Source organism: Lissotriton helveticus, chromosome 9 (genome assembly GCF_964261635.1).
Source record: "Lissotriton helveticus chromosome 9, aLisHel1.1, whole genome shotgun sequence".
Classification (NCBI taxonomy): Eukaryota; Metazoa; Chordata; class Amphibia; order Caudata; family Salamandridae; genus Lissotriton; species Lissotriton helveticus.
This window is the reverse complement of record NC_136070.1, coordinates 831,175,109-831,319,287: the sequence shown is the minus strand read 5'-3', so window position 1 is coordinate 831,319,287 and position 144,179 is coordinate 831,175,109.

The following is a 144,179-nucleotide window of genomic DNA, read 5'->3' as shown; positions in this document are numbered from 1 at the left end:
ATGCTCAGACGTGAGTCCCTTGCTCACTTTGCCACTGGATTCAAGCAAGCCGGGCTGAAGACGGCTTGAATGCCAGAAACCGGTCCTCGGAAGCTTGTTTCCGGTACAGGGAAGACATGGCTTGGCAGTTCGGGCTGGACTGTTTCCATGAGGCACAGGGTCAGAATGATTTGCATATAGCCATGTCAGAACTGGGGTGGCAGAGTGGGCTAAAGAACGGTGATGGATTAAACCCAGATCTTTTGACTGGGTGTGAGTGTTTGATTGATTCAGATGCTCCGTCCATCACCACCCCCTTTTGTAACGCTTTTGGCCGCTATAAGTGTGGCAGGGTATGCTCAGACGTAAGTCCCTTGCTCACTTTGCCACTGGATTCAAGCAAGCCGGGCTGAAGACGGCTTGAATGCCAGAAACCGGTCCTCGGAAGCTTGTTTCCGGTCCAGGGAAGACATGGCTTGCAGTTCGGGCTGGACTGTTCCCATGAGGCACAATGTCAGACTGATTTGCATATAGCCTTGTCAGAACTGGGGTGGCAGAGTGGGCTAAAGAACGGTGATGGATTAAACCCAGATCTTTTGACTGGGTGTGAGTGTTTGATTGATTCAGATCCTCCGTCCATCACCACCCCCTTTTGTAATGCTTTTGGCCGCCATAAGTGTGGCAGGGTATGCTCAGACGTGAGTCCCTTGCTCACTTTGCCAATGGATTCAAGCAAGCCGGGCTGAAGACGGCTTGAATGCCTGAAACCGGTCCTCGGAAGCTTGTTTCCGGTCCAGGGAAGACATGGCTTGGCAGTTCGAGCTGGACTGTTCCCATGAGGCACAGGGTCAGACTGATTTGCATATAGCCATGTCAGAACTGGGGTGGCAGAGTGGGCTAAAGAACGGTGATGGATTAAACCCAGATCTTTTGACTGGGTGTGAGTGTTTGATTGATTCAGATGCTCCGTCCATCACCACCCCCTTTTGTAACGCTTTTGGCCGCCATAAGTGTGGCAGGGTATGCTCAGACGTGAGTCCCTTGCTCACTTTGTCACTGGATTCAAGCAAGCCGGGCTGAAGACGGCTTGAATGCCAGAAACCGGTCCTCGGAAGCTTGTTTCCGGTCCAGGGAAGACATGGCTTGGCAGTTCGGGCTGGACTGTTCCCATGAGGCACAGGGTCAGACTGATTTGCATATAGCCATGTCAGAACTGGGGTGGCAGAGTGGGCTAAAGAACGGTGATGGAATAAAGCCAGATCTTTTGACTGGGTGTGAGTGTTTGATTGATTCAGATGCTCCGTCCATCACCACCCCCTTTTGTAACGCTTTAGGCCGCCATAAGTGTGGCAGGGTATGCTCAGACGTGAGTCCCTTGCTCACTTTGCCACTGAATTCAAGCAAGCCGGGCTGAAGACGGCTTGAATGCCAGAAGCCGGTCCTCGGAAGCTTGTTTCCGGTCCAGGGAAGACATGGCTTTGCAGTTCGGGCTGGACTGTTCCCATGAGGCACCGGGTCAGACTGATTTGCATATAGCCATGTCAGAACTGGGGTGGCAGAGTGGGCTAAAGAACGGTGATGGATTAAACCCAGATCTTTTGACTGGGTGTGAGTGTTTGATTGATTCAGATGCTCCGTCCATCACCACCCCCTTTTGTAACGCTTTTGGCCGCCATAAGTGTGGCAGGGTATGCTCAGACGTGAGTCCCTTGCTCACTTTGCCACTGGATTCAAGCAAGCCGGGCTGAAGACTGCTTGAATGCCAGAAACCGGTCCTCGGAAGCTTGTTTCCGGTCCAGGGAAGACATGGCTTGGCAGTTCGGGCTGGACTGTTCCCATTAGGCACAGGGTCAGACTGATTTGCATATAGCCATGTCAGAACTGGGGTGGCAGAGTGGGCTAAAGAACGGTGATGGAATAAACCCAGATCTTTTGACTGGGTAGAGTGTTTGATTGATTCAGATGCTCCGTCCATCACCACCCCCTTTTGTAACGCTTTTGGCCGCCATAAGTGTGGCAGGGTATGCTCAGACGTGAGTCCCTTGCTCACTTTGCCACTGGATTCAAGCAAGCCGGGCTGAAGACGGCTTGAATGCCAGAAACCGGTCCTCGGAAGCTTGTTTCCGGTCCAGGGAAAACATGGCTTGGCAGTTCGGGCTGGACTGTTCCCATGAGGCACAGGGTCAGACTGATTTGCATATAGCCATGTCAGAACTGGGGTGGCAGAGTGGGCTAAAGAACGGTGATGGATTAAACCCAGATCTTTTGACTGGGTGTGAGTGTTTGATTTATTCAGATGCTCCGTCCATCACCACCCCCTTTTGTAACGCATTTGGCCGCCATAAGTGTGTCAGGGTATGCTCAGACGTGAGTCCCTTGCTCACTTTGCCACTGAATTCAAGCAAGCCGGGCTGAAGACGGCTTTAATGCCAGAAACCGGTCCTCGGAAGCTTGTTTCCGGTCCAGGGAAGATATGGCTTGGCAGTTCGGGCTGGACTGTTCCCATGAGGCACAGGGTCAGACTGATTTGCATATAGCCATGTCAGAACTGGGGTGGCAGAGTGGGCTAAAGAACGGTGATGGATTAAACCCAGATCTTTTGACTGGGTGTGAGTGTTTGATTGATTCAGATGCTCCGTCCATCACCACCCCCTTTTGTAACGCTTTTGGCCGCCATAAGTGTGGCAGGGTATGCTCAGACGTGAGTCCCTTGCTCACTTTGCCACTGGATTCAAGCAAGCCGGGCTGAAGACGGCTTGAATGCCAGAAACCGGTCCTCGGAAGCTTGTTTCTGGTCCAGGGAAGACATGGCTTGGCAGTTCGGGCTGGACTGTTCCCATGAGGCACAGGGTCAGACTGATTTGCATATAGCCATGTCGGAACTGGGGTGGCAGAGTGGGCTAAAGAACGGTGATGGATTAAACCCAGATCTTTTGACTGGGTGTGAGTGTTTGATTGATTCAGATGCTCCGTCCATCACCACCCCCTTTTGTAACAATTTTGGCCGCCATAAGTGTGGCAGGGTATGCTCAGACGTGAGTCCCTTGCTCACTTTGCCACTGGATTCAAGCAAGCCGGGCTGAAGACGGCTTGAATGCCAGAAACCGGTCCTCGGAAGCTTGTTTCCGGTACAGGGAAGACATGGCTTGGCAGTTCGGGCTGGACTGTTTCCATGAGGCACAGGGTCAGACTGATTTGCATATAGCCTTGTCAGAACTGGGGTGGCAGAGTGGGCTAAAGAACGGTGATGGATTAAACCCAGATCTTTTGACTGGGTGTGAGTGCTTGATTGATTCAGATCCTCCGTCCATCACCACCCCCTTTTGTAACGCTTTTGGCCGCCATAAGTGTGGCAGGGTATGCTCAGACGTGAGTCCCTTGCTCACTTTGCCAATGGATTCAAGCAAGCCGGGCTGAAGACGGCTTGAATGCCTGAAACCGGTCCTCGGAAGCTTGTTTCCGGTCCAGGGAAGACATGGCTTGGCAGTTCGGGCTGGACTGTTCCCATGAGGCACAGGGTCAGACTGATTTGCATATAGCCATGTCAGAACTGGGGTGGCAGAGTGGTCTAAAGAACGGTGATGGATTAAACCCAGATCTTTTGACTGGGTGTGAGTGTTTGATTGATTCAGATGCTCCGTCCATCACCACCCCCTTTTGTAACGCTTTTGGCCGCCATAAGTGTGACAGGGTATGCTCAGACGTGAGTCCCTTGCTCACTTTGCCACTGGATTCAAGCAAGCCGGGCTGAAGACGGCTTGAATGCCAGAAACCTGTCCTCGGAAGCTTGTTTCCGGTCCAGGGAAGACATGGCTTGGCAGTTCGGGCTGGACCGTTCCCATGAGGCACAGGGTCAGCCTGATTTGCATATAGCCATGTCAGAACTGGGGTGGCAGAGTGGGCTAAAGAACGGTGATGGATTAAACCCAGATCTTTTGACTTGGTGTGAGTGTTTGATTGATTCAGATGCTCCGTCCATCACCACCCCCTTTTGTAACGCTTTTGTCCGCCATAAGTGTGGCAGGGTATGCTCAGACGTGAGTCCCTTGCTCACTTTGCCACTGGATTCAAGCAAGCCAGGCTGAAGACGGCTTGAATGCCAGAAACCGGTCCTCCGAAGCTTGTTTCCGGTCTAGGGAAGACATGGCTTGGCAGTTCGAGCTGGACTGTTCCCATGAGGCACAGGGTCAGACTGATTTGCATATAGCCATGTCAGAACTGGGGTGGCAGAGTGGGCTAAAGAACGGTGATGGATTAAACCCAGATCTTTTGACTGGGTGTGAGTGTTTGATTGATTCAGATGCTCTGTCCATCACCACCCCCTTTTGTAACGCTTTTGGCCGCCATAAGTGTGGCAGGGTATGCTCAGACGTGAGTCCCTTGCTCACTTTGCCACTGGATTCAAGCAAGCCGGGCTGAAGACGGCTTGAATGCCAGAAACCGGTCCTCGGAAGCTTGTTTCCGGTCCTGGGAAGACATGGCTTGGCAGTTCGGGCTGGACTGTTCCCATGAGGCACAGGGTCAGACTGATTTGCATATAGCCATGTCAGAACTGGGGTGGCAGAGTGGGCTAAAGAACGGTGATGGATTTAAGCCAGATCTTTTGACTGGGTGTGAGTGTTTGATTGATTCAGATGCTCCGTCCATCACCACCCCCTTTTGTAATGCTTTAGGCCGCCATAAGTGTGGCAGGGTATGCTCAGACGTGAGTCCCTTGCTCACTTTGCCACTGGATTCAAGCAAGCCGGGCTGAAGACGGCTTGAATGCCAGAAACCGGTCCTCGGAAGCTTGTTTCCGGTCCAGGGAAGACATGGCTTGGCAGTTCGGGCTGGACTGTTCCCATGAGGCACCGGGTCAGACTGATTTGCATATAGCCATGTCAGAACTGGGGTGGCAGAGTGGGCTAAAGAACGGTGATGGATTAAACCCAGATCTTTTGACTGGGTGTGAGTGTTTGATTGATTCAGATGCTCCGTCCATCACCACCCCCTTTTGTAACGCTTTTGGCCGCCATAAGTGTGGCAGGGTGTGCTCAGACGTGAGTCCCTTGCTCACTTTGCCACTGGATTCAAGCAAGCCGGGCTGAAGACTGCTTGAATGCCAGAAACCGGTCCTCGGAAGCTTGTTTCCGGTCCAGGGAAGACATGGCTTAGCAGTTCGGGCTGGACTGTTCCCATGAGGCACAGGGTGAGACTGTTTTGCATATAGCCATGTCAGAACTGGGGTGGCAGAGTGGGCTAAAGAACGGTGATGGATTAAACCCAGATCTTTTGACTGGGTAGAGTGTTTGATTGATTCAGATGCTCCGTCCATCACCACCCCCTTTTGTAACGCTTTTGGCCACCGTAAGTGTGGCAGGGTATGCTCAGACGTGAGTCCCTTGCTCACTTTGCCACTGGATTCAAGCAAGCCGGGCTGAAGACGGCTTGAATGCCAGAAACCAGTCCTCGGAAGCTTGTTTCCGATCCAGGGAAAACATGGCTTGGCAGTTCGGGCTGGACTGTTCCCATGAGGCACAGGGTCAGACTGATTTGCATATAGCCATGTCAGAACTGGGGTGGCAGAGTGGGCTAAAGAACGGTGATGGATTAAACAAAGATCTTTTGACTGGGTGTGAGTGTTTGATTGATTCAGATGCTCCGTCCATCACCACCCCGTTTTGTAACGCATTTGGCCGCCATAAGTGTGGCAGGGTATGCTCAGACGTGAGTCCCTTGCTCACTTTGCCACTGGATTCAAGCAAGCCGGGCTGAAGACGGCTTGAATGCCCGAAACCGGTCCCCGGAAGCTTGTTTCCGGTCCAGGGAAGACATGGCTTGGCAGTTCGGGCTGGACTGTTCCCATGAGGCACAGGGTCAGACTGATTTGCATACAGCCATGTCAGAACTGGGGTGGCAGAGTGGGCTAAAGAACGGTGATGGATTAAACTTAGATCTTTTGACTGTTTCACTGGGTGTGAGTGTTTTATTGATTTAGATGCTCCGTCCATCACCACCCCCTTTTGTAACGCTTTTGGCCGCCATAAGTGTGGCAGGGTATGCTCAGACGTGAGTCCCTTGCTCACTTTGCCACTGGATTCAAGCAAGCCGGGCTGAAGCCGGCTTGAATGCCAGAAACCAGTCCTCGGAAGCTTGTTTCGGGTCCAGGGAAAACATGGCTTGGCAGTTCGGGCTGGACTGTTCCCATGAGGCACAGGGTCAGACTGATTTGCATATAGCCATGTCAGAACTGGGGTGGCAGAGTGGTCTAAAGAACGGTGATGGATTAAACCCAGATCTTTTGACTGGGTGTGAGTGTTTGATTGATTCAGATGCTCCGTCCATCACCACCCCCTTTTGTAACGCTTTTGGCCGCCATAAGTGTGGCAGGGTATGCTCAGACGTGAGTCCATTGCTCACTTTGCCACTGGATTCAAGCAAGCCGGGCTGAAGACGGCTTGAATGCCAGAAACTGGTCCTCGGAAGCTTGTTTCCGGTCCAGGGAAGACATGGCTTGGCAGTTCGGGCTGGACTGTTCCCATGAGGCACAGGGTCAGACTGATTTGCATATAGCCATGTCAGAACTGGGGTGGCAGAGTGGGCTAAAGAACGGTGATGGATTAAACCCATATCTTTTGACTGGGTGTGAGTGTTTGATTGATTCAGATGCTCCGTCCATCACCACCCCCTTTTGTAACGCTTTTGGCCGCCATAAGTATGGCAGGGTATGCTCAGACGTGAGACCCTTGCTCACTTTGCCACTGGATTCAAGCAAGCCGGGCTGAAGACGGCTTGAATGCCAGAAACCGGTCCTCGGAAGCTTGTTTCCGGTCCAGGGAAGACATGGCTTGGCAGTTCGGGCTGGACTGTTCCCATGAGGCACAGGGTCAAACTGATTTGCATATAGCCATGTCAGAACTGGGGTGGAAGATTGGGCTAAAGAACGGTGATGGATTAAAGCCAGATCGTTTGACTGGGTGTGAGTGTTTGATTGATTCAGATGCTCCGTCCATCACCACCTCCTTTTGTAACGCTTTTGGCCGCCATAAGTGTGGCAGGGTATGCTCAGACGTGAATCCCTTGCTCACTTTGCCACTGGATTCAAGCAAGCCGGGCTGAAGACGGCTTGAATGCCAGAAACCGGTCCTCGGAAGCTTGTTTCCGGTCTAGGGAAGACATGGCTTGGCAGTTCGAGCTGGACTGTTCCCATGAGGCACAGGGTCAGGCTGATTTGCATATAGCCATGTCAGAACTGGGGTGGCAGAGTGGGCTAAAGAACGGTGATGGATTAAACCCAGATCTTTTGACTGGGTGTGAGTGTTTGATTGATTCAGATGCTCTGCCCATCACCACCCCCTTTTGTAACGCTTTTGGCCGCCATAAGTGTGGCAGGGTATGCTCAGACGTGAGTCCCTTGCTCGCTTTGCCACTGGATTGAAGCAAGCCGGGCTGAAGACGGCTTGAATTCCAGAAATCGGTTCTCGGAAGCTTGTTTCCGGTCCAGGGAAGACATGGCGTGGCAGTTCGGGCTGGACTGTTTCCATTGAGTCACAGGGTGAGACTGATTTGCATATAGCCATGTCAGAACTGGGGTGGCAGAGTAGGCTAAAGAACGGTGATGGATTAAACCCAGATCTTTTGACTGGGTGTGAGTGTTTGATTGATTCAGATGCTCCGTCCATCACCACCCCCTTTTGTAACGCTTTTGGCCGCCATAAGTGTGACAGGGTATGCTCAGACGTGAGTCCCTTGCTCACTTTGCCACTGGATTCAAGCAAGCCGGGCTGAAGACGGCTTGAATGCCAGAAACCGGTCCTCAGAAGCTTGTTTCCGGTCCAGGGAAGACATGGCTTGGCAGTTCGGGCTGGACTGTTCCCATGAGGCACAGGGTCAGACTGATTTGCATATAGCCATGTCAGAACTGGGGTGGCAGAGTGGGCTAAAGAACGGTGATGGATTAAACCCAGATCTTTTGACTGGGTGTGAGTGTTTGATTGATTCAGATGCTCCGTCCATCACCACCCCCTTTTGTAACGCTTTTGGCCGCCATAAGTGTGGCAGGGTATGCTCAGATGTGAGTCCCTTGCTCACTTTGCCACTGGATTCAAGCAAGCCGGGCAGAAGACGGCTTGAATGCCAGAAACCGGTCCTCGGAAGCTTGTTTCCGGTCCAGGGAAGACATGGCTTGGCAGTTCGGGCTGGACTGTTCCCATTAGTCACAGGGTCAGACTGATTTGCATATAGCCATGTCAGAACTGAGGTGGCAGAGTGGGCTAAAGAACGGTGATGGATTAAACTCAGATCTTTTGACTGGGTGTGAGTGTTTGATTGATTCAGATGCTCCGTCCATCACCACCCCCTTTTGTAACGCTTTTGGCCGCCATAAGTGTGGCAGGGTATGCTCAGACGTGAGTTCCTTGCTCACTTTGCCACTGGATTCAAGCAAGCCGGGCCGAAGACGGCTTGAATGCCAGAAACCGGTCCTCGGAAGCTTGTTTCCGGTCTAGGGAAGACATGGCTTGGCAGTTCGAGCTGGACTGTTCCCATGAGGCACAGGGTCAGACTGATTTGCATATAGCCATGTCAGAACTGGGGTGGCAGAGTGGGCTAAAGAACGGTGATGGATTAAACCCAGATCTTTTGACTGGGTGTGAGTGTTTGATTGATTCAGATGCTCCGTCCATCACCACCCCCTTTTGTAACGCTTTTGGCCGCCATAAGTGTGGCAGGGTATGCTCAGACGTGAGTCCCTTGCTCACTTTGCCACTGGATTCAAGCAAGCCGGGCTGAAGACGGCTTGAATGCCAGAAACCGGTCCATGGAAGCTTGTTTCCGGTCCAGGGAAGACATGGCTTGGCAGTTCGGGCTGGACTGTTCCCATGAGGCACAGGGTCAGACTGATTTGCATATAGCCATGTGAGAACTGGGGTGGCAGAGTGGGCTAAAGAACGGTGATGGATTAAACCCAGATCTTTTGACTGGGTGTCAGTGTTTGATTGATTCAGATGCTCCGTCCATCACCACCCCCTTTTGTAACGCTTTTGGCCGCCATAAGTGTGGCAGGGTATGCTCAGACGTGAGTTCCTTGCTCACTTTGCCACTGGATTCAAGCAAGCCGGGCTGAAGACGGCTTGAATGCCAGAAACCGGTCCTCGGAAGCTTGTTTCCGGTCTAGGGAAGACATGGCTTGGCAGTTCGAGCTGGACTGTTCCCATGAGGCACAGGGTTAGACTGATTTGCATATAGCCATGTCAGAACTGGGGTGGCAGAGTGGGCTAAAGAACGGTGATGGATTAAACCCAGATCTTTTGACTGGGTGTGAGTGTTTGATTGATTCAGATGCTCCGTCCATCACCACCCCCTTTTGTAACGCTTTTGGCCGCCATAAGTGTGGCAGGGTATGCTCAGACGTGAGTCCCTTGCTCACTTTGCCACTGGATTCAAGCAAGCCGGGCTGAAGACGGCTTGAATGCCAGAAACCGGTCCTCGGAAGCTTGTTTCGGGTCCAGGGAAGACATGGCTTGGCAGTTCGGGCTGGACTGTTCCCATGAGGCACAGGGTCAGACTGATTTGCATATAGCCATGTCAGAACTGGGGTGGCAGAGTGGGCTAAAGAACAGTGATGGAATAAAGCCAGATCTTTTGACTGGGTGTGAGTGTTTGATTGATTCAGATGCTCCGTCCATCACCACCCCCTTTTGTAACGCTTTAGGCCGCCATAAGTGTGGCAGGTTATGCTCAGACGTGAGTCCCTTGCTCACTTTGCCACTGGATTCAAGCAAGCCGGGCTGAAGACGGCTTGAATGCCAGAAGCCGGTCCTCGGAAGCTTGTTTCCGGTCCAGGGAAGACATGGCTTGGCAGTTCGGGCTGGACTGTTCCCATGAGGCACCGGGTCAGACTGATTTGCATATAGCCATGTCAGAACTGGGGTGGCAGAGTGGGCTAAAGAACGGTGATGGATTAAACCCAGATCTTTTGACTGGGTGTGAGTGTTTGATTGATTCAGATGCTCCGTCCATCACCACCCCCTTTTGTAACGCTTTTGGCCGCCATAAGTGTGGCACAGTATGCTCAGACGTGAGTCCCTTGCTCACTTTGCCACTGGATTCAAGCAAGCCGGGCTGAAGACTGCTTGAATGCCAGAAACCGGTCCTCGGAAGCTTGTTTCTGGTCCAGGGAAGACATGGCTTGGCAGTTCGGGCTGGACTGTTCCCATTAGGCACAGGGTCAGACTGATTTGCATATAGCCATGTCAGAACTGGGGTGGCAGAGTGGGCTAAAGAACGGTGATGGATTAAACCCAGATCTTTTGACTGGGTAGAGTGTTTGATTGATTCAGATGCTCCGTCCATCACCACCCCCTTTTGTAACGCTTTTGGCCGCCATAAGTGTGGCAGGGTATGCTCAGACGTGAGTCCCTTGCTCACTTTGCCACTGGATTCAAGCAAGCCGGGCTGAAGACGGCTTGAATGCCAGAAACCGGTCCTCGGAAGCTTGTTTCCGGTCCAGGGAAAACATGGCTTGGCAGTTCGGGCTGGACTGTTCCCATGAGGCACAGGGTCAGACTGATTTGCATATAGCCATGTCAGAACTGGGGTGGCAGAGTGGGCTAAAGAACGGTGATGGATTAAACCCAGATCTTTTGACTGGGTGTGAGTGTTTGATTTATTCAGATGCTCCGTCCATCACCACCCCCTTTTGTAACGCATTTGGCCGCCATAAGTGTGTCAGGGTATGCTCAGACGTGAGTCCCTTGCTCACTTTGCCACTGGATTCAAGCAAGCCGGGCTGAAGACGGCTTGAATGCCAGAAACCGGTCCTCGGAAGCTTGTTTCCGGTCCAGGGAAGACATGGCTTGGCAGTTCGGGCTGGACTGTTCCCATGACGCACAGGGTCAGACTGATTTGCATATAGCCATGTCAGAACTGGGGTGGCAGAGTGGGCTAAAGAACAGTGATGGAATAAAGCCAGATCTTTTGACTGGGTGTGAGTGTTTGATTGATTCAGATGCTCCGTCCATCACCACCCCCTTTTGTAACGCTTTAGGCCGCCATAAGTGTGGCAGGTTATGCTCAGACGTGAGTCCCTTGCTCACTTTGCCACTGGATTCAAGCAAGCCGGGCTGAAGACGGCTTGAATGCCAGAAGCCGGTCCTCGGAAGCTTGTTTCCCGTCCAGGGAAGACATGGCTTGGCAGTTCGGGCTGGACTGTTCCCATGAGGCACCGGGTCAGACTGATTTGCATATAGCCATGTCAGAACTGGGGTGGCAGAGTGGGCTAAAGAACGGTGATGGATTAAACCCAGATCTTTTGACTGGGTGTGAGTGTTTGATTGATTCAGATGCTCCGTCCATCACCACCCCCTTTTGTAACGCTTTTGGCCGCCATAAGTGTGGCACGGTATGCTCAGACGTGAGTCCCTTGCTCACTTTGCCACTGGATTCAAGCAAGCCGGGCTGAAGACTGCTTGAATGCCAGAAACCGGTCCTCGGAAGCTTGTTTCTGGTCCAGGGAAGACATGGCTTGGCAGTTCGGGCTGGACTGTTCCCATTAGGCACAGGGTCAGACTGATTTGCATATAGCCATGTCAGAACTGGGGTGGCAGAGTGGGCTAAAGAACGGTGATGGATTAAACCCAGATCTTTTGACTGGGTAGAGTGTTTGATTGATTCAGATGCTCCGTCCATCACCACCCCCTTTTGTAACGCTTTTGGCCGCCATAAGTGTGGCAGGGTATGCTCAGACGTGAGTCCCTTGCTCACTTTGCCACTGGATTCAAGCAAGCCGGGCTGAAGACGGCTTGAATGCCAGAAACCGGTCCTCGGAAGCTTGTTTCCGGTCCAGGGAAAACATGGCTTGGCAGTTCGGGCTGGACTGTTCCCATGAGGCACAGGGTCAGACTGATTTGCATATAGCCATGTCAGAACTGGGGTGGCAGAGTGGGCTAAAGAACGGTGATGGATTAAACCCAGATCTTTTGACTGGGTGTGAGTGTTTGATTTATTCAGATGCTCCGTCCATCACCACCCCCTTTTGTAACGCATTTGGCCGCCATAAGTGTGTCAGGGTATGCTCAGACGTGAGTCCCTTGCTCACTTTGCCACTGGATTCAAGCAAGCCGGGCTGAAGACGGCTTTAATGCCAGAAACCGGTCCTCGGAAGCTTGTTTCCGGTCCAGGGAAGACATGGCTTGGCAGTTCGGGCTGGACTGTTCCCATGAGGCACAGGGTCAGACTGATTTGCATATAGCCATGTCAGAACTGGGGTGGCAGAGTGGGCTAAAGAACGGTGATGGATTAAACCCAGATCTTTTGACTGGGTGTGAGTGTTTGATTGATTCAGATGCTCCGTCCATCACCACCCCCTTTTGTAACGCTTTTGGCCGCCATAAGTGTGGCAGGGTATGCTCAGACGTGAGTCCCTTGCTCACTTTGCCACTGGATTCAAGCAAGCCGGGCTGAAGACGGCTCGAATGCCAGAAACCGGTCCTCGGAAGCTTGTTTCTGGTCCAGGGAATACATGGCTTGGCAGTTCGGGCTGGACTGTTCCCATGAGGCACAGGGTCAGACTGATTTGCATATAGCCATGTCGGAACTGGGGTGGCAGAGTGGGCTAAAGAACGGTGATGGATTAAACCCAGATCTTTTGACTGGGTGTGAGTGTTTGATTGATTCAGATGCTCCGTCCATCACCACCCCGTTTTGTAACGATTTTGGCCGCCATAAGTGTGGCAGGGTATGCTCAGACGTGAGTCCCTTGCTCACTTTGCCACTGGATTCAAGCAAGCCGGGCTGAAGACGGCTTGAATGCCAGAAACCGGTCCTCGGAAGCTTGTTTCCGGTACAGGGAAGACATGGCTTGGCAGTTCGGGCTGGACTGTTTCCATGAGGCACAGGGTCAGAATGATTTGCATATAGCCATGTCAGAACTGGGGTGGCAGAGTGGGCTAAAGAACGGTGATGGATTAAACCCAGATCTTTTGACTGGGTGTGAGTGTTTGATTGATTCAGATGCTCCGTCCATCACCACCCCCTTTTGTAATGCTTTTGGCTGCTATAAGTGTGGCAGGGTATGCTCAGACGTAAGTCCCTTGCTCACTTTGCCACTGGATTCAAGCAAGCCGGGCTGAAGACGGCTTGAATGCCAGAAACCGGTCCTCGGAAGCTTGTTTCCGGTCCAGGGAAGACATGGCTTGCAGTTCGGGCTGGACTGTTCCCATGAGGCACAGGGTCAGACTGATTTGCATATAGCCTTGTCAGAACTGGGGTGGCAGAGTGGGCTAAAGAACGGTGATGGATTAAACCCAGATCTTTTGACTGGGTGTGAGTGTTTGATTGATTCAGATCCTCCGTCCATCACCACCCCCTTTTGTAACGCTTTTGGCCGCCATAAGTGTGGCAGGGTATGCTCAGACGTGAGTCCCTTGCTCACTTTGCCAATGGATTCAAGCAAGCCGGGCTGAAGACGGCTTGAATGCCTGAAACCGGTCCTCGGAAGCTTGTTTCCGGTCCAGGGAAGACATGGCTTGGCAGTTCGGGCTGGACTGTTCCCATGAGGCACAGGGTCAGACTGATTTGCATATAGCCATGTCAGAACTGGGGTGGCAGAGTGGTCTAAAGAACGGTGATGGATGAAACCCAGATCTTTTGACTGGGTGTGAGTGTTTGATTGATTCAGATGCTCCGTCCATCACCACCCCCTTTTGTAACGCTTTTGGCCACCATAAGTGTGACAGGGTATGCTCAGACGTGAGTCCCTTGCTCACTTTGCCACTGGATTCAAGCAAGCCGGGCTGAAGACGGCTTGAATGCCAGAAACCTGTCCTCGGAAGCTTGTTTCCGGTCCAGGGAAGACATGGCTTGGCAGTTCGGGCTGGACTGTTCCCATGAGGCACAGGGTCAGCCTGATTTGCATATAGCCATGTCAGAACTGGGGTGGCAGAGTGGGCTAAAGAATGGTGATGGATTAAACCCAGATCTTTTGACTGGGTGTGAGTGTTTGATTGATTCAGATGCTCCGTCCATCACCACCCCCTTTTGTAACGCTTTTGTCCGCCATAAGTGTGGCAGGGTATGCTCAGACGTGAGTCCCTTGGTCACTTTGCCACTGGATTCAAGCAAGCCAGGCTGAAGACGGCTTGAATGCCAGAAACCGGTCCTCCGAAGCTTGTTTCCGGTCTAGGGAAGACATGGCTTGGCAGTTCGAGCTGGACTGTTCCCATGAGGCACAGGGTCAGACTGATTTGCATATAGCCATGTCAGAACTGGGGTGGCAGAGTGGGCTAAAGAACGGTGATGGATTAAACCCAGATTTTTTGACTGGGTGTGAGTGTTTGATTGATTCAGATGCTCTGTCCATCACCATCCCCTTTTGTAACGCTTTTGGCCGCCATAAGTGTGGCAGGGTATGCTCAGACGTGAGTCCCTTGCTCACTTTGCCACTGGATTCAAGCAAGCCGGGCTGAAGACGGCTTGAATGCCAGAAACCGGTCCTCGGAAGCTTGTTTCCGGTCCAGGGAAGACATGGCTTGGCAGTTCGGGCTGGACTGTTCCCATGAGGCATAGGGTCAGACTGATTTGCATATAGCCATGTCAGAACTGGGGTGGCAGAGTGGGCTAAAGAACGGTGATGGATTTAAGCCAGATCTTTTGACTGGGTGTGAGTGTTTGATTGATTCAGATGCTCCGTGCATCACTACCCCCTTTTGTAACGCTTTAGGCCGCCATAAGTGTGGCAGGGTATGCTCAGACGTGAGTCCCTTGCTCACTTTGCCACTGGATTCAAGCAAGCCGGGCTGAAGACGGTTTGAATGCCAGAAACCGGTCCTCGGAAGCTTGTTTTCGGTCCAGGGAAGACATGGCTTGGCAGTTCGGGCTGGACTGTTTCCATGAGGCACCGGGTCAGACTGATTTGCATATAGCCATGTCAGAACTGGGGTGGCAGAGTGGGCTAAAGAACGGTGATGATTAAACCCAGATCTTTTGACTGGGTGTGAGTGTTTGATTGATTCAGATGCTCCGTCCATCACCACCCCCTTTTGTAATGCTTTTGGCCGCCATAAGTGTGGCAGGGTGTGCTCAGACGTGAGTCCCTTGCTCACTTTGCCACTGGATTCAAGCAAGCTGGGCTGAAGACTGCTTGAATGCCAGAAACCGGTCCTCGGAAGCTTGTTTCCGGTCCAGGGAAGACATGGCTTGGCAGTTCGGGCTGGACTGTTCCCATGAGGCACAGGGTCAGACTGTTTTGCATATAGGCATGTCAGAACTGGGGTGGCAGAGTGGGCTAAAGAACGGTGATGGAATAAACCTAGATCTTTTGACTGGGTAGAGTGTTTGATTGATTCAGATGCTCCGTCCATCACCACCCCCTTTTGTAATGCTTTTGGCCGCCATAAGTGTGGCAGGGTATGCTCAGACGTGAGTCCCTTGCTCACTTTGCCACTGGATTCAAGCAAGCCGGGCTGAAGACGGCTTGAATGCCAGAAACCAGTCCTCGGAAGCTTGTTTCCGGTCCAGGGAAAACATGGCTTTGCAGTTCGGGCTGGACTGTTCCCATGAGGCACAGGGTCAGACTGATTTGCATATAGCCATGTCAGAACTGGGGTGGCAGAGTGGGCTAAAGAACGGTGATGGATTAAACCCAGATCTTTTGACTGGGTGTGAGTGTTTGATTGATTCAGATGCTCCGTCCATCACCACCCCGTTTTGTAACGCATTTGGCCGCCATAAGTGTGGCAGGGTATGCTCAGACGTGAGTCCCTTGCTCACTTTGCCACTGGATTCAAGCAAGCCGGGCAGAAGACGGCTTGAATGCCAGAAACCGGTCCCCGGAAGCTTGTTTCCGGTCCAGGGAAGACATGGCTTGGCAGTTCGGGCTGGACTGTTCCCATGAGGCACAGGGTCAGACTGATTTTCATATAGCCATGTCAGAACTGGGGTGGCAGAGTGGGCTAAAGAACGGTGATGGATTAAACTTAGATCTTTTGACTGTTTGACTGGGTGTGAGTGTTTTATTGATTCAGATGCTCCGTCCATCACCACCCCCTTTTGTAACGCTTTTGGCCACCATAAGTGTGGCAGGGTATGTTCAGACGTGAGTCCCTTGCTCACTTTGCCACTGGATTCAAGCAAGCCGGGCTGAAGACGGCTTGAATGCCAGAAACCGGTCCTCGGAAGCTTGTTTCCGGTCCAGGGGAGACATGGCTTGGCAGTTCGGGCTGGACTGTTCCCATGAGGCACAGGGTCAGACTGTTTTGCATATAGCCATGTCAGAACTGGGGTGGCAGAGTGGGCTAAAGAACGGTGATGGATTAAACCCAGATCTTTTGACTGGGTAGAGTGTTTGATTGATTCAGATGCTCCGTCCATCACCACCCCCTTTTGTAACGCTTTTGGCCGCCATAAGTGTGGCAGGGTATGCTCAGACGTGAGTCCCTTGCTCACTTTGCCACTGGATTCAAGCAAGCCGGGCTGAAGACGGCTTGAATGCCAGAAACCAGTCCTCGGAAGCTTGTTTCCGGTCCAGGGAAAACATGGCTTGGCAGTTCGGGCTGGACTGTTCCCATGAGGCACAGGGTCAGACTGATTTGCATATAGCCATGTCAGAACTGGGGTGGCAGAGTGGGCTAAAGAACGGTGATGGAATAAAGCCAGATCTTTTGACTGGGTGTGAGTGTTTGATTGATTCAGATGCTCCGTCCATCACCACCCCCTTTTGTAACGCTCTAGGCTGCCATAAGTGTGGCAGGGTATGCTCAGACGTGAGTCCCTTGCTCACTTTGCCACAGGATTCAAGCAAGCCGGGCTGAAGACGGCTTGAATGCCAGAAACCGGTCCTAGGAAGCTTGTTTCCGGTCCAGGGAAGACATGGCTTGGCAGTTTGGGCTGGACTGTTCCCATGAGGCACAGGGTCACACTGATTTGCATATAGCCATGTCAGAACTGGGGTGGCAGAGTGGGCTAAAGAACAGTGATGGATTAAACCCAGATCTTTTGACTGGGTGTGAGGGTTTGATTTATTCAGATGCTCCGTCCATCACCACCCCCTTTTGTAACGCATTTGGCAGCCATAAGTGTGTCAGGGTATGCTCAGACGTGAGTCCCTTGCTCACTTTGCCACTGGATTCAAGCAAGCCGGGCTGAAGACGGCTTTAATGCCAGAAACCGGTCCTCGGAAGCTTGTTTCCGGTCCAGGGAAGACATGGCTTGGCAGTTCGGGCTGGACTGTTCCCATGAGGCACAGGGTCAGACTGATTTGCATATAGCCATGTCAGAACTGGGGTGGCAGAGTGGGCTAAAGAACGGTGATGGAATAAAGCCAGATCTTTTGACTGGGTGTGAGTGTTTGATTGATTCAGATGCTCCGTCCATCACCACCCCCTTTTGTAACGCTTTAGGCCGCCATAAGTGTGGCAGGGTATGCTCAGACGTGAGTCCCTTGCTCACTTTGCCACTGGATTCAAGCAAGCCGGGCTGAAGACGGCTTGAATGCCAGAAGCCGGTCCTCGGAAGCTTGTTTCCGGTCCAGGGAAGACATGGCTTTGCAGTTCGGGCTGGACTGTTCCCATGAGGCACCGGGTCAGACTGATTTGCATATAGCCATGTCGGAACTGGGGTGGCAGAGTGGGCTAAAGATTGGTGATGGATTAAACCCAGATCTTTTGACTGGGTGTGAGTGTTTGATTGATTCAGATGCTCCGTCCATCACCACCCCCTTTTGTAACGCTTTTGGCCGCCATAAGTGTGGCAGGGTATGCTCAGACGTGAGTCCCTTGCTCACTTTGCCACTGGATTCAAGCAAGCCGGGCTGAAGACTGCTTGAATGCCAGAAACCGGTCCTCGGAAGCTTGTTTCCAGTCCAGGGAAGACATGGCTTGGCAGTTCGGGCTGGACTGTTCCCATTAGGCACAGGGTCAGACTGATTTGCATATAGCCATGTCAGAACTGGGGTGGCAGAGTGGGCTAAAGAACGGTGATGGAATAAACCCAGATCTTTTGACTGGGTAGAGTGTTTGATTGATTCAGATGCTCCGTCCATCACCACCCCCTTTTGTAACGCTTTTGGCCGCCATAAGTGTGGCAGGGTATGCTCAGACGTGAGTCCCTTGCTCACTTTGCCACTGGATTCAAGCAAGCCGGGCTGAAGACGGCTTGAATGCCAGAAACCGGTCCTCGGAAGCTTGTTTCCGGTCCAGGGAAAACATGGCTTGGCAGTTCGGGCTGGACTGTTCCCATGAGGCACAGGGTCAGACTGATTTGCATATAGCCATGTCAGAACTGGGGTGGCAGAGTGGGCTAAAGAACGGTGATGGATTAAACCCAGATCTTTTGACTGGGTGTGAGTGTTTGATTTATTCAGATGCTCCGTCCATCACCACCCCCTTTTGTAACGCATTTGGCCGCCATAAGTGTGTCAGGGTATGCTCAGACGTGAGTCCCTTGCTCACTTTGCCACTGGATTCAAGCAAGCCGGGCTGAAGACGGCTTTAATGCCAGAAACCGGTCCTCGGAAGCTTGTTTCCGGTCCAGGGAAGACATGGCTTGGCAGTTCGGGCTGGACTGTTCCCATGAGGCACAGGGTCAGACTGATTTGCATATAGCCATGTCAGAACTGGGGTGGCAGAGTGGGCTAAAGAACGGTGATGGATTAAACCCAGATCTTTTGACTGGGTGTGAGTGTTTGATTGATTCAGATGCTCCGTCCATCACCACCCCCTTTTGTAACGCTTTTGGCCGCCATAAGTGTGGCAGGGTATGCTCAGACGTGAGTCCCTTGCTCACTTTGCCACTGGATTCAAGCAAGCCGGGCTGAAGACGGCTTGAATGCCAGAAACCGGTCCTCGGAAGCTTGTTTCTCGTCCAGGGAAGACATGGCTTGGCAGTTCGGGCTGGACTGTTCCCATGAGGCACAGGGTCAGACTGATTTGCATGTAGCCATGTCGTAACTGGGGTGGCAGAGTGGGCTAAAGAACGGTGATGGATTAAACCCAGATCTTTTGACTGGGTGTGAGTGTTTGATTGATTCAGATGCTCCGTCCATCACCACCCCCTTTTGTAACAATTTTGGCCGCCATAAGTGTGGCAGGGTATGCTCAGACGTGAGTCCCTTGCTCACTTTGCCACTGGATTCAAGCAAGCCGGGCTGAAGACGGCTTGAATGCCAGAAACCGGTCCTCGGAAGCTTGTTTCCGGTACAGGGAAGACATGGCTTGGCAGTTCGGGCTGGACTGTTTCCATGAGGCACAGGGTCAGACTGATTTGCATATAGCCTTGTCAGAACTGGGGTGGCAGAGTGGGCTAAAGAACGGTGATGGATTAAACCCAGATCTTTTGACTGGGTGTGAGTGCTTGATTGATTCAGATCCTCCGTCCATCACCACCCCCTTTTGTAACGCTTTTGGCCGCCATAAGTGTGGCAGGGTATGCTCAGACGTGAGTCCCTTGCTCACTTTGCCAATGGATTCAAGCAAGCCGGGCTGAAGACGGCTTGAATGCCTGAAACCGGTCCTCGGAAGCTTGTTTCCGGTCCAGGGAAGACATGGCTTGGCAGTTCGGGCTGGACTGTTCCCATGAGGCACAGGGTCAGACTGATTTGCATATAGCCATGTCAGAACTGGGGTGGCAGAGTGGTCTAAAGAACGGTGATGGATTAAACCCAGATCTTTTGACTGGGTGTGAGTGTTTGATTGATTCAGATGCTCCGTCCATCACCACCCCCTTTTGTAACGCTTTTGGCCGCCATAAGTGTGACAGGGTATGCTCAGACGTGAGTCCCTTGCTCACTTTGCCACTGGATTCAAGCAAGCCGGGCTGAAGACGGCTTGAATGCCAGAAACCTGTCCTCGGAAGCTTGTTTCCGGTCCAGGGAAGACATGGCTTGGCAGTTCGGGCTGGACCGTTCCCATGAGGCACAGGGTCAGCCTGATTTGCATATAGCCATGTCAGAACTGGGGTGGCAGAGTGGGCTAAAGAACGGTGATGGATTGAACCCAGATCTTTTGACTTGGTGTGAGTGTTTGATTGATTCAGATGCTCCGTCCATCACCACCCCCTTTTGTAACGCTTTTGTCCGCCATAAGTGTGGCAGGGTATGCTCAGACGTGAGTCCCTTGCTCACTTTGCCACTGGATTCAAGCAAGCCGGGCTGAAGACGGCTTTAATGCCAGAAACCGGTCCTCAGAAGCTTGTTTCCGGTCCAGGGAAGACATGGCTTGGCAGTTCGGGCTGGACTGTTCCCATGAGGCACAGGGTCAGACTGATTTGCATATAGCCATGTCAGAACTGGGGTGGCAGAGTGGGCTAAAGAACGGTGATGGATTAAACCCAGATCTTTTGACTGGGTGTGAGTGTTTGATTGATTCAGATGCTCCGTCCATCACCACCCCCTTTTGTAACGCTTTTGGCCGCCTTAAGTGTGGCAGGGTATGCTCAGACGTGAGTCCCTTGCTCACTTTGCCACTGGATTCAAGCAAGCCGGGCTGAAGACGGCTTGAATGCCAGAAACCGGTCCTCGGAAGCTTGTTTCTGGTCCAGGGAAGACATGGCTTGGCAGTTCGGGCTGGACTGTTCCCATAAGGCACAGGGTCAGACTGATTTGCATATAGCCATGTCGGAACTGGGGTGGCAGAGTGGGCTAAAGAACGGTGATGGATTAAACCCAGATCTTTTGACTGGGTGTGAGTGTTTGATTGATTCAAATGCTCCGTCCATCACCACCCCCTTTTGTAACAATTTTGGCCGCCATAAGTGTGGCAGGGTATGCTCAGACGTGAGTCCCTTGCTCACTTTGCCACTGGATTCAAGCAAGCCGGGCTGAAGACGGCTTGAATGCCAGAAACCGGTCCTCGGAAGCTTGTTTCCGGTACAGGGAAGACATGGCTTGGCAGTTCGGGCTGGACTGTTTCCATGAGGCACAGGGACAGACTGATTTGCATATAGCCTTGTCAGAACTGGGGTGGCAGAGTGGGCTAAAGAACGGTGATGGATTAAACCCAGATCTTTTGACTGGGTGTGAGTGCTTGATTGATTCAGATCCTCCGTCCATCACCACCCCCTTTTGTAACGCTTTTGGCCGCCATAAGTGTGGCAGGGTATGCTCAGACGTGAGTCCCTTGCTCACTTTGCCAATGGATTCAAGCAAGCCGGGCTGAAGACGGCTTGAATGCCTGAAACCGGTCCTCGGAAGCTTGTTTCCGGTCCAGGGAAGACATGGCTTGGCAGTTCGGGCTGGACTGTTCCCATGAGGCACAGGGTCAGACTGATTTGCATATAGCCATGTCAGAACTGGGGTGGCAGAGTGGTCTAAAGAACGGTGATGGATTAAACCCAGATCTTTTGACTGGGTGTGAGTGTTTGATTGATTCAGATGCTCCGTCCATCACCACCCCCTTTTGTAACGCTTTTGGCCGCCATAAGTGTGACAGGGTATGCTCAGACGTGAGTCCCTTGCTCACTTTGCCACTGGATTCAAGCAAGCCGGGCTGAAGACGGCTTGAATGCCAGAAACCTGTCCTCGGAAGCTTGTTTCCGGTCCAGGGAAGACATGGCTTGGCAGTTCGGGCTGGACCGTTCCCATGAGGCACAGGGTCAGCCTGATTTGCATATAGCCATGTCAGAACTGGGGTGGCAGAGTGGGCTAAAGAACGGTGATGGATTAAACCCAGATCTTTTGACTGGGTGTGAATGTTTGATTGATTCAGATGCTCCGTCCATCACCACCCCCTTTTGTAACGCTTTTGTCCGCCATAAGTGTGGCAGGGTATGCTCAGACGTGAGTCCCTTGCTCACTTTGCCACTGGATTCAAGCAAGCCAGGCTGAAGACGGCTTGAATGCCAGAAACCGGTCCTCCGAAGCTTGTTTCCGGTCTAGGGAAGACATGGCTTGGCAGTTCGAGCTGGACTGTTCCCATGAGGCACAGGGTCAGACTGATTTGCATATAGCCATGTCAGAACTGGGGTGGCAGAGTGGGCTAAAGAACGGTGATGGATTAAACCCAGATCTTTTGACTGGGTGTGAGTGTTTGATTGATTCAGATGCTCTGTCCATCACCACCCCCTTTTGTAACGCTTTTGGCCGCCATAAGTGTGGCAGGGTATGCTCAGACGTGAGTCCCTTGCTCACTTTGCCACTGGATTCAAGCAAGCCGGGCTGAAGACGGCTTGAATGCCAGAAACCGGTCCTCGGAAGCTTGTTTCCGGTCCTGGGAAGACATGGCTTGGCAGTTCGGGCTGGACTGTTCCCATGAGGCACAGGGTCAGACTGATTTGCATATAGCCATGTCAGAACTGGGGTGGCAGAGTGGGCTAAAGAACGGTGATGGATTTAAGCCAGATCTTTTGACTGGGTGTGAGTGTTTGATTGATTCAGATGCTCTGTCCATCACCACCCCCTTTTGTAATGCTTTAGGCCGCCATAAGTGTGGCAGGGTATGCTCAGACGTGAGTCCCTTGCTCACTTTGCCACTGGATTCAAGCAAGCCGGGCTGAAGACGGCTTGAATGCCAGAAACCGGTCCTCGGAAGCTTGTTTCCGGTCCAGGGAAGACATGGCTTATCAGTTCGGGCTGGACTGTTCCCATGAGGCACCGGGTCAGACTGATTTGCATATAGCCATGTCAGAACTGGGGTGGCAGAGTGGGCTAAAGAACGGTGATGGATTAAACCCAGATCTTTTGACTGGGTGTGAGTGTTTGATTGATTCAGATGCTCCGTCCATCACCACCCCCTTTTGTAACGCTTTTGGCCGCCATAAGTGTGGCAGGGTGTGCTCAGACGTGAGTCCCTTGCTCACTTTGCCACTGGATTCAAGCAAGCCGGGCTGAAGACTGCTTGAATGCCAGAAACCGGTCCTCAGAAGCTTGTTTCCGGTCCAGGGAAGACATGGCTTAGCAGTTCGGGCTGGACTGTTCCCATGAGGCACAGGGTCAGACTGTTTTGCATATAGCCATGTCAGAACTGGGGTGGCAGAGTGGGCTAAAGAACGGTGATGGATTAAACAAAGATCTTTTGACTGGGTGTGAGTGTTTGATTGATTCAGATGCTCCGTCCATCACCACCCCGTTTTGTAACGCATTTGGCCGCCATAAGTGTGGCAGGGTATGCTCAGACGTGAGTCCCTTGCTCACTTTGCCACTGGATTCAAGCAAGCCGGGCTGAAGACGGCTTGAATGCCCGAAACCGGTCCCCGGAAGCTTGTTTCCGGTCCAGGGAAGACATGGCTTGGCAGTTCGGGCTGGACTGTTCCCATGAGGCACAGGGTCAGACTGATTTGCATACAGCCATGTCAGAACTGGGGTGGCAGAGTGGGCTAAAGAACGGTGATGGATTAAACTTAGATCTTTTGACTGTTTCACTGGGTGTGAGTGTTTTATTGATTTAGATGCTCCGTCCATCACCACCCCCTTTTGTAACGCTTTTGGCCGCCATAAGTGTGGCAGGGTATGCTCAGACGTGAGTCCCTTGCTCACTTTGCCACTGGATTCAAGCAAGCCGGGCTGAAGACGGCTTGAATGCCAGAAACCAGTCCTCGGAAGCTTGTTTCGGGTCCAGGGAAAACATGGCTTGGCAGTTCGGGCTGGACTGTTCCCATGAGGCACAGGGTCAGACTGATTTGCATATAGCCATGTCAGAACTGGGGTGGCAGAGTGGGCTAAAGAACGGTGATGGATTAAACCCAGATCTTTTGACTGGGTGTGAGTGTTTGATTGATTCAGATGCTCCGTCCATCACCACCCCGTTTTGTAACGCATTTGGCCGCCATAAGTGTGGCAGGGTATGCTCAGACGTGAGTCCCTTGCTCACTTTGACACTGGATTCAAACAAGCCGGGCTGAAGACAGCTTGAATGCCAGAAACCGGTCCCCGGAAGCTTGTTTCCGGTCCAGGGAAGACATGGCTTGGCAGTTCGGGCTGGACTGTTCCCATGAGGCACAGGGTCAGTCTGATTTGCATATAGCCATGTCAGAACTGGGGGGGGCAGAGTGGGCTAAAGAACGGTGATGGATTAAACCCAGATCTTTTGACTGGGTGTGAGTGTTTGATTGATTCAGATCCTCCGTCTATCACCACCCCCTTTTGTAACGCTTTTGGCCGCCATAAGTGTGGCAGGGTATGCTCAGACGTGAGTCCCTTGCTCACTTTGCCACTGGATTCAAGCAAGCCGGGCTGAAGATGGCTTGAATGCCAGAAACCGGTCCTCGGAAGCTTGTTTCCGGTCCAGGGAAGACATGGCTTGGCAGTTCGGGCTGGACTGTTGCCATGAGGCACAGGGTCAGACTGATTTGCATATAGCCATGTCAGAACTGGGGTGGCAGAGTGGTCTAAAGAACGGTGATGGATTAAACCCAGATCTTTTGACTGGGTGTGAGTGTTTGATTGATTCAGATGCTCCGTCCATCACCACCCCCTTTTGTAACGCTTTTGGCCGCCATAAGTGTGGCAGGGTATGCTCAGACGTGAGTCCATTGCTCACTTTGCCACTGGATTCAAGCAAGCCGGGCTGAAGACGGCTTGAATGCCAGAAACTGGTCCTCGGAAGCTTGTTTCCGGTCCAGGGAAGACATGGCTTGGCAGTTCGGGCTGGACTGTTCCCATGAGGCACAGGGTCAGACTGATTTGCATATAGCCATGTCAGAACTGGGGTGGCAGAGTGGTCTAAAGAACGGTGATGGATTAAACCCATATCTTTTGACTGGGTGTGAGTGTTTGATTGATTCAGATGCTCCGTCCATCACCACCCCCTTTTGTAACGCTTTTGGCCGCCATAAGTGTGGCAGGGTATGCTCAGACGTGAGTCCCTTGCTCACTTTGCCACTGGATTCAAGCAAGCCGGGCTGAAGACGGCTTGAATGCCAGAAACCAGTCCTCGGAAGCTTGTTTCCGATCCAGGGAAAACATGGCTTGGCAGTTCGGGCTGGACTGTTCCCATGAGGCACAGGGTCAGACTGATTTGCATATAGCCATGTCAGAACTGGGGTGGCAGAGTGGGCTAAAGAACGGTGATGGATTAAACAAAGATCTTTTGACTGGGTGTGAGTGTTTGATTGATTCAGATGCTCCGTCCATCACCACCCCGTTTTGTAACGCATTTGGCCGCCATAAGTGTGGCAGGGTATGCTCAGACGTGAGTCCCTTGCTCACTTTGCCACTGGATTCAAGCAAGCCGGGCTGAAGACGGCTTGAATGCCCGAAACCGGTCCCCGGAAGCTTGTTTCCGGTCCAGGGAAGACATGGCTTGGCAGTTCGGGCTGGACTGTTCCCATGAGGCACAGGGTCAGACTGATTTGCATACAGCCATGTCAGAACTGGGGTGGCAGAGTGGGCTAAAGAACGGTGATGGATTAAACTTAGATCTTTTGACTGTTTCACTGGGTGTGAGTGTTTTATTGATTTAGATGCTCCGTCCATCACCACCCCCTTTTGTAACGCTTTTGGCCGCCATAAGTGTGGCAGGGTATGCTCAGACGTGAGTCCCTTGCTCACTTTGCCACTGGATTCAAGCAAGCCGGGCTGAAGACGGCTTGAATGCCAGAAACCAGTCCTCGGAAGCTTGTTTCGGGTCCAGGGAAAACATGGCTTGGCAGTTCGGGCTGGACTGTTCCCATGAGGCACAGGGTCAGACTGGTTTGCATATAGCCATGTCAGAACTGGGGTGGCAGAGTGGGCTAAAGAACGGTGATGGATTAAACCCAGATCTTTTGACTGGGTGTGAGTGTTTGATTGATTCAGATGCTCCGTCCATCACCACCCCGTTTTGTAACGCATTTGGCCGCCATAAGTGTGGCAGGGTATGCTCAGACGTGAGTCCCTTGCTCACTTTGCCACTGGATTCAAACAAGCCGGGCTGAAGACAGCTTGAATGCCAGAAACCGGTCCCCGGAAGCTTGTTTCCGGTCCAGGGAAGACATGGCTTGGCAGTTCGGGCTGGACTGTTCCCATGAGGCACAGGGTCAGTCTGATTTGCATATAGCCATGTCAGAACTGGGGGGGCAGAGTGGGCTAAAGAACGGTGATGGATTAAACCCAGATCTTTTGACTGGGTGTGAGTGTTTGATTGATTCAGATCCTCCGTCTATCACCACCCCCTTTTGTAACGCTTTTGGCCGCCATAAGTGTGGCAGGGTATGCTCAGACGTGAGTCCCTTGCTCACTTTGCCACTGGATTCAAGCAAGCCGGGCTGAAGATGGCTTGAATGCCAGAAACCGGTCCTCGGAAGCTTGTTTCCGGTCCAGGGAAGACATGGCTTGGCAGTTCGGGCTGGACTGTTCCCATGAGGCACAGGGTCAGACTGATTTGCATATAGCCATGTCAGAACTGGGGTGGCAGAGTGGTCTAAAGAACGGTGATGGATTAAACCCAGATCTTTTGACTGGGTGTGAGTGTTTGATTGATTCAGATGCTCCGTCCATCACCACCCCCTTTTGTAACGCTTTTGGCCGCCATAAGTGTGGCAGGGTATGCTCAGACGTGAGTCCATTGCTCACTTTGCCACTGGATTCAAGCAAGCCGGGCTGAAGACGGCTTGAATGCCAGAAACTGGTCCTCGGAAGCTTGTTTCCGGTCCAGGGAAGACATGGCTTGGCAGTTCGGGCTGGACTGTTCCCATGAGGCACAGGGTCAAACTGATTTGCATATAGCCATGTCAGAACTGGGGTGGAAGATTGGGCTAAAGAACGGTGATGGATTAAAGCCAGATCGTTTGACTGGGTGTGAGTGTTTGATTGATTCAGATGCTCCGTCCATCACCACCTCCTTTTGTAACGCTTTTGGCCGCCATAAGTGTGGCAGGGTATGCTCAGACGTGAATCCCTTGCTCACTTTGCCACTGGATTCAAGCAAGCCGGGCTGAAGACGGCTTGAATGCCAGAAACCGGTCCTCGGAAGCTTGTTTCCGGTCTAGGGAAGACATGGCTTGGCAGTTCGAGCTGGACTGTTCCCATGAGGCACAGGGTCAGGCTGATTTGCATATAGCCATGTCAGAACTGGGGTGGCAGAGTGGGCTAAAGAACGGTGATGGATTAAACCCAGATCTTTTGACTGGGTGTGAGTGTTTGAATGATTCAGATGCTCTGCCCATCACCACCCCCTTTTGTAACGCTTTTGGCCGCCATAAGTGTGGCAGGGTATGCTCAGACGTGAGTCCCTTGCTCGCTTTGCCACTGGATTGAAGCAAGCCGGGCTGAAGACGGCTTGAATTCCAGAAATCGGTTCTCGGAAGCTTGTTTCCGGTCCAGGGAAGACATGGCGTGGCAGTTCGGGCTGGACTGTTTCCATTGAGTCACAGGGTGAGACTGATTTGCATATAGCCATGTCAGAACTGGGGTGGCAGAGTGGGCTAAAGAACGGTGATGGATTAAACCCAGATCTTTTGACTGGGTGTGAGTGTTTGATTGATTCAGATGCTCCGTCCATCACCACCCCCTTTTGTAACGCTTTTGGCCGCCATAAGTGTGACAGGGTATGCTCAGACGTGAGTCCCTTGCTCACTTTGCCACTGGATTCAAGCAAGCCGGGCTGAAGACGGCTTGAATGCCAGAAACCGGTCCTCGGAAGCTTGTTTCCGGTCCAGGGAAGACATGGCTTGGCAGTTCGGGCTGGACTGTTCCCATGAGGCACAGGGTCAGACTGATTTGCATATAGCCATGTCAGAACTGGGGTGGCAGAGTGGGCTAAAGAACGGTGATGGATTAAACCCAGATCTTTTGACTGGGTGTGAGTGTTTGATTGATTCAGATGCTCCGTCCATCACCACCCCCTTTTGTAACGCTTTTGGCCGCCATAAGTGTGGCAGGGTATGCTCAGATGTGAGTCCCTTGCTCACTTTGCCACTGGATTCAAGCAAGCCGGGCAGAAGACGGCTTGAATGCCAGAAACCGGTCCTCGGAAGCTTGTTTCCGGTCCAGGGAAGACATGGCTTGGCAGTTCGGGCTGGACTGTTCCCATTAGTCACAGGGTCAGACTGATTTGCATATAGCCATGTCAGAACTGGGGTGGCAGAGTGGGCTAAAGAACGGTGATGGATTAAACTCAGATCTTTTGACTGGGTGTGAGTGTTTGATTGATTCAGATGCTCCGTCCATCACCACCCCCTTTTGTAACGCTTTTGGCCGCCATAAGTGTGGCAGGGTATGCTCAGACGTGAGTTCCTTGCTCACTTTGCCACTGGATTCAAGCAAGCCGGGCCGAAGACGGCTTGAATGCCAGAAACCGGTCCTCGGAAGCTTGTTTCCGTTCTAGGGAAGACATGGCTTGGCAGTTCGAGCTGGACTGTTCCCATGAGGCACAGGGTCAGACTGATTTGCATATAGCCATGTCAGAACTGGGGTGGCAGAGTGGGCTAAAGAACGGTGATGGATTAAACCCAGATCTTTTGACTGGGTGTGAGTGTTTGATTGATTCAGATGCTCCGTCCATCACCACCCCCTTTTGTAACGCTTTTGGCCGCCATAAGTGTGACAGGGTATGCTCAGACGTGAGTCCCTTGCTCACTTTGCCACTGGATTCAAGCAAGCCGGGCTGAAGACGGCTTGAATGCCAGAAACCGGTCCTCGGAAGCTTGTTTCCGGTCCAGGGAAGACATGGCTTGGCAGTTCGGGCTGGACTGTTCCCATGAGGCACAGGGTCAGACTGATTTGCATATAGCCATGTCAGAACTGGGGTGGCAGAGTGGGCTAAAGAACGGTGATGGATTAAACCCAGATCTTTTGACTGGGTGTGAGTGTTTGATTGATTCAGATGCTCCGTCCATCACCACCCCCTTTTGTAACGCTTTTGGCCGCCATAAGTGTGACAGGGTATGCTCAGACGTGAGTCCCTTGCTCACTTTGCCACTGGATTCAAGCAAGCCGGGCTGAAGACGGCTTGAATGCCAGAAACCGGTCCTCGGAAGCTTGTTTCCGGTCCAGGGAAGACATGGCTTGGCAGTTCGGGCTGGACTGTTCCCATTAGTCACAGGGTCAGACTGATTTGCATATAGCCATGTCAGAACTGGGGTGGCAGAGTGGGCTAAAGAACGGTGATGGATTAAACTCAGATCTTTTGACTGGGTGTGAGTGTTTGATTGATTCAGATGCTCCGTCCATCACCACCCCCTTTTGTAACGCTTTTGGCCGCCATAAGTGTGGCAGGGTATGCTCAGACGTGAGTTCCTTGCTCACTTTGCCACTGGATTCAAGCAAGCCGGGCCGAAGACGGCTTGAATGCCAGAAACCGGTCCTCGGAAGCTTGTTTCCGTTCTAGGGAAGACATGGCTTGGCAGTTCGAGCTGGACTGTTCCCATGAGGCACAGGGTCAGACTGATTTGCATATAGCCATGTCAGAACTGGGGTGGCAGAGTGGGCTAAAGAACGGTGATGGATTAAACCCAGATCTTTTGACTGGGTGTGAGTGTTGGATTGATTCAGATGCTCCGTCCATCACCACCCCCTTTTGTAACGCTTTTGGCCGCCATAAGTGTGGCAGGGTATGCTCAGACGTGAGTCCCTTGCTCACTTTGCCACTGGATTCAAGCAAGCCGGGCTGAAGACGGCTTGAATGCCAGAAACCGGTCCTCGGAAGCTTGTTTCCGGTCCAGGGAAGACATGGCTTGGCAGTTCGGGCTGGACTGTTCCCATGAGGCACAGGGTCAGACTGATTTGCATATAGCCATGTGAGAACTGGGGTGGCAGAGTGGGCTAAAGAACGGTGATGGATTAAAGCCAGATCTTTTGACTGGGTGTGAGTGTTTGATTGATTCAGATGCTCCGTCCATCACCACCCCCTTTGGAACGCTTTAGGCCGCCATAAGTGTGGCAGGGTATGCTCAGACGTGAGTCCCTTGCTCACTTAGCCACTGGATTCAAGCAAGCCGGGCTGAAGACGGCTTGAATGCCAGAAACCGGTCCTCGGAAGCTTGTTTCCGGTCCAGGGAAGACATGGCTTGGCAGTTCGGGCTGGACTGTTCCCATGAGGCACCGGGTCAGACTGATTTGCATATAGCCATGTCAGAACTGGGGTGGCAGAGTGGGCTAAAGAACGGTGATGGATTAAACCCAGATCTTTTGACTGGGTGTGAGTGTTTGATTGATTCAGATGCTCCGTCCATCACCACCCCCTTTTGTAACGCTTTTGGCCACCATAAGTGTGGCAGGGTATGCTCAGACGTGAGTCCCTTGCTCACTTTGCCACTGGATTCAAGCAAGCCGGGCTGAAGACTGCTTGAATGCCAGAAACCGGTCCTCGGAAGCTTGTTTCCGGTCCAGGGAAGACATGGCTTGGCAGTTCGGGCTGGACTGTTCCCATGAGGCACAGGGTCAGACTGATTTGCATATAGCCATGTCAGAACTGGGGTGGCAGAGTGGGCTAAAGAACGGTGATGGATTAAACGCAGATCTTTTGACTGGGTAGAGTGTTTGATTGATTCAGATGCTCCGTCCATCACCACCCCCTTTTGTAACGCTTTTGGCCGCCATAAGTGTGGCAGGGTATGCTCAGACGTGAGTCCCTTGCTCACTTTGCCACTGGATTCAAGCAAGCCGGGCTGAAGACGGCTTGAATGCCAGAAACCGGTCCTCGGAAGCTTGTTTCCGGTCCAGGGAAGACATGGCTTGGCAGTTCGGGCTGGACTGTTCCCATGAGGCACAGGGTCAGACTGATTTGCATATAGCCATGTCAGAACTGGGGTGGCAGAGTGGGCTAAAGAACGGTGATGGATTAAACCCAAATCTTTTGACTGGGTGTGAGTGTTTGATTGATTCAGATGCTCCGTCCATCACCACCCCCTTTTGTAACGCATTTGGCCGCCATAAGTGTGGCAGGGTATGCTCAGACGTGAGTCCCTTGCTCACTTTGCCACTGGATTCAAGCAAGCCGGGCTGAAGACGGCTTTAATGCTAGAAACCGGTCCTCGGAAGCTTGTTTCCGGTCCAGGGAAGACATGGCTTGGCAGTTCGGGCTGGATTGTTCCCATGAGGCACAGGGTCAGACTGATTTGCATATAGCCATGTCAGAACTGGGGTGGCAGAGTGGGCTAAAGAACGGTGATGGATTAAACCCAGATCTTGTGACTGGGTGTGAGTGTTTGATTGATTCAGATGCTCCGTCCATCACCACCCCCTTTTGTAACGCTTTTGGCCACCATAAGTGTGGCAGGGTATGCTCAGACGTGAGTCCCTTGCTCACTTTGCCACTGGATTCAAGCAAGTCGGGCTGAAGACGGCTTGAATGCCAGAAACCGGTCCTCGGAAGCTTGTTTCTGGTCCAGGGAAGACATGGCTTGGCAGTTCGGGCTGGACTGTTCCCATGAGGCACAGGGTCAGACTGATTTGCATATAGCCATGTCGGAACTGGGGTGGCAGAGTGGGCTAAAGAACGGTGATGGATTAAACCCAGATCTTTTGACTGGGTGTGAGTGTTTGATTGATTCAGATGCTCCGTCCATCACCACCCCCTTTTGTAACGCTTTTGGCCACCATAAGTGTGGCAGGGTATGCTCAGACGCGAGTCCCTTGCTCACTTTGCCACTGGATTCAAGCAAGCCGGGCTGAAGACGGCTTGAATGCCAGAAACCGGTCTTTGGAAGCTTGTTTCCGGTCCAGGGAAGACATGGCTTGGCAGTTCGGGCTGGACTGTTTCAATGAGGCACAGGGTCAGAATGATTTGCATATAGCCATGTCAGAACTGGGGTGGCAGAGTGGGCTAAAGAACGGTGATGGATTAAACCCAGATCTTTTGACTGGGTGTGAGTGTTTGATTGATTCAGATGCTCCGTCCATCACCACCCCCTTTTGTAACGCTTTTGGCCGCTATAAGTGTGGCAGGGTATGCTCAGACGTAAGTCCCTTGCTCACTTTGCCACTGGATTCAAGCAAGCCGGGCTGAAGACGGCCTGAATGCCAGAAACCGGTCCTCGGAAGCTTGTTTCCGGTCCAGGGTAGACATTGCTTGGCAGTTCGGGCTGGACTGTTCCCATGAGGCACAGGGTCAGACTGATTTGCATATAGCCTTGTCAGAACTGGGGTGGCAGAGTGGGCTAAAGAACGGTGATGGATTAAATCCAGATCTTTTGACTGGGTGTGAGTGTTTGATTGATTCAGATCCTCCATCCATCACCACCCCCTTTTGTAACGCTTTTGGCCGCCATAAGTGTGGCAGGGTATGCTCAGACGTGAGTCCCTTGCTCACTTTGCCAATGGATTCAAGCAAGCCGGGCTGAAGACGGCTTGAATGCCAGAAACCGGTCCTCGGAAGCTTGTTTCCGGTCCAGGGAAGACATGGCTTGGCAGTTCGGGCTGGACTGTTCCCATGAGGCACAGGGTCAGACTGATTTGCATATAGCCATGTCAGAACTGGGGTGGCAGAGTGGTCTAAAGAACGGTGATGGATTAAACCCAGATCTTTTGACTGGGTGTGAGTGTTTGATTGATTCAGAAGCTCCGTCCATCACCACCCCCTTTTGTAACGCTTTTGGCCGCCATAAGTGTGACAGGGTATGCTCAGACGTGAGTCCCTTCTCACTTTGCCACTGGATTCAAGCAAGCCGGGCTGAAGACGGCTTGAATGCCAGAAACCGGTCCTCGGAAGCTTGTTTCCGGTCCAGGGAAGACATGGCTTGGCAGTTCGGGCTGGACTGTTCCCATGAGGCACAGGGTCAGACTGATTTGCATATAGCCATGTCAGAACTGGGGTGGCAGAGTGGGCTAAAGAACGGTGATGGATTAAACCCAGATCTTTTGACTGGGTGTGAGTGTTTGATTGATTCAGATGCTCCGTCCATCACCACCCCCTTTTGTAACGCTTTTGTCCGCCATAAGTGTGGCAGGGTATGCTCAGACATGAGTCCCTTGCTCACTTTGCCACTGGATTCAAGCAAGCCAGGGTGAAGACGGCTTGAATGCCAGAAACCAATCCTCAGAAGCTTGTTTCCGGTCTAGGGAAGACATGGCTTGGCAGTTTGAGCTGGACTGTTCCCATGAGGCACAGGGTCAGACTGATTTGCATATAGCCATGTCAGAACTGGGGTGGCAGAGTGGGCTAAAGAACGGTGATGGATTAAACCCAGATCTTTTGACTGGGTGAGAGTGTTTGATTGATTCAGATGCTCCGTCCATCACCACCCCCTTTTGTAACGCTTTAGGCCGCCATAAGTGTGGCAGGGTATGCTCAGACGTGAGTCCCTTGCTCACTTTGCCACTGGATTCAAGCAAGCCGGGCAGAAGACGGCTTGAATGCCAGAAACCGGTCCTCGGAAGCTTGTTTCCGGTCCAGGGAAGACATGGCTAAGCAGTTCGGGCTGGACTGTTCCCATGAGGCACAGGGTCAGACTGATTTGCATATAGCCATGTCAGAACTGGGGTGGCAGAGTAGGCTAAAGAACGGTGATGGATTAAACCCAGATCTTTTGACTGGGTGTGAGTGTTTGATTGATTCAGATGCTCCGTCCATCACCACCCCCTTTTGTAACGCTTTTGGCTGCCATAAGTGTGGCAGGGTATGCTCAGACGTGAGTCCCTTGCTCACTTTGCCACTGGATTCAAGCAAGCCGGGCTGAAGACGGCTTGAATGCCAGAAACCGGTCCTCGGAAGCTTGTTTCCGGTCCAGGGACGACATGGCTTGGCAGTTCGGGCTGGACTGTTCTCATGAGGCACAGGGTCAGACTGATTTGCGTATAGCCATGTCAGAACTGGGGTGGCAGAGTGGGCTAAAGAACGGTGATGGATTAAAGCCAGATCTTTTGACTGGGTGTGAGTGTTTGATTGATTCAGATGCTCCGTCCATCACCACCCCCTTTTGTAACGCTTTAGGCCGCCATAAGTGTGGCAGGGTATGCTCAGACGTGAGTCCCTTGCTCACTTTGCCACTGGATTCAAGCAAGCCGGGCAGAAGACGGCTTGAATGCCAGAAACCGGTCCTCGGAAGCTTGTTTCCGGTCCAGGGAAGACATGGCTAAGCAGTTCGGGCTGGACTGTTCCCATTAGGCACAGGGTCAGACTGATTTGCATATAGCCATGTCAGAACTGGGGTGGCAGAGTGGGCTAAAGAATGGTGATGGATTAAACCCAGATCTTTTGACTGGGTGTGAGTGTTTGATTGATTCAGATGCTCCGTCCATCACCACCCCCTTTTGTAACGCTTTTGGCCGCCATAAGTGTGTCAGGGTATGCTCAGACGTGAGTTCCTTGCTCACTTTGCCACTGGATTCAAGCAAGCCGGGCTGAAGACGGCTTGAATGCCAGAAACCGGTCCTCGGAAGCTTGTTTCCGGTCTAGGGAAGACATGGCTTGGCAGTTCGAGCTGGACTGTTCCCATGAGGCACAGGGTCAGACTGATTTGCATATAGCCATGTCAGAACTGGGGTGGCAGAGTGGGCTAAAGAACGGTGATGGATTAAACCCAGATCTTTTGACTGGGTGTGAGTGTTTGATTGATTCAGATGCTCCGTCCATCACCACCCCCTTTTGTAACGCTTTTGGCCGCCATGAGTGTGGCAGGGTATGCTCAGACGTGAGTCCCTTGCTCACTTTGCCACTGGATTCAAGCAAGCTGGGCTGAAGACGGCTTGAATGCCAGAAACGGGTCCTTGGAAGCTTGTTTCCGGTCCAGGGAAAACATGGCTTTGCAGTTCGGGCTCGACTGTTCCCATGAGGCACAGGGTCAGACTGATTTGCATATAGCCATGTCAGAACTGGGGTGGCAGAGTGGGCTAAAGAACGGTGATGGATTAAACGCAGATCTTTTGACTGGGTAGAGTGTTTGATTGATTCAGATGCTCCGTCCATCACCACCCCCTTTTGTAACGCTTTTGGCCGCCATAAGTGTGGCAGGGTATGCTCAGACGTGAGTCCCTTGCTCACTTTGCCACTGGATTCAAGCAAGCCGGGCTGAAGACGGCTTGAATGCCAGAAACCGGTCCTCAGAAGCTTGTTTCCGGTCCAGGGAAACCATGGCTTTGCAGTTCGGGCTGGACTGTTCCCATGAGGCACAGGGTCAGACTGATTTGCATATAGCCATGTCAGAACTGGGGTGGCAGAGTGGGCTAAAGAACGGTGATGGATTAAACGCAGATCTTTTGACTGGGTAGAGTGTTTGATTGATTCAGATGCTGCGTCCATCACCACCCCCTTTTGTAACGCTTTTGGCCGCCATAAGTGTGGCAGGGTATGCTCAGACGTGAGTCCCTTGCTCACTTTGCCACTGGATTCAAGCAAGCCGGGCTGAAGACGGCTTGAATGCCAGAAACCGGTCCTCAGAAGCTTGTTTCCGGTCCAGGGAAGACATGGCTTGGCAGTTCGGGCTGGACTGTTCCCATGAGGCACAAGGTCAGACTGATTTGCATATAGCCTTGTCAGAACTGGGGTGGCAGAGTGGGCTAAAGAACGGTGATGGATTAAACCCAGATCTTTTGACTGGGTGAGAGTGTTTGATTGATTCAGATCCTCCGTCCATCACCACCCCCTTTTGTAACGCTTTTGGCCGCCATAAGTGTGGCAGGGTATGCTCAGACGTGAGTCCCTTGCTCACTTTGCCACTGGATTCAAGCAAGCCGGGCTGAAGACGGCTTGAATGCCAGAAACAGGTCCTCAGAAGCTTGTTTCCGGTCCAGGGAAGACATGGCTTGGCAGTTCGGGCTGGACTGTTCCCATGAGGCACAGGGTCAGACTGATTTGCATATAGCCATGTCAGAACTGGGGTGGCAGAGTGGGCTAAAGAACGGTGATGGATTAAAGCCAGATCTTTTGACTTGGTATGAGTGTTTGATTGATTCAGATGCTCCGTCCATCACCACCCCCTTTTGTAACGCTTTAGGCCGCCATAAGTGTGGCAGGGTATGCTCAGACGTGAGTCCCTTGCTCACTTTGCCACTGGATTCAAACAAGCCGGGCTGAAGACGGCTTGAATGCCAGAAACCGGTCCTCGGAAGCTTGTTTCCGGTCCAGGGAAGACATGGCTTGGCAGTTCGTGCTGGACTGTTCCCATGAGGCACCGGGTCAGACTGATTTGCATATAGCCATGTCAGAACTGGGGTGGCAGAGTGGGCTAAAGAACGGTGATGGATTAAACCCAGATCTTTTGACTGGGTGTGAGTGTTTGATTGATTCAGATGCTCCGTCCATCACCACCCCCTTTTGTAACGCATTTGGCCGCCATAAGTGTGGCAGGGTATGCTCAGACGTGAGTCCCTTGCTCACTTTGCCACTGGATTCAAGCAAGCCGGGCTGAAGACGGCTTGAATGCCAGAAACCGGTCCCCGGAAGCTTGTTTCCGGTCCAGGGAAGACATGGCTTGGCAGTTCAGGCTGGACTGTTCCCATGAGGCACAGGGTCAGACTGATTTGCATATAGCCATGTCAGAACTGGGGTGGCAGAGTGGGCTAAAGAACGGTGATGGATTAAACTTAGATCTTTTGACTGTTTGACTGGGTGTGAGTGTTTGATTGATTCAGATGCTCCGTCCATCACCACCCCCTTTTGTAACGCTTTTGGCCGCCATAAGTGTGGCAGGGTATGCTCAGACGTGAGTCCCTTGCTCACTTTGCCACTGGAATCAAGCAAGCCGGGCTGAAGACGGCTTGAATGCCAGAAACTGGTCCTCGGAAGCTTGTTTCCAGTCCAGGGAAGACATGGCTTGGCAGTTCGGGCTGGACTGTTCCCATGAGGCACAGGGTCAGATTGATTTGCATATAGCCATGTCGGAACTGGGGTGGCAGAGTGGGCTAAAGAACGGTGATGGATTAAACCCAGATCTTTTGACTGGGTGTGAGTGTTTGATTGATTCAGATGCTCCGTCCATCACCACCCCCTTTTGTAACGCTTTTGGCCGCCATAAGTGTGACAGGGTATGCTCAGATGTGAGTCCCTTGCTCACTTTGTCACTGGATTCAAGCAAGCCGGGCTGAAGACGGCTTGAATGCCAGAAACCGGTCCTCGGAAGCTTGTTTCCGGTCCAGGGAAGACATGGCTTGGCAGTTCGGGCTGGACTGTTCCCATGAGGCACAGGGTCAGACTGATTTGCATATAGCCATGTCAGAACTGGGGTGGCAGAGTGGGCTAAAGAACGGTGATGGATTAAACCCAGATCTTTTGACTGGGTGTGAGTGTTTGATTGATTCAGATCCTCCGTCCATCACCACCCCCTTTTGTAACGCTTTTGGCCGCCATAAGTGTGGCAGGGTATGCTCAGACGTTAGTCCCTTGCTCACTTTGCCACTGGATTCAAGCAAGCCGGGCTGAAGACGGCTTGAATGCCAGAAACCGGTCCTCGGAAGCTTGTTTCCGGTCCAGGGAAGACATGGCTTGGCAGTTCGGGCTGGACTGTTCCCATGAGGCACAGGGTCAGACTGATTTGCATATAGCCATGTCAGAACTGGGGTGGAAGAGTGGGCTAAAGAACGGTGATGGATTAAAGCCAGATCGTTTGACTGGGTGTGAGTGTTTGATTGATTCAGATGCTCCGTCCATCACCACCTCCTTTTGTAACGCTTTTGGCCGCCATAAGTGTGGCAGGGTATGCTCAGACGTGAATCCCTTGCTCACTTTGCCACTGGATTCAAGCAAGCCGGGCTGAAGACGGCTTGAATGCCAGAAACCGGTCCTCGGAAGCTTGTTTCCGGTCCAGGGAAGACATGGCTTGGCAGTTCGGGCTGGACTGTTCCCATGAGGCACAGGGTCAGACTGATTTGCATATAGCCATGTCAGAACTGGGGTGGCAGAGTGGGCTAAAGAAGGGTGATGGATTAAAGCCAGATCTTTTGACTTGGTGTGAGTGTTTGATTGATTCAGATGCTCAGTCCATCACCACCCCCTTTTGTAACGCTTTAGGCCGCCATAAGTGTGGCAGGGTATGCTCAGACGTGAGTCCCTTGCTCACTTTGCCACTGGATTCAAGCAAGCCGGGCAGAAGACGGCTTGAATGCCAGAAACCGGTCCTCGGAAGCTTGTTTCCGGTCCAGGGAAGACATGGCTAAGCAGTTCGGGCTGGACTGTTCCCATTAGGCACAGGGTCAGACTGATTTGCATATAGCCATGTAAGAACTGGGGTGGCAGAGTGGGCTAAAGAACGGTGATGGATTAAACCCAGATCTTTTGACTGGGTGTGAGTGTTTGATTGATTCAGATGCTCCGTCCATCACCACCCCCTTTTGTAACGCTTTTGGCCGCCATAAGTGTGTCAGGGTATGCTCAGACTTGAGTTCCTTGCTCACTTTGCCACTGGATTCAAGCAAGCCGGGCTGAAGACGGCTTGAATGCCAGAAACCGGTCCTCGGAAGCTTGTTTCCGGTCTAGGGAAGACATGGCTTGGCAGTTCGAGCTGGACTGTTCCCATGAGGCACAGGGTCAGACTGATTTGCATATAGCCATGTCAGAACTGGGGTGGCAGAGTGGGCTAAAGAACGGTGATGGATTAAACCCAGATCTTTTGACTGGGTGTGAGTGTTTGATTGATTCAGATGCTCCGTCCATCACCACCCCCTTTTGTAACGCTTTTGGCCGCCATAAGTGTGGCAGGGTATGCTCAGACGTGAGTCCCTTGCTCACTTTGCCACTGGATTCAAGCAAGCCGGGCTGAAGACGGCTTGAATGACAGAAACCTGTCCTCGGAAGCTTGTTTCCGGTCCAGGGAAGACATGGCTTGGCAGTTCGGGCTGGACTGTTCCCATGAGGCACAGGGTCAGACTGATTTGCGTATAGCCATGTCAGAACTGGGGTGGCAGAGTGGGCTAAAGAACGGTGATGGATTAAAGCCAGAGCTTTTGACTGGGTGTGAGTGTTTGATTGATTCAGATGCTCCGTCCATCACCACCCCCTTTTGTAACGCTTTAGGCCGCCATAAGTGTGGCAGGGTATGCTCAGACGTGAGTCCCTTGCTCACTTAGCCACTGGATTCAAGCAAGCCGGGCTGAAGACGGCTTGAATGCCAGAAACCGGTCCTCGGAAGCTTGTTTCCGGTCCAGGGAAGACAAGGCTTGGCAGTTCGGGCTGGACTGTTCCCATGAGGCACCGGGTCAGACTGATTTGCATATAGCCATGTCAGAACTGGGGTGGCAGAGTGGGCTAAAGAACGGTGATGGATTAAACCCAGATCTTTTGACTGGGTGTGAGTGTTTGATTGATTCAGATGCTCCGTCCATCACCACCCCCTTTTGTAACGCTTTTGGCCACCATAAGTGTGGCAGGGTATGCTCAGACGTGAGTCCCTTGCTCACTTTGCCACTGGATTCAAGCAAGCCGGGCTGAAGACTGCTTGAATGCCAGAAACCGGTCCTCGGAAGCTTGTTTCCGGTCCAGGGAAGACATGGCTTGGCAGTTCGGGCTGGACTGTTCCCATGAGGCACAGGGTCAGACTGATTTGCATATAGCCATGTCAGAACTGGGGTGGCAGAGTGGGCTAAAGAACGGTGATGGATTAAAGCCAGATCTTTTAACTTGGTATGAGTGTTTGATTGATTCAGATGCTCCGTCCATCACCACCCCCTTTTGTAACGCTTTAGGCCGCCATAAGTGTGGCAGGGTATGCTCAGACGTGAGTCCCTTGCTCACTTTGCCACTGGATTCAAACAAGCCGGGCTGAAGACGGCTTGAATGCCAGAAACCGGTCCTCGGAAGCTTGTTTCCGGTCCAGGGAAGACATGGCTTGGCAGTTCGTGCTGGACTGTTCCCATGAGGCACCGGGTCAGACTGATTTGCATATAGCCATGTCAGAACTGGTGTGGTAAATAAATAAATAATACCCTATTTTTGGATGAATAAATGAATAACAGATAGCTCAATAAATAAGAGTCAAGATTCGAGGTAGTAGGAGTTTCTGCAGGTTTATTACAGCATAAGGACAGGATCAGGACAACCTGCATAGGGTGACCCAGCAGCTGCTGGGGCTAGGTCTGGGATGAGCGCGCTAACATTTAATAACATAACATTGATTTATATACATAGCGCAAACACATAGCATTACATTGCAGTAGGCGTAACAGTGGGTGGAGCAGAAGGCGTGACGTGTAGCAGTCGCGAGAGATAACAGAAAAAAGAGGTGTAACTGGGAGTATACATAGACATGTGATGTAAAACGTAACAGAATATGTCATGGATGGGCGGACACATAGGAGGGGGCTACCTAAGGAGCCGGGACCTCTAACCTAATGGTGCGCAAAAACTGGCAATGACGTGTTACTAGGAGAAGCTGGGGGCTACGAACTCTGTGCTAGGAGCAGAGACTAGAGTCTGGAAGGTCGGAGCGACATGTACCTAAACCCTATCTGGTATCTAATGTTTTAGGGAACATGTTGATATAAACTAGAAGTTATGAGGGGAGAGGCTAACTTGACTCTAAGACTGGACCATGCATTATTCTACATGTAGTGCGTGAAGAAGAATATTAAATGACCATTAAATACAGTATTTCTCTAACGTGGAGCCGAGAAGGCTAGACAATGACGGAAACTATTGATGCAGTTCAGTAGCTTAGGAATGCAGAGGAGGAGGACTGAACTGATAGCTGGAACTATAACATACTGTTGGCAGACTCAGAGGCAGAGCCGGGGTGCACCGGGCACTGCAAGGCAGGAAGTAAGTGAAAGGTCGAGGATACAGGTGGAGGCTGTATCGCTCCTTAGCGAGGCTTTCGGGAGACAGGAGCTGAATCTGTGGTCCGGGCCCTTTTGAGGCCTAGAAACGGGGACTTTATAATGGAATAACGTGCACACTGAGAAACGTGGCAACATTACCTACATAGGCCTGATATTCGTAGTATTCACGAGGACTGGAAATTTAACATATTAGAGGTGGACACAACTGTAATTGCGTCTTTAATCAGAAATGGGGAATAACATATGCATATTGGTCATGCATACATAACATATGATGGATGGGGCGTAGGGACACAGAACATGGCAAAATTTACTTTTCCACATTCCCTCCTTGTCACTACGTTTCCATCAGGAAACATCAATATTCATGATACCATCTATCATTTCATACAGTACCATTTGCTCGTCTCTAATTGTCTTGGAACGGGATTTAGAACGGGGCTTGGGACTGGGAATACAAGAGGTAGCACACATGCTGCAAATCGCAGGGCCACATTGTATACAGAGGCAGCAACTAAATATGATCGCTACTGCAATACCTAGAAAGGACAGGACTTTCCATCCCCATGCGGAAATTATATTCCAGAACCAACCGGACCATGTCCAGGTGCCTGGATCTTGATGTAACAGATGGGCAATTTTATGGAGTCTGGTTATAGCTGAATAAACAGACGGCGCGTTATTTGGAATGAAAATGCAACAACTGGATCCGAGAATTCTACAGGCCCCGCCCCTATCGGCCAGTATGACGTCAAGGACGAGACGATTCTGTAAAACGACAATTCTCATAAAGGATTGCTCTTCAGTTAAGTTACCTAGAGCAGAGGCAGTCTCATCTACTACTGCTTCAAGGGTTCTTGTTAACCTACGGATTAGCTTACTATTTACAACTGTACCTAAATAAGGGAAAACACCTTTATCTATATCAATGAATTGCTCTGCAGCGGTTTCAGTATAATCGACAATCGGGAGATTTCTCTTGTGTCTAGTGTGTACTAAGAAAGAATTCCTATGATAATCAGGTGGGGCTAGAAAAACAGGTGGCAGTAGGAAGGCAATGTAACAGGTTCCCTCCCAATCGAGGGGCAGACGGACATATGCAGTTTGACCACAAATAAAATAAGAATGACGTGAAGCTATAAAAATAGATTTCCCACTGTCACTATACTGGATAACAATAGTACATTCACTATGACCTATATGTACAGAACCATAACTACGGACACATAATTCGCCTTTGACTGGTAATACTAAAATAGCGGGTGAGTCTGGAGTAGTATCAGACTGAACATTCAGGACCATGAAATTCGACGAATAATTTCCTAAATTATATACTTCATTTTCTAGATCTAAACCTGTTCTGTGGGGGAAACCTTGCTTGTCTGGGAAACATGTACTGTTAAGAAAAGACATATCTGTTGAGGATGACGTTAGCGTGGACCATGCTCCACACGAACCATTGTGTGAGAATGGATAAGGAAAGAGTGGCAGAACTCCCTTCGATGTCTGGAAAGGGGGGAGTCGACCACACACCCAACAATTAGTGGCATTGCTGGTCTGGTGTGAATAATGTAACATACGGATTAATGTGTTATTACGCATGGCGAGGCGGTATGAATATTCGTGAGGAGGCAGATCACTAAACGTGTGCTCTACTGTAGCATGAGCAGACATATTTACATGAGGAACTGAAAAACTCAGATAGAAAGCATAACTGGTGCAAGAAATCATTATGCTGATGAATAATATGAAACTCAGAAAAACGATGCATTGAAGTGAACTTCGACTGACTCTCTCACTATGGGGGTCTATTTTATACATGTCAGAAACAATCTAACCGTTTCACCTAGGGGAGGACTTATACAATCAAACTGGCTGACTTATTAGACCTGAGCTTTAACTTATACTCCTGTTGCGGAGTTTTCTCTAACAAGGGAGGGGTTGTAATAAAGTCTGGTGCGGGACAGTCCTTTAAAACAATGTTCTGGCAATCCTTCGAATCCTGGGAAATGTTCTTGGCAATGTCTTTGAAGTCTGGCTTTGGTCCTTTGAAAAGTTTTACATGAGAAAGGTGGACCCACCCCTTCCTGCCTTCCAACTTGACGGCAGTTCGGGTGGTCAAGAGGACCTGACGTGGCTCCTTCCAACGTGGTTCCAGCGGACTTGATCTGTCAAAGTTGCGGACGAGGACCATCGATCCTGGAACGATCTCGTGCGGTGCCACCTCGGTATTGTCTGGAAATGCGGCGGCAACCTGTGAACGACATGAGTTGAGGGCAGACATCAAGGAAGCTAGGTAATCTGTCAGCATATTACATGAAACATCGGTAATACTTCGGGGTCTAGGAGTACCCCACATGTTAGGGGGGCGGCCGAAAACGACCTCATACGGGGACAGACCTGATCTGGAATGTGCGACCATACGCATGTAGAACAGAGCGACTGGCAAAGCTACTAACCAGTCCACACCTTTGTCTTTACAGACTTTTGCTATACGGATTTTCAGAGTCTGATTATGCCTCTCGACTAGTCCAGCTGCTTCTGGATGGCGTACACAATGGAACTTCCACTGGTACCCTAACAACAGGGAAACATGTCTCATAAGTTCGGATGAGAATGGCTGGCCGTTGTCAGAATATACGACTCTAGGGAGTCCATATCTAGGGAAGAATTCACGAACCAACTGTTTGGCAGTGGTCGCGGCTGTGTAATCTGGGACTGGATATGCTTCTGTCCATCTGGACAAAGCGCATACTACTACAAGGACATACTTGAAACCTCGACATCGCTCCATTTGAATATAATCCATCTGGAGGACCTCAAAAGGGTGGTCAGGGGGCTGGAAACCACCTTGTTCCACCGGGACACTTTTACCTGGATTAAACTGACAACATATCATACAAGTACGGACTTTCTGCTTGGCTGCAGCTCGTAAATGCTTGTTGAACCAAATGTTCTGGATACTGTCTAACATAGCTTTTTCTCCTAAATGTGCTGGACTATGTGCGGTATTGATAATGACTTGAACCATAGAATCGGGGAGAAACCATGTGGCTCTACCCTTCGTTAACCATCCTTGATCTGTCTGGACCCCTCCTTGTACAGACCATTTCTTGATTTCATCGGGAGTAGCATGTAACTGGATATCTATGACATCTTGAGTAGGGTCCTTAACTGTCATGCATGTAATCGGATCTGGAGTATGTGTCTGTGTCTGATTAACTGGAATGTCTGGAGTCTGTGCTGTAAGCTTGGCTGTGCGGTCTGCTAAATCATTACCTTGGGAAATAATGTCAGTAACTTTCGTATGTGCTTTGCACTTCATGATAGCAATAGATGTCGGTAAATGTATGGCATCTAACAGGGCTTGAATAAGGAGACCATGCTGAATCTTGGTTCCATGAGAAGTCATGAAACCTCTCTCCTGCCAGAGCACTCCGAAGTCGTGTACAACTCCGAATGCGTAACGTGAATCTGTGTAAACATTAACTTTCAGGTTCTTGGCGTGTACACAGGCTTGTGTCAGAGCAACTAGCTCTGCTGCTTGAGCGGACAGGGTATCAATACGGTGTGTTTCAATAACTTCAATGTCAGTAGTCACTGCATACGCGGCGACTAGTTCTCCTGTACTAGTTCTCATACATGAACCGTCCACATAAAGTGTCAGGTCAGGATCTGATAACGGAATATCTGTCAGGTCTTGTCTTGGCTTAGTCGTAATGTTAACTAATTCCACACAATCATGTGGGTCTGGATTTGAACTAACTGATGGTAACAGTGTAGCAGGATTCAGGACGTTGCAGCGTCTAATTTCTATGTGTGGCTGGAACAGTGTCAATTCATAACCTGTTAAACGTGCAATTGTCAAGTGCTGAGTTTGTGTTCGGTTTAAAAGAACTTCTACTGAATGTGGAACTTGTACTGTCAGGGAATGTCCTAAAACTATGGAATCACTTTGTCTGATAGCTAGTGCTGTGGCTGCGACTGACTTGAGGCACGCAGGCAACGCCTGGGCGACTGGATCTAACGTGCTCGAAAAATAAGCACAGGGCTTGTATTGACCTGCTTGATCTTGTGTGAGAACAGATAATGCTGTACCTTCGCGTTCTGTAACGAAAAGTATAAAAGGCTTACTGTAGTTCGGTGTAGCTAGAACTGGAGCTTGACATAGGGCTTTCTTTAACTCGTTGAAACTAAGTGTATGTTCAGATGTCCAAGGGAGGACAGTCGATACGGCTGCCTCCTGTGTCGTTAACTGTATCAGTGGCTTGGCTAGAAATGCATACTGGGGAATCCATTGTCTACAATAAGAAGTAAGGCCGATAAAAGCACGTACCTCCTTCTGGGTTCTGGGCTGGGGAAGACTCGCTATTAACTGGATACGGTCGGGTGTCAACTGCCTACCCCTCTTGGACAGCAAGTGTCCTAAGTATACCACTTGCTGGACACAGAATTGAAGCTTTGAAGGTGACACCTTGTGCCCCATCTCGGCTAGAAAATACAGAACTGTAAGTGATGCTCGCTCGCAGTCACGTTCAGAACGGGCTGTGATCAGTAGATCATCGACATACTGGAGCAGGGCAGTGTCAGTTGGCATGTGAATGTTGTCTAGTTGTCTCTTGAGTGCTTGACTGTAAATACTAGGGCTTTCTGTGAAACCTTGAGGAGCGCGTGTAAACATATAGCTCCTTCCATTTAAACAAAATCCGAAAAGAAACTGGCTGTCTGGATGAATTGGAACACTAAAAAATGCATTTTTAAGGTCAATAACAGTGAAAAACATGGCTTCGGAATCAATGGCTGTTAACAGGGAAGAAATGTCTGGGACAACTGGGTACTGAGGAATAATACATTTATTAAGCTCTCGTAAATCAATCACTAATCGATATACTGGGGGTGCATTTGGATCAGTACGTTTCATGACTGGAATGATTGGAGAATTGCATACATTGGAGTCAGTTTCTACAACTACTCCCTGAGCCATGAGCTCGTCAATAATTTTGGATAAGGCTGCTACAGCCTCAGGTGGCAATCTGTACTGTCTGATTCGTGGTAACACTACACCTGGCTTGAGAGTCACACGATAGGGTGTGATTTGCATGTAACCTACATCAGTTGGACCTTGCGCCCATAACTGCTGCGGAACATTAGACAATCTTGAATCAAAATCTCGTAATACATAGTGACCCTTAAAGTCACGTAGGAACAGACGTATTCCCTCTGGGGAACAGCAAATAACTGCACCTAACTCTTTCAATGTCTTAATGCCTAACAGATTTTCTGGACATGACTTAGTAAGTAACAGATCAGTAGTACGGGACAATGGACCTACTTCTAGAGTAACTGGCTTTGAAATCTCATTAACTATGGGTTTTCCTGAAAATCCAAGGGAAACATTTCTTGAGCCTGAGAGCGGAGCCCCTGGAACTTCGGCGTGACTAATTGTAGTCCTACTTGCCCCTGTATCGATCAAAAATTTTCTGTCTTTCCCTAATACTTGGCTGTGAACATAGGGACCTTCTTGGTCTACAGGTATCTCGATGAGAGGCAAGCCTACCTCCCTCTCTAGGCTGTTTCATGAATATGACTGATACTCTGGATACTCGGACTGTGCATACTGGTACATCTGCGATGTAACATGCTGTGTTGCAGCAATAGGCTGCGGTACTGTAACTGTCTGTTGTGCATTCTGTGACTGAGGAATCTGTGAAACTAGTTCTTGTCTCGGCGGACGTGGTCTTTCTTTAGTCTTACCAGTAGCTATATTGTGTTTCAGGACTGCACACTCGTTTATAAAATGACCTGGCTGTTTACAATAATTGCAGTTCCCTTTAACGGGAGCCGCAGGATGACTAGCTTGATTCGGACCCCTCTTCTGACTATCTTGAGGAATAGATTGTGCAACTAGCACTTTCATTTTCGTGTCTTTCATACGTTTTCTTTCGTGTTCTTGCTCTTCTCTGATTCTATTCTGGTGATACTGGAGCATCTGGAGCATCTGGGACGGAGTATTTGCTTGCCAGGTGCTTTCGACTTTCAAAACTCGATTTTTAATTTGTGGGCTTGAATTCTCGACTAATTTGGTAACGAAAAGATGAGGGTATGACTCACTACTTGTCCTGAGACCACTGTTAATACTGAAACATTTCTCGAATCTAGAATAAAAATCACTAATGTCTTCATCTTGTTTCTGTTTACAGGCTGAGATTGCATCCCAGTCTTCTTTCCTAGTTGTCAATAATCTGGGTAAAACTTGAATCAATAATTCTGGTAATTCTTTACATTTATCTCCAAGACCGGTACCTGGTACTCGTGCCTTGTCTTCAGCTTCTAGAGCTGCCCAATCGATCTTTTTCTCTCCCACCTCCCATTCTTTTTCCTTTAACTTTTCATACACCCCTGCGGGTAGCAGGACCTTTAACATTTTAATGATATCTGGATAGGTGTATTCTCCCATACGGAGTATGTCTTTTAATTCTCTATGGAACCCTGCTGGATCTTTGTCATGACAGGGAATTAACTTTTTCATTTCGAGGAGTTCCATCTTTGTGATTGGAGTGTATACAAACACTCGTTGCATTTCGCCACCCGTTCCTCTGACTGGGTGGACTTCTCGTAACGGATTCTGTCTGTCTATGTAGAATGGTTTACTTTCTGGGGGTGAGACATGAACAAAATGCGGGTTCAGGAACGTTCTATACTTGTGGCGCTGTTCTAGAATGACACTAATTAAATCGGTACCTAGACCTCTCCATCTGTACTGGAGTAACTCGTTCAGAATATCGTGTAACGGGCCTGGATCAGAATGTTGACCCTCATACAGGGTAATGAGGTGCTGGATCATATACATACCCACCAGTCGTTGCTCGGCTGGGGGCAGTTTCAGAAACATTTGTGCCACTATTTCGTCTGGAAAAGTGGTAGAATCAGTAATCCATCGGACTGCTGATCGGGCTAGTTCTTGTTCATGCATGGTGCTTAACTCGTTATAACCGACTCGTGATTTCAGAAAGTGATCGGTAGCTTGAAATACTTGTTCTAGGGAACAAGGCTCCCGTTCTGGTGCTGGATGATGAAAAATAGACTTAGGTTCTGGACGTAAATGGCGATCTGGAAATCTGGATTTTCCTACATACGCTATTCTGGCCGGATTCTCGTCTTCCTCTTCAGGATCAGAGATACTTTCTTTCTCGCTTACTTGTGCTGCTTTACGCTGTTCGTGTAACCTTACTATTTCTTTACGAATTTTCTTGTACATACTTTCCATGGCACTAATGGTCTTGTGCTTACCCTCGGCTATATTATCACTCCACCTCGTCAGGATTCTCATTTCGGCGGGATCTTTAGACGGGTAATCTTGTTCTCTTATTAGACAATTGATCAGGAACTTTAATATCATCAGCTGAATCTCGGCTTTCCTTTGAGACATAATCTCACCAATACTTTCTGGATCATCCCCTGTACGGATGAAACGATATATTCTGTCTAGATCTTCTTTCATATTTGGTAAGGTGACTAGATACTCGGTCACCCTTCTTACGCGTACGGAATATAAAACCATATTATATTCGCCTGGAACTGGATCATAAACACATTCGGCAAGGGCTTGTCTGATTTCTGTAACAGACTTATTACTTTTAGGAGTACGCTGTGATGCTTGAGCATGTAATTCGAGTGCTGATAAACGCTTGTGTGGCGGCGGGGTTTGAGGAGGACCTCCTCCTGCGGCCCCTAGACTAGAATCGTCGACTGACATTCTTCGTGCTTGCAGGGTCGGTAATTGTAACGTGGGCTGAACTTGTATGGCGGGCTGACCCGGGGGTACCGCAACAGGTACTCCGGTGTCTGGAGGAACGGGAAGTGCCTGATTTACAGGGACAGGTGGAGCGCGAACTGGATTTGCATATTCTGGAACTGTGTCGTCCAAATAGGACGAAATAAAAATATCAGCTGCGGTCGGTTTGTGACGTAGCTTGATCGGAACTAATGGTGGCGGGAAATTACTGGGTGCCTCTGGGGTCGCTTTTGGCAAGCCTTCGGCAAGGAGAGGATACATACCCTTAATGAGGGCATGCCTCTGTCTGTCTGACTGTTCGACTTTGACTTGTTCACCTATCTCGATTAATTCTCTTTCTTGGGCTCGTTCTTGGGATTCTCTACTTAATTCTGACTTTCTGACTTCCTTTTCCGTTCTTCTATGCGCTTCCTTACGCCATAACTCGATGGCATCTTTCTGTGACTGTCTGGCTTTCTTTTTCCATAATGCTTCTTCTACTCGCATGATACATTCGGCATCCCATGTACCCGATACGGGCCATCTATACTTTTCTTCTAACTGTTTGGTATATTCTACCCATAAATCTAGATACAATATGGCGCTTATGCCATGTTTCTGATACATAAAGTGACCTGGACTGTCCCTCGGCGGAACAGGAACTGCTGCTTCCAGCAGACCCTTTCTAGTTCTTAACTGACGTAACTTGGAAAAGAGCGGCATTTTAAACTTGAATCGGAACACAATACAATACACGAAAAACAATAACAATTGGAAAACAATTCAGGCATACCACGACATTGAAAATACATTAAACAACATCATAAATAACAGTTCGAACAGAATACTACCTGAAAATACTGAAAACAGAAACAGAACAGAATTCTCGAGAACGGAACAGACTAGAATTACTGGATGCACTGCTATAACAGTACGGAACATACCGGTCCCATAAAGGAACACATCAAGACCCGTATCCACCTAGGTGAATACTTCGTTTGTGAGCTTGGGTACCACCAACCCACGGACCAGGAGTCAATTTAGACTGACCCTGTCTAGACACTACCCCAGCAATGGTACTCACCGGGCAGCACGGAACGGAAGGCCTCGGACGGGACTGGACTACGACGACGAACTTCGGACTTCAGTTACGGGTGGACCTCCGGATACCTCGGACCTTGGACTCTCGGCTTGGGCTCTGGTCGGGACTCGCCGCGTTCCTCCACCGTTTCGTTCGGATGCTGGACCGCCTCCTCCGTCTCCTCCGTGGGCCTGAGGGATACTTGAAGCAGAAATATCTGCACTTGGCCAATATGGTTCCGTCACGACTGCAGAGGGTCAGGGGGTCGGCGTGGCTTCACCGACGCGTGGGGAAAGGGCAAGTCCCTATTCGGGCGCCATTATGTGGTAAATAAATAAATAATACCCTATTTTTGGATGAATAAATGAATAACAGATAGCTCAATAAATAAGAGTCAAGATTCGAGGTAGTAGGAGTTTCTGCAGGTTTATTACAGCATAAGGACAGGATCAGGACAACCTGCATAGGGTGACCCAGCAGCTGCTGGGGCTAGGTCTGGGATGAGCGCGCTAACATTTAATAACATAACATTGATTTATATACATAGCGCAAACACATAGCATTACATTGCAGTAGGCGTAACAGTGGGTGGAGCAGAAGGCGTGACGTGTAGCAGTCGCGAGAGATAACAGAAAAAAGAGGTGTAACTGGGAGTATACATAGACATGTGATGTAAAACGTAACAGAATATGTCATGGATGGGCGGACACATAGGAGGGGGCTACCTAAGGAGCCGGGACCTCTAACCTAATGGTGCGCAAAAACTGGCAATGACGTGTTACTAGGAGAAGCTGGGGGCTACGAACTCTGTGCTAGGAGCAGAGACTAGAGTCTGGAAGGTCGGAGCGACATGTACCTAAACCCTATCTGGTATCTAATGTTTTAGGGAACATGTTGATATAAACTAGAAGTTATGAGGGGAGAGGCTAACTTGACTCTAAGACTGGACCATGCATTATTCTACATGTAGTGCGTGAAGAAGAATATTAAATGACCATTAAATACAGTATTTCTCTAACGTGGAGCCGAGAAGGCTAGACAATGACGGAAACTATTGATGCAGTTCAGTAGCTTAGGAATGCAGAGGAGGAGGACTGAACTGATAGCTGGAACTATAACATACTGTTGGCAGACTCAGAGGCAGAGCCGGGGTGCACCGGGCACTGCAAGGCAGGAAGTAAGTGAAAGGTCGAGGATACAGGTGGAGGCTGTATCGCTCCTTAGCGAGGCTTTCGGGAGACAGGAGCTGAATCTGTGGTCCGGGCCCTTTTGAGGCCTAGAAACGGGGACTTTATAATGGAATAACGTGCACACTGAGAAACGTGGCAACATTACCTACATAGGCCTGATATTCGTAGTATTCACGAGGACTGGAAATTTAACATATTAGAGGTGGACACAACTGTAATTGCGTCTTTAATCAGAAATGGGGAATAACATATGCATATTGGTCATGCATACATAACATATGATGGATGGGGCGTAGGGACACAGAACATGGCAAAATTTACTTTTCCACACTGGGGTGGCAGAGTGGGCTAAAGAACGGTGATGGATTAAACCCAGATCTTTTGACTGGGTGTGAGTGTTTGATTGATTCAGATGCTCCGTCCATCACCACCCCCTTTTGTAACGCATTTGGCCGCCATAAGTGTGGCAGGGTATGCTCAGACGTGAGTCCCTTGCTCACTTTGCCACTGGATTCAAGCAAGCCGGGCTGAAGACGGCTTGAATGCCAGAAACCGGTCCCCGGAAGCTTGTTTCCGGTCCAGGGAAGACATGGCTTGGCAGTTCAGGCTGGACTGTTCCCATGAGGCACAGGGTCAGACTGATTTGCATATAGCCATGTCAGAACTGGGGTAGCAGAGTGGGCTAAAGAACGGTGATGGATTAAACTTAGATCTTTTGACTGTTTGACTGGGTGTGAGTGTTTGATTGATTCAGATGCTCCGTCCATCACCACCCCCTTTTGTAACGCTTTTGGCCGCCATAAGTGTGGCAGGGTATGCTCAGACGTGAGTCCCTTGCTCACTTTGCCACTGGAATCAAGCAAGCCGGGCTGAAGACGGCTTGAATGCCAGAAACCGGTCTTCGGAAGCTTGTTTCCAGTCCAGGGAAGACATGGCTTGGCAGTTCGGGCTGGACTGTTCCCATGAGGCACAGGGTCAGATTGATTTGCATATAGCCATGTCGGAACTGGGGTGGCAGAGTGGGCTAAAGAACGGTGATGGATTAAACCCAGATCTTTTGACTGGGTGTGAGTGTTTGATTGATTCAGATGCTCCGTCCATCACCACCCCCTTTTGTAACGCTTTTGGCCGCCATAAGTGTGGCAGGGTATGCTCAGATGTGAGTCCCTTGCTCACTTTGTCACTGGATTCAAGCAAGCCGGGCTGAAGACGGCTTGAATGCCAGAAACCGGTCCTCGGAAGCTTGTTTCCAGTCCAGGGAAGACATGGCTTGGCAGTTCGGGCTGGACTGTTCCCATGAGGCACAGGGTCAGACTGATTTGCATATAGCCATGTCAGAACTGGGGTGGCAGAGTGGGCTAAAGAACGGTGATGGATTAAACCCAGATCTTTTGACTGGGTGTGAGTGTTTGATTGATTCAGATCCTCCGTCCATCACCACCCCCTTTTGTAACGCTTTTGGCCGCCATAAGTGTGGCAGGGTATGCTCAGACGTTAGTCCCTTGCTCACTTTGCCACTGGATTCAAGCAAGCCGGGCTGAAGACGGCTTGAATGCCAGAAACCGGTCCTCGGAAGCTTGTTTCCGGTCCAGGGAAGACATGGCTTGGCAGTTCGGGCTGGACTGTTCTCATGAGGCACAGGGTCAGACTGATTTGCATATAGCCATGTCAGAACTGGGGTGGAAGAGTGGGCTAAAGAACGGTGATGGATTAAAGCCAGATCGTTTGACTGGGTGTGAGTGTTTGATTGATTCAGATGCTCCGTCCATCACCACCTCCTTTTGTAACACTTTTGGCCGCCATAAGTGTGGCAGGGTATGCTCAGACGTGAATCCCTTGCTCACTTTGCCACTGGATTCAAGCAAGCCGGGCTGAAGACGGCTTGAATGCCAGAAACCGGTCCTCGGAAGCTTGTTTCCGGTCCAGGGAAGACATGGCTTGGCAGTTCGGGCTGGACTGTTCCCATGAGGCACAGGGTCAGACTGATTTGCATATAGCCATGTCAGAACTGGGGTGGCAGAGTGGGCTAAAGAAGGGTGATGGATTAAAGCCAGATCTTTTGACTTGGTGTGAGTGTTTGATTGATTCAGATGCTCAGTCCATCACCACCCCCTTTTGTAACGCTTTAGGCCGCCATAAGTGTGGCAGGGTATGCTCAGACGTGAGTCCCTTGCTCACTTTGCCACTGGATTCAAACAAGCCGGGCTGAAGACGGCTTGAATGCCAGAAACCGGTCCTCGGAAGCTTGTTTCCGGTCCAGGGAAGACATGGCTTGGCAGTTCGTGCTGGACTGTTCCCATGAGGCACCGGGTCAGACTGATTTGCATATAGCCATGTCAGAACTGGGGTGGCAGAGTGGGCTAAAGAACGGTGATGGATTAAACCCAGATCTTTTGACTGGGTGTGAGTGTTTGATTGATTCAGATGCTCCGTCCATCACCACCCCCTTTTGTAACGCATTTGGCCGCCATAAGTGTGGCAGGGTATGCTCAGACGTGAGTCCCTTGCTCACTTTGCCACTGGATTCAAGCAAGCCGGGCTGAAGACGGCTTGAATGCCAGAAACCGGTCCCCGGAAGCTTGTTTCCGGTCCAGGGAAGACATGGCTTGGCAGTTCAGGCTGGACTGTTCCCATGAGGCACAGGGTCAGACTGATTTGCATATAGCCATGTCAGAACTGGGGTGGCAGAGTGGGCTAAAGAACGGTGATGGATTAAACTTAGATCTTTTGACTGTTTGACTGGGTGTGAGTGTTTGATTGATTCAGATGCTCCGTCCATCACCACCCCCTTTTGTAACGCTTTTGGCCGCCATAAGTGTGGCAGGGTATGCTCAGACGTGAGTCCCTTGCTCACTTTGCCACTGGAATCAAGCAAGCCGGGCTGAAGACGGCTTGAATGCCAGAAACCGGTCCTCGGAAGCTTGTTTCCAGTCCAGGGAAGACATGGCTTGGCAGTTCGGGCTGGACTGTTCCCATGAGGCACAGGGTCAGATTGATTTGCATATAGCCATGTCGGAACTGGGGTGGCAGAGTGGGCTAAAGAACGGTGATGGATTAAACCCAGATCTTTTGACTGGGTGTGAGTGTTTGATTGATTCAGATGCTCCGTCCATCACCACCCCCTTTTGTAACGCTTTTGGCCGCCATAAGTGTGGCAGGGTATGCTCAGATGTGAGTCCCTTGCTCACTTCACTGGATTCAAGCAAGCCGGGCTGAAGACGGCTTGAATGCCAGAAACCGGTCCTCGGAAGCTTGTTTCCGGTCCAGGGAAGACATGGCTTGGCAGTTCGGGCTGGACTGTTCCCATGAGGCACAGGGTCAGACTGATTTGCATATAGCCATGTCAGAACTGGGGTGGAAGAGTGGGCTAAAGAACGGTGATGGATTAAAGCCAGATCGTTTGACTGGGTGTGAGTGTTTGATTGATTCAGATGCTCCGTCCATCACCACCTCCTTTTGTAACGCTTTTGGCCGCCATAAGTGTGGCAGGGTATGCTCAGACGTGAATCCCTTGCTCACTTTGCCACTGGATTCAAGCAAGCCGGGCTGAAGACGGCTTGAATGCCAGAAACCGGTCCTCGGAAGCTTGTTTCCGGTCCAGGGAAGACATGGCTTGACAGTTCGGGCTGGACTGTTCCCATGAGGCACAGGGTCAGACTGATTTGCATATAGCCATGTCAGAACTGGGGTGGCAGAGTGGGCTAAAGAAGGGTGATGGATTAAAGCCAGATCTTTTGACTTGGTGTGAGTGTTTGATTGATTCAGATGCTCAGTCCATCACCACCCCCTTTTGTAACGCTTTAGGCCGCCATAAGTGTGGCAGGGTATGCTCAGACGTGAGTCCCTTGCTCACTTTGCCACTGGATTCAAGCAAGCCGGGCAGAAGACGGCTTGAATGACAGAAACCGGTCCTCGGAAGCTTGTTTCCGGTCCAGGGAAGACATGGCTAAGCAGTTCGGGCTGGACTGTTCCCATTAGGCACAGGGTCAGACTGATTTGCATATAGCCATGTAAGAACTGGGGTGGCAGAGTGGGCTAAAGAACGGTGATGGATTAAACCCAGATCTTTTGACTGGGTGTGAGTGTTTGATTGATTCAGATGCTCCGTCCATCACCACCCCCTTTTGTAACGCTTTTGGCCGCCATAAGTGTGTCAGGGTATGCTCAGACGTGAGTTCCTTGCTCACTTTGCCACTGGATTCAAGCAAGCCGGGCTGAAGACGGCTTGAATGCCAGAAACCGGTCCTCGGAAGCTTGTTTCCGGTCCAGGGAAGACATGGCTTGACAGTTCGGGCTGGACTGTTCCCATGAGGCACAGGGTCAGACTGATTTGCATATAGCCATGTCAGAACTGGGGTGGCAGAGTGGGCTAAAGAAGGGTGATGGATTAAAGCCAGATCTTTTGACTTGGTGTGAGTGTTTGATTGATTCAGATGCTCAGTCCATCACCACCCCCTTTTGTAACGCTTTAGGCCGCCATAAGTGTGGCAGGGTATGCTCAGACGTGAGTCCCTTGCTCACTTTGCCACTGGATTCAAGCAAGCCGGGCAGAAGACGGCTTGAATGACAGAAACCGGTCCTCGGAAGCTTGTTTCCGGTCCAGGGAAGACATGGCTAAGCAGTTCGGGCTGGACTGTTCCCATTAGGCACAGGGTCAGACTGATTTGCATATAGCCATGTAAGAACTGGGGTGGCAGAGTGGGCTAAAGAACGGTGATGGATTAAACCCAGATCTTTTGACTGGGTGTGAGTGTTTGATTGATTCAGATGCTCCGTCCATCACCACCCCCTTTTGTAACGCTTTTGGCCGCCATAAGTGTGTCAGGGTATGCTCAGACGTGAGTTCCTTGCTCACTTTGCCACTGGATTCAAGCAAGCCGGGCTGAAGACGGCTTGAATGCCAGAAACCGGTCCTCGGAAGCTTGTTTCCGGTCTAGGGAAGACATGGCTTGGCAGTTCGAGCTGGACTGTTCCCATGAGGCACAGGGTCAGACTGATTTGCATATAGCCATGTCAGAACTGGGGTGGCAGAGTGGGCTAAAGAACGGTGATGGATTAAACCCAGATCTTTTGACTGGGTGTGAGTGTTTGATTGATTCAGATGCTCCGTCCATCACCACCCCCTTTTGTAACGCTTTTGGCCGCCATAAGTGTGGCAGGGTATGCTCAGACGTGAGTCCCTTGCTCACTTTGCCACTGGATTCAAGCAAGCCGGGCTGAAGACGGCTTGAATGACAGAAACCGGTCCTCGGAAGCTTGTTTCCGGTCCAGGGAAGACATGGCTTGGCAGTTCGGGCTGGACTGTTCCCATGAGGCACAGGGTCAGACTGATTTGCGTATAGCCATGTCAGAACTGGGGTGGCAGAGTGGGCTAAAGAACGGTGATGGATTAAAGCCAGAGCTTTTGACTGGGTGTGAGTGTTTGATTGATTCAGATGCTCCGTCCATCACCACCCCCTTTTGTAACGCTTTAGGCCGCCATAAGTGTGGCAGGGTATGCTCAGACGTGAGTCCCTTGCTCACTTAGCCACTGGATTCAAGCAAGCCGGGCTGAAGACGGCTTGAATGCCAGAAACCGGTCCTCGGAAGCTTGTTTCCGGTCCAGGGAAGACAAGGCTTGGCAGTTCGGGCTGGACTGTTCCCATGAGGCACCGGGTCAGACTGATTTGCATATAGCCATGTCAGAACTGGGGTGGCAGAGTGGGCTAAAGAACGGTGATGGATTAAACCCAGATCTTTTGACTGGGTGTGAGTGTTTGATTGATTCAGATGCTCCGTCCATCACCACCCCCTTTTGTAACGCTTTTGGCCACCATAAGTGTGGCAGGGTATGCTCAGACAGGAGTCCCTTGCTCACTTTGCCACTGGATTCAAGCAAGCCGGGCTGAAGACTGCTTGAATGCCAGAAACCGGTCCTCGGAAGCTTGTTTCCGGTCCAGGGAAGACATGGCTTGGCAGTTCGGGCTGGACTGTTCCCATGAGGCACAGGGTCAGACTGATTTGCATATAGCCATGTCAGAACTGGGGTGGCAGAGTGGGCTAAAGAACGGTGATGGATTAAAGCCAGATCTTTTGACTTGGTATGAGTGTTTGATTGATTCAGATGCTCCGTCCATCACCACCCCCTTTTGTAACGCTTTAGGCCGCCATAAGTGTGGCAGGGTATGCTCAGACGTGAGTCCCTTGCTCACTTTGCCACTGGATTCAAACAAGCCGGGCTGAAGACGGCTTGAATGCCAGAAACCGGTCCTCGGAAGCTTGTTTCCGGTCCAGGGAAGACATGGCTTGGCAGTTCGTGCTGGACTGTTCCCATGAGGCACCGGTTCAGACTGATTTGCATATAGCCATGTCAGAACTGGGGTGGCAGAGTGGGCTAAAGAACGGTGATGGATTAAACCCAGATCTTTTGACTGGGTGTGAGTGTTTGATTGATTCAGATGCTCCGTCCATCACCACCCCCTTTTGTAACGCATTTGGCCGCCATAAGTGTGGCAGGGTATGCTCAGACGTGAGTCCCTTGCTCACTTTGCCACTGGATTCAAGCAAGCCGGGCTGAAGACGGCTTGAATGCCAGAAACCGGTCCCCGGAAGCTTGTTTCCGGTCCAGGGAAGACATGGCTTGGCAGTTCAGGCTGGACTGTTCCCATGAGGCACAGGGTCAGACTGATTTGCATATAGCCATGTCAGAATTGGGGTGGCAGAGTGGGCTAAAGAACGGTGATGGATTAAACTTAGATCTTTTGACTGTTTGACTGGGTGTGAGTGTTTGATTGATTCAGATGCTCCGTCCATCACCACCCCCTTTTGTAACGCTTTTGGCCGCCATAAGTGTGGCAGGGTATGCTCAGACGTGAGTCCCTTGCTCACTTTGCCACTGGAATCAAGCAAGCCGGGCTGAAGACGGCTTGAATGCCAGAAACCGGTCTTCGGAAGCTTGTTTCCAGTCCAGGGAAGACATGGCTTGGCAGTTCGGGCTGGACTGTTCCCATGAGGCACAGGGTCAGATTGATTTGCATATAGCCATGTCGGAACTGGGGTGGCAGAGTGGGCTAAAGAACGGTGATGGATTAAACCCAGATCTTTTGACTGGGTGTGAGTGTTTGATTGATTCAGATGCTCCGTCCATCACCACCCCCTTTTGTAACGCTTTTGGCCGCCATAAGTGTGGCAGGGTATGCTCAGATGTGAGTCCCTTGCTCACTTTGTCACTGGATTCAAGCAAGCCGGGCTGAAGACGGCTTGAATGCCAGAAACCGGTCCTCGGAAGCTTGTTTCCGGTCCAGGGAAGACATGGCTTGGCAGTTCGGGCTGGACTGTTCCCATGAGGCACAGGGTCAGACTGATTTGCATATAGCCATGTCAGAACTGGGGTGGCAGAGTGGGCTAAAGAACGGTGATGGATTAAACCCAGATCTTTTGACTGGGTGTGAGTGTTTGATTGATTCAGATCCTCCGTCCATCACCACCCCCTTTTGTAACGCTTTTGGCCGCCATAAGTGTGGCAGGGTATGCTCAGACGTTAGTCACTTGCTCACTTTGCCACTGGATTCAAGCAAGCCGGGCTGAAGACGGCTTGAATGCCAGAAACCGGTCCTCGGAAGCTTGTTTCCGGTCCAGGGAAGACATGGCTTGGCAGTTCGGGCTGGACTGTTCCCATGAGGCACAGGGTCAGACTGATTTGCATATAGCCATGTCAGAACTGGGGTGGCAGAGTGGGCTAAAGAAGGGTGATGGATTAAAGCCAGATCTTTTGACTTGGTGTGAGTGTTTGATTGATTCAGATGCTCAGTCCATCACCACCCCCTTTTGTAACGCTTTAGGCCGCCATAAGTGTGGCAGGGTATGCTCAGACGTGAGTCCCTTGCTCACTTTGCCACTGGATTCAAGCAAGCCGGGCAGAAGACGGCTTGAATGACAGAAACCGGTCCTCGGAAGCTTGTTTCCGGTCCAGGGAAGACATGGCTAAGCAGTTCGGGCTGGACTGTTCCCATTAGGCACAGGGTCAGACTGATTTGCATATAGCCATGTAAGAACTGGGGTGGCAGAGTGGGCTAAAGAACGGTGATGGATTAAACCCAGATCTTTTGACTGGGTGTGAGTGTTTGATTGATTCAGATGCTCCGTCCATCACCACCCCCTTTTGTAACGCTTTTGGCCGCCATAAGTGTGTCAGGGTATGCTCAGACGTGAGTTCCTTGCTCACTTTGCCACTGGATTCAAGCAAGCCGGGCTGAAGACGGCTTGAATGCCAGAAACCGGTCCTCGGAAGCTTGTTTCCGGTCTAGGGAAGACATGGCTTGGCAGTTCGAGCTGGACTGTTCCCATGAGGCACAGGGTCAGACTGATTTGCATATAGCCATGTCAGAACTGGGGTGGCAGAGTGGGCTAAAGAACGGTGATGGATTAAACCCAGATCTTTTGACTGGGTGTGAGTGTTTGATTGATTCAGATGCTCCGTCCATCACCACCCCCTTTTGTAACGCTTTTGGCCGCCATAAGTGTGGCAGGGTATGCTCAGACGTGAGTCCCTTGCTCACTTTGCCACTGGATTCAAGCAAGCCGGGCTGAAGACGGCTTGAATGACAGAAACCGGTCCTCGGAAGCTTGTTTCCGGTCCAGGGAAGACATGGCTTGGCAGTTCGGGCTGGACTGTTCCCATGAGGCACAGGGTCAGACTGATTTGCGTATAGCCATGTCAGAACTGGGGTGGCAGAGTGGGCTAAAGAACGGTGATGGATTAAAGCCAGAGCTTTTGACTGGGTGTGAGTGTTTGATTGATTCAGATGCTCCGTCCATCACCACCCCCTTTTGTAACGCTTTAGGCCGCCATAAGTGTGGCAGGGTATGCTCAGACGTGAGTCCCTTGCTCACTTAGCCACTGGATTCAAGCAAGCCGGGCTGAAGACGGCTTGAATGCCAGAAACCGGTCCTCGGAAGCTTGTTTCCGGTCCAGGGAAGACAAGGCTTGGCAGTTCGGGCTGGACTGTTCCCATGAGGCACCGGGTCAGACTGATTTGCATATAGCCATGTCAGAACTGGGGTGGCAGAGTGGGCTAAAGAACGGTGATGGATTAAACCCAGATCTTTTGACTGGGTGTGAGTGTTTGATTGATTCAGATGCTCCGTCCATCACCACCCCCTTTTGTAACGCTTTTGGCCACCATAAGTGTGGCAGGGTATGCTCAGACAGGAGTCCCTTGCTCACTTTGCCACTGGATTCAAGCAAGCCGGGCTGAAGACTGCTTGAATGCCAGAAACCGGTCCTCGGAAGCTTGTTTCCGGTCCAGGGAAGACATGGCTTGGCAGTTCGGGCTGGACTGTTCCCATGAGGCACAGGGTCAGACTGATTTGCATATAGCCATGTCAGAACTGGGGTGGCAGAGTGGGCTAAAGAACGGTGATGGATTAAAGCCAGATCTTTTGACTTGGTATGAGTGTTTGATTGATTCAGATGCTCCGTCCATCACCACCCCCTTTTGTAACGCTTTAGGCCGCCATAAGTGTGGCAGGGTATGCTCAGACGTGAGTCCCTTGCTCACTTTGCCACTGGATTCAAACAAGCCGGGCTGAAGACGGCTTGAATGCCAGAAACCGGTCCTCGGAAGCTTGTTTCCGGTCCAGGGAAGACATGGCTTGGCAGTTCGTGCTGGACTGTTCCCATGAGGCACCGGTTCAGACTGATTTGCATATAGCCATGTCAGAACTGGGGTGGCAGAGTGGGCTAAAGAACGGTGATGGATTAAACCCAGATCTTTTGACTGGGTGTGAGTGTTTGATTGATTCAGATGCTCCGTCCATCACCACCCCCTTTTGTAACGCATTTGGCCGCCATAAGTGTGGCAGGGTATGCTCAGACGTGAGTCCCTTGCTCACTTTGCCACTGGATTCAAGCAAGCCGGGCTGAAGACGGCTTGAATGCCAGAAACCGGTCCCCGGAAGCTTGTTTCCGGTCCAGGGAAGACATGGCTTGGCAGTTCAGGCTGGACTGTTCCCATGAGGCACAGGGTCAGACTGATTTGCATATAGCCATGTCAGAACTGGGGTGGCAGAGTGGGCTAAAGAACGGTGATGGATTAAACTTAGATCTTTTGACTGTTTGACTGGGTGTGAGTGTTTGATTGATTCAGATGCTCCGTCCATCACCACCCCCTTTTGTAACGCTTTTGGCCGCCATAAGTGTGGCAGGGTATGCTCAGACGTGAGTCCCTTGCTCACTTTGCCACTGGAATCAAGCAAGCCGGGCTGAAGACGGCTTGAATGCCAGAAACCGGTCTTCGGAAGCTTGTTTCCAGTCCAGGGAAGACATGGCTTGGCAGTTCGGGCTGGACTGTTCCCATGAGGCACAGGGTCAGATTGATTTGCATATAGCCATGTCGGAACTGGGGTGGCAGAGTGGGCTAAAGAACGGTGATGGATTAAACCCAGATCTTTTGACTGGGTGTGAGTGTTTGATTGATTCAGATGCTCCGTCCATCACCACCCCCTTTTGTAACGCTTTTGGCCGCCATAAGTGTGGCAGGGTATGCTCAGATGTGAGTCCCTTGCTCACTTTGTCACTGGATTCAAGCAAGCCGGGCTGAAGACGGCTTGAATGCCAGAAACCGGTCCTCGGAAGCTTGTTTCCGGTCCAGGGAAGACATGGCTTGGCAGTTCGGGCTGGACTGTTCCCATGAGGCACAGGGTCAGACTGATTTGCATATAGCCATGTCAGAACTGGGGTGGCAGAGTGGGCTAAAGAACGGTGATGGATTAAACCCAGATCTTTTGACTGGGTGTGAGTGTTTGATTGATTCAGATCCTCCGTCCATCACCACCCCCTTTTGTAACGCTTTTGGCCGCCATAAGTGTGGCAGGGTATGCTCAGACGTTAGTCCCTTGCTCACTTTGCCACTGGATTCAAGCAAGCCGGGCTGAAGACGGCTTGAATGCCAGAAACCGGTCCTCGGAAGCTTGTTTCCGGTCCAGGGAAGACATGGCTTGGCAGTTCGGGCTGGACTGTTCCCATGAGGCACAGGGTCAGACTGATTTGCATATAGCCATGTCAGAACTGGGGTGGAAGAGTGGGCTAAAGAACGGTGATGGATTAAAGCCAGATCGTTTGACTGGGTGTGAGTGTTTGATTGATTCAGATGCTCCGTCCATCACCACCTCCTTTTGTAACGCTTTTGGCCGCCATAAGTGTGGCAGGGTATGCTCAGACATGAATCCCTTGCTCACTTTGCCACTGGATTCAAGCAAGCCGGGCTGAAGACGGCTTGAATGCCAGAAACCGGTCCTCGGAAGCTTGTTTCCGGTCCAGGGAAGACATGGCTTGGCAGTTCGGGCTGGACTGTTCCCATGAGGCACAGGGTCAGACTGATTTGCATATAGCCATGTCAGAACTGGGGTGGCAGAGTGGGCTAAAGAAGGGTGATGGATTAAAGCCAGATCTTTTGACTTGGTGTGAGTGTTTGATTGATTCAGATGCTCAGTCCATCACCACCCCCTTTTGTAACGCTTTAGGCCGCCATAAGTGTGGCAGGGTATGCTCAGACGTGAGTCCCTTGCTCACTTTGCCACTGGATTCAAGCAAGCCGGGCAGAAGACGGCTTGAATGCCAGAAACCGGTCCTCGGAAGCTTGTTTCCGGTCCAGGGAAGACATGGCTAAGCAGTTCGGGCTGGACTGTTCCCATTAGGCACAGGGTCAGACTGATTTGCATATAGCCATGTAAGAACTGGGGTGGCAGAGTGGGCTAAAGAACGGTGATGGATTAAACCCAGATCTTTTGACTGGGTGTGAGTGTTTGATTGATTCAGATGCTCCGTCCATCACCACCCCCTTTTGTAACGCTTTTGGCCGCCATAAGTGTGTCAGGGTATGCTCAGACGTGAGTTCCTTGCTCACTTTGCCACTGGATTCAAGCAAGCCAGGCTGAAGACGGCTTGAATGCCAGAAACCGGTCCTCGGAAGCTTGTTTCCGGTCTAGGGAAGACATGGCTTGGCAGTTCGAGCTGGACTGTTCCCATGAGGCACAGGGTCAGACTGATTTGCATATAGCCATGTCAGAACTGGGGTGGCAGAGTGGGCTAAAGAACGGTGATGGATTAAACCCAGATCTTTTGACTGGGTGTGAGTGTTTGATTGATTCAGATGCTCCGTCCATCACCACCCCCTTTTGTAACACTTTTGGCCGCCATAAGTGTGGCAGGGTATGCTCAGACGTGAGTCCCTTGCTCACTTTGCCACTGGATTCAAGCAAGCCGGGCTGAAGACGGCTTGAATGACAGAAACCGGTCCTCGGAAGCTTGTTTCCGGTCCAGGGAAGACATGGCTTGGCAGTTCGGGCTGGACTATTCCCATGAGGCACAGGGTCAGACTGATTTGCGTATAGCCATGTCAGAACTGGGGTGGCAGAGTGGGCTAAAGAACGGTGATGGATTAAAGCCAGAGCTTTTGACTGGGTGTGAGTGTTTGATTGATTCAGATGCTCCGTCCATCACCACCCCCTTTTGTAACGCTTTAGGCCGCCATAAGTGTGGCAGGGTATGCTCAGACGTGAGTCCCTTGCTCACTTAGCCACTGGATTCAAGCAAGCCGGGCTGAAGACGGCTTGAATGCCAGAAACCGGTCCTCAGAAGCTTGTTTCCGGTCCAGGGAAGACATGGCTTGGCAGTTCGGGCTGGACTGTTCCCATGAGGCACCGGGTCAGACTGATTAGCATATAGCCATGTCAGAACTGGGGTGGCAGAGTGGGCTAAAGAACGGTGATGGATTAAACCCAGATCTTTTGACTGGGTGTGAGTGTTTGATTGATTCAGATGCTCCGTCCATCACCACCCCCTTTTGTAAAGCTTTTGGCCACCATAAGTGTGGCAGGGTATGCTCAGACGTGAGTCCCTTGCTCACTTTGCCACTGGATTCAAGCAAGCCGGGCTGAAGACTGCTTGAATGCCAGAAACCGGTCCTCGGAAGCTTGTTTCCGGTCCAGGGAAGACATGGCTTGGCAGTTCGGGCTGGACTGTTCCCATGAGGCACAGGGTCAGACTGATTTGCATATAGCCATGTCAGAACTGGGGTGGCAGAGTGGGCTAAAGAACGGTGATGGATTAAACGCAGATCTTTTGACTGGGTAGAGTGTTTGATTGATTCAGATGCTCCGTCCATCACCACCCCCTTTTGTAACGCTTTTGGCCGCCATAAGTGTGGCAGGGTATGCTCAGACGTGAGTCCCTTGCTCACTTTGCCACTGGATTCAAGCAAGCCGGGCTGAAGACGGCTTGAATGCCAGAAACCGGTCCCCGGAAGCTTGTTTCCGGTCCAGGGAAGACATGGCTTGGCAGTTCAGGCTGGACTGTTCCCATGAGGCACAGGGTCAGACTGATTTGCATATAGCCATGTCAGAACTGGGGTGGCAGAGTGGGCTAAAGAACGGTGATGGATTAAACTTAGATCTTTTGACTGTTTGACTGGGTGTGAGTGTTTGATTGATTCAGATGCTCCGTCCATCACCACCCCCTTTTGTAACGCTTTTGGCCGCCATAAGTGTGGCAGGGTATGCTCAGACGTGAGTCCCTTGCTCACTTTGCCACTGGAATCAAGCAAGCCGGGCTGAAGACGGCTTGAATGCCAGAAACCGGTCCTCGGAAGCTTGTTTCCAGTCCAGGGAAGACATGGCTTGGCAGTTCGGGCTGGACTGTTCCCATGAGGCACAGGGTCAGATTGATTTGCATATAGCCATGTCGGAACTGGGGTGGCAGAGTGGGCTAAAGAACGGTGATGGATTAAACCCAGATCTTTTGACTGGGTGTGAGTGTTTGATTGATTCAGATGCTCCGTCCATCACCACCCCCTTTTGTAACGCTTTTGGCCGCCATAAGTGTGGCAGGGTATGCTCAGATGTGAGTCCCTTGCTCACTTTGTCACTGGATTCAAGCAAGCCGGGCTGAAGACGGCTTGAATGCCAGAAACCGGTCCTCGGAAGCTTGTTTCCGGTCCAGGGAAGACATGGCTTGGCAGTTCGGGCTGGACTGTTCCCATGAGGCACAGGGTCAGACTGATTTGCATATAGCCATGTCAGAACTGGGGTGGCAGAGTGGGCTAAAGAACGGTGATGGATTAAACCCAGATCTTTTGACTGGGTGTGAGTGTTTGATTGATTCAGATCCTCCGTCCATCACCACCCCCTTTTGTAACGCTTTTGGCCGCCATAAGTGTGGCAGGGTATGCTCAGACGTTAGTCCCTTGCTCACTTTGCCACTGGATTCAAGCAAGCCGGGCTGAAGACGGCTTGAATGCCAGAAACCGGTCCTCGGAAGCTTGTTTCCGGTCCAGGGAAGACATGGCTTGGCAGTTCGGGCTGGACTGTTCCCATGAGGCACAGGGTCAGACTGATTTGCATATAGCCATGTCAGAACTGGGGTGGCAGAGTGGGCTAAAGAACGGTGATGGATTAAACCCAGATCTTTTGACTGGGTGTGAGTGTTTGATTGATTCAGATGCTCCGTCCATCACCACCCCCTTTTGTAACGCTTTTGGCCGCCATAAGTGTGGCAGGGTATGCTCAGACGTGAGTCCCTTGCTCACTTTGCCACTGGATTCAAGCTGGGCTGAAGACGGCTTGAATGCCAGAAACCGGTCCTTGGAAGCTTGTTTCCGGTCCAGGGAAAACATGGCTTTGCAGTTCGGGCTGGACTGTTCCCATGAGGCACAGGGTCAGACTGATTTGCATATAGCCATGTCAGAACTGGGGTGGCAGAGTGGGCTAAAGAACGGTGATGGATTAAACGCAGATCTTTTGACTGGGTAGAGTGTTTGATTGATTCAGATGCTCCGTCCATCACCACCCCCTTTTGTAACGCATTTGGCCGCCATAAGTGTGGCAGGGTATGCTCAGACGTGAGTCCCTTGCTCACTTTGCCACTGGATTCAAGCAAGCCGGGCTGAAGACGGCTTTAATGCCAGAAACCGGTCCTCAGAAGCTTGTTTCCGGTCCAGGGAAGACATGGCTTAGCAGTTCGGGCTGGACTGTTTCCATGAGGCACAGGGTCAGAATGATTTGCATATAGCCATGTCAGAACTGGGGTGGCAGAGTGGGCTAAAGAACGGTGATGGATTAAACCCAGATCTTTTGACTGGGTGTGAGTGTTTGATTGATTCAGATGCTCCGTCCATCACCACCCCCTTTTGTAACGCTTTTGGCCGCCATAAGTGTGGCAGGGTATGCTCAGACGTGAGTCCCTTGCTCACTTTGCCACTGGAATCAAGCAAGCCGGGCTGAAGACGGCTTGAATGCCAGAAACCGGTCCTCGGAAGCTTGTTTCCAGTCCAGGGAAGACATGGCTTGGCAGTTCGGGCTGGACTGTTCCCATGAGGCACAGGGTCAGATTGATTTGCATATAGCCATGTCGGAACTGGGGTGGCAGAGTGGGCTAAAGAACGGTGATGGATTAAACCCAGATCTTTTGACTGGGTGTGAGTGTTTGATTGATTCAGATGCTCCGTCCATCACCACCCCCTTTTGTAACGCTTTTGGCCGCCATAAGTGTGGCAGGGTATGCTCAGATGTGAGTCCCTTGCTCACTTTGTCACTGGATTCAAGCAAGCCGGGCTGAAGACGGCTTGAATGCCAGAAACCGGTCCTCGGAAGCTTGTTTCCGGTCCAGGGAAGACATGGCTTGGCAGTTCGGGCTGGACTGTTCCCATGAGGCACAGGGTCAGACTTATTTGCATATAGCCATGTCAGAACTGGGGTGGCAGAGTGGGCTAAAGAACGGTGATGGATTAAACCCAGATCTTTTGACTGGGTGTGAGTGTTTGATTGATTCAGATCCTCCGTCCATCACCACCCCCTTTTGTAACGCTTTTGGCCGCCATAAGTGTGGCAGGGTATGCTCAGACGTTAGTCCCTTGCTCACTTTGCCACTGGATTCAAGCAAGCCGGGCTGAAGACGGCTTGAATGCCAGAAACCAGTCCTCGGAAGCTTGTTTCCGGTCCAGGGAAGACATGGCTTGGCAGTTCGGGCTGGACTGTTCCCATGAGGCACAGGGTCAGACTGATTTGCATATAGCCATGTCAGAACTGGGGTGGCAGAGTGGGCTAAAGAACGGTGATGGATTAAACCCAGATCTTTTGACTGGGTGTGAGTGTTTGATTGATTCAGATGCTCCGTCCATCACCACCCCCTTTTGTAACGCTTTTGGCCGTCATAAGTGTGGCAGGGTATGCTCAGACGTGAGTCCCTTGCTCACTTTGCCACTGGATTCAAGCAAGCTGGGCTGAAGACGGCTTGAATGCCAGAAACCGGTCCTTGGAAGCTTGTTTCCGGTCCAGGGAAAACATGGCTTTGCAGTTCGGGCTGGACTGTTCCCATGAGGCACAGGGTCAGACTGATTTGCATATAGCCATGTCAGAACTGGGGTGGCAGAGTGGGCTAAAGAACGGTGATGGATTAAACGCAGATCTTTTGACTGGGTAGAGTGTTTGATTGATTCAGATGCTCCGTCCATCACCACCCCCTTTTGTAACGCTTTTGGCCGCCATAAGTGTGGCAGGGTATGCTCAGACGTGAGTCCCTTGCTCACTTTGCCACTGGATTCAAGCAAGCCGGGCTGAAGACGGCTTGAATGCCAGAAACGGGTCCTCAGAAGCTTGTTTCCGGTCCAGGGAAACCATGGCTTTGCAGTTCGGGCTGGACTGTTCCCATGAGGCACAGGGTCAGACTGATTTGCATATAGCCATGTCAGAACTGGGGTGGCAGAGTGGGCTAAAGAACGGTGATGGATTAAACGCAGATCTTTTGACTGGGTAGAGTGTTTGATTGATTCAGATGCTCCGTCCATCACCACCCCCTTTTGTAACGCTTTTGGCCGCCATAAGTGTGGCAGGGTATGCTCAGACGTGAGTCCCTTGCTCACTTTGCCACTGGATTCAAGCAAGCCGGGCTGAAGACGGCTTGAATGCCAGAAACCGGTCCTCAGAAGCTTGTTTCCGGTCCAGGGAAAACATGGCTTTGCAGTTCGGGCTGGACTGTTCCCATGAGGCACAGGGTCAGACTGATTTGCATATAGCCATGTCAGAACTGGGGAGGCAGAGTGGGCTAAAGATCGGTGATGGATTAAACCCAGATCTTTTGACTGGGTGTGAGTGTTTGATTGATTCAGATGCTCCGTCCATCACCACCCCCTTTTGTAACGCATTTGGCCGCCATAAGTGTGGCAGGGTATGCTCAGACGTGAGTCCCTTGCTCACTTTGCCACTGGATTCAAGCAAGCCGGGCTGAAGACGGCTTTAATGCCAGAAACCGGTCCTCAGAAGCTTGTTTCCGGTCCAGGGAAGACATGGCTTAGCAGTTCGGGCTGGACTGTTTCCATGAGGCACAGGGTCAGAATGATTTGCATATAGCCATGTCAGAACTGGGGTGGCAGAGTGGGCTAAAGAACGGTGATGGATTAAACCCAGATCTTTTGACTGGGTCTGAGTGTTTGATTGATTCAGATGCTCCGTCCATCACCACCCCCTTTTGTAACGCTTTTGGCCGCTATAAGTGTGGCAGGGTATGCTCAGACGTAAGTCCCTTGCTCACTTTGCCACTGGATTCAAGCAAGCCGGGCTGAAGACGGCTTGAATGCCAGAAACCGGTCCTCGGAAGCTTGTTTCCGGTCCAGGGAAGACATGGCTTGGCAGTTCGGGCTGGACTGTTCCCATGAGGCACAAGGTCAGACTGATTTGCATATAGCCTTGTCAGAACTGGGGTGGCAGAGTGGGCTAAAGAACGGTGATGGATTAAACCCAGATCTTTTGACTGGGTGAGAGTGTTTGATTGATTCAGATCCTCCGTCCATCACCACCCCCTTTTGTAACGCTTTTGGCCGCCATAAGTGTGGCAGGGTATGCTCAGACGTGAGTCCCTTGCTCACTTTGCCACTGGATTCAAGCAAGCTGGGCTGAAGACGGCTTGAATGCCAGAAACCGGTCCTCGGAAGCTTGTTTCCGGTCCAGGGAAGACATGGCTTGGCAGTTCGGGCTGGACTGTTCCCATGAGGCACAGGGTCAGACTGATTTGCATATAGCCATGTCAGAACTGGGGTGGCAGAGTGGGCTAAAGAACGGTGATGGATTAAACCCAGATCTTTTGACTGGGTGAGAGTGTTTGATTGATTCAGATGCTTCGTCCATCACCCTCCCCTTTTGTAACGCTTTTGGCCGCCATAAGTGTGGCAGGGTATGCTCAGACGTGAGTCCCTTGCTCACTTTGCCACTGGATTCAAGCAAGCCGGGCTGAAGACGGCTTGAATGCCAGAAACAGGTCCTCAGAAGCTTGTTTCCGGTCCAGGGAAAACATGGCTTGGCAGTTCGGGCTGGACTGTTCCCATGAGGCACAGGGTCAGACTGATTTGCATATAGCCATGTCAGAACTGGGGTGGCAGAGTGGGCTAAAGAACGGTGATGGATTAAAGCCAGATCTTTTGACTTGGTATGAGTGTTTGATTGATTCAGATGCTCCGTCCATCACCACCCCCTTTTGTAACGCTTTAGGCCGCCATAAGTGTGGCAGGGTATGCTCAGACGTGAGTCCCTTGCTCACTTTGCCACTGGATTCAAACAAGCCGGGCTGAAGACGGCTTGAATGCCAGAAACCGGTCCTCGGAAGCTTGTTTCCGGTCCAGGGAAGACATGGCTTGGCAGTTCGGGCTGGACTGTTCCCATGAGGCACCGGGTCAGACTGATTTGCATATAGCCATGTCAGAACTGGGGTGGCAGAGAGTGGGCTAAAGAACGGTGATGGATTAAACCCAGATCTTTTGACTGGGTGTGAGTGTTTGATTGATTCAGATGCTCCGTCCATCACCACCCCCTTTTGTAACGCATTTGGCCGCCATAAGTGTGGCAGGGTATGCTCAGACGTGAGTCCCTTGCTCACTTTGCCACTGGATTCAAGCAAGCCGGGCTGAAGACGGCTTGAATGCCAGAAACCGGTCCCCGGAAGCTTGTTTCCGGTCCAGGGAAGACATGGCTTGGCAGTTCAGGCTGGACTGTTCCCATGAGGCACAGGGTCAGACTGATTTGCATATAGCCATGTCAGAACTGGGGTGGCAGAGTGGGCTAAAGAACGGTGATGGATTAAACTTAGATCTTTTGACTGTTTGACTGGGTGTGAGTGTTTGATTGATTCAGATGCTCCGTCCATCACCACCCCCTTTTGTAACGCTTTTGGCCGCCATAAGTGTGGCAGGGTATGCTCAGACGTGAGTCCCTTGCTCACTTTGCCACTGGAATCAAGCAAGCCGGGCTGAAGACGGCTTGAATGCCAGAAACCGGTCCTCGGAAGCTTGTTTCCAGTCCAGGGAAGACATGGCTTGGCAGTTCGGGCTGGACTGTTCCCATGAGGCACAGGGTCAGATTGATTTGCATATAGCCATGTCGGAACTGGGGTGGCAGAGTGGGCTAAAGAACGGTGATGGATTAAACCCAGATCTTTTGACTGGGTGTGAGTGTTTGATTGATTCAGATGCTCCGTCCATCACCACCCCCTTTTGTAACGCTTTTGGCCGCCATAAGTGTGGCAGGGTATGCTCAGATGTGAGTCCCTTGCTCACTTTGTCACTGGATTCAAGCAAGCCGGGCTGAAGACGGCTTGAATGCCAGAAACCGGTCCTCGGAAGCTTGTTTCCGGTCCAGGGAAGACATGGCTTGGCAGTTCGGGCTGGACTGTTCCCATGAGGCACAGGGTCAGACTGATTTGCATATAGCCATGTCAGAACTGGGGTGGCAGAGTGGGCTAAAGAACGGTGATGGATTAAACCCAGATCTTTTGACTGGGTGTGAGTGTTTGATTGATTCAGATCCTCCGTCCATCACCACCCCCTTTTGTAACGCTTTTGGCCGCCATAAGTGTGGCAGGGTATGCTCAGACGTTAGTCCCTTGCTCACTTTGCCACTGGATTCAAGCAAGCCGGGCTGAAGACGGCTTGAATGCCAGAAACCGGTCCTCGGAAGCTTGTTTCCGGTCCAGGGAAGACATGGCTTGGCAGTTCGGGCTGGACTGTTCCCATGAGGCACAGGGTCAGACTGATTTGCATATAGCCATGTCAGAACTGGGGTGGAAGAGTGGGCTAAAGAACGGTGATGGATTAAAGCCAGATCGTTTGACTGGGTGTGAGTGTTTGATTGATTCAGATGCTCCGTCCATCACCACCTCCTTTTGTAACGCTTTTGGCCGCCATAAGTGTGGCAGGGTATGCTCAGACGTGAGTTCCTTGCTCACTTTGCCACTGGATTCAAGCAAGCCGGGCTGAAGACGGCTTGAATGCCAGAAACCGGTCCTTGGAAGCTTGTTTCCGGTCTAGGGAAGACATGGCTTGGCAGTTCGAGCTGGACTGTTCCCATGAGGCACAGGGTCAGACTGATTTGCATATAGCCATGTCAGAACTGGGGTGGCAGAGTGGGCTAAAGAACGGTGATGGATTAAACCCAGATCTTTTGACTGGGTGTGAGTGTTTGATTGATTCAGATGCTCCGTCCATCACCACCCCCTTTTGTAACGCTTTTGGCCGCCATAAGTGTGGCAGGGTATGCTCAGACGTGAGTCCCTTGCTCACTTTGCCACTGGATTCAAGCAAGCCGGGCTGAAGACGGCTTGAATGACAGAAACCGGTCCTCGGAAGCTTGTTTCCGGTCCAGGGAAGACATGGCTTGGCAGTTCGGGCTGGACTGTTCCCATGAGGCACAGGGTCAGACTGATTTGCGTATAGCCATGTCAGAACTGGGGTGGCAGAGTGGGCTAAAGAACGGTGATGGATTAAAGCCAGAGCTTTTGACTGGGTGTGAGTGTTTGATTGATTCAGATGCTCCGTCCATCACCACCCCCTTTTGTAACGCTTTAGGCCGCCATAAGTGTGGCAGGGTATGCTCAGACGTGAGTCCCTTGCTCACTTAGCCACTGGATTCAAGCAAGCCGGGCTGAAGACGGCTTGAATGCCAGAAACCGGTCCTCGGAAGCTTGTTTCCGGTCCAGGGAAGACAAGGCTTGGCAGTTCGGGCTGGACTGTTCCCATGAGGCACCGGGTCAGACTGATTTGCATATAGCCATGTCAGAACTGGGGTGGCAGAGTGGGCTAAAGAACGGTGATGGATTAAACCCAGATCTTTTGACTGGGTGTGAGTGTTTGATTGATTCAGATGCTCCGTCCATCACCACCCCTTTTGTAACGCTTTTGGCCACCATAAGTGTGGCAGGGTATGCTCAGACGTGAGTCCCTTGCTCACTTTGCCACTGGATTCAAGCAAGCCGGGCTGAAGACTGCTTGAATGCCAGAAACCGGTCCTCGGAAGCTTGTTTCCGGTCCAGGGAAGACATGGCTTGGCAGTTCGGGCTGGACTGTTCCCATGAGGCACAGGGTCAGACTGATTTGCATATAGCCATGTCAGAACTGGGGTGGCAGAGTGGGCTAAAGAACGGTGATGGATTAAAGCCAGATCTTTTGACTTGGTATGAGTGTTTGATTGATTCAGATGCTCCGTCCATCACCACCCCCTTTTGTAACGCTTTAGGCCGCCATAAGTGTGGCAGGGTATGCTCAGACGTGAGTCCCTTGCTCACTTTGCCACTGGATTCAAACAAGCCGGGCTGAAGACGGCTTGAATGCCAGAAACCGGTCCTCGGAAGCTTGTTTCCGGTCCAGGGAAGACATGGCTTGGCAGTTCGTGCTGGACTGTTCCCATGAGGCACCGGGTCAGACTGATTTGCATATAGCCATGTCAGAACTGGGGTGGCAGAGTGGGCTAAAGAACGGTGATGGATTAAACCCAGATCTTTTGACTGGGTGTGAGTGTTTGATTGATTCAGATGCTCCGTCCATCACCACCCCCTTTTGTAACGCATTTGGCCGCCATAAGTGTGGCAGGGTATGCTCAGACGTGAGTCCCTTGCTCACTTTGCCACTGGATTCAAGCAAGCCGGGCTGAAGACGGCTTGAATGCCAGAAACCGGTCCCCGGAAGCTTGTTTCCGGTCCAGGGAAGACATGGCTTGGCAGTTCAGGCTGGACTGTTCCCATGAGGCACAGGGTCAGACTGATTTGCATATAGCCATGTCAGAACTGGGGTGGCAGAGTAGGCTAAAGAACGGTGATGGATTAAACTTAGATCTTTTGACTGTTTGACTGGGTGTGAGTGTTTGATTGATTCAGATGCTCCGTCCATCACCACCCCCTTTTGTAACGCTTTTGGCCGCCATAAGTGTGGCAGGGTATGCTCAGACGTGAGTCCCTTGCTCACTTTGCCACTGGAATCAAGCAAGCCGGGCTGAAGACGGCTTGAATGCCAGAAACCGGTCTTCGGAAGCTTGTTTCCAGTCCAGGGAAGACATGGCTTGGCAGTTCGGGCTGGACTGTTCCCATGAGGCACAGGGTCAGATTGATTTGCATATAGCCATGTCGGAACTGGGGTGGCAGAGTGGGCTAAAGAACGGTGATGGATTAAACCCAGATCTTTTGACTGGGTGTGAGTGTTTGATTGATTCAGATGCTCCGTCCATCACCACCCCCTTTTGTAACGCTTTTGGCCGCCATAAGTGTGGCAGGGTATGCTCAGATGTGAGTCCCTTGCTCACTTTGTCACTGGATTCAAGCAAGCCGGGCTGAAGACGGCTTGAATGCCAGAAACCGGTCCTCGGAAGCTTGTTTCCGGTCCAGGGAAGACATGGCTTGGCAGTTCGGGCTGGACTGTTCCCATGAGGCACAGGGTCAGACTGATTTGCATATAGCCATGTCAGAACTGGGGTGGCAGAGTGGGCTAAAGAACGGTGATGGATTAAACCCAGATCTTTTGACTGGGTGTGAGTGTTTGATTGATTCAGATCCTCCGTCCATCACCACCCCCTTTTGTAACGCTTTTGGCCGCCATAAGTGTGGCAGGGTATGCTCAGACGTTAGTCCCTTGCTCACTTTGCCACTGGATTCAAGCAAGCCGGGCTGAAGACGGCTTGAATGCCAGAAACCGGTCCTCGGAAGCTTGTTTCCGGTCCAGGGAAGACATGGCTTGGCAGTTCGGGCTGGACTGTTCCCATGAGGCACAGGGTCAGACTGATTTGCATATAGCCATGTCAGAACTGGGGTGGAAGAGTGGGCTAAAGAACGGTGATGGATTAAAGTCAGATCGTTTGACTGGGTGTGAGTGTTTGATTGATTCAGATGCTCCGTCCATCACCACCTCCTTTTGTAACGCTTTTGGCCGCCATAAGTGTGGCAGGGTATGCTCAGACGTGAATCCCTTGCTCACTTTGCCACTGGATTCAAGCAAGCCGGGCTGAAGACGGCTTGAATGCCAGAAACTGGTCCTCGGAAGCTTGTTTCCGGTCCAGGGAAGACATGGCTTGGCAGTTCGGGCTGGACTGTTCCCATGAGGCACAGGGTCAGACTGATTTGCATATAGCCATGTCAGAACTGGGGTGGCAGAGTGGGCTAAAGAAGGGTGATGGATTAAAGCCAGATCTTTTGACTTGGTGTGAGTGTTTGATTGATTCAGATGCTCAGTCCATCACCACCCCCTTTTGTAACGCTTTAGGCCGCCATAAGTGTGGCAGGGTATGCTCAGACGTGAGTCCCTTGCTCACTTTGCCACTGGATTCAAACAAGCCGGGCTGAAGACGGCTTGAATGCCAGAAACCGGTCCTCGGAAGCTTGTTTCCGGTCCAGGGAAGACATGGCTTGGCAGTTCGTGCTGGACTGTTCCCATGAGGCACCGGGTCAGACTGATTTGCATATAGCCATGTCAGAACTGGGGTGGCAGAGTGGGCTAAAGAACGGTGATGGATTAAACCCAGATCTTTTGACTGGGTGTGAGTGTTTGATTGATTCAGATGCTCCGTCCATCACCACCCCCTTTTGTAACGCATTTGGCCGCCATAAGTGTGGCAGGGTATGCTCAGACGTGAGTCCCTTGCTCACTTTGCCACTGGATTCAAGCAAGCCGGGCTGAAGACGGCTTGAATGCCAGAAACCGGTCCCCGGAAGCTTGTTTCCGGTCCAGGGAAGACATGGCTTGGCAGTTCAGGCTGGACTGTTCCCATGAGGCACAGGGTCAGACTGATTTGCATATAGCCATGTCAGAACTGGGGTGGCAGAGTGGGCTAAAGAACGGTGATGGATTAAACTTAGATCTTTTGACTGTTTGACTGGGTGTGAGTGTTTGATTGATTCAGATGCTCCGTCCATCACCACCCCCTTTTGTAACGCTTTTGGCCGCCATAAGTGTGGCAGGGTATGCTCAGACGTGAGTCCCTTGCTCACTTTGCCACTGGAATCAAGCAAGCCGGGCTGAAGACGGCTTGAATGCCAGAAACCGGTCCTCGGAAGCTTGTTTCCAGTCCAGGGAAGACATGGCTTGGCAGTTCGGGCTGGACTGTTCCCATGAGGCACAGGGTCAGATTGATTTGCATATAGCCATGTCGGAACTGGGGTGGCAGATTGGGCTAAAGAACGGTGATGGATTAAACCCAGATCTTTTGACTGGGTGTGAGTGTTTGATTGATTCAGATGCTCCGTCCATCACCACCCCCTTTTGTAACGCTTTTGGCCGCCATAAGTGTGGCAGGGTATGCTCAGATGTGAGTCCCTTGCTCACTTTGTCACTGGATTCAAGCAAGCCGGGCTGAAGACGGCTTGAATGCCAGAAACCGGTCCTCGGAAGCTTGTTTCCGGTCCAGGGAAGACATGGCTTGGCAGTTCGGGCTGGACTGTTCCCATGAGGCACAGGGTCAGACTGATTTGCATATAGCCATGTCAGAACTGGGGTGGCAGAGTGGGCTAAAGAACGGTGATGGATTAAACCCAGATCTTTTGACTGGGTGTGAGTGTTTGATTGATTCAGATCCTCCGTCCATCACCACCCCCTTTTGTAACGCTTTTGGCCGCCATAAGTGTGGCAGGGTATGCTCAGACGTTAGTCCCTTGCTCACTTTGCCACTGGATTCAAGCAAGCCGGGCTGAAGACGGCTTGAATGCCAGAAACCGGTCCTCGGAAGCTTGTTTCCGGTCCAGGGAAGACATGGCTTGGCAGTTCGGGCTGGACTGTTCCCATGAGGCACAGGGTCAGACTGATTTGCATATAGCCATGTCAGAACTGGGGTGGAAGAGTGGGCTAAAGAACGGTGATGGATTAAAGCCAGATCGTTTGACTGGGTGTGAGTGTTTGATTGATTCAGATGCTCCGTCCATCACCACCTCCTTTTGTAACGCTTTTGGCCGCCATAAGTGTGGCAGGGTATGCTCAGGCGTGAATCCCTTGCTCACTTTGCCACTGGATTCAAGCAAGCCGGGCTAAAGACGGCTTGAATGCCAGAAACCGGTCCTCGGAAGCTTGTTTCCGGTCCAGGGAAGACATGGCTTGGCAGTTCGAGCTGGACTGTTCCCATGAGGCACAGGGTCAGACTGATTTGCATATAGCCATGTCAGAACTGGGGTGGCAGAGTGGGCTAAAGAAGGGTGATGGATTAAAGCCAGATCTTTTGACTTGGTGTGAGTGTTTGATTGATTCAGATGCTCAGTCCATCACCACACCCTTTTGTAACGCTTTAGGCCGCCATAAGTGTGGCAGGGTATGCTCAGACGTGAGTCCCTTGCTCACTTTGCCACTGGATTCAAGCAAGCCGGGCAGAAGACGGCTTGAATGCCAGAAACCGGTCCTCGGAAGCTTGTTTCCGGTCCAGGGAAGACATGGCTAAGCAGTTCGGGCTGGACTGTTCCCATTAGGCACAGGGTCAGACTGATTTGCATATAGCCATGTAAGAACTGGGGTGGCAGAGTGGGCTAAAGAACGGTGATGGATTAAACCCAGATCTTTTGACTGGGTGTGAGTGTTTGATTGATTCAGATGCTCCGTCCATCACCACCCCCTTTTGTAACGCTTTTGGCCGCCATAAGTGTGGCAGGGTATGCTCAGACGTGAGTCCCTTGCTCACTTTGCCACTGGATTCAAGCAAGCCGGGCTGAAGACGGCTTGAATGACATAAACCGGTCCTCGGAAGCTTGTTTCCGGTCCAGGGAAGACATTGCTTGGCAGTTCGGGCTGGACTGTTCCCATGAGGCACAGGGTCAGACTGATTTGCGTATAGCCATGTCAGAACTGGGGTGGCAGAGTGGGCTAAAGAACGGTGATGGATTAAAGCCAGAGCTTTTGACTGGGTGTGAGTGTTTGATTGATTCAGATGCTCCGTCCATCACCACCCCCTTTTGTAACGCTTTAGGCCGCCATAAGTGTGGCAGGGTATGCTCAGACGTGAGTCCCTTGCTCACTTAGCCACTGGATTCAAGCAAGCCGGGCTGAAGACGGCTTGAATGCCAGAAACCGGTCCTCGGAAGCTTGTTTCCGGTCCAGGGAAGACAAGGCTTGGCAGTTCGGGCTGGACTGTTCCCATGAGGCACCGGGTCAGACTGATTTGCATATAGCCATGTCAGAACTGGGGTGGCAGAGTGGGCTAAAGAACGGTGATGGATTAAACCCAGATCTTTTGACTGGGTGTGAGTGTTTGATTGATTCAGATGCTCCGTCCATCACCACCCCCTTTTGTAACGCTTTTGGCCACCATAAGTGTGGCAGGGTATGCTCAGACGTGAGTCCCTTGCTCACTTTGCCACTGGATTCAAGCAAGCCGGGCTGAAGACTGCTTGAATGCCAGAAACCGGTCCTCGGAAGCTTGTTTCCGGTCCAGGGAAGACATGGCTTGGCAGTTCGGGCTGGACTGTTCCCATGAGGCACAGGGTCAGACTGATTTGCATATAGCCATGTCAGAACTGGGGTGGCAGAGTGGGCTAAAGAACGGTGATGGATTAAAGCCAGATCTTTTGACTTGGTATGAGTGTTTGATTGATTCAGATGCTCCGTCCATCACCACCCCCTTTTGTAACGCTTTAGGCCGCCATAAGTGTGGCAGGGTATGCTCAGACGTGAGTCCCTTGCTCACTTTGCCACTGGATTCAAACAAGTCGTGCTGAAGACGGCTTGAATGCCAGAAACCGGTCCTCGGAAGCTTGTTTCCGGTCCAGGGAAGACATGGCTTGGCAGTTCGTGCTGGACTGTTCCCATGAGGCACCGGGTCAGACTGATTTGCATATAGCCATGTCAGAACTGGGGTGGCAGAGTGGGCTAAAGAACGGTGATGGATTAAACCCAGATCTTTTGACTGGGTGTGAGTGTTTGATTGATTCAGATGCTCCGTCCATCACCACCCCCTTTTGTAACGCATTTGGCCGCCATAAGTGTGGCAGGGTATGCTCAGATGGAGTCCCTTGCTCACTTTGCCACTGGATTCAAGCAAGCCGGGCTGAAGACGGCTTGAATGCCAGAAACCGGTCCCCGGAAGCTTGTTTCCGGTCCAGGGAAGACATGGCTTGGCAGTTCAGGCTGGACTGTTCCCATGAGGCACAGGGTCAGACTGATTTGCATATAGCCATGTCAGAACTGGGGTGGCAGAGTGGGCTAAGGAACGGTGATGGATTAAACTTAGATCTTTTGACTGTTTGACTGGGTGTGAGTGTTTGATTGATTCAGATGCTCCGTCCATCACCACCCCCTTTTGTAATGCTTTTGGCCGCCATAAGTGTGGCAGGGTATGCTCAGACGTGAGTCCCTTGCTCACTTTGCCACTGGAATCAAGCAAGCCGGGCTGAAGACGGCTTGAATGCCAGAAACCGGTCTTCGGAAGCTTGTTTCCAGTCCAGGGCAGACATGGCTTGGCAGTTCGGGCTGGACTGTTCCCATGAGGCACAGGGTCAGATTGATTTGCATATAGCCATGTCGGAACTGGGGTGGCAGAGTGGGCTAAAGAACGGTGATGGATTAAACCCAGATCTTTTGACTGGGTGTGAGTGTTTGATTGATTCAGATGCTCCGTCCATCACCACCCCCTTTTGTAACGCTTTTGGCCGCCATAAGTGTGGCAGGGTATGCTCAGATGTGAGTCCCTTGCTCACTTTGTCACTGGATTCAAGCAAGCCGGGCTGAAGACGGCTTGAATGCCAGAAACCGGTCCTCGGAAGCTTGTTTCCGGTCCAGGGAAGACATGGCTTGGCAGTTCGGGCTGGACTGTTCCCATGAGGCACAGGGTCAGACTGATTTGCATATAGCCATGTCAGAACTGGGGTGGCAGAGTGGGCTAAAGAACGGTGATGGATTAAACCCAGATCTTTTGACTGGGTGTGAGTGTTTGATTGATTCAGATCCTCCGTCCATCACCACCCCCTTTTGTAACGCTTTTGGCCGCCATAAGTGTGGCAGGGTATGCTCAGACGTTAGTCCCTTGCTCACTTTGCCACTGGATTCAAGCAAGCCGGGCTGAAGACGGCTTGAATGCCAGAAACCGGTCCTCGGAAGCTTGTTTCCGGTCCAGGGAAGACATGGCTTGGCAGTTCGGGCTGGACTGTTCCCATGAGGCACAGGGTCAGACTGATTTGCATATAGCCATGTCAGAACTGGGGTGGAAGAGTGGGCTAAAGAACGGTGATGGATTAAAGCCAGATCGTTTGACTGGGTGTGAGTGTTTGATTGATTCAGATGCTCCGTCCATCACCACCTCCTTTTGTAACGCTTTTGGCCGCCATAAGTGTGGCAGGGTATGCTCAGACGTGAATCCCTTGCTCACTTTGCCACTGGATTCAAGCAAGCCGGGCTGAAGACGGCTTGAATGCCAGAAACCGGTCCTCGGAAGCTTGTTTCCGGTCCAGGGAAGACATGGCTTGGCAGTTCGGGCTGGACTGTTCCCATGAGGCACAGGGTCAGACTGATTTGCATATAGCCATGTCAGAACTGGGGTGGCAGAGTGGGCTAAAGAAGGGTGATGGATTAAAGCCAGATCTTTTGACTTGGTGTGAGTGTTTGATTGATTCAGATGCTCAGTCCATCACCACCCCCTTTTGTAACGCTTTAGGCCGCCATAAGTGTGGCAGGGTATGCTCAGACGTGAGTCCCTTGCTCACTTTGCCACTGGATTCAAGCAAGCCGGGCAGAAGACGGCTTGAATGCCAGAAACCGGTCCTCGGAAGCTTGTTTCCGGTCCAGGGAAGACATGGCTAAGCAGTTCGGGCTGGACTGTTCCCATTAGGCACAGGGTCAGACTGATTTGCATATAGCCATGTAAGAACTGGGGTGGCAGAGTGGGCTAAAGAACGGTGATGGATTAAACCCAGATCTTTTGACTGGGTGTGAGTGTTTGATTGATTCAGATGCTCCGTCCATCACCACCCCCTTTTGTAACGCTTTTGGCCGCCATAAGTGTGTCAGGGTATGCTCAGACGTGAGTTCCTTGCTCACTTTGCCACTGGATTCAAGCAAGCCGGGCTGAAGACGGCTTGAATGCCAGAAACCGGTCCTCGGAAGCTTGTTTCCGGTCTAGGGAAGACATGGCTTGGCAGTTCGAGCTGGACTGTTCCCATGAGGCACAGGGTCAGACTGATTTGCATATAGCCATGTCAGAACTGGGGTGGCAGAGTGGGCTAAAGAACGGTGATGGATTAAACCCAGATCTTTTGACTGGGTGTGAGTGTTTGATTGATTCAGATGCTCCGTCCATCACCACCCCCTTTTGTAACACTTTTGGCCGCCATAAGTGTGGCAGGGTATGCTCAGACGTGAGTCCCTTGCTCACTTTGCCACTGGATTCAAGCAAGCCGGGCTGAAGACGGCTTGAATGACAGAAACCGGTCCTCGGAAGCTTGTTTCCGGTCCAGGGAAGACATGGCTTGGCAGTTCGGGCTGGACTGTTCCCATGAGGCACAGGGTCAGACTGATTTGCGTATAGCCATGTCAGAACTGGGGTGGCAGAGTGGGCTAAAGAACGGTGATGGATTAAAGCCAGAGCTTTTGACTGGGTGTGAGTGTTTGATTGATTCAGATGCTCCGTCCATCACCACCCCCTTTTGTAACGCTTTAGGCCGCCATAAGTGTGGCAGGGTATGCTCAGACGTGAGTCCCTTGCTCACTTAGCCACTGGATTCAAGCAAGCCGGGCTGAAGACGGCTTGAATGCCAGAAACCGGTCCTCGGAAGCTTGTTTCCGGTCCAGGGAAGACATGGCTTGGCAGTTCGGGCTGGACTGTTCCCATGAGGCACCGGGTCAGACTGATTTGCATATAGCCATGTCAGAACTGGGGTGGCAGAGTGGGCTAAAGAACGGTGATGGATTAAACCCAGATCTTTTGACTGGGTGTGAGTGTTTGATTGATTCAGATGCTCCGTCCATCACCACCCCCTTTTGTAACGCTTTTGGCCACCATAAGTGTGTCAGGGTATGCTCAGACGTGAGTCCCTTGCTCACTTTGCCACTGGATTCAAGCAAGCCGGGCTGAAGACTGCTTGAATGCCAGAAACCGGTCCTCGGAAGCTTGTTTCCGGTCCAGGGAAGACATGGCTTGGCAGTTCGGGCTGGACTGTTCCCATGAGGCACAGGGTCAGACTGATTTGCATATAGCCATGTCAGAACTGGGGTGGCAGAGTGGGCTAAAGAACGGTGATGGATTAAACGCAGATCTTTTGACTGGGTAGAGTGTTTGATTGATTCAGATGCTCCGTCCATCACCACCCCCTTTTGTAACGCTTTTGGCCGCCATAAGTGTGGCAGGGTATGCTCAGACGTGAGTCCCTTGCTCACTTTGCCACTGGATTCAAGCAAGCCGGGCTGAAGACGGCTTGAATGCCAGAAACCGTTCCCCGGAAGCTTGTTTCCGGTCCAGGGAAGACATGGCTTGGCAGTTCAGGCTGGACTGTTCCCATGAGGCACAGGGTCAGACTGATTTGCATATAGCCATGTCAGAACTGGGGTGGCAGAGTGGGCTAAAGAACGGTGATGGATTAAACTTAGATCTTTTGACTGTTTGACTGGGTGTGAGTGTTTGATTGATTCAGATGCTCCGTCCATCACCACCCCCTTTTGTAACGCTTTTGGCCGCCATAAGTGTGGCAGGGTATGCTCAGACGTGAGTCCCTTGCTCACTTTGCCACTGGAATCAAGCAAGCCGGGCTGAAGACGGCTTGAATGCCAGAAACCGGTCCTCGGAAGCTTGTTTCCAGTCCAGGGAAGACATGGCTTGGCAGTTCGGGCTGGACTGTTCCCATGAGGCACAGGGTCAGATTGATTTGCATATAGCCATGTCGGAACTGGGGTGGCAGAGTGGGCTAAAGAACGGTGATGGATTAAACCCAGATCTTTTGACTGGGTGTGAGTGTTTGATTGATTCAGATGCTCCGTCCATCACCACCCCCTTTTGTAACGCTTTTGGCCGCCATAAGTGTGGCAGGGTATGCTCAGATGTGAGTCCCTTGCTCACTTTGTCACTGGATTCAAGCAAGCCGGGCTGAAGACGGCTTGAATGCCAGAAACCGGTCCTCGGAAGCTTGTTTCCGGTCCAGGGAAGACATGGCTTGGCAGTTCGGGCTGGACTGTTCCCATGAGGCACAGGGTCAGACTGATTTGCATATAGCCATGTCAGAACTGGGGTGGCAGAGTGGGCTAAAGAACGGTGATGGATTAAACCCAGATCTTTTGACTGGGTGTGAGTGTTTGATTGATTCAGATCCTCCGTCCATCACCACCCCCTTTTGTAACGCTTTTGGCCGCCATAAGTGTGGCAGGGTATGCTCAGACGTTAGTCCCTTGCTCACTTTGCCACTGGATTCAAGCAAGCCGGGCTGAAGACGGCTTGAATGCCAGAAACTGGTCCTCGGAAGCTTGTTTCCGGTCCAGGGAAGACATGGCTTGGCAGTTCGGGCTGGACTGTTCCCATGAGGCACAGGGTCAGACTGATTTGCATATAGCCATGTCAGAACTGGGGTGGAAGAGTGGGCTAAAGAACGGTGATGGATTAAAGCCAGATCGTTTGACTGGGTGTGAGTGTTTGATTGATTCAGATGCTCCGTCCATCACCACCTCCTTTTGTAACGCTTTTGGCCGCCATAAGTGTGGCAGGGTTTGCTCAGACGTGAATCCCTTGCTCACTTTGCCACTGGATTCAAGCAAGCCGGGCTGAAGACGGCTTGAATGCCAGAAACCGGTCCTCGGAAGCTTGTTTCCGGTCCAGGGAAGACATGGCTTGGCAGTTCGGGCTGGACTGTTCCCATGAGGCACAGGGTCAGACTGATTTGCATATAGCCATGTCAGAACTGGGGTGGCAGAGTGGGCTAAAGAAGGGTGATGGATTAAAGCCAGATCTTTTGACTTGGTGTGAGTGTTTGATTGATTCAGATGCTCAGTCCATCACCACCCCCTTTTGTAACGCTTTAGGCCGCCATAAGTGTGGCAGGGTATGCTCAGACGTGAGTCCCTTGCTCACTTTGCCACTGAATTCAAGCAAGCCGGGCAGAAGACGGCTTGAATGCCAGAAACCGGTCCTCGGAAGCTTGTTTCCGGTCCAGGGAAGACATGGCTAAGCAGTTCGGGCTGGACTGTTCCCATTAGGCACAGGGTCAGACTGATTTGCATATAGCCATGTAAGAACTGGGGTGGCAGAGTGGGCTAAAGAACGGTGATGGATTAAACCCAGATCTTTTGACTGGATGTGAGTGTTTGATTGATTCAGATGCTCCGTCCATCACCACCCCCTTTTGTAACGCTTTTGGCCGCCATAAGTGTGTCAGGGTATGCTCAGACGTGAGTTCCTTGCTCACTTTGCCACTGGATTCAAGCAAGCCGGGCTGAAGACGGCTTGAATGCCAGAAACCGGTCCTCGGAAGCTTGTTTCCGGTCTAGGGAAGACATGGCTTGGCAGTTCGAGCTGGACTGTTCCCATGAGGCACAGGGTCAGACTGATTTGCATATAGCCATGTCAGAACTGGGGTGGCAGAGTGGGCTAAAGAACGGTGATGGATTAAACCCAGATCTTTTGACTGGGTGTGAGTGTTTGATTTATTCAGATGCTCCGTCCATCACCACCCCCTTTTGTAACGCTTTTGGCCGCCATAAGTGTGGCAGGGTATGCTCAGACGTGAGTCCCTTGCTCACTTTGCCACTGGATTCAAGCAAGCCGGGCTGAAGACGGCTTGAATGCCAGAAACCGGTCCTCGGAAGCTTGTTTCCGGTCCAGGGAAGACATGGCTTGGCAGTTCGGGCTGGACTGTTTCCATGAGGCACAGGGTCAGAATGATTTGCATATAGCCATGTCAGAACTGGGGTGGCAGAGTGGGCTAAAGAACGGTGATGGATTAAACCCAGATCTTTTGACTGGGTGTGAGTGTTTGATTGATTCAGATGCTCCGTCCATCACCACCCCCTTTTGTAACGCTTTTGGCCGCTATAAGTGTGGCAGGGTATGCTCAGACGTAAGTCCCTTGCTCACTTTGCCACTGGATTCAAACAAGCCGGGCTGAAGACTGCTTGAATGCCAGAAACCGGTCCTCGGAAGCTCGTTTCCGGTCCAGGGAAGACATGGCTTGGCAGTTCGGGCTGGACTATTCCCATGAGGCACAGGGTCAGACTGATTTGCATATAGCCTTGTCAGAACTGGGGTGGCAGAGTGGGCTAAAGAACGGTGATGGATTAAATCCAGATCTTTTGACTGGGTGAGAGTGTTTGATTGATTCAGATCCTCCGTCCATCACCACCCCCTTTTGTAACGCTTTTGGCCGCCATAAGTGTGGCAGGGTATGCTCAGACGTGAGTCCCTTGCTCACTTTGCCAATGGATTCAAGCAAGCCGGGCTGAAGACGGCTTGAATGCCAGAAACCGGTCCTCGGAAGCTTGTTTCCGGTCCAGGGAAGACATGGCTTGGCAGTTCGGGCTGGACTGTTCCCATGAGGCACAGGGTCAGACTGATTTGCATATAGCCATGTCAGAACTGGGGTGGCAGAGTGGTCTAAAGAACGGTGATGGATTAAACCCAGATCTTTTGACTGGGTGTGAGTGTTTGATTGATTCAGAAGCTCCGTCCATCACCACCCCCTTTTGTAACGCTTTTGGCCGCCATAAGTGTGACAGGGTATGCTCAGACGTGAGTCCCTTGCTCACTTTGCCACTGGATTCAAGCAAGCCAGGCTGAAGACGGCTTGAATGCCAGAAACCGGTCCTCGGAAGCTTGTTTCCGGTCCAGGGAAGACATGGCTTGGCAGTTCGGGCTGGACTGTTCCCATGAGGCACAGGGTCAGACTGATTTGCATATAGCCATGTCAGAACTGGGGTGGCAGAGTGGGCTAAAGAACGGTAATGGATTAAACCCAGATCTTTTGACTGGGTGTGAGTGTTTGATTGATTCAGATGCTCCGTCCATCACCACCCCCTTTTGTAACGCTTTTGGCCGCCATAAGTGTGGCAGGGTATGCTCAGACGTGAGTCCCTTGCTCACTTTGCCACTGGATTCAAGCAAGCCAGGGTGAAGACGGCTTGAATGCCAGAAACCGGTCCTCCGAAGCTTGTTTCCGGTCTAGGGAAGACATGGCTTGGCAGTTTGAGCTGGACTGTTCCCATGAGGCACAGGGTCAGACTGATTTGCATATAGCCATGTCAGAACTGGGGTGGCAGAGTGGGCTAAAGAACGGTGATGGATTAAACCCAGATCTTTTGACTGGGTGTGAGTGTTTGATTGATTCAGATGCTCCGTCCATCACCACCCCCTTTTGTAACGCTTTTGGCCACCATAAGTGTGGCAGGGTATGCTCAGACGTGAGTCCCTTGCTCACTTTGCCACTGGATTCAAGCAAGCCGGGCTGAAGACTGCTTGAATGCCAGAAACCGGTCCTCGGAAGCTTGTTTCCGGTCCAGGGAAGACATGGCTTGGCAGTTCGGGCTGGACTGTTCCCATGAGGCACAGGGTCAGACTGATTTGCATATAGCCATGTCAGAACTGGGGTGGCAGAGTGGGCTAAAGAACGGTGATGGATTAAACGCAGATCTTTTGACTGGGTAGAGTGTTTGATTGATTCAGATGCTCCGTCCATCACCACCCCCTTTTGTAACGCTTTTGGCCGCCATAAGTGTGGCAGGGTATGCTCAGACGTGAGTCCCTTGCTCACTTTGCCACTGGATTCAAGCAAGCCGGGCTGAAGACGGCTTGAATGCCAGAAACCGTTCCCCGGAAGCTTGTTTCCGGTCCAGGGAAGACATGGCTTGGCAGTTCAGGCTGGACTGTTCCCATGAGGCACAGGGTCAGACTGATTTGCATATAGCCATGTCAGAACTGGGGTGGCAGAGTGGGCTAAAGAACGGTGATGGATTAAACTTAGATCTTTTGACTGTTTGACTGGGTGTGAGTGTTTGATTGATTCAGATGCTCCGTCCATCACCACCCCCTTTTGTAACGCTTTTGGCCGCCATAAGTGTGGCAGGGTATGCTCAGACGTGAGTCCCTTGCTCACTTTGCCACTGGAATCAAGCAAGCCGGGCTGAAGACGGCTTGAATGCCAGAAACCGGTCCTCGGAAGCTTGTTTCCAGTCCAGGGAAGACATGGCTTGGCAGTTCGGGCTGGACTGTTCCCATGAGGCACAGGGTCAGATTGATTTGCATATAGCCATGTCGGAACTGGGGTGGCAGAGTGGGCTAAAGAACGGTGATGGATTAAACCCAGATCTTTTGACTGGGTGTGAGTGTTTGATTGATTCAGATGCTCCGTCCATCACCACCCCCTTTTGTAACGCTTTTGGCCGCCATAAGTGTGGCAGGGTATGCTCAGATGTGAGTCCCTTGCTCACTTTGTCACTGGATTCAAGCAAGCCGGGCTGAAGACGGCTTGAATGCCAGAAACCGGTCCTCGGAAGCTTGTTTCCGGTCCAGGGAAGACATGGCTTGGCAGTTCGGGCTGGACTGTTCCCATGAGGCACAGGGTCAGACTGATTTGCATATAGCCATGTCAGAACTGGGGTGGCAGAGTGGGCTAAAGAACGGTGATGGATTAAACCCAGATCTTTTGACTGGGTGTGAGTGTTTGATTGATTCAGATCCTCCGTCCATCACCACCCCCTTTTGTAACGCTTTTGGCCGCCATAAGTGTGGCAGGGTATGCTCAGACGTTAGTCCCTTGCTCACTTTGCCACTGGATTCAAGCAAGCCGGGCTGAAGACGGCTTGAATGCCAGAAACTGGTCCTCGGAAGCTTGTTTCCGGTCCAGGGAAGACATGGCTTGGCAGTTCGGGCTGGACTGTTCCCATGAGGCACAGGGTCAGACTGATTTGCATATAGCCATGTCAGAACTGGGGTGGAAGAGTGGGCTAAAGAACGGTGATGGATTAAAGCCAGATCGTTTGACTGGGTGTGAGTGTTTGATTGATTCAGATGCTCCGTCCATCACCACCTCCTTTTGTAACGCTTTTGGCCGCCATAAGTGTGGCAGGGTTTGCTCAGACGTGAATCCCTTGCTCACTTTGCCACTGGATTCAAGCAAGCCGGGCTGAAGACGGCTTGAATGCCAGAAACCGGTCCTCGGAAGCTTGTTTCCGGTCCAGGGAAGACATGGCTTGGCAGTTCGGGCTGGACTGTTCCCATGAGGCACAGGGTCAGACTGATTTGCATATAGCCATGTCAGAACTGGGGTGGCAGAGTGGGCTAAAGAAGGGTGATGGATTAAAGCCAGATCTTTTGACTTGGTGTGAGTGTTTGATTGATTCAGATGCTCAGTCCATCACCACCCCCTTTTGTAACGCTTTTGGCCGCCATAAGTGTGGCAGGGTATGCTCAGACGTGAGTCCCTTGCTCACTTTGCCACTGAATTCAAGCAAGCCGGGCAGAAGACGGCTTGAATGCCAGAAACCGGTCCTCGGAAGCTTGTTTCCGGTCCAGGGAAGACATGGCTAAGCAGTTCGGGCTGGACTGTTCCCATTAGGCACAGGGTCAGACTGATTTGCATATAGCCATGTAAGAACTGGGGTGGCAGAGTGGGCTAAAGAACGGTGATGGATTAAACCCAGATCTTTTGACTGGGTGTGAGTGTTTGATTGATTCAGATGCTCCGTCCATCACCACCCCCTTTTGTAACGCTTTTGGCCGCCATAAGTGTGTCAGGGTATGCTCAGACGTGAGTTCCTTGCTCACTTTGCCACTGGATTCAAGCAAGCCGGGCTGAAGACGGCTTGAATGCCAGAAACCGGTCCTCGGAAGCTTGTTTCCGGTCTAGGGAAGACATGGCTTGGCAGTTCGAGCTGGACTGTTCCCATGAGGCACAGGGTCAGACTGATTTGCATATAGCCATGTCAGAACTGGGGTGGCAGAGTGGGCTAAAGAACGGTGATGGATTAAACCCAGATCTTTTGACTGGGTGTGAGTGTTTGATTTATTCAGATGCTCCGTCCATCACCACCCCCTTTTGTAACGCTTTTGGCCGCCATAAGTGTGGCAGGGTATGCTCAGACGTGAGTCCCTTGCTCACTTTGCCACTGGATTCAAGCAAGCCGGGCTGAAGACGGCTTGAATGCCAGAAACCGGTCCTCGGAAGCTTGTTTCCGGTCCAGGGAAGACATGGCTTGGCAGTTCGGGCTGGACTGTTTCCATGAGGCACAGGGTCAGAATGATTTGCATATAGCCATGTCAGAACTGGGGTGGCAGAGTGGGCTAAAGAACGGTGATGGATTAAACCCAGATCTTTTGACTGGGTGTGAGTGTTTGATTGATTCAGATGCTCCGTCCATCACCACCCCCTTTTGTAACGCTTTTGGCCGCTATAAGTGTGGCAGGGTATGCTCAGACGTAAGTCCCTTGCTCACTTTGCCACTGGATTCAAACAAGCCGGGCTGAAGACTGCTTGAATGCCAGAAACCGGTCCTCGGAAGCTCGTTTCCGGTCCAGGGAAGACATGGCTTGGCAGTTCGGGCTGGACTATTCCCATGAGGCACAGGGTCAGACTGATTTGCATATAGCCTTGTCAGAACTGGGGTGGCAGAGTGGGCTAAAGAACGGTGATGGATTAAATCCAGATCTTTTGACTGGGTGAGAGTGTTTGATTGATTCAGATCCTCCGTCCATCACCACCCCCTTTTGTAACGCTTTTGGCCGCCATAAGTGTGGCAGGGTATGCTCAGACGTGAGTCCCTTGCTCACTTTGCCAATGGATTCAAGCAAGCCGGGCTGAAGACGGCTTGAATGCCAGAAACCGGTCCTCGGAAGCTTGTTTCCGGTCCAGGGAAGACATGGCTTGGCAGTTCGGGCTGGACTGTTCCCATGAGGCACAGGGTCAGACTGATTTGCATATAGCCATGTCAGAACTGGGGTGGCAGAGTGGTCTAAAGAACGGTGATGGATTAAACCCAGATCTTTTGACTGGGTGTGAGTGTTTGATTGATTCAGAAGCTCCGTCCATCACCACCCCCTTTTGTAACGCTTTTGGCCGCCATAAGTGTGACAGGGTATGCTCAGACGTGAGTCCCTTGCTCACTTTGCCACTGGATTCAAGCAAGCCAGGCTGAAGACGGCTTGAATGCCAGAAACCGGTCCTCGGAAGCTTGTTTCCGGTCCAGGGAAGACATGGCTTGGCAGTTCGGGCTGGACTGTTCCCATGAGGCACAGGGTCAGACTGATTTGCATATAGCCATGTCAGAACTGGGGTGGCAGAGTGGGCTAAAGAACGGTAATGGATTAAACCCAGATCTTTTGACTGGGTGTGAGTGTTTGATTGATTCAGATGCTCCGTCCATCACCACCCCCTTTTGTAACGCTTTTGTCCGCCATAAGTGTGGCAGGGTATGCTCAGATGTGAGTCCCTTGCTCACTTTGCCACTGGATTCAAGCAAGCCAGGGTGAAGACGGCTTGAATGCCAGAAACCGGTCCTCCGAAGCTTGTTTCCGGTCTAGGGAAGACATGGCTTGGCAGTTTGAGCTGGACTGTTCCCATGAGGCACAGGGTCAGACTGATTTGCATATAGCCATGTCAGAACTGGGGTGGCAGAGTGGGCTAAAGAACGGTGATGGATTAAACCCAGATCTTTTGACTGGGTGAGAGTGTTTGATTGATTCAGATGCTCTGTCCATCACCCTCCCCTTTTGTAACGCTTTTGGCCGCCATAAGTGTGGCAGGGTATGCTCAGACGTGAGTCCCTTGCTCACTTTGCCAATGGATTCAAGCAAGCCGGGCTGAAGACGGCTTGAATGCCAGAAACCGGTCCCCGGAAGCTTGTTTCCGGTCCAGGGAAAACATGGCTTGGCAGTTCGGGCTGGACTGTTCCCATGAGGCACAGAGTCAGACTGATTTGCATATAGCCATGTCAGAACTGGGGTGGCAGAGTGGGCTAAAGAACGGTGATGGATTAAACTTAGATCTTTTGACTGTTTGACTGGGTGTGAGTGTTTGATTGATTCAGATGCTCCGTCCATCACCACCCCCTTTTGTAACGCTTTTGGCCGCCATAAGTGTGGCAGGGTATGCTCAGACGTGAGTCCCTTGCTCACTTTGCCACTGGAATCAAGCAAGCCGGGCTGAAGACGGCTTGAATGCCAGAAACCGGTCCTCGGAAGCTTGTTTCCAGTCCAGGGAAGACATGGCTTGGCAGTTCGGGCTGGACTGTTCCCATGAGGCACAGGGTCAGATTGATTTGCATATAGCCATGTCGGAACTGGGGTGGCAGAGTGGGCTAAAGAACAGTGATGGATTAAACCCAGATCTTTTGACTGGGTGTGAGTGTTTGATTGATTCAGATGCTCCGTCCATCACCACCCCCTTTTGTAACACTTTTGGCCGCCATAAGTGTGGCAGGGTATGCTCAGATGTGAGTCCCTTGCTCACTTTGCCACTGGATTCAAGCAAGCCGGGCTGAAGACTGCTTGAATGCCAGAAACCGGTCCTCGGAAGCTTGTTTTCGGTCCAGGGAAGACATGGCTTGGCAGTTCGGGCTGGACTGTTCCCATGAGGCACAGGGTCAGACTGATTTGCATATAGCCATGTCAGAACTGTGGTGGCAGAGTGGGCTAAAGAACGGTGATGGATTAAACCCTGATCTTTTGACTGGGTAGAGTGTTTGATTGATTCAGATGCTCCGTCCATCACCACCCCCTTTTGTAACGCATTTGGCCGCCATAAGTGTGGCAGGGTATGCTCAGACGTGAGTCCCTTGCTCACTTTGCCACTGGATTCAAGCAAACCAGGCTGAAGACGGCTTGAATGCCTGAAACCGGTCCTCGGAAGCTTGTTTCCGGTCCAGGGAAGACATGGCTTGGCAGTTCGGGCTGGACTGTTCCCATGAGGCACAGGGTCAGACTGATTTGCATATAGCCATGTCAGAACTGGGGTGGCAGAGTGGGCTAAAGAACGGTGATGGATTAAAGCCAGATCTTTTGACTGGGTGTGAGTGTTTGATTGATTCATATGCTCCGTCCATCACCACCCCCTTTTGTAATGCTTTAGGCCGCCATAAGTGTGGCAGGGTATGCTCAGACGTGAGTCCCTTGCTCACTTTGCCACTGGATTCAAGCAAGCCGGGCTGAAGACGGCTTGAATGCCAGAAACTGGTCCTCGGAAGCTTGTTTTCGGTCCAGGGAAGACATGGCTTGGCAGTTCGGGCTGGACTGTTCCCATGAGGCACCGGGTCAGACTGATTTGCATATAGCCATGTCAGAACTGGGGTGGCAGAGTGGGCTAAAGAACGGTGATGGATTAAACCCAGATCTTTTGACTGGGTGTGAGTGTTTGATTGATTCAGATGCTCCGTCCATCACCACCCCCTTTTGTAACGCATTTGGCCGCCAAAAGTGTGGCAGGGTATGCTCAGACGTGAGTCCCTTGCTCACTTTGCCACTGGATTCAAGCAAGCCGGGCTGAAGACGGCTTGAATGCCAGAAACCGGTCCCCGGAAGCTTGTTTCCGGTCCAGGGAAGACATGGCTTGGCAGTTCGGGCAGGACTGTTCCCATGAGGCACAGGGTCAGACTGATTTGCATATAGCCATGTCAGAACTGGGGTGGCAGAGTGGGCTAAAGAACGGTGATGGATTAAACTTAGATCTTTTGACTGTTTGACTGGGTGTGAGTGTTTGATTGATTCAGATGCTCCGTCCATCACCACCCCCTTTTGTAACGCTTTTGGCCGCCATAAGTGTGGCAGGGTATGCTCAGACGTGAGTCCCTTGCTCACTTTGCCACTGGAATCAAGCAAACCGGGCTGAAGACGGCTTGAATGCCAGAAACCGGTCCTCGGAAGCTTGTTTCCAGTCCAGGGAAGACATGGCTTGGCAGTTCGGGCTGGACTGTTCCCATGAGGCACAGGGTCAGATTGATTTGCATGTAGCCATGTCGGAACTGGGGTGGCAGAATGGGCTAAAGAACGGTGATGGATTAAACCCAGATCTTTTGACTGGGTGTGAGTGTTTGATTGATTCAGATGCTCTGTCCATCACCACCCCCTTTTGTAATGCTTTTGGCCGCCATAAGTGTGGCAGGGTATGCTCAGATGTGAGTCCCTTGCTCACTTTGCCACTGCATTCAAGCAAGCCGGGCTGAAGACGGCTTGAATGCCAGAAACCGGTCCTCGGAAGCTTGTTTCCGGTCCAGGGAAGACATGGCTTGGCAGTTCCGGCTGGACTGTTCCCATGAGGCACAGGGTCAGACTGATTTGCATATAGCCATGTCAGAACTGGGGTGGCAGAGTGGGCTAAAGAACGGTGATGATTTAAACCCAGATCTTTTGACTGGGTGTGAGTGTTTGATTGATTCAGATCCTCCGTCCATCACCACCCCCTTTTGTAACGCTTTTGGCCGCCATAAGTGTGGCAGGGTATGCTCAGACGTGAATACTTGCTCACTTTCCCACTGGATTCAAGCAAGCCGGGCTGAAGACGGCTTGAATGCCAGAAACCGGTCCTCGGAAGCTTGTTTCCGGTCCAGGGAAGACATGGCTTGGCAGTTCGGGCTGGACTGTTCCCATGAGGCACAGGGTCAGACTGATTTGCATATAGCCATGTCAGAACTGGGGTGGAAGAGTGGGCTAAAGAACGGTGATGGATTAAAGCCAGAACGTTTGACTGTGTGTGAGTGTTTGATTGATTCAGATGCTCCGTCCATCACCACCTCCTTTTGTAACGCTTTTGGCCGCCATTAGTGTGGCAGGGTATGCTCAGACGTGAATCCCTTGCTCACTTTGCCACTGGATTCAAGCAAGCCGGGCTGAAGGCGGCTTGAATGCCAGAAACCGGTCCTCGGAAGCTTATTTCCGGTCTAGGGAAGACATGGCTTGGCAGTTCGAGCTGGACTGTTCCCATGAGGCACAGGGTCAGACTGATTTGCATATAGCCATGTCAGAACTGGGGTGGCAGAGTGGGCTAAAGAACGGTGATGGATTAAACCCAGATCTTTTGACTGGGTGTGAGTGTTTGATTGATTCAGATGCTCCGTCCATCACCACCCCCTTTTGTAACGCTTTTGGCCGCCATAAGTGTGGCAGGGTATGCTCAGACGTGAGTCCCTTGCTCACTTTGCCACTGGATTCAAGCAAGCCGGGCTGAAGACGGCTTGAATACCAGAAACCGGTCCTCGTAAGCTTGTTTCCGGTCCAGGGAAGACAGGGCTTGGCTGTTTGGACTGGACTGTTCCCATGAGGCACAGAGTCAGACTGATTTGCATATAGCCATGTCAGAACTGGGGTGGCAGAGTGGGCTAAAGAACGGTGATGGATTAAACCCAGATCTTTTGATTGGGTAGAGTGTTTGATTGATTCAGATGCTCCGTCCATCACCACCCCCTTTTGTAACGCTTTTGGCCGCCATAAGTGTGGCAGGGTATGCTCAGACGTGAGTCCCTTGCTCACTTTGCCACTGGATTCAAGCAAGCCGGGCGGAAGACGGCTTGAATGCCAGAAACCGGTCCTCGGAAGCTTGTTTCCGGTCCAGGGAAAACATGGCTTGGCAGTTCGGGCTGGACTGTTCCCATGAGGCACAGGGTCAGACTGATATGCATATAGCCATGTCAGAACTGGGGTGGCAGAGTGGGCTAAAGAACGGTGATGGATTAAACTTAGATCTTTTGACTGGGTGTGAGTGTTTGATTGATTCAGATGCTCCGTCCATCACCACCCCCTTTTGTAACGCTTTTGGCCGCCATAAGTGTGGCAGGGTATGCTCAGACGTGAGTCCCTTGCTCACTTTGCCACTGGATTCAAGCAAGCCGGGCTGAAGACGACTTGAATGCCAGAAACCGGTCCTTGGAAGATTGTTTCCGGTCCAGGGAAGACATAGCTTGGCTGTTCGGGCTGGACTGTTCCCATGAGGCACAGGGTCAGACTGATTTGCATATAGCCATGCCAGAACTGGGGTGGCAGAGTGGGCTAAAGAACGGTGATGGATATAAGCCAGATCTTTTGACTGGGTGTGAGTGTTTGATTGATTCAGATGCTCCGTCCATCACCACCCCCTTTTGTAACGCATTTGGCCGCCATAAGTGTGGCAGGGTATGCTCAGACGTGAGTCCCTTGCTCACTTTGCCACTGGATTCAAGCAAGACGGGCTGAAGACGGCTTTAATGCCAGAAACCGGTCCTCGGAAGCTTGTTTCCGGTCCAGGGAAGACATGGCTTGGCAGTTCGGGCTGGACTGTTCCCATGAGGCACAGGGTCAGACTGATTTGCATATAGCCATGTCAGAACTGGGGTGGCAGAGTGGGCTAAAGAACGATGATGGATTAAACCCAGATCTTTTGACTGGGTGTGAGTGTTTGATTGATTCAGATGCTCCGTCCATCACCACCCCCTTTTGTAACGCTTTTGGCCGCCATAAGTGTGACAGGGTATGCTCAGACGTGAGTCCCTTGCTCACTTTGCCACTGGATTCAAGCAAGCCGGGCTGAAGACGGCTTGAATGCCAGAAACCGGTCCTCGGAAGCTTGTTTCTGGTCCAGGGAAGACATGGCTTGGCAGTTCGGGCTGGACTGTTCCCATGAGGCACAGGGTCAGACTGATTTGCATATAGCCATGTCGGAACTGGGGTGGCAGAGTGGGCTAAAGAACGGTGATGGATTAAACCCAGATATCTTGACTGGGTGTGAGTGTTTGATTTATTCAGATGCTCCGTCCATCACCACCCCCTTTTGTAATGCTTTTTGCCGCCATAAGTGTGGCAGGGTATGCTCAGACGTGAGTCCCTTGCTCACTTTGCCACTGGATTCAAGCAAGCCGGGCTGAAGACGGCTTGAATGCCAGAAACCGGTCCTCGGAAGCTTGTTTCCGGTCCAGGGAAGACATGGCTTGGCAGTTCGGGCTGGACTGTTTCCATGAGGCACAGGGTCAGAATGATTTGCATATAGCCATGTCAGAACTGGGGTGGCAGAGTGGGCTAAAGAACGGTGATGGATTAAACCCAGATCTTTTGACTGGGTGTGAGTGTTTGATTGATTCAGATGCTCCGTCCATCACCACCCCCTTTTGTAATGCTTTTGGCCGCTATAAGTGTGGCAGGGTATGCTCAGACGTAAGTCCCTTGCTCACTTTGCCACTGGATTCAAGCAAGCCGGGCTGAAGACGGCTTGAATGCCAGAAACCTGTCCTCGGAAGCTTGTTTCCGGTCCAGGGAAGACATGGCTTGGCAGTTCGGGCTGGACTGTTCCCATGAGGCACAGGGTCAGACTGATTTGCATATAGCCTGGTCAGAACTGGGGTGGCAGAGTGGGCCAAAGAACGGTGATGGATTAAACCCAGATCTTTTGACTGGGTGAGAGTGTTTGATTGATTCAGATCCTCCGTCCATCACCACCCCCTTTTGTAACGCTTTTGGCCGCCATAAGTGTGGCAGGGTATGCTCAGACGTGAGTCCCTTGCTCACTTTGCCAATGGATTCAAGCAAGCCGGGCTGAAGACGGCTTGAATGCCAGAAACCGGTCCTCGGAAGCTTGTTTCCGGTCCAGGGAAGACATGGCTTGGCAGTTCGGGCTGGACTGTTCCCATGAGGCACAGGGTCAGACTGATTTGCATATAGCCATGTCAGAACTGGGGTGGCAGAGTGGTCTAAAGAACGGTGATGGATTAAACCCAGATCTTTTGACTGGGTGTGAGTGTTTGATTGATTCAGAAGCTCCGTCCATCACCACCCCCTTTTGTAACGCTTTTGGCCGCCATAAGTGTGACAGGGTATGCTCAGACGTGAGTCCCTTGCTCACTTTGCCACTGGATTCAAGCAAGCCGGGCTGAAGACGGCTTGAATGCCAGAAACCGGTCCTCGAAAGTTTGTTTCCGGTCAAGGGAAGACATGGCTTGGCAGTTCGGGCTGGACTGTTCCCATGAGGCACAGGGTCAGACTGATTTGCATATAGCCATGTCAGAACTGGGGTGGCAGAGTGGGCTACAGAACGGTGATGGATTAAACCCAGATCTTTTGACTGGGTGTGAGTGTTTGATTGATTCAGATGCTCCGTCCATCAACACCCCCTTTTGTAACGCTTTTGTCCGCCATAAGTGTGGCAGGGTATGCTCAGACGTGAGTCCCTTGCTCACTTTGCCACTGGATTCAAGCAAGCTAGGGTGAAGACGGCTTGAATGCCAGAAACCGGTCCTCCGAAGCTTGTTTCCGGTCTAGGGAAGACATGGCTTGGCAGTTTGAGCTGGACTGTTCCCATGAGGCACAGGGTCAGACTGATTTGCATATAGCCATGTCAGAACTGGGGTGGCAGAGTGGGCTAAAGAACGGTGATGGATTAAACCCAGATCTTTTGACTGGGTGAGAGTGTTTGATTGATTCAGATGCTCCGTCCATCACCCTCCCCTTTTGTAACGCTTTTGGCCGCCATAAGTGTGGCAGGGTATGCTCAGACATGAGTCCCTTGCTCACTTTGCCACTGGATTCAAGCAAGCCGGGCTGAAGACGGCTTGAATGCCTGAAACCGGTCCTCGGAAGCTTGTTTCCGGTCCAGGGAAGACATGGCTTGGCAGTTCGGGCTGGACTGTTGCCATGAGGCACAGGGTCAGACTGATTTGCATATAGCCATGTCAGAACTGGGGTGGCAGAGTGGGCTAAAGAACGGTGATGGATTAAAGCCAGATCTTTTGACTTGGTGTGAGTGTTTGATTGATTCAGATGCTCCGTCCATCACCACCCCCTTTTGTAACGCTTTAGGCCGCCATAAGTGTGGCAGGGTATGCTCAGAGGTGAGTCCCTTGCTCACTTTGCCACTGGATTCAAACAAGCCGGGCTGAAAATGGCTTGAATGCCAGAAACCGGTCCTCTGAAGCTTGTTTCCGGTCCAGGGAAGACATGGCTTGGCAGTTCGGGCTGGACTGTTCCCATGAGGCACAGGGTCAGACTGATTTGCATATAGCCATGTCGGAACTGGGGTGGCAGAGTGGGCTAAAGAACGGTGATGAATTAAACCCAGATATCTTAACTGGGTGTGAATGTTTGATTGATTCAGATGCTCCGTCCATCACCACCCCCTTTTGTAACGCTTTAGGCCGCCATAAGTGTGGCAGGGTATGCTCAGTCGTGAGTCCCTTGCTCACTTTGCCACTGGATTCAAACAAGCCGGGCTGAAGATGGCTTGAATGCCAGAAACCGGTCCTCGGAAGCTTGTTTCCGGTCCAGGGAAGACATGGCTTGGTAGTTCGGGCTGGACTGTTCCCATGAGGCACAGGGTCAGACTGATTTGCATATAGCCATGTCGGAACTGGGGTGGCAGAGTGGGCTAAAGAACGGTGATGGATTAAACCCAGATATCTTGACTGGGTGTGAATGTTTGATTTATTCAGATGCTCCGTCCATCACCACCCCCTTTTGTAACGCTTTTGGCCGCCATAAGTGTGGCAAGGTATGCTCAGACGTGAGTCCCTTGCTCACTTTGCCACTGGATTCAAGCAAGCCGGGCTGAAGACGGCTTGAATGCCAGAAACCGGTCCTCGGAAGCTTGTTTCCGGTCCAGGGAAGACATGGCTTGGCAGTTCGGGCTGGACTGTTTCCATGAGGCACAGGGTCAGAATGATTTGCATATAGCCATGTCAGAACTGGGGTGGCAGAGTGGGCTAAAGAACGGTGATGGATTAAACCCAGATCTTTTGACTGGGTGTGAGTGTTTGATTGATTCAGATGCTCCGTCCATCACCACCCCCTTTTGTAATGCTTTTGGCCGCTATAAGTGTGGCAGGGTATGCTCAGACGTAAGTCCCTTGCTCACTTTGCCACTGGATTCAAGCAAGCCGGGCTGAAGACGGCTTGAATGCCAGAAACCGGTCCTCGGAAGCTTGTTTCCGGTCCAGGGAAGACATGGCTTGGCAGTTCGGGCTGGACTGTTCCCATGAGGCACAGGGTCAGACTGATTTGCATATAGCCTGGTCAGAACTGGGGTGGCAGAGTGGGCTAAAGAACGGTGATGGATTAAACCCAGATCTTTTGACTGGGTGAGAGTGTTTGATTGATTCAGATGCTCTGTCCATCACCCTCCCCTTTTGTAACGCTTTTGGCCGCCATAAGTGTGGCAGGGTATGCTCAGACGTGAGTCCCTTGCTCACTTTGCCAATGGATTCAAGCAAGCCGGGCTGAAGACGGCTTGAATGCCAGAAACCGGTCCCCGGAAGCTTGTTTCCGGTCCAGGGAAAACATGGCTTGGCAGTTCGGGCTGGACTGTTCCCATGAGGCACAGGGTCAGACTGATTTGCATATAGCCATGTCAGAACTGGGGTGGCAGAGTGGGCTAAAGAACGGTGATGGATTAAACTTAGATCTTTTGACTGTTTGACTGGGTGTGAGTGTTTGATTGATTCAGATGCTCCGTCCATCACCACCCCCTTTTGTAACACTTTTGGCCGCCATAAGTGTGGCAGGGTATGCTCAGACGTGAGTCCCTTGCTCACTTTGCCACTGGAATCAAGCAAGCCGGGCTGAAGACGGCTTGAATGCCAGAAACCGGTCCTCGGAAGCTTGTTTCCAGTCCAGGGAAGACATGGCTTGGCAGTTCGGGCTGGACTGTTCCCATGAGGCACAGGGTCAGATTGATTTGCATATAGCCATGTCGGAACTGGGGTGGCAGAGTGGGCTAAAGAACGGTGATGGATTAAACCCAGATCTTTTGACTGGGTGTGAGTGTTTGATTGATTCAGATGCTCCGTCCATCACCACCCCCTTTTGTAACACTTTTGGCCGCCATAAGTGTGGCAGGGTATGCTCAGATGTGAGTCCCTTGCTCACTTTGCCACTGGATTCAAGCAAGCCGGGCTGAAGACTGCTTGAATGCCAGAAACCGGTCCTCGGAAGCTTGTTTTCGGTCCAGGGAAGACATGGCTTGGCAGTTCGGGCTGGACTGTTCCCATGAGGCACAGGGTCAGACTGATTTGCATATAGCCATGTCAGAACTGTGGTGGCAGAGTGGGCTAAATTACGGTGATGGATTAAACCCTGATCTTTTGACTGGGTAGAGTGTTTGATTGATTCAGATGCTCCGTCCATCACCACCCCCTTTTGTAACGCATTTGGCCGCCATAAGTGTGGCAGGGTATGCTCAGACGTGAGTCCCTTGCTCACTTTGCCACTGGATTCAAGCAAGCCAGGCTGAAGACGGCTTGAATGCCTGAAACCGGTCCTCGGAAGCTTGTTTCCGGTCCAGGGAAGACATGGCTTGGCAGTTCGGGCTGGACTGTTCCCATGAGGCACAGGGTCAGACTGATTTGCATATAGCCATGTCAGAACTGGGGTGGCAGAGTGGGCTAAAGAACGGTGATGGATTAAAGCCAGATCTTTTGACTGGGTGTGAGTGTTTGATTGATTCATATGCTCCGTCCATCACCACCCCCTTTTGTAATGCTTTAGGCCGCCATAAGTGTGGCAGGGTATGCTCAGACGTGAGTCCCTTGCTCACTTTGCCACTGGATTCAAGCAAGCCGGGCTGAAGACGGCTTGAATGCCAGAAACTGGTCCTCGGAAGCTTGTTTTCGGTCCAGGGAAGACATGGCTTGGCAGTTTGGGCTGGACTGTTCCCATGAGGCACCGGGTCAGACTGATTTGCATATAGCCATGTCAGAACTGGGGTGGCAGAGTGGGCTAAAGAACGGTGATGGATTAAACCCAGATCTTTTGACTGGGTGTGAGTGTTTGATTTATTCAGATGCTCCGTCCATCACCACCCCCTTTTGTAACGCATTTGGCCGCCATAAGTGTGGCAGGGTATGCTCAGACGTGAGTCCCTTGCTCACTTTGCCACTGGATTCAAGCAAGCCGGGCTGAAGACGGCTTGAATGCCAGAAACCGGTCCCCGGAAGCTTGTTTCCGGTCCAGGGAAGACATGGCTTGGCAGTTCGGGCTGGACTGTTCCCATGAGGCACAGGGTCAGACTGATTTGCATATAGCCATGTCAGAACTGGGGTGGCAGAGTGGGCTAAAGAACGGTGATGGATTAAACTTAGATCTTTTGACTGTTTGACTGGGTGTGAGTGTTTGATTGATTCAGATGCTCCGTCCATCACCACCCCCTTTTGTAACGCTTTTGGCCGCCATAAGTGTGGCAGGGTATGCTCAGACGTGAGTCCCTTGCTCACTTTGCCACTGGAATCAAGCAAGCCGGGCTGAAGACGGCTTGAATGCCAGAAACCGGTCCTCGGAAGCTTGTTTCCAGTCCAGGGAAGACATGGCTTGGCAGTTCGGGCTGGACTGTTCCCATGAGGCACAGGGTCAGATTGATTTGCATGTAGCCATGTCGGAACTGGGGTGGCAGAATGGGCTAAAGAACGGTGATGGATTAAACCCAGATCTTTTGACTGGGTGTGAGTGTTTGATTGATTCAGATGCTCCGTCCATCACCACCCCCTTTTGTAATGCTTTTGGCCGCCATAAGTGTGGCAGGGTATGCTCAGATGTGAGTCCCTTGCTCACTTTGCCACTGCATTCAAGCAAGCCGGGCTGAAGACGGCTTGAATGCCAGAAACCGGTCCTCGGAAGCTTGTTTACGGTCCAGGGAAGACATGGCTTGGCAGTTCGGGCTGGACTGTTCCCATGAGGCACAGGGTCAGACTGATTTGCATATAGCCATGTCAGAACTGGGGTGGCAGAGTGGGCTAAAGAACGGTGATGATTTAAACCCAGATCTTTTGACTGGGTGTGAGTGTTTGATTGATTCAGATCCTCCGTCCATCACCACCCCCTTTTGTAACGCTTTTGGCCCCCATAAGTGTGGCAGGGTATGCTCAGACGTGAATCCCTTGCTCACTTTGCCACTGGATTCAAGCAAGCCGGGCTGAAGACGGCTTCAATGCCAGAAACCGGTCCTCGGAAGCTTGTTTCCGGTCCAGGGAAGACATGGCTTGGCAGTTCGGGCTGGACTGTTCCCATGAGGCACAGGGTCAGACTGATTTGCATATAGCCATGTCAGAACTGGGGTGGAAGAGTGGGCTAAAGAACGGTGATGGATTAAAGCCAGAACGTTTGACTGTGTGTGAGTGTTTGATTGATTCAGATGCTCCGTCCATCACCACCTCCTTTTGTAATGCTTTTGGCCGCTATAAGTGTGGCAGGGTATGCTCAGACGTAAGTCCCTTGCTCACTTTGCCACTGGATTCAAGCAAGCCGGGCTGAAGACGGCTTGAATGCCAGAAACCTGTCCTCGGAAGCTTGTTTCCGGTCCAGGGAAGACATGGCTTGGCAGTTCGGGCTGGACTGTTCCCATGAGGCACAGGGTCAGACTGATTTGCATATAGCCTGGTCAGAACTGGGGTGGCAGAGTGGGCCAAAGAACGGTGATGGATTAAACCCAGATCTTTTGACTGGGTGTGAGTGTTTGATTGATTCAGAAGCTCCGTCCATCACCACCCCCTTTTGTAACGCTTTTGGCCGCCATAAGTGTGACAGGGTATGCTCAGACGTGAGTCCCTTGCTCACTTTGCAACTGGATTCAAGCAAGCCGGGCTGAAGACGGCTTGAATGCCAGAAACCGGTCCTCGGAAGTTTGTTTCCGGTCAAGGGAAGACATGGCTTGGCAGTTCGGGCTGGACTGTTCCCATGAGGCACAGGGTCAGACTGATTTGCATATAGCCATGTCAGAACTGGGGTGGCAGAGTGGGCTAGAGAACGGTGATGGATTAAACCCAGATCTTTTGACTGGGTGTGAGTGTTTGATTGATTCAGATGCTCCGTCCATCAACACCCCCTTTTGTAACGCTTTTGTCCGCCATAAGTGTGGCAGGGTATGCTCAGACGTGAGTCCCTTGCTCACTTTGCCACTGGATTCAAGCAAGCCAGGGTGAAGACGGCTTGAATGCCAGAAACCGGTCCTCCGAAGCTTGTTTCCGGTCTAGGGAAGACATGGCTTGGCAGTTTGAGCTGGACTGTTCCCATGAGGCACAGGGTCAGACTGATTTGCATATAGCCATGTCAGAACTGGGGTGGCAGAGTGGGCTAAAGAACAGTGATGGATTAAACCCAGATCTTTTGACTGGGTGAGAGTGTTTGATTGATTCAGATGCTCCGTCCATCACCCTCCCCTTTTGTAACGCTTTTGGCCGCCATAAGTGTGGCAGGGTATGCTCAGACGTGAGTCCCTTGCTCACTTTGCCACTGGATTCAAGCAAGCCGGGCTGAAGACGGCTTGAATGCCTGAAACCGGTCCTCGGAAGCTTTTTTCCGGTCCAGGGAAGACATGGCTTGGCAGTTCGGGCTGGACTGTTGCCATGAGGCACAGGGTCAGACTGATTTGCATATAGCCATGTCAGAACTGGGGTGGCAGAGTGGGCTAAAGAACGGTGATAGATTAAAGCCAGATCTTTTGACTTGGTGTGAGTGTTTGATTGATTCAGATGCTCCGTCCATCACCACCCCCTTTTGTAACGCTTTAGGCCGCCATAAGTGTGGCAGGGTATGCTCAGACGTGAGTCCCTTGCTCACTTTGCCACTGGATTCAAACAAGCCGGGCTGAAGATGGCTTGAATGCCAGAAACCGGTCCTCGGAAGCTTGTTTCCGGTCCAGGGAAGACATGGCTTGGCAGTTCGGGCTGGACTGTTCCCATGAGGCACAGGGTCAGACTGATTTGCATATAGCCATGTCGGAACTGGGGTGGCAGAGTGGGCTAAAGAACGGTGATGGATTAAACCCAGATATCTTGACTGGGTGTGAATGTTTGATTTATTCAGATGCTCCGTCCATCACCACCCCCTTTTGTAACGCTTTAGGCCGCCATAAGTGTGGCAGGGTATGCTCAGTCGTGAGTCCCTTGCTCACTTTGCCACTGGATTCAAACAAGCCGGGCTGAAGATGGCTTGAATGCCAGAAACCGGTCCTCGGAAGCTTGTTTCCGGTCCAGGGAAGACATGGCTTGGCAGTTCGGGCTGGACTGTTCCCATGAGGCACAGGGTCAGACTGATTTGCATATAGCCATGTCGGAACTGGGGTGGCAGAGTGGGCTAAAGAACGGTGATGGATTAAACCCAGATATCTTGACTGGGTGTGAATGTTTGATTTATTCAGATGCTCCGTCCATCACCCCCCCCTTTTGTAACGCTTTTGGCCGCCATAAGTGTGGCAGGGTATGCTCAGACGTGAGTCCCTTGCTCACTTTGCCACTGGATTCAAGCAAGCCGGGCTGAAGACGGCTTGAATGCCAGAAACCGGTCCTCGGAAGCTTGTTTCCGGTCCAGGGAAGACATGGCTTGGCAGTTCGGGCTGGACTGTTTCCATGAGGCACAGGGTCAGAATGATTTGCATATAGCCATGTCAGAACTGGGGTGGCAGAGTGGGCTAAAGAACGGTGATGGATTAAACCCAGATCTTTTGACTGGGTGTGAGTGTTTGATTGATTCAGATGCTCCGTCCATCACCACCCCCTTTTGTAATGCCTTTGGCCGCTATAAGTGTGGCAGGGTATGCTCAGACGTAAGTCCCTTGCTCACTTTGCCACTGGATTCAAGCAAGCCGGGCTGAAGACGGCTTGAATGCCAGAAACCGGTCCTCGGAAGCTTGTTTCCGGTCCAGGGAAGACATGGCTTGGCAGTTCGGGCTGGACTGTTCCCATGAGGCACAGGGTCAGACTGATTTGCATATAGCCTGGTCAGAACTGGGGTGGCAGAGTGGGCTAAAGAACGGTGATGAATTAAACCCAGATCTTTTGACTGGGTGAGAGTGTTTGATTGATTCAGATGCTCTGTCCATCACCCTCCCCTTTTGTAACGCTTTTGGCCGCCATAAGTGTGGCAGGGTATGCTCAGACGTGAGTCCCTTGCTCACTTTGCCAATGGATTCAAGCAAGCCGGGCTGAAGACGGCTTGAATGCCAGAAACCGGTCCCCGGAAGCTTGTTTCCGGTCCAGGGAAAACATGGCTTGGCAGTTCGGGCTGGACTGTTCCCATGAGGCACAGGGTCAGACTGATTTGCATATAGCCATGTCAGAACTGGGGTGGCAGAGTGGGCTAAAGAACGGTGATGGATTAAACTTAGATCTTTTGACTGTTTGACTGGGTGTGAGTGTTTGATTGATTCAGATGCTCCGTCCATCACCACCCCCTTTTGTAACGCTTTTGGCCGCCATAAGTGTGGCAGGGTATGCTCAGACGTGAGTCCCTTGCTCACTTTGTCACTGGAATCAAGCAAGCCGGGCTGAAGACGGCTTGAATGCCAGAAACCGGTCCTCGGAAGCTTGTTTCCAGTCCAGGGAAGACATGGCCTGGCAGTTCGGGCTGGACTGTTCCCATGAGGCACAGGGTCAGATTGATTTGCATATAGCCATGTCGGAACTGGGGTGGCAGAGTGGGCTAAAGAACGGTGATGGATTAAACCCAGATCTTTTGACTGGGTGTGAGTGTTTGATTGATTCAGATGCTCCGTCCATCACCACCCCCTTTTGTAACACTTTTGGTCGCCATAAGTGTGGCAGGGTATGCTCAGATGTGAGTCCCTTGCTCACTTTGCCACTGGATTCAAGCAAGCCGGGCTGAAGACTGCTTGAATGCCAGAAACCGGTCCTCGGAAGCTTGTTTTCGGTCCAGGGAAGACATGGCTTGGCAGTTCGGGCTGGACTGTTCCCATGAGGCACAGGGTCAGACTGATTTGCATATAGCCATGTCAGAACTGTGGTGGCAGAGTGGGCTAAAGAACGGTGATGGATTAAACCCTGATCTTTTGACTGGGTAGAGTGTTTGATTGATTCAGATGCTCCGTCCATCACCACCCCCTTTTGTAACGCATTTGGCCACCATAAGTGTGGCAGGGTATGCTCAGACGTGAGTCCCTTGCTCACTTTGCCACTGGATTCAAGCAAGCCAGGCTGAAGACGGCTTGAATGCCTGAAACTGGTCCTCGGAAGCTTGTTTCCGGTCCAGGGAAGACATGGCTTGGCAGTTCGGGCTGGACTGTTCCCATGAGGCACAGGGTCAGACTGATTTGCATATAGCCATGTCAGAACTGGGGTGGCAGAGTGGGCTAAAGAACGGTGATGGATTAAAGCCAGATTTTTTGACTGGGTGTGAGTGTTTGATTGATTCATATGCTCCGTCCATCACCACCCCCTTTTGTAATGCTTTAGGCCGCCATAAGTGTGGCAGGGTATGCTCAGACGTGAGTCCCTTGCTCACTTTGCCACTGGATTCAAGCAAGCCGGGCTGAAGACGGCTTGAATGCCAGAAACTGGTCCTCGGAAGCTTGTTTTCGGTCCAGGAAAGACATGGCTTGGCAGTTCGGGCTGGACTGTTCCCATGAGGCACCGGGTCAGACTGATTTGCATATAGCCATGTCAGAACTGGGGTGGCAGAGTGGGCTAAAGAACGGTGATGGATTAAACCCAGATCTTTTGACTGGGTGTGAGTGTTTGATTGATTCAGATGCTCCGTCCATCACCACCCCCTTTTGTAACGCATTTGGCCGCCATAAGTGTGGCAGGGTATGCTCAGACGTGAGTCCCTTGCTCACTTTGCCACTGGATTCAAGCAAGCCGTGCTGAAGACGGCTTGAATGCCAGAAACCGGTCCCCGGAAGCTTGTTTCCGGTCCAGGGAAGACATGGCTTGGCAGTTCGGGCTGGACTGTTCCCATGAGGCACAGGGTCAGACTGATTTGCATATAGCCATGTCAGAACTGGGGTGGCAGAGTGGGCTAAAGAACGGTGATGGATTAAACTTAGATCTTTTGACTGTTTGACTGGGTGTGAGTGTTTGATTGATTCAGATGCTCCGTCCATCACCACCCCCTTTTGTAACGCTTTTGGCCGCCATAAGTGTGGCAGGGTATGCTCAGACGTGAGTCCCTTGCTCACTTTGCCACTGGAATCAAGCAAGCCGGGCTGAAGACGGCTTGAATGCCAGAAACCGGTCCTCGGAAGCTTGTTTCCAGTCCAGGGAAGACATGGCTTGGCAGTTCGGGCTGGACTGTTCCCATGAGGCACAGGGTCAGATTGATTTGCATGTAGCCATGTCGGAACTGGGGTGGCAGAATGGGCTAAAGAACGGTGATGGATTAAACCCAGATCTTTTGACTGGGTGTGAGTGTTTGATTGATTCAGATGCTCCGTCCATCACCACCCCCTTTTGTAACGCTTTTGGCCGCCATAAGTGTGGCAGGGTATGCTCAGATGTGAGTCCCTTGCTCACTTTGCCACTGCATTCAAGCAAGCCGGGCTGAAGACGGCTTGAATGCCAGAAACCGGTCCTCGGAAGCTTGTTTCCGGTCCAGGGAAGACATGGCTTGGCAGTTCGGGCTGGACTGTTCCCATGAGGCACAGGGTCAGACTGATTTGCATATAGCCATGTCAGAACTGGGGTGGCAGAGTGGGCTAAAGAACGGTGATGATTTAAACCCAGATCTTTTGACTGGGTGTGAGTGTTTGATTGATTCAGATCCTCCGTCCATCACCACCCCCTTTTGTAACGCTTTTGGCCGCCATAAGTGTGGCAGGGTATGCTCAGACGTGAATCCCTTGCTCACTTTGCCACTGGATTCAAGCAAGCCAGGCTGAAGACGGCTTGAATGCCAGAAACCGGTCCTCGGAAGCTTGTTTCCGGTCCAGGGAAGACATGGCTTGGCAGTTCGGGCTGGACTGTTCCCATGAGGCACAGGGTCAGACTGATTTGCATATAGCCATGTCAGAACTGGGGTGGAAGAGTGGGCTAAAGAACGGTGATGGATTAAAGCCAGAACGTTTGACTGTGTGTGAGTGTTTGATTGATTCAGATGCTCCGTCCATCACCACCTCCTTTTGTAACGCTTTTGGCCGCCATAAGTGTGGCAGGGTATGCTCAGACGTGAATCCCTTGCTCACTTTGCCACTGGATTCAAGCAAGCCGGGCTGAAGACGGCTTGAATGCCAGAAACCGGTCCTCGGAAGCTTATTTCCGGTCTAGGGAAGACATGGCTTGGCAGTTCGAGCTGGACTGTTCCCATGAGGCACAGGGTCAGACTGATTTGCATATAGCCATGTCAGAACTGGGGTGGCAGAGTGGGCTAAAGAACGGTGATGGATTAAACCCAGATCTTTTGACTGGGTGTGAGTGTTTGATTGATTTAGATGCTCCGTCCATCACCACCCCCTTTTGTAACGCTTTTGGCCGCCATAAGTGTGGCAGGGTATGCTCAGACGTGAGTCCCTTGCTCACTTTGCCACTGGATTCAAGCAAGCCGGGCTGAAGACGGCTTGAATGCCAGAAACCGGTCCTCGTAAGCTTGTTTCCGGTCCAGGGAAGACAGGGCTTGGCTGTTTGGACTGGACTGTTCCCATGAGGCACAGAGTCAGACTGATTTGCATATAGCCATGTCAGAACTGGGGTGGCAGAGTGGGCTAAAGAACGGTGATGGATTAAACCCAGATCTTTTGATTGGGTAGAGTGTTTGATTGATTCAGATGCTCCGTCCATCACCACCCCCTTTTGTAACGCTTTTGGCCGCCATAAGTGTGGCAGGGTATGCTCAGACGTGAGTCCCTTGCTCACTTTGCCACTGGATTCAAGCAAGCCGGGCGGAAGACGGCTTGAATGCCAGAAACCGGTCCTCGGAAGCTTGTTTCCGGTCCAGGGAAAACATGGCTTGGCAGTTCGGGCTGAACTGTTCCCATGAGGCACAGGGTCAGACTGATATGCATATAGCCATGTCAGAACTGGGGTGGCAGAGTGGGCTAAAGAACGGTGATGGATTAAACTTAGATCTTTTGACTGGGTGTGAGTGTTTGATTGATTCAGATGCTCCGTCCATCACCACCCCCTTTTGTAACGCTTTTGGCCACCATAAGTGTGGCAGGGTATGCTCAGACGTGAGTCCCTTGCTCACTTTGCCACTGGATTCAAGCAAGCCGGGCTGAAGACGACTTGAATGCCAGAAACCGGTCCTTGGAAGCTTGTTTCCGGTCCAGGGAAGACATGGCTTGGCTGTTCGGGCTGGACTGTTCCCATGAGGCACAGGGTCAGACTGATTTGCATATAGCCATGCCAGAACTGGGGTGGCAGAGTGGGCTAAAGAACGGTGATGGATTAAACCCAGATCTTTTGACTGGGTGTGAGTGTTTGATTGATTCAGATGCTCCGTCCATCACCACCCCCTTTTTTAACGCATTTGGCCGCCATAAGTGTGGCAGGGTATGCTCAGACGTGAGTCCCTTGCTCACTTTGCCACTGGATTCAAGCAAGACGGGCTGAAGACGGCTTGAATGCCAGAAACCGGTCCTCGGAAGCTTGTTTCCGGTCCAGGGAAGACATGGCTTGGCAGTTCGGGCTGGACTGTTCCCATGAGGCACAGGGTCAGACTGATTTGCATATAGCCATGTCGGAACTGGGGTGGCAGAGTGGGCTAAAGAACGGTGATGGATTAAACCCAGATATCTTGACTGGGTGTGAGTGTTTGATTTATTCAGATGCTCCGTCCATCACCACCCCCTTTTGTAATGCTTTTGGCCGCCATAAGTGTGGCAGGGTATGCTCAGACGTGAGTCCCTTGCTCACTTTGCCACTGGATTCAAGCAAGCCGGGCTGAAGACGGCTTGAATGCCAGAAACCGGTCCTCGGAAACTTGTTTCCGGTCCAGGGAAGACATGGCTTGGCAGTTCGGGCTGGACTGTTTCCATGAGGCACAGGGTCAGAATGATTTGCATATAGCCATGTCAGAACTGGGGTGGCAGAGTGGGCTAAAGAACGGTGATGGATTAAACCCAGATCTTTTGACTGGGTGTGAGTGTTTGATTGATTCAGATGCTCCGTCCATCAACACCCCCTTTTGTAACGCTTTTGTCCGCCATAAGTTATGGCAGGGTATGCTCAGACGTGAGTCCCTTGCTCACTTTGCCACTGGATTCAAGCAAGCCAGGGTGAAGACGGCTTGAATGCCAGAAACCTGTCCTCGGAAGCTTGTTTCCGGTCCAGGGAAGACATGGCTTGGCAGTTCGGGCTGGACTGTTCCCATGAGGCACAGGGTCAGACTGATTTGCATATAGCCTGGTCAGAACTGGGGTGGCAGAGTGGGCCAAAGAACGGTGATGGATTAAACCCAGATCTTTTGACTGGGTGAGAGTGTTTGATTGATTCAGATCCTCCGTCCATCACCACCCCCTTTTGTAACGCTTTTGGCCGCCATAAGTGTGGCAGGGTATGCTCAGACGTGAGTCCCTTGCTCACTTTGCCAATGGATTCAAGCAAGCCGGGCTGAAGACGGCTTGAATGCCAGAAACCGGTCCTCGGAAGCTTGTTTCCGGTCCAGGGAAGACATGGCTTGGCAGTTCGGGCTGGACTGTTCCCATGAGGCACAGGGTAAGACTGATTTGCATATAGCCATGTCAGAACTGGGGTGGCAGAGTGGTCTAAAGAACGGTGATGGATTAAACCCAGATCTTTTGACTGGGTGTGAGTGTTTGATTGATTCAGAAGCTCCGTCCATCACCACCCCCTTTTGTAACGCTTTTGGCCGCCATAAGTGTGACAGGGTATGCTCAGACGTGAGTCCCTTGCTCACTTTGCCACTGGATTCAAGCAAGCCGGGCTGAAGACGGCTTGAATGCCAGAAACCGGTCCTCAGAAGTTTGTTTCCGGTCAAGGGAAGACATGGCTTGGCAGTTCGGGCTGGACTGTTCCCATGAGGCACAGGGTCAGACTGATTTGCATATAGCCATGTCAGAACTGGGGTGGCAGAGTGGGCTACAGAACGGTGATGGATTAAACCCAGATCTTTTGACTGGGTGTGAGTGTTTGATTGATTCAGATGCTCCGTCCATCAACACCCCCTTTTGTAACGCTTTTGTCCGCCATAAGTGTGGCAGGGTATGCTCAGACGTGAGTCCCTTGCTCACTTTGCCACTGGATTCAAGCAAGCCAGGGTGAAGACGGCTTGAATGCCAGAAACCGGTCCTCCGAAGCTTGTTTCCGGTCTAGGGAAGACATGGCTTGGCAGTTTGAGCTGGACTGTTCCCATGAGGCACAGGGTCAGACTGATTTGCATATAGCCATGTCAGAACTGGGGTGGCAGAGTGGGCTAAAGAATGGTGATGGATTAAACCCAGATCTTTTGACTGGGTGAGAGTGTTTGATTGATTCAGATGCTCCGTCCATCACCCTCCCCTTTTGTAACGCTTTTGGCCGCCATAAGTGTGGCAGGGTATGCTCAGACGTGAGTCCCTTGCTCACTTTGCCACTGGATTCAAGCAAGCCGGGCTGAAGACGGCTTGAATGCCTGAAACCGGTCCTCGGAAGCTTGTATCCGGTCCAGGGAAGACATGGCTTGGCAGTTCGGGCTGGACTGTTGCCATGAGGCACAGGGTCAGACTGATTTGCATATAGCCATGTCAGAACTGGGGTGGCAGAGTGGGCTAAAGAACGGTGATGGATTAAAGCCAGATCTTTTGACTTGGTGTGAGTGTTTGATTGATTCAGATGCTCCGTCCATCACCACCCCCTTTTGTAACGCTTTAGGCCGCCATAAGTGTGGCAGGGTATGCTCAGACGTGAGTCCCTTGCTCACTTTGCCACTGGATTCAAACAAGCCGTGCTGAAGATGGCTTGAATGCCAGAAACCGGTCCTCGGAAGCTTGTTTCCGGTCCAGGGAAGACATGGCTTGGCAGTTCGGGCTGGACTGTTCCCATGAGGCACAGGGTCAGACTGATTTGCATATAGCCATGTCGGAACTGGGGTGGCAGAGTGGGCTAAAGAACGGTGATGGATTAAACCCAGATATCTTGACTGGGTGTGAATGTTTGATTTATTCAGATGCTCCGTCCATCACCACCCCCTTTTGTAACGCTTTAGGCCGCCATAAGTGTGGCAGGGTATGCTCAGTCGTGAGTCCCTTGCTCACTTTGCCACTGGATTCAAACAAGCCGGGCTGAAGATGGCTTGAATGCCAGAAACCGGTCCTCGGAAGCTTGTTTCCGGTCCAGGGAAGACATGGCTTGGCAGTTCGGGCTGGACTGTTCCCATGAGGCACAGGGTCAGACTGATTTGCATATAGCCATGTCGGAACTGGGGTGGCAGAGTGGGCTAAAGAACGGTGATGGATTAAACCCAGATATCTTGACTGGGTGTGAATGTTTGATTTATTCAGATGCTCCGTCCATCACCACCCCCTTTTGTAACGCTTTTGGCCGCCATAAGTGTGGCAGGGTATGCTCAGACGTGAGTCCCTTGCTCACTTTGCCACTGGATTCAAGCAAGCCGGGCTGAAGACGGCTTGAATGCCAGAAACCGGTCCTCGGAAGCTTGTTTCCGGTCCAGGGAAGACATGGCTTGGCAGTTCGGGCTGGACTGTTTCCATGAGGCACAGGGTCAGAATGATTTGCATATAGCCATGTCAGAACTGGGGTGGCAGAGTGGGCTAAAGAACGGTGATGGATTAAACCCAGATCTTTTGACTGGGTGTGAGTGTTTGATTGATTCAGATGCTCCGTCCATCACCACCCCCTTTTGTAATGCTTTTGGCCGCTATAAGTGTGGCAGGGTATGCTCAGACGTAAGTCCCTTGCTCACTTTGCCACTGGATTCAAGCAAGCCGGGCTGAAGACAGCTTGAATGCCAGAAACCGGTCCTCGGAAGCTTGTTTCCGGTCCAGGGAAGACATGGCTTGGCAGTTCGGGCTGGACTGTTCCCATGAGGCACAGGGTCAGACTGATTTGCATATAGCCTGGTCAGAACTGGGGTGGCAGAGTGGGCTAAAGAACGGTGATGGATTAAACCCAGATCTTTTGACTGGGTGAGAGTGTTTGATTGATTCAGATCCTCCGTCCATCACCACCCCCTTTTGTAACGCTTTTGGCCGCCATAAGTGTGGCAGGGTATGCTCAGACGTGAGTCCCTTGCTCACTTTGCCAATGGATTCAAGCAAGCCGGGCTGAAGACGGCTTGAATGCCAGAAACCGGTCCTCGGAAGCTTGTTTCCGGTACAGGGAAGACATGGCTTGGCAGTTCGGGCTGGACTGTTCCCATGAGGCACAGGGTCAGACTGATTTGCATATAGCCATGTCAGAACTGGGGTGGCAGAGTGGTCTAAAGAACGGTGATGGATTAAACCCAGATCTTTTGACTGGGTGTGAGTGTTTGATTGATTCAGAAGCTCCGTCCATCTGTGGTATATAAATAAATAATACCGGATCTATTTTTGAATGAATGAATGAATAACAGATAGCTCAATAAATAAGAGTCAAAATTCGAGGTAGTGGGAGTTTTGCAGGTTTATTACAGCATAAGGACAGGAACAGGACAACCTGCACGGAATAGGATGGCAAGCCTGGCAGCGCTGCCGTGGTCAGGGTCTAGAATGGCTCACCAACAGGATCGGAACTGGGAACACTTTTTAATAACAATACATGAGCATATATACATAACGCCAACACATAGCATTACATTGCAATGGGCGTAGCAGTGGGTGGAGCAAGAGGCATGACGCGAAACAGTCGCGAAAGATAAGGGCTAAAGAGGGTGTAACTGGGTGTGCACATAGACATGTGATGCAAATGTAACAGAATATGTCATGAATGGGCGGAAACATTGGAGGGGGCTACCTAAGGAGCCGGGACCTCTAATCTGATGGTGCGCGCAAACTGGCAATGACGTGTTACTAGGAGAAGCTGGGAGCTATGAACTCTGTGCTAGGAGCAGAGACTAAAGTCTGGAGGGTCGGAGCGACATGTACCTAAACCCTATCTGGTATCTAATGTTTAGGGAACATGTTGATATAAACTAGAAGTCAGGAGGGGAAAGGCTAACTTGATTCTAAGACTGGACCATGCATTATTCTACATGTAGTGCGTGATGAAGAATATTAAATGACCATTAAATGCAGTATTTCTCTAACGTGGAGACGTGAAGGCTAGACAATGACGGAAACTATTGATGCAGTTCAGTAGCTTAGGAATGCAGAGAAGGAGGACTAAACTGATAGCTGGAATCATAACATATTCTTGGCAGACTCAGAGACAGAGCCAAGCTGCACCGGGCACTGCGAGGCAGGAAGTAAGTGAAAGGTCGAGGATACAGGTGGGGGCTGGATCGCTCCTCAGCGAGGGTTCAGGAGACAGGAGCTGTATCTGGTGTCCGGGCCCTGTTGAGGCCTAGAAACGGGGACTTTACAATAGAATAACGTGCACACTGAGAAACGTGGCAACGTAGCTTTACATAGGCCTGATATTCGTAGTATTCACGAGGACTGGGAAATGACATACCAGAGGTGGACACAACTATAATTGCGTCTTGAATCGGACATGGGGAATACATATGCATATTTAATCATGCACACATAACATATGATGGATGACACGTAGGGACATAGAACATGACAAAATTTACTTTTCCACATTCCCTCCTTGTCACTACGTTTCCATCAGGGAACATCAATATTCATGATGCCATCTATCATTTCATACAGTACCATTTGTTCATCTCGAATTGTCTTGGAACGAGATTTAGGACGGGGCTTGGGACTAGGAATACAAGAGGTAGCACACATGCCGCAAATCGCAGGGCCACATTGTATACAGAAGCAGCAGCTGAATATGATCGCTACTGCGATACCTAGAAAGGACAGGACTTTCCATCCCCAGGCGGAAATTATATTCCAGAACCAACCGGACCATGTCCAGGTGCCTGGATCTTGGTGTAACAGATGGGCAATTTTATGAAGTCTGGTTATAGCTGAATAAACAGACGGCGCGTTATTTGGAATGAAAATGCAGCAACTGGATCCGATGAGTCTACAGGCCCCGCCCCTATCGGCCAGCATGACGTCAAGGACGAGACGATTCTGGAGCACAACAATTCTCATAAAGGATTGCTCTTCGGTTAAGTTACCTAGAGCGGAGGCAGTCTCATCTACTACAGCTTCAAGGGTTCTTGTTAACCTACGGATTAGCTTACTATTTACAACTGTACCTAAATAAGGGAAAACACCTTTATCAATATCAATGAATTGCTCTGCAGCAGTTTCAGTATAGTCGACAATCGGGAGATTTCTCTTGTGTCTAGTATGTACTAGGTAGGAATTCCTATGGTAGTCAGGTGGGGCTAGAAAAACAGGTGGCAGTAGGAAGGCAATGTAACAGGTTCCCTCCCAATCGAGGGGCAGACGAACATATGCAGTTTGACCACAAACAAAATAAGAATGACGTGAAGCTTTAAAAATAGATTTCCCACTGTCACTATACTTGACAATAGTAGTACAATCACTATGTCCTACATGTACAGAACCATAATTACGAACACATAATTCGCCTTTGACTGGTAACACTGAAATAGCAGGTGAGTCTGGAGTAGTATCAGACTGAACATTCAGGACCATAAAATTCGACGAATAGTTACCTAAATTGTACACTTCATTTTCTAGATCTAAACCTGTTCTGTGGGGGGGACCATGCTTGTCTGGGAAACATGTGCTGTTAAGAAAAGACATATCTGTTGAGGATGACGTTAACGTGGACCATGCTCCACACGAACCATTATGTGAAAAAGGATAAGGAAAGAGTGGCAGAACTCCCTTTGACGTCTGGAAAGGGGGGAGTCGACCACACACCCAACAATTAGTGGCATTGCTGGTCTGGTGTGAATAATGCAACATGCGGATAAAAGTATTGTTACGCATAGCGAGGCGGTATGAATATTCATGAGGAGGCAGATCACTAAACGTGTGCTCTACTGTAACATTAGAATGCTTATTTACATGAGGAACTGGAAAACACAGATAAAATGCGTAACTAGTGCAGGAAGTCAAAAGGCTGAGAAATAATATGAAACTTAGAAAAACGATACATCGGATTGAGTTTTGACTAACTCTCTCACTATGGGGGTCTATTTTATACATGTCAGAAACAGTCTAACCGTTTCACCTAGGGGAGGACTTAGACAATCAAACTGGCTGACTTATTTTACTAGACCGTAGCTTTTGCTTATACTCCTGCTGCGGAGTTTTCTCTAACAGGGGAGGGGTTGTGCCAATGTCATTTGCGGGACAGTCCTTAGGAACAATGTTTTGACAAGTTTTTAAATCCTGGGAAATGTTCTTGGAGACCGGCTTTAATCCGTAGAATTTCTTGACGTGCGAAAGGTGTACCCAGCCGCGGCGTCCTTCCAATTTCACGGCTGTACGGGTGGTGAGGAGGACCTGACGGGGCTCCTTCCAACGTGGCTCCAGCGGACTTGATCTGTCGAAGTTACGTACGAGGACCATTGAACCTGGAACGATTTCATGCGGGGCCACCTCGGTATTGTCTGGAAATGCGGCGGCAACCTGTGAACGACATGAGTTGAGGGCAGACATCAAGGAAGCTAGGTAATCTGTCAGCATATTACATGAAACATCAGTAATACTTCGGGGTCTAGGAGTACCCCACATGTTAGGGGGGCGGCCGAAAACGACCTCATACGGGGACAGACCTGATCTGGAATGTGCGACCATGCGCATATAAAACAAAGCAACTGGCAGAGCTACTAGCCAGTCCACACCTTTCTCTTTACATATTTTGGCAATTCGGATTTTCAGAGTCTGATTATGTCTCTCGACCAGACCAGCTGCTTCAGGATGGCGTACACAATGAAACTTCCACTGGTACCCTAACAACAGGGAAACGTGCTTCATGAGTTCAGATGAGAATGGCTGACCGTTATCAGAATATACGACTCTAGGGAGTCCATAACGAGGGAAGAACTCACGAACCAACTGCTTGGCAGTGGTCGCGGCTGTGTAATCTGGGACTGGATATGCTTCTGTCCACCTGGACAAGGCGCATACAACTACAAGGACATACTTGAAACCTCGACATCGCTCCATCTGAATATAATCCATCTGGAGGACCTCAAAAGGGTGGTCAGGAGGCTGGAATCCCCCTTGTTCCACCGGGACACTTTTACCTGGATTAAACTGACAACATATCATACAGGTACGGACTTTCTGCTTGGCTGCAGCTCGTAAATGCTTGTTGAACCAAATGTTCTGGATACTGTCTAACATTGCTTTTTCTCCTAAATGTGCTGGACTATGTGCGGTATTAATGATAACTTGAACCATAGAGTCGGGGAGAAACCATGTGGTTCTTCCCTTCGTCACCCATCCTTGATCTGTCTGGACCCCTCCTTGTTCAGACCATTTCTTGATTTCATCGGGAGTAGCATGTAACTGGATATCTATGACATCCTGGGTGGGGTCCTTAACTGTCATACATGTAGTCAGATCTGGAGTTTGTGTCTGTGTCGGATTAACTTGAATGTCTGGAGTCTGTGCTGTAAGCTTGGCTGTGCGATCTGCTAGATCATTACCTTGGGAAATAATGTCAGTAACTTTCGTATGTGCTTTGCATTTCATAATAGCAATGGATGTCGGTAAATGTATTGCATCTAACAGAGCTTGGATAAGGAAACCATGCTGAATTTTGGTTCCATGAGAAGTCATGAAACCTCTCTCCTGCCAGAGCACTCCAAAGTCGTGAACGACTCCAAATGCGTAGCGTGAATCTGTGTAAATATTAACTTTCTTTTCCTTGGCGTGTATACAAGCTTGTGTCAGAGCAACTAGCTCTGCTGCTTGAGCGGACAGAGTGTCAATGCGGTGTGTCTCAATAACTTCAGTGTCAGTAGTCACTGCATACGCGGCAACTAAATCTCCTGTACTAGTTCTCATACATGACCCATCCACATAAAGTGTCAGGTCGGGATCTAGTAACGGAATGTCTGTCAGATCTTGTCTTGGCTTTGTCGTAATGTTGACTACTTCCACACAATTGTGTGCGGCAGAATTTGAACTAGCTGATGGCAACAGTGTAGCAGGGTTCAGGACGTTGCAGCGTCTGATTTCTATGTGTGGCTGGAACAGTGTCAATTCATAACCCGTTAAACGTGCAATTGTCAAGTGCTGTGTTTGTGTTCTATTTAAAAGAACTTCCACGGAGTGTGGAACTTGTACTGTCAGGGAGTGTCCTAAAACTATGGAATCACTTTGTCTGATAGCTAGTGCTGTGGCTGCAACTGACTTGAGGCACGCGGGCAAAGCCTGGGCGACTGGATCTAATGTGCTAGAAAAATAAGCACACGGCTTGTACTGTCCTGCTTGATCTTGTGTGAGAACAGATAATGCTGTACCTTCGCGTTCAGTGACGAAAAGTGTAAAAGGCTTACTGTAGTTCGGTGTAGCTAGAACTGGAGCTTGACATAAAGCTTTCTTTAACTCGTTGAAACTAAGTGTATGTTCAGATGTCCAAGGGAGGACAGTCGGTGCGGCTGCCTCCTGTGTCGTTAACTGTATCAGTGGCTTGGCTAGAAACGCATACTGAGGAATCCATTGTCTGCAATAAGAAGTAAGGCCAATAAAGGCACGTACCTCCTTCTGGGTCCTGGGCTGAGGAAGACTCGCTATCAACTGGATGCGATCGGGTGTCAACTGCCTACCCCTCTTGGACAGCAAGTGTCCTAAGTAAACCACTTGCTGGACACAGAATTGAAGCTTCGAAGGGGACACCTTGTGCCCCATCTCGGCTAGGAAATACAGAACCGTCAGTGACGCTCGCTCGCAGTCACGTTCAGAACGGGCTGTGATCAATAGATCATCGACATACTGGAGCAGGGCAGTGTCAGTTGGCATGTGAATATTGTCTAGTTGTCTCTTAAGTGCTTGACTGTAAATACTAGGACTTTCTGTGAAACCTTGAGGAGCTCGTGTAAACATATAGCTCCTTCCATTTAAACAAAATCCGAAAAGAAACTGGCTGTCTGGATGGATGGGAACACTAAAAAATGCATTCTTAAGATCGATTACTGTAAAGAACATGGCTTCGGAATCAATGGCTGTCAATAGGGAAGAGATATCTGGGACAACTGGGTACTGAGGAATAATACATTTGTTAAGTTCTCGTAAATCAATCACTAATTGATATACTGGGGGTGCATTTGGATCAGTACGTTTCATGACTGGAATGATCGGAGAGTTACATACATTGGAGTCAGTTTCTACAACTACTCCTTGAGCCATGAGCTCGTCTATAATTTTGGATAAGGCTGCTACAGCCTCAGGTGGCAATCTATACTGCCTGATTCGTGGTAACACTACACCTGGTTTGAGAGTCACACGATGGGGTGTGATTTGCATGTAACCTACATCAGTTGGACCTTGCGCCCATAAATGCTGCGGGACATTAGACAGTCTTGAATCAAAATCTCGTAATACATAGTGACCCTTAAAGTCACGTAGGAACAATCGTATTCCCTCGGGGGAACAACATATAACTGCACCTAACTCTTTCAATGTCTTAATGCCTAACAGATTTTCTGGACATGACTTAGTAAGTAACAGATCAGTAGTGCGGGACAATGGACCTACTTCTAGAGTGACTGGCTTTGAAATCTCATTTACGATAGGCTTTCCTGAAAATCCAAGGGAAACATTTCTAGAGCCTGAGAGCGGAGCCCCTGGAACTTCGGCATGACTAATTGTGGTCCTACTTGCCCCTGTATCAATCAAAAACTTTCTGTCTTTCCCTAATACTTGACTGTGAACATAGGGACCCTCTTGATCTACAGGTATCTCGATGAGAGGCAAGCCTACCTCCCTCTCTAGGCTGTTTCATGAATACTGCTGATACTCTGGATACTCAGACTGTGCATACTGGTACATCTGCGATGTAACATGCTGTGTTGCAGCAATAGGCTGCGGTGCTGTAACTGTCTGTGGTGCATTCTGTGACTGAGGAGTCTGTGAAACTTGTTCTTGTCTAGGCGGACGTGGTCTTTCTTTAGTCTTACCAGTAGCTATGTTATGTTTCAGAACTGTACACTCGTTTATGAAATGACCTGGCTGTTTACAATAATTGCAGTTCCCTTTAACGGGTGCTGCAGGATGACTGGCTTGATTCGGACCCCTCTTCTGACTGTCGTGAGGAACAGATTGTGCAACTAGTACTTTCATTTTCGTGTCTTTCATACGTTTTCTCTCGTGTTCTTGCTCTTCCCTGATTCTATTCTGGTGGTACTGAAGCATCTGGAGCATTTGGGACGGAGTATTAGCTTGCCAGGTACTTTCGACTTTCAAAACTCGATTTTTAATTTGTGGACTTGAATTCTCGACTAATTTAGTAACGAAAAGGTGAGGGTACGACTCACTACTTGTCTTGAGACCACTGTTGATACTAAAGCACTTTTCAAACCTAGAATAAAAATCACTAATATCTTCATCTTGTTTCTGTTTACAGGCTGAGATTGCATCCCAGTCTTCTTTTCTAGTTGTCAATAATCTGGGTAAAACTTGAATCAATAATTCTGGTAATTCTTTACATTTCTCTCCTAGACCAGTACCTGGTACACGTATCTTATCTTCTGCTTCTAGGACTGCCCAATCTATCTTTTTCTCTCCCACCTCCCATTCTTTCTCTTTGAGCTTTTCATACACCCCTGCGGGCAACAGAACCTTTAACATTTTAATTATATCCGGGTATGTGTATTCTCCCATACGGAGCATATCTTTTAATTCTCTATGGTACCCTGCTGGATCTTTGTCATGACAGGGAATTAATTTCTTCATCTCTAGAAGTTCCATCTTTGTGATTGGAGTGTATACAAACACTCGCTGCATTTCGCCACCCGCTCCTCTGACTGGGTGGACTTCTCGTAACGGATTCTGTCTGTCTATGTAGAATGATTTACTTTCTGGGGGTGAGACATGAACGAAATGCGGGTTCAAGAACATTCTATATTTATGGCGTTGTTCTAGAATGACACTAATTAAATCGGTACCTAGACCTCTCCATCTGTACTGGAGTAACTCGTTCAGGATATCATGTAACGGGCCTGGATCAGAATGTTGACCCTCATACAGAGTAATGAGGTGCTGGATCATATACATACCCACCAGTCGCTGCTCGGCTGGGGGCATTTTCAGAAACATTTGTGCCACTATTTCGTCTGGAAAAGTGGTAGAATCAGTAATCCATCGGACTGCTGACCGAACTATTTCTTGTTCATGCATAGTACTTAACTCACTATAACCGATTCGTGATTTCAGAATGTGATCGGTAGCTTGGAATACTTGTTCTAGGGAACCTTGTTCTGGTGCTGAATGATGGGAAATTGGCTTGTGTTCTAGACGTAAATGGCGATCTGGAAATCTAGGTTTTCCTACATACGCTATTCTGGCGGTATTCTCATCGTCTTTTTCTTCAGGATCAGAGGTACTTTCTTTCTCGCTTACTTGTGCTGCTTTACGCTGTTCGTGTATCTTTATTATCTCTCTACGGATTTTCTTGTACATACTTTCCATGGCACCAATGGTATTGTGCTTTCCTTCGGCTATATTATCACTCCACTTTGTTAGAGTTTTCATTTCTTCCGGGTCTTTAGACGGATGATCCTGTTCTCTTATTAGACAGTTAATTAAGAACTTTAATATCATGCGCTGAATCTCGGCTTTCCTTTGAGACATGGCATCACCAACACTTTCTGGATCATCCCCTGTACGGATGAAACGATATATCCTGTCTAGATCTTCTTTCATATTCGGTAGGGTGACTAGATACTCGGTCACTCTCCTTACGCGTACGGAATATAAAACCATATTAAACTCGCCTGGAACTGGGTCATAGACACATTCGCCAAGGGTTTGCCTGATCTCTGCAACAGACTTATTATTTTTAGGAGTACGCTGTGATGCTTGAGCATGTAATTCGAGTGCTGATAAACGCTTGTATGGCGGCGGGGTTTGAGGAAGACCTCCTCCTGCGGCCCCTAAACTAGAATCATCAACTGATGCTTTTCGTCCTGGCAGGGTGGGTAATTGTAACGTGGGCTGGACTTGTATGGCGGGCTGACCCGGGGGGGCTGTTAAGGGCACCCCGGTGTCTGGGGGAGTAGGAATTACCTGATTTACAGGGACTGGCGGAGCGCGGACAGGATTTACATATTCAGGGATTGTGTCGTCCAAATAGGACGAGATGAAAATATCAGCTGCGGTCGGTTTGTGACGTAGCTTGGTCGGAACTAACGGTGGCGGGAAATTACTGGATGCCTCCGGGGTCGCTTTTGGCAAGCCCTCGGCAAGAAGAGGATACATACCCTTAATGAGGGCGTTCCTCTGTCTGTCTGATTGCTCAGTTCTAACTCGTTCACCTATCTCGATTAATTCCCTTTCTTGGGCTCGTTCTTGGGATTCTCTACTTAGTTCTGACTTTCTGATTTCTTTTTCGGTTCTTTTATGAGCTTCTTTGCGCCATAGCTCGATGGCATCTTTCTGCGACTGTCTGGCTTTCCTTTTCCATAATGCTTCTTCTACTCGCATGATGCATTCGGCATCCCATGTACCCGATACGGGCCATCTATACTTTTCTTCTAACTGTTTGGTATACTCTACCCATAAATCTAGATACAATATGGCACTTATGCCATGTTTCTGATACATAAAGTGACCTGGACTGTCCCTGGGCGGGACGGGAACTGCTGCTTCCAGCAGACCCTTTCTAGTTTTTAACTGACGTAACTTGGAAAATATGGGCATGACTGGACTGTAATCTAGACACAATACAATACACAATAAACACGATACTTAATCCCCATTCATACCACAACATTGAAATACATGAAAAACATTTAAAAATAACAGTTCGAACAGAATACTACCTGGAAATACTGAGAACAGAACACTTGAAATTTCTCGAGAACAGAACTGACTAGAACAGAAACTAGATGCACTGCTGAAACAGTACGAAACTTACCGGTCTCTTAAAGAGACACGTCAGGACCCGCATCCACCGAAGTGGACACTTCGTTTGTGGGACTGTGTACCACCAACCCACAGACCAGAGTCAATTTAAATTGACCCTGTCTAGATACCACCCCAGTAACGGTACTCACCGGGCAGCAAGAACGGAAGGCCTCGGACTGGACTGCACTGCTACGACGATGACGACGAACTTCGGACTTCAGTTACGGGTGGACCTCCGGATACCTCGGACCTTGTACTCTTGGCTTGGGCTCTGGTCGGGACTCGCCGCGTTCCTCCACCGTCTCGTTTGGATGCTGGACCGCCTCCTCCGTCTTCTCCGTGGGCCTGAGGGATACTTGAGCAGAAATATCTGCCACTGCGCAGAAGAGTTCCGTCACGACTGCAGAGGGTCAGGGGGTCGGCGTGGCTTCACCGACGCGTGGGGAAAGGGCAAGTCCCTATTCGGGCGCCATTATGTGGTATATAAATAAATAATACCGGATCTATTTTTGAATGAATGAATGAATAACAGATAGCTCAATAAATAAGAGTCAAAATTCGAGGTAGTAGGAGTTTTGCAGGTTTATTACAGCATAAGGACAGGAACAGGACAACCTGCACGGAATAGGATGGCAAGCCTGGCAGCGCTGCCGTGGTCAGGGTCTAGAATGGCTCACCAACTGGGAACACTTTTTAATAACAATACATGAGCATATATACATAACGCCAACACATAGCATTACATTGCAATGGGCGTAGCAGTGGGTGGAGCAAGAGGCATGACGCGAAACAGTCGCGAAAAATAAGGGCTAAAGAGGGTGTAACTGGGTGTGCACATAGACATGTGATGCAAATGTAACAGAATATGTCATGAATGGGCGGAAACATTGGAGGGGGCTACCTAAGGAGCCGGGACCTCTAATCTGATGGTGCGCGCAAACTGGCAATGACGTGTTACTAGGAGAAGCTGGGAGCTATGAACTCTGTGCTAGGAGCAGAGACTAAAGTCTGGAGGGTCGGAGCGACATGTACCTAAACCCTATCTGGTATCTAATGTTTAGGGAACATGTTGATATAAACTAGAAGTCAGGAGGGGAAAGGCTAACTTGATTCTAAGACTGGACCATGCATTATTCTACATGTAGTGCGTGATGAAGAATATTAAATGACCATTAAATGCAGTATTTCTCTAACGTGGAGACGTGAAGGCTAGACAATGACGGAAACTATTGATGCAGTTCAGTAGCTTAGGAATGCAGAGAAGGAGGACTAAACTGATAGCTGGAATCATAACATATTCTTGGCAGACTCAGAGACAGAGCCAAGCTGCACCGGGCACTGCGAGGCAGGAAGTAAGTGAAAGGTCGAGGATACAGGTGGGGGCTGGATCGCTCCTCAGCGAGGGTTCAGGAGACAGGAGCTGTATCTGGTGTCCGGGCCCTGTTGAGGCCTAGAAACGGGGACTTTACAATAGAATAACGTGCACACTGAGAAACGTGGCAACGTAGCTTTACATAGGCCTGATATTCGTAGTATTCACGAGGACTGGGAAATGACATACCAGAGGTGGACACAACTATAATTGCGTCTTGAATCGGACATGGGGAATACATATGCATATTTAATCATGCACACATAACATATGATGGATGACACGTAGGGACATAGAACATGACAAAATTTACTTTTCCACACATCACCACCCCCTTTTGTAATGCTTTTGGCCGCCATAAGTGTGACAGGGTATGCTCAGACGTGAGTCCCTTGCTCACTTTGCCACTGGATTCAAGCAAGCCGGGCTGAAGACGGCTTGAATGCCAGAAACCGGTCCTCGGAAGCTTGTTTCCGGTCAAGGGAAGACATGGCTTGGCAGTTCGGGCTGGACTGTTCCCATGAGGCACAGGGTCAGACTGATTTGCATATAGCCATGTCAGAACTGGGGTGGCAGAGTGGGCTAAAGAACGGTGATGGATTAAACCCAGATCTTTTGACTGGGTGTGAGTGTTTGATTGATTCAGATGCTCCGTCCATCACCACCCCCTTTTGTAACGCTTTTGTCCGCCATAAGTGTGGCAGGGTATGCTCAGACGTGAGTCCCTTGCTCACTTTGCCACTGGATTCAAGCAAGCCAGGGTGAAGACAGCTTGAATGCCAGAAACCGGTCCTCCGAAGCTTGTTTCTGGTCTAGGGAAGACATGGCTTGGCAGTTTGAGCTGGACTGTTCCCATGAGGCACAGGGTCAGACTGATTTGCATATAGCCATGTCAGAACTGGGGTGGCAGAGTGGGCTAAAGAACGGTGATGGATTAAACCCAGATCTTTTGACTGGGTGAGAGTGTTTGATTGATTCAGATCCTCCGTCCATCACCACCCCCTTTTGTAACGCTTTTGGCCGCCATAAGTGTGGCAGGGTATGCTCAGACGTGAGTCCCTTGCTCACTTTGCCAATGGATTCAAGCAAGCCGGGCTGAAGACGGCTTGAATGCCAGAAACCGGTCCTCGGAAGCTTGTTTCCGGTCCAGGGAAGACATGGCTTGGCAGTTCGGGCTGGACTGTTCCCATGAGGCACAGGGTCAGACTGATTTGCATATAGCCATGTCAGAACTGGGGTGGCAGAGTGGTCTAAAGAACGGTGATGGATTAAACCCAGATCTTTTGACTGGGTGTGAGTGTTTGATTGATTCAGAAGCTCCGTCCATCACCACCCCCTTTTGTAACGCTTTTGGCCGCCATAAGTGTGACAGGGTATGCTCAGACGTGAGTCCCTTGCTCACTTTGCCACTGGATTCAAGCAAGCCGGGCTGAAGACGGCTTGAATGCCAGAAACCGGTCCTCGGAAGCTTGTTTCCGGTCAAGGGAAGACATGGCTTGGCAGTTCGGGCTGGACTGTTCCCATGAGGCACAGGGTCAGACTGATTTGCATATAGCCATGTCAGAACTGGGGTGGCAGAGTGGGCTAAAGAACGGTGATGGATTAAACCCAGATCTTTTGACTGGGTGTGAGTGTTTGATTGATTCAGATGCTCCGTCCATCACCACCCCCTTTTGTAATGCTTTTGTCCGCCATAAGTGTGGCAGGGTATGCTCAGACGTGAGTCCCTTGCTCACTTTGCCACTGGATTCAAGCAAGCCAGGGTGAAGACGGCTTGAATGCCAGAAACCGGTCCTCCGAAGCTTGTTTCCGGTCTAGGGAAGACATGGCTTGGCAGTTTGAGCTGGACTGTTCCCATGAGGCACAGGGTCAGACTGATTTGCATATAGCCATGTCAGAACTGGGGTGGCAGAGTGGGCTAAAGAACGGTGATGGATTAAACCCAGATCTTTTGACTGGGTGAGAGTGTTTGATTGATTCAGATGCTCCGTCCATCACCCTCCCCTTTTGTAACGCTTTTGGCCGCCATAAGTGTGGCAGGGTATGCTCAGACGTGAGTCCCTTGCTCACTTTGCCACTGGATTCAAGCAAGCCGGGCTGAAGACGGCTTGAATGCCTGAAACCGGTCCTCGGAAGCTTGTTTCCGGTCCAGGGAAGACATGGCTTGGCAGTTCGGGCTGGACTGTTCCCATGAGGCACAGGGTCAGACTGATTTGCATATAGCCATGTCAGAACTGGGGTGGCAGAGTGGGCTAAAGAACGGTGATGGATTAAAGCCAGATCTTTTGACTTGGTGTGAGTGTTTGATTGATTCAGATGCTCCGTCCATCACCACCCCCTTTTGTAACGCTTTAGGCCGCCATAAGTGTGGCAGGGTATGCTCAGACGTGAGTCCCTTGCTCACTTTGCCACTGGATTCAAACAAGCCGGGCTGAAGACGGCTTGAATGCCAGAAACCGGTCCTCGGAAGCTTGTTTCCGGTCCAGGGAAGACATGGCTTGGCAGTTCGGGCTGGACTGTTCCCATGAGGCACCGGGTCAGACTGATTTGCATATAGCCATGTCAGAACTGGGGTGGCAGAGTGGGCTAAAGAACGGTGATGGATTAAACCCAGATCTTTTGACTGGGTGTGAGTGTTTGATTGATTCAGATGCTCCGTCCATCACCACCCCCTTTTGTAACACATTTGGCCGCCATAAGTGTGGCAGGGTATGCTCAGACGTGAGTCCCTTGCTCACTTTGCCACTGGATTCAAGCAAGCCGGGCTGAAGACGGCTTGAATGCCAGAAACCGGTCCCCGGAAGCTTGTTTCCGGTCCAGGGAAGACATGGCTTGGCAGTTCGGGCTGGACTGTTCCCATGAGGCACAGGGTCAGACTGATTTGCATATAGCCATGTCAGAACTGGGGTGGCAGAGTGGGCTAAAGAACGTGATGGATTAAACTTAGATCTTTTGACTGTTTGACTGGGTGTGAGTGTTTGATTGATTCAGATGCTCCGTCCATCACCACCCCCTTTTGTAACGCTTTTGGCCGCCATAAGTGTGGCAGGGTATGCTCAGACGTGAGTCCCTTGCTCACTTTGCCACTGGAATCAAGCAAGCCGGGCTGAAGACGGCTTGAATGCCAGAAACCGGTCCTCGGAAGCTTGTTTCCGGTCCAGGGAAGACATGGCTTGGCAGTTCGGGCTGGACTGTTCCCATGAGGCACAGGGTCAGATTGATTTGCATATAGCCATGTCGGAACTGGGGTGGCAGAGTGGGCTAAAGAACGGTGATGGATTAAACCCAGATCTTTTGACTGGGTGTGAGTGTTTGATTGATTCAGATGCTCCGTCCATCAGCACCCCCTTTTGTAACGCTTTTGGCCGCCATAAGTGTGGCAGGGTATGCTCAGACGTGAGTCCCTTGCTCACTTTGCCACTGGATTCAAGCAAGCCGGGCTGAAGACGGCTTGAATGCCAGAAACCGGTCCTCGGAAGCTTGTTTCCGGTCCAGGGAAGACATGGCTTGGCAGTTCGGGCTGGACTGTTCCCATGAGGCACAGGGTCAGACTGATTTGCATATAGCCATGTCAGAACTGGGGTGGCAGAGTGGTCTAAAGAACGGTGATGGATTAAACCCAGATCTTTTGACTGGGTGTGAGTGTTTGATTGATTCAGATGCTCCGTCCATCACCACCCCCTTTTGTAACGCTTTTGGCCTCCATAAGTGTGGCAGGGTATGCTCAGACGTGAGTCCCTTGCTCACTTTGCCACTGGATTCAAGCAGGCCGGGCTGAAGACTGCTTGAATGTCAAAAACCGGTCCTCGGAAGCTTGTTTCCGGTCCAGGCAAGACATGGCTTGGCAGTTCGGGCTGGACTGTTCCCATGAGGCACAGGGTCAGACTGATTTGCATATAGCCATGTCAGAACTGGGGTGGCAGAGTGGGCTAAAGAACGGTGATGGATTAAACCCAGATCTTTTGACTGGGTGTGAGTGTTTGATTGATTCAGATGCTCCGTCCATCACCAGCCCCTTTTGTAACGCTTTTGGCCGCCATAGTGTGGCAGGGTATGCTCAGACGTGAGTCCCTTGCTCACTTTGCCACTGGATTCAAGCAAGCCGGGCTGAAGACGGCTTGAATGCCAGAAACCGGTCCTCGGAAGCTTGTTTCCGGTCCAGGGAAGACATGGCTTGGCAGTTCGGGCTGGACTGTTCCCATGAGGCACAGGGTCAGACTGATTTGCATATAGCCATGTCAGAACTGGGGTGGCAGAGTGGGCTAAAGAACGGTGATGGATTAAACCCAGATCTTTTGACTGGGTGTGAGTGTTTGATTGATTCAGATGCTCCGTCCATCACCACCCCCTTTTGTAACGCTTTTGGCCGCCATAAGTGTGGCAGGGTATGCTCAGACGTGAGTCCCTTGCTCACTTTGCCACTGGATTCAAGCAAGCCGGGCTGAAGACGGCTTGAATGCCAGAAACCGGTCCTCGGAAGCTTGTTTCCGGTCCAGGGAAGACATGGCTTGGCTGTTCGGGCTGGACTGTTCCCATGAGGCACAGGGTCAGACTGATTTGCATATAGCCCTGTCAGAACTGGAGTGGCAGAGTGGGCTAAAGAACGGTGATGGATTAAACCCAGATCTTTTGATTGGGTAGAGTGTTTGATTGATTCAGATGCTCCGTCCATCACCACCCCCTTTTGTAACGCTTTTGGCCGCCATAAGTGTGGCAGGGTATGCTCAGACGTGAGTCCCTTGCTCACTTTGCCACTGGATTCAAGCAAGCCGGGCTGAAGACGGCTTGAATGCCAGAAACCGGTCCTCGGAAGCTTGTTTCCGGTCCAGGGAAAACATGGCTTGGCAGTTCGGGCTGGACTGTTCCCATGAGGCACAAGGTCAGACTGATTTGCATATAGCCATGTCAGAACTGGGGTGGCAGAGTGGGCTAAAGAACGGTGATGGATTAAACCCAGATCTTTTGACTGGGTGTGAGTGTTTGATTGATTCAGATGCTCGGTCCATCACCACCCCCTTTTGTAACGCATTTGGCCGCCATAAGTGTGGCAGGGTATGCTCAGACGTGAGTCCCTTGCTCACTTTGCCACTGGATTCAAGCAAGCCGGCCTGAAGACGGCTTGAATGCCAGAAACCGGTCCTCTGAAGCTTGTTTCCGGTCCAGGGAAGACATGGCTTGGCAGTTCGGGCTGGACTGTTCCCATGAGGCACAGGGTCAGACTGATTTGCATATAGCCATGTCAGAACTGGGGTGGCAGAGTGGGCTAAAGAACGGTGATGGATTAAACCCAGATCTTTTGACTGGGTGAGAGTGTTTGATTGATTCAGATGCTCCGTCCATCACCACCCCCTTTTGTAACGCTTTTGGCCGCTATAAGTGTGGCAGGGTATGCTCAGACGTGAGTCCCTTGCTCACTTTGCCACTGGATTCAAGCAAGCCGGGCTGAAGACGGCTTGAATGCCAGAAACCAGTCCTCGGAAGCTTTTTTCCGGTCCAGGGAAGACATGGCTTGGCAGTTCGGGCTGGACTGTTCCCATGAGGCACAGGGTCAGATTGATTTGCATATAGCCATGTCGGAACTGGGGTGGCAGAGTGGGCTAAAGAACGGTGATGGATTAAACCCAGATCTTTTGACTGGGTGTGAGTGTTTGATTGATTCAGATGCTCCGTCCATCACCACCCCCTTTTGTAACGCTTTTGGCCGCCATAAGTATGGCAGGGTATGCTCAGATGTGAGTCCCTTGCTCACTTTGCCACTGGATTCAAGCAAGCCGGGCTGAAGACGGCTTGAATTCCAGAAACCGGTCCTCGGAAGCTTGTTTCCGGTCCAGGGAAGACATGGCTTGGCAGTTCGGGCTGGACTGTTCCCATGAGGCACAGGGTCAGACTGATTTGCATATAGCCATGTCAGAACTGGGGTGGCAGAGTTGGCTAAAGAACGGTGATGGATTAAACCCAGATCTTTTGACTGGGTGTGAGTGTTTGATTGATTCAGATCCTCCGTCCATCACCACCCCCTTTTGTAACGCTTTTGGCCGCCATAAGTGTGGCAGGGTATGCTCAGACGTGAGTCCCTTGCTCACTTTGCCACTGGATTCAAGCAAGCCGGGCTGAAGACGGCTTGAAGGCCAGAAACCGGTCCTCGGAAGCTTGTTTCCGGTCCAGGGAAGACATGGCTTGGCAGTTCGGGCTGGACTGTTCCCATGAGGCACAGGGTCAGACTGATTTGCATATAGCCATGTCAGAACTGGGGTGGCAGAGTGGGCTAAAGAACGGTGATGGATTAAACCCAGATCTTTTGACTGGGTGTGAGTGTTTGATTGATTCAGATGCTCCGTCCATCACCAGCCCCTTTTGTAATGCTTTTGGCCGCCATAAGGGTGGCAGGGTATGCTCAGACGTGAATCCCTTGCTCACTTTGCCACTGGATTCAAGCAAGCCGGGCTGAAGACGGCTTGAATGCCAGAAACCGGTCCTCGGATGCTTGTTTCCGGTCCAGGGAAGACATGGCTTGGCAGTTCGGGCTGGACTGTTCCCATGAGGCACAGGGTCAGACTGATTTGCATATAGCCATGTCAGAACTGGGGTGGAAGAGTGGGCTAAAGAACGGTGATGGATTAAAGCCAGATCGTTTGACTGGGTGTGAGTGTTTGATTGATTCAGATGCTCCGTCCATCACCACCTCCTTTTGTAACACTTTTGGCCGCCATAAGTGTGGCAGGGTATGCTCAGACGTGAATCCCTTGCTCACTTTGCCACTGGATTCAAGCAAGCCGGGCTGAAGACGGCTTGAATGCCAGAAACCGGTCCTCGGAAGCTTGTTTCCGGTCTAGGGAAGACATGGCTTGGCAGTTCGAGCTGGACTGTTCCCATGAGGCACAGGGTCAGACTGATTTGCATATAGCCATGTCAGAACTGGGGTGGCAGAGTGGGCTAAAGAACGGTGATGGATTAAACCCAGATCTTTTGACTGGGTGTGAGTGTTTGATTGATTCAGATGCTCCGTCCATCACCACCCCCTTTTGTAACGCTTTTGGCCGCCATAAGTGTGGCAGGGTATGCTCAGACGTGAGTCCCTTGCTCACTTTGCCACTGGATTCAAGCAAGCCGGGCTGAAGACGGCTTAAATGCCAGAAACTGGTCCTCGGAAGCTTGTTTCCGGTCCAGGGAAGACATGGCTTGGCTGTTCGGGCTGGACTGTTCCCATGAGGCACAGGGTCAGACTGATTTGCATATAGCCATGTCAGAACTGGGGTGGCAGAGTGGGCTAAAGAACGGTGATGGATTAAACCCAGATCTTTTGATTGGGTAGAGTGTTTGATTGATTCAGATGCTCCGTCCATCACCACCCCCTTTTGTAACGCTTTTGGCCACCATAAGTGTGGCAGGGTATGCTCAGACGTGAGTCCCTTGCTCACTTTGCCACTGGATTCAAGCAAGCCGGGCTGAAGACGGCTTGAATGCCAGAAACCGGTCCTCGGAAGCTTGTTTCCGGTCCAGGGAAAACATGGCTTGGCAGTTCGGGCTGGACTGTTCCCATGAGGCACAAGGTCAGACTGATTTGCATATAGCCATGTCAGAACTGGGGTGGCAGAGTGGGCTAAAGAACGGTGATGGATTAAACCCAGATTTTTTGACTGGGTGTGAGTGTTTGATTGATTCAGATGCTCGGTCCATCACCACCCCCTTTTGTAACGCATTTGGCCGCCATAAGTGTGGCGGGGTATGTTCAGACGTGAGTCCCTTGCTCACTTTGCCACTGGATTCAAGCAAGCCGGGCTGAAGACGGCTTGAATGCCAGAAACCGGTCCTCGGAAGCTTGTTTCCGGTCCAGGGAAGACATGGCTTCGCAGTTCGGGCTGGACTGTTCCCATGAGGCACAGGGTCAGACTGATTTGCATATAGCCATGTCAGAACTGGGGTGGCAGAGTGGGCTAAAGAACGGTGATGGATTAAACCCAGATCTTTTGACTGGGTGAGAGTGTTTGATTGATTCAGATGCTCCGTCCATCACCACCCCCTTTTGTAACGCTTTTGGCTGCCATAAGTGTGGCAGGGTATGCTCAGACGTGAGTCCCTTGCTCACTTTGCCACTGGATTCAAGCAAGCCGGGCTGAAGACGGCTTGAATGCCAGAAACCGGTCCTCGGAAGCTTGTTTCCGGTCCAGGGAAGACATGGCTTGGCATTTCGGGCTGGACTGTTTCCATGAGGCACAGGGTCAGAATGATTTGCATATAGCCATGTCAGAACTGGGGTGGCAGAGTGGGCTAAAGAACGGTGATGGATTAAACCCAGATCTTTTGACTGGGTGTGAGTGTTTGATTGATTCAGATGCTCCGTCCATCACCACCGCCTTTTGTAACGCTTTTGGCCGCTATAAGTGTGGCAGGGTATGCTCAGACGTAAGTCCCTTGCTCACTTTGCCACTGGATTCAAGCAAGCCGGGCTGAAGATCGCTTGAATGCCAGAAACCGGTCCTCGGAAGCTTGTTTCCGGTCCAGGGAAGACATGACTTGGCAGTTCGGGCTGGACTGTTCCCATGAGGCACAGGGTCAGACTGATTTTTGTCACCAACTGCAGCTAGAGGGAACGGGGAAGTAATGTCCATTACACCTAGCCCCACTCTGGATATCTTAAGAGAGGGGGAGTCCTTGCCTCATAATAGATTTAGTTCACAGGGGGAACAACTGGGGGAGAAGACCTCCGTTCCTATTGTAGTAGAAACTAGGCTGGAAAGGGATATTCCAGCGAATCCTCCTCCCACTCCGACAGTTAGTGATGTCCCAGAGGTCAGGGACATGTTAACTTCTCGGATGGTGTCCTGGAATGTAGCTGGAGTCAAGTCACGTCTAGTATCTGAGGACTGGCTGGACTTCATAGGCAACTATCAGGTCGTCCTCCTGCAAGAAACGTGGGCTACCGCCCCGTTTTTTAGGGCTGGCTTCCTAAACTTCTTTAAACCCGCCATCAAAGGTCCTAAAGGACGGGCGTCAGGGGGGTTATCAATATGGGTTAAACAGGCTTGGTCATATTCCGTCTCTGAAATTTCAGTGGACAACCCAGACATACTGGCCATACGGTTGAGTAAAGTAGGGGGGCAGGATATGCTGATCATCAATATATATTCTAGAGGTCTACCAGGTGGCCGTGGCCCCAAGTTGATAGGGGCTTTAGACACTTTGCTTTCGGGTTGGAACAAAGGGTCCTTTATAATGTTAGCAGGAGACATCAATTGTACCTTCGAGCCACTGTATCAGCCTGAGGATAATTGGGGGTCCGCAGAAGATGTGTCCTGGAATATACCGGACCTTTCAAATAAAAATCTAGCAAAAGCAACGGAGGCCGCTCTAAATTGGTCCGCTTTTTGCCTCTCTTGGGGTTTAAGGGCGGTAAATGGTCGTACCAAATCAGACCAAGGAGCCAATTTTACCTTTGATAATGGCGTTAGAAAGAGTCGTATCGACTATATTTTCCTCAATTTGGAACATTGGTGTCTAATCCTTGACTTGGAGGTTGTCACGCGTCCTGAAAGTGACCACAACCCACTGTCGCTAACAATTAAAATGCAGGACTTTTCAAGCCCAGCGGAACCTGTTCCAAGGGGCCAGGGGGTCGTCACCATATCCAATGACCGGAGGAGACTGAAATGGACATCTATATCCAATGATGTATCATTACAGGCTAAATTAGAAAAGGTGGTGTTGAACGCACTTAACAACCTGAGGTCCCTAGATGGTGGTATGGGCAACACTCACTTAGATATGACTATGGACATACATGATAAATGCTTCGTAGAGCTCAATACTCTCCTCTCTAAACCCTGCAAGCCAAATGCTGTGATCCAACCTGCTGCTAGAGCCAAGTGGTATAATAGAGAGTGTAGAGAGGCCCATGGCCATTTAATCAAGTCAGTCAAATCCAGAGATATGAGTGCAGTAAAGGCGGCCAGGCTAAGATACAAAAGAGTCCAATGGGAAGCGAAGAGAGGATGGGAGGATGATTTCTGGGCGGACCTCTTGGCCGCCAGTAAATCAAACAACCAGACTAAATTCTGGGACATCATTAGATGTGGAAAGGATGGTAACTTCCGTATACCATCTAATCATGTATCCCCTGAAGTTTGGATAAATCACTACTCCACCCAATTTTGTCAAGATGTGGCTGATCCAACGGATTCATTCAACCCGCAACAAACCATTCTCCCTAGCAATCTGACCATGACAATTTCTGAAAGGGAAACCGAGATTGCTTTAGGGTTAACGAAGCGGGGGAAGGCCCCAGGACTGGATGCAATTCCAGTAGATCTTTTTAAAGCAAACACAGGCCTCTGGGTACCTTACCTAACCCGCATTGCAAATGCTATAGCCAGAGGTGCACGCATTCCACAGACCTGGAAGGGGGCGGAGATTCTCCCAATACACAAAAAGGGTGATAAATCTATCCCAGGGAACTACCGCCCGATCAGCTTAATTGACTGTTTCCAGAAGGTATTTGCTCGCATTCTTCTGGCAAGGGTACATGGATGGATGGAATCGGAGGGAATACTGTCTCCTCTTCAGGCGGGATTCAGATATGGCATAAGCACTATTGACCAGGTTTTACGGCTTTGCATGATTTTCTGGAAAGTCGTTTTACTTGGCGGGGGTACCATCTATGCCGCTTTCATAGATTTGAAATCGGCTTTTGATCTGGTGCCGAGGGGGAAACTCTGGCAGGTATTGAGGGACCTTGGTATGCCGGGGGACTTGGTCGAAATGATCATCAGATTACACCAAGACAATTTTGCGAGGGTGAGATGGGGGGCCAAGGGGCAAACCACAGACGCATTTCCGGTATCACGAGGAGTGCGCCAGGGGTGCGTTCTTGCCCCTACCCTCTTCCTACTCTATATAGACCAGGTTGTCAAATTTTTTAAATTGATCAATACCGATGCACCATCCCTGGCGGGAACGAAATTCCCAATGTTGATTTTCGCCGACGACACCCTCCTCTTGTCTAAGACCAGGGGAGGGTTACAGCAGGCTTTAAATCATTTTGAGGAATTTTGTAATAAAAATGGTCTCCAAATCAATGTGGGGAAAACCAAGTTCATGGTTTTTTCTAGGAAAAAACCCATACGTAGTAACGTTCAATTGAACGGGGTTAACCTGGAACAAGTCGACAAAATGACATACCTGGGGGTCACCTTGGATTCTCGCCTGTCTTGGGACCCACAAATAGAGACCCAACAACTGAAATTCGCCCAAATGACTGGCTGCCTTTTGCGTGAGCAAAAGAAAACTATCACAAAAAGGGTAGCCCCTGCCCTTCAAATTTATGATGTTAAAATCAACACAGCTACACTTTATGGGGCAGAGCTCTGGGGCCATAAGGACCTCACTAGACTATATAGAATTCAATGTAGGTTCCTACGTAATTTGGTGGGGCTGCCCCAATCATCCCCACTGATCCCACTCTGTCACGACATGGGCTGTCCACCAATAACCGATACGGCCAGATTTAGAGTGGTGTCATTGTGGAGGCGAATATGGACATCTGAGGACTTGGAGCTCTTTGCAAAGGAGCTAGCCGAGGTTAAAGCTATGGGGGGCTCGGAACGCATCCCGTGGCTTCGCTCAGTGAAAATTAGCCTGTGTGAAATGGGGCTTAGTCATTTATGGGTTTCCCCGGGTATTAACAACTTTCCATCAAAAAAGGAATTTAAGTGTTTATTTTGGGCCTCTACCCGTATGTCCTTGGTCCAAGCCTCCAGTTTGGTGAACTTGACGGGTCGTTTTCTAAGCTTTAAACAGGACCCTGCACGTGAAACATACTGGGACCTAATCACCAGACCAATGGACAAAAAGCTTTACCATCAATTTCGGGTGGGGTCCCTACCCCTGAATTCCTTTACCACATCCTGGGATAAGTCAGTCTCTAAAATATGTATATTTTGTTCAGGATGCAGGGAAACTGAGGGTCATTTTTTGTTTGCTTGTCCCCAATATTGTGTACCCCGTTCAAAATGGTTAAAACCCATTTTTAAACTTTTGTCCTGCAGGAAAGCCTCGGAAGCTATATGGGCCCTAAAAACAAACACTTCTAACTTGATTGTGATATGTCTTGCCAAGTTTTTAGGGTGGGCTTGGGCAATAAGAGCTAGAAGGATGGCAACTGTCTCCCGTCTATAATGTATCACGTGCAAATTGTGTTTCCAATGCATGGGTTGTTTTTATCTTGCTGATGAAATTTTTATAATGTCTGGTTTTTCGAAAACATAGTTTAATAATGTCTTAACTGAGGGATACTTCGCTATATCTTTTATACCCTATTTAATATATAGATATACTCCATTCTTAACGATTTTGTAAAACTGTGGAGTTTTTTATGAATTGTATTTGTCATCGTGTTTAATTTGTCTTTTATGATTTTATTATCGAAATAAAGACATTAAAATCTGATCTGATTTGCATATAGCCTTGTCAGAACTGGGATGGCAGAGTGGGCTAAAGAACGGTGATGGATTAAACCCAGATCTTTTGACTGGGTGAGAGTGTTTGATTGATTCAGATCCTCCGTCGATCACCACCCCCTTTTGTAACGCTTTTGGCCGCCATAAGTGTGGCAGGGTATGCTCAGACGTGAGTCCCTTGCTCACTTTGCCAATGGATTCAAGCAAGCCGGGCTGAAGACGGCTTGAATACCAGAAACCGGTCCTCGGAAGCTTGTTTCCGGTCCAGGGAAGACATGGCTTGGCAGTTCGGGCTGGACTGTTCCCATGAGGCACAGGGTCAGACTGATTTGCATATAGCCATGTCAGAACTGGGGTGGCAGAGTGGTCTAAAGAACGGTGATGGATTAAACCCAGATCTTTTGACTGGGTGTGAGTGTTTGATTGATTCAGATGCTCGGTCCATCACCACCCCCTTTTGTAACGCATTTGGCCGCCATAAGTGTGGCGGGGTATGCTCAGACGTGAGTCCCTTGCTCACTTTGCCACTGGATTCAAGCAAGCCGGGCTGAAGACGGATTGAATGCCAGAAACCGGTCCTCGGAAGCTTGTTTCCGGTCCAGGGAAGACATGGCTTGGCAGTTCGGGCTGGACTGTTCCCATGAGGCACAGGGTCAGACTGATTTGCATATAGCCATGTCAGAACTGGGGTGGCAGAGTGGGCTAAAGAACGGTGATGGATTAAACCCAGATCTTTTGACTGGGTGAGAGTGTTTGATTGATTCAGATGCTCCGTCCATCACCACCCCCTTTTGTAACGCTTTTGGCTGCCATAAGTGTGGCAGGGTATGCTCAGACGTGAGTCCCTTGCTCACTTTGCCACTGGATTCAAGCAAGCCGGGCTGAAGACGGCTTGAATGCCAGAAACCGGTCCTCGGAAGCTTGTTTCCGGTCCAGGGAAGACATGGCTTGGCATTTCGGGCTGGACTGTTTCCATGAGGCACAGGGTCAGAATGATTTGCATATAGCCATGTCAGAACTGGGGTGGCAGAGTGGGCTAAAGAACGGTGATGGATTAAACCCAGATCTTTTGACTGGGTGTGAGTGTTTGATTGATTCAGATGCTCCGTCCATCACCACCGCCTTTTGTAACGCTTTTGGCCGCTATAAGTGTGGCAGGGTATGCTCAGACGTAAGTCCCTTGCTCACTTTGCCACTGGATTCAAGCAAGCCGGGCTGAAGATCGCTTGAATGCCAGAAACCGGTCCTCGGAAGCTTGTTTCCGGTCCAGGGAAGACATGACTTGGCAGTTCGGGCTGGACTGTTCCCATGAGGCACAGGGTCAGACTGATTTGCATATAGCCTTGTCAGAACTGGGATGGCAGAGTGGGCTAAAGAACGGTGATGGATTAAACCCAGATCTTTTGACTGGGTGAGAGTGTTTGATTGATTCAGATCCTCCGTCGATCACCACCCCCTTTTGTAACGCTTTTGGCCGCCATAAGTGTGGCAGGGTATGCTCAGACGTGAGTCCCTTGCTCACTTTGCCAATGGATTCAAGCAAGCCGGGCTGAAGACGGCTTGAATACCAGAAACCGGTCCTCGGAAGCTTGTTTCCGGTCCAGGGAAGACATGGCTTGGCAGTTCGGGCTGGACTGTTCCCATGAGGCACAGGGTCAGACTGATTTGCATATAGCCATGTCAGAACTGGGGTGGCAGAGTGGGCTAAAAAACGGTGATGGATTAATCCCAGATCTTTTGACTGGGTGTGAGTGTTTGATTGATTCAGATGCTCCGTCCATCACCACCCCCTTTTGTAACGCTTTTGTCAGCCAAAAGTGTGGCAGGGTATGCTCAGACGTGAGTCCCTTGCTCACTTTGCCACTGGATTCAAGCAAGCCAGGGTGAAGACGGCTTGAATGCCAGAAACCGGTCCTCCGAAGCTTGTTTCCGGTCTAGGGAAGACATGGCTTGGCAGTTTGAGCTGGACTGTTCCCATGAGGCACAGGGTCAGACTGATTTGCATATAGCCATGTCAGAACTGGGGTGGCAGAGTGGGCTAAAGAACGGTGATGGATTAAACCCAGATCTTTTGACTGGGTGAGAGTGTTTGATTGATTCAGATGCTCCGTCCATCACCCTCCCCTTTTGTAACGCTTTTGGCCGCCATAAGTGTGGCAGGGTATGCTCAGACGTGAGTCCCTTGCTCACTTTGCCACTGGATTCAAGCAAGCCGGGCTGAAGACGGCTTGAATGCCAGAAACCGGTCCTCGGAAGCTTGTTTCCGGTCCAGGGAAGACATGGCTTGGCAGTTCGGGCTGGACTGTTCCCATGAGGCACAGGGTCAGACTGATTTGCATATAGCCATGTCAGAACTGGGGTGGCAGAGTGGGCTAAAGAACGGTGATGGATTAAAGCCAGATCTTTTGACTTGGTGTGAGTGTTTGATTGATTCAGATGCTCCGTCCATCACCACCCCCTTTTGTAACGCATTTGGCCGCCATAAGTGTGGCAGGGTATGCTCAGACGTGAGTCCCTTGCTCACTTTGCCACTGGATACAAGCAAGCCGGGCTGAAGACGGCTTGAATGCCAGAAACCGGTCCCCGGAAGCTTGTTTCCGGTCCAGGGAAGACATGGCTTGGCAGTTCGGGCTGGACTGTTCCCATGAGGCACAGGGTCAGACTGATTTGCATATAGCCATGTCAGAACTGGGGTGGCAGAGTGGGCTAAAGAACGGTGATGGATTAAACTTAGATCTTTTGACTGTTTGACTGGGTGTGAGTGTTTGATTGATTCAGATGCTCCGTCCATCACCACCCCCTTTTGTAACGCTTTTGGCCGCCATAAGAGTGGCAGGGTATGCTCAGACGTGAGTCCCTTGCTCACTTTGCCACTGGAATCAAGCAAGCAGGGCTGAAGACGGCTTGAATGCCAGAAACTGGTCCTCGGAAGCTTGTTTCCGGTCCAGGGAAGACATGGCTTGGCAGTTCGGGCTGGACTGTTCCCATGAGGCACAGGGTCAGATTGATTTGCATATAGCCATGTCGGAACTGGGGTGGCAGAGTGGGCTAAAGAACGGTGATGGATTAAACCCAGATCTTTTGACTGGGTGTGAGTATTTGATTGATTCAGATGCTCCGTCCATCACCACCCCCTTTTGTAACGCTTTTGGCCGCCATAAGTGTGGCAGGGTATGCTCATATGTGAGTCCCTTGCTCACTTTGCCACTGGATTCAAGCAAGCCGGGCTGAAGACGGCTTGAATGCCAGAAACCGGTCCTCGGAAGCTTGTTTCCGGTCCAGGGAAGACATGGCTTGGCAGTTCGGGCTGGACTGTTCCCATGAGGCACAGGGTCAGACTGATTTGCATATAGCCATGTCAGAACTGGGGTGGCAGAGTGGGCTAAAGAACGGTGATGGATTAATCCCAGATCTTTTGACTGGGTGAGAGTGTTTGATTGATTCAGATGCTCCGTCCATCACCACCCCCTTTTGTAACGCTTTTGTCAGCCAAAAGTGTGGCAGGGTATGCTCAGACGTGAGTCCCTTGCTCACTTTGCCACTGGATTCAAGCAAGCCAGGGTGAAGACGGCTTGAATGCCAGAAACCGGTCCTCCGAAGCTTGTTTCCGGTCTAGGGAAGACATGGCTTGGCAGTTTGAGCTGGACTGTTCCCATGAGGCACAGGGTCAGACTGATTTGCATATAGCCATGTCAGAACTGGGGTGGCAGAGTGGGCTAAAGAACGGTGATGGATTAAACCCAGATCTTTTGACTGGGTGAGAGTGTTTGATTGATTCAGATGCTCCGTCCATCACCCTCCCCTTTTGTAACGCTTTTGGCCGCCATAAGTGTGGCAGGGTATGCTCAGACGTGAGTCCCTTGCTCACTTTGCCACTGGATTCAAGCAAGCCGGGCTGAAGACGGCTTGAATGCCAGAAACCGGTCCTCGGAAGCTTGTTTCCGGTCCAGGGAAGACATGGCTTGGCAGTTCGGGCTGGACTGTTCCCATGAGGCACAGGGTCAGACTGATTTGCATATAGCCATGTCAGAACTGGGGTGGCAGAGTGGGCTAAAGAACGGTGATGGATTAAAGCCAGATCTTTTGACTTGGTGTGAGTGTTTGATTGATTCAGATGCTCCGTCCATCACCACCCCCTTTTGTAACGCATTTGGCCGCCATAAGTGTGGCAGGGTATGCTCAGACGTGAGTCCCTTGCTCACTTTGCCACTGGATACAAGCAAGCCGGGCTGAAGACGGCTTGAATGCCAGAAACCGGTCCCCGGAAGCTTGTTTCCGGTCCAGGGAAGACATGGCTTGGCAGTTCGGGCTGGACTGTTCCCATGAGGCACAGGGTCAGACTGATTTGCATATAGCCATGTCAGAACTGGGGTGGCAGAGTGGGCTAAAGAACGGTGATGGATTAAACTTAGATCTTTTGACTGTTTGACTGGGTGTGAGTGTTTGATTGATTCAGATGCTCCGTCCATCACCACCCCCTTTTGTAACGCTTTTGGCCGCCATAAGAGTGGCAGGGTATGCTCAGACGTGAGTCCCTTGCTCACTTTGCCACTGGAATCAAGCAAGCAGGGCTGAAGACGGCTTGAATGCCAGAAACTGGTCCTCGGAAGCTTGTTTCCGGTCCAGGGAAGACATGGCTTGGCAGTTCGGGCTGGACTGTTCCCATGAGGCACAGGGTCAGATTGATTTGCATATAGCCATGTCGGAACTGGGGTGGCAGAGTGGGCTAAAGAACGGTGATGGATTAAACCCAGATCTTTTGACTGGGTGTGAGTATTTGATTGATTCAGATGCTCCGTCCATCACCACCCCCTTTTGTAACGCTTTTGGCCGCCATAAGTGTGGCAGGGTATGCTCATATGTGAGTCCCTTGCTCACTTTGCCACTGGATTCAAGCAAGCCGGGCTGAAGACGGCTTGAATGCCAGAAACCGGTCCTCGGAAGCTTGTTTCCGGTCCAGGGAAGACATGGCTTGGCAGTTCGGGCTGGACTGTTCCCATGAGGCACAGGGTCAGACTGATTTGCATATAGCCATGTCAGAACTGGGGTGGCAGAGTGGGCTAAAGAACGGTGATGGATTAAACCCAGATCTTTTGACTGGGTGTGAGTGTTTGATTGATTCAGATCCTCCGTCCATCACCACCCCCTTTTGTAACGCTTTTGGCCGCCATAAGTGTGGCAGGGTATGCTCAGACGTGAGTCCCTTGCTCACTTTGCCACTGGATTCGAGCAGGCCGGGCTGAAGACTGCTTGAATGTCAGAAACCGGTCCTCGGAAGCTTGTTTCCGGTCCAGGGAAGACATGGCTTGGCAGTTCGGGCTGGACTGTTCCCATGAGGCACAGGGTCAGACTGATTTGCATATAGCCATGTCAGAACTGGGGTGGCAGAGTGGGCTAAAGAACGGTGATGGATTAAACCCAGATCTTTTGACTGGGTGTGAGTGTTTGATTGATTCAGATGCTCCGTCCATCACCAGCCCCTTTTGTAACGCTTTTGCCACCATAAGTGTGGCAGGGTATGCTCAGACGTGAGTCCCTTGCTCACTTTGCCACTGGATTCAAGCAAGCCGGGCTGAAGACGGCTTGAATGCCAGAAACCGGTCCTCGGAAGCTTGTTTCCGGTCCAGGCAAGACATGGCTTTGCAGTTCGGGCTGGACTGTTCCCATGAGGCACAGGGTCAGACTGATTTGCATATAGCCATGTCAGAACTGGGGTGGCAGTGTGGGCTAAAGAACGTTGATGGATTAAACCCAGATCTTTTGACTGGGTGTGAGTGTTTGATTGATTCAGATGCTCCGTCCATCACCACCCCCTTTTGTAACACTTTTGTCCGCCATAAGTGTGGCAGGGTATGCTCAGACGTGAGTCCCTTGCTCACTTTGCCACTGGATTCAAGCAAGCCAGGGTGAAGACGGCTTGAATGCCAGAAACCGGTCCTCCGAAGCTTGTTTCCGGTCTAGGGAAGACATGGCTTGGCAGTTTGAGCTGGACTGTTCCCATGAGGCACAGGGTCAGACTGATTTGCGTATAGCCATGTCAAAACTGGGGTGGCAGAGTGGGCTAAAGAACGGTGATGGATTAAACCCAGATCTTTTGACTGAGTGAGAGTGTTTGATTGATTCAGATGCTCCGTCCATCACCCTCCCCTTTTGTAACGCTTTTGGCCGCCATAAGTGTGGCAGGGTATGCTCAGACGTGAGTCCCTTGCTCACTTTGCCACTGGATTCAAGCAAGCCGGGCTGAAGACGGCTTGAATGCCAGAAACCGGTCCTCGGAAGCTTGTTTCCGGTCCAGGGAAGACATGGCTTGGCAGTTCGGGCTGGACTGTTCCCATGAGGCACAGGGTCAGACTGATTTGCATATAGCCATGTCAGAACTGGGGTGGCAGAGTGGGCTAAAGAACGGTGATGGATTAAAGCCAGATCTTTTGACTTGGTGTGAGTGTTTGATTGATTCAGATGCTCCGTCCATCACCACCCCCTTTTGTAACGCTTTAGGCCGCCATAAGTGTGGCAGGGTATGCTCAGACGTGAGTCCCTTGCTCACTTTGCCACTGGATTCAAACAAGCCGGGCTGAAGACGGCTTGAATGCCAGAAACCGGTCCTCGGAAGCTTGTTTCCGGTCCAGGGAAGACATGGCTTGGCAGTTCGGGCTGGACTGTTCCCATGAGGCCCCGGGTCAGACTGATTTGCATATAGCCATGTCAGAACTGGGGTGGCAGAGTGGGCTAAAGAACGGTGATGGATTAAACCCAGATCTTTTGACTGGGTGTGAGTGTTTGATTGATTCAGATGCTCCGTCCATCACCACCCCCTTTTGTAACGCATTTGGCCGCCATAAGTGTGGCAGGGTATGCTCAGACGTGAGTCCCTTGCTCACTTTGCCACTGGATTCAAGCAAGCCGGGCTGAAGACGGCTTGAATGCCAGAAACCGGTCCCCGGAAGCTTGTTTCCGGTCCAGGGAAGACATGGCTTGGCAGTTCGGGCTGGACTGTTCCCATGAGGCACAGGGTCAGATTGATTTGCATATAGCCATGTCGGAACTGGGGTGGCAGAGTGGGCTAAAGAACGGTGATGGATTAAACCCAGATCTTTTGACTGGGTGTGAGTGTTTGATTGATTCAGATGCTCCGTCCATCACCACCCCCTTTTGTAACGCTTTTGGCCGCCATAAGTGTGGCAGGGTATGCTCAGATGTGAGTCCCTTGCTCACTTCGCCACTGGATTCAAGCAAGCCGGGCTGAAGACGGCTTGAATGCCAGAAACCGGTCCTCGGAAGCTTGTTTCCGGTCCAGGGAAGACATGGCTTGGCAGTTCGGGCTGGACTGTTCCCATGAGGCACAGGGTCAGACTGATTTGCATATAGCCATGTCAGAACTGGGGTGGCAGAGTGGGCTAAAGAACAGTGATGGATTAAACCCAGATCTTTTGACTGGGTGTGAGTGTTTGATTGATTCAGATCCTCCGTCCATCACCACCCCCTTTTGTAACGCTTTTGGCCGCCATAAGTGTGGCAGGGTATGCTCAGACGTGAGTCCCTTGCTCACTTTGCCACTGGATTCAAGCAAGCCGGGCTGAAGACGGCTTGAATGCCAGAAACCGGTCCTCGGAAGCTTGTTTCCGGTCCAGGGAAGACATGGCTTGGCAGTTCGGGCTGGACTGTTCCCATGAGGCACAGGGTCAGACTGATTTGCATATAGCCATGTCAGAACTGGGGTGGCAGAGTGGTCTAAAGAACGGTGATGGATTAAACCCAGATCTTTTGACTGGGTGTGAGTGTTTGATTGATTCAGATGCTCCGTCCATCACCACCCCCTTTTGTAACGCTTTTGGCCGCCATAAGTGTGGCAGGGTATGCTCAGACGTGAGTCCCTTGCTCACTTTGCCACTGGATTCAAGCAGGCCGGGCTGAAGACTGCTTGAATGTCAGAAACCGGTCCTCGGAAGCTTGTTTCCGGTCCAGGGAAGACATGGCTTGGCAGTTCGGGCTGGACTGTTCCCATGAGGCACAGGGTCAGACTGATTTGCATATAGCCATGTCAGAACTGGGGTGGCAGAGTGGGCTAAAGAACGGTGATGGATTAAACCCAGATCTTTTGACTGGGTGTGAGTGTTTGATTGATTCAGATGCTCCGTCCATCACCAGCCCCTTTTGTAACGCTTTTGGCCGCCATAAGTGTGGCAGGGTATGCTCAGACGTGAGTCCCTTGCTCACTTTGCCACTGGATTCAAGCAAGCCGGGCTGAAGACGGCTTGAATGCCAGAAACCGGTCCTCGGAAGCTTGTTTCCGGTCCAGGCAAGACATGGCTTGGCAGTTCGGGCTGGACTGTTCCCATGAGGCACAGGGTCAGACTGATTTGCATATAGCCATGTAAGAACTGGGGTGGAAGAGTGGGCTAAAGAACGGTGATGGATTAAAGCCAGATCATTTGACTGGGTGTGAGTGTTTGATTGATTCAGATGCTCTGTCCATCACCACCTCCTTTTGTAACGCTTTTGGCCGCCATAAGTGTGGCAGGGTATGCTCAGACGTGAATCCCTTGCTCACTTTGCCACTGGATTCAAGCAAGCCGGGCTGAAGACGGCTTGAATGCCAGAAACCGGTCCTCGGAAGCTTGTTTCCGGTCTAGGGAAGACATGGCTTGGCAGTTCGAGCTGGACTGTTCCCATGAGGCACAGGGTCAGACTGATTTGCATATAGCCATGTCAGAACTGGGGTGGCAGAGTGGGCTAAAGAACGGTGATGGATTAAACCCAGATCTTTTGACTGGGTGTGAGTGTTTGATTGATTCAGATGCTCCGTCCATCACCACTCCCTTTTGTAACGCTTTTGGCCACCATAAGTGTGGCAGGGTATGCTCAGA